Source organism: Lytechinus variegatus, chromosome 16 (genome assembly GCF_018143015.1).
Source record: "Lytechinus variegatus isolate NC3 chromosome 16, Lvar_3.0, whole genome shotgun sequence".
NCBI classification, from domain to species: Eukaryota; Metazoa; Echinodermata; class Echinoidea; order Temnopleuroida; family Toxopneustidae; genus Lytechinus; species Lytechinus variegatus.
The window spans coordinates 1,469,528-1,598,165 of NC_054755.1; the positions used below are offsets into that span (position 1 = coordinate 1,469,528).

Genomic DNA, 128,638 nt, shown 5'->3' on the forward strand with positions numbered 1-128,638 from the left:
AAAATCTACACGTTAAAGGACAAGTCCACCCCAACAAAAAATTGATTTGAATAAAAAGAGAAAAATTCAACAAGCATAACACTGAAAATTTCATCAAAAATCGGATGTAAAATAAGAAAGTTATGAGGTTTTGAACTTTAACAAAACAGTTATATGCACATCCTGGTTGGTATGCATATGAGAAGACTGATGATGTCATCCACTCACCATTTCTTTTTTATTTTATTATATGAAATATTCTAATTTACTCCTCATTACCAAGTGAAACAACAATAAATTCTTCCCTGAACATGTGGAATTAGCATTGTTTAATATCTATTATAAGTATACAATCAAGTCTGTCCCTATGGTCAAATCTGTAAAAATTGAAATATTGTATAATTCAAACAAAAAAAAACAAAAGAAATTGTGATGGACATCATCGACTGACTCATTTTCATGTCAATGAGTTGTGCATATCACTGTTTTGTGAAAAATAGGGAAACTTTAAAATGGCATAACTTTCTTATTTTACATCCAATTTTGATGAAATTTTCAGTGTAATGCTAGTTTGATTTTTCTTTATTTATTCAAATCAACATTTTGCTGGGGTGGACTTGACCTTTACGGACAATTCGTGGTTAAAATGAAATCCATGTCATTTTCACAAAATTTTGCAGAGAGTTACTTTAGCACCTAAATATTCCAAATATGCAAAAATTATCATGGGTTCATTTCCTTCATTTTTTCTTCAAAAGTGGTGCCTAGTCTCACTCTGCAATGCAGGTGAGACAAAAAAAGAAGAAGTACATTCCCATGGGGGGGGGGGGTGAGAATAATAAATTGTATCCCAATGTTATCTTAGGGAAACACTGAAATGATAAAACTTCAAATGTGTTCTGTCAGCAACATTGGAAAACTTTAGCAAAGTTGTTCATTTGGCTGGAAATAGCCCTTCTTGGGATGTTGCAAGGAATCATTAGCAATAATTGCAAATATCCATTTCAAATTCACAATTGATTTTAGCAAAGTAATTAAAGGGGAAGTTCACCTGACAAAAAGTTTGTTTGAAAATACCAGAAAAAATAAATTGTTGAAGTTTTGAGGAGTATCCATAGATTAGAAAAGTTATTAGAATTTTAAGTTTTGATTTCCGATGTCATATACGAGCGGCTGCCCCATATTATGTGTCAAATAAAATGTATAAACTCGAGACTTTTAATGGCTCATAATGACTCATTTTTTTTTCTCTCTTTCAGGATCGAGTGTGAAATGACTTTGTCTATTGATAAACTGAAGGTACAATAAAACAATTTAATTTTATGAGAAAAGGAAATTTCATTACCACACAATATGTAGGAAAGCTGCTGGCATATAATGTCACATATCAAAACTCTTCAATTCTAAGAATTTTTAAAAATTCTTTGATGGATTTTTTATCAAACCGTCACCAACATATCAAACATTTTTTTTTCTTTTACGATAAACTCAGAATGAACGTCCCTTTTGTTTCTTTATTTTTTTAAAGCTAAATGGTACTAGAGTGGAAATGTGCAATTAACTTACGATTGACTTTGGGACCCAAAATTTACTTGCAATTGATCGCAAGTTTCTTGCAATGCTCCAAAATGTTCTTTCTACATAGGTTCATATCAACAAATTTCTTTTCGTTTTGTCATACCCATAATCACCATCTTTTAACGAACAGCCAATGGCTTCAAAATGTGGTGATAACATACAAACAATCAAACTTCAATGAATTTAATGATACTATACTGCGATGCATTGTGAAGCTTTATGTCACATCATGATTATAATGCCTGTCTAAACTTCTTTGTTTGAGCAAACATTGCACTGATTTGGATTGGAATAGACCAAATTCTTATTTTCACACATTTCTTCTGGACATTCACCACATTTTAAATTTACCATAAAAGGTGATTTTACATCAATCATCTCAGTTTTAGAAGCATGATTATCAACACTTGAATTTTCTATTTCAGTGAAAGATAAAGTCTGATCACAAATGATCAATTAGTGTGAACTTCTTCTGTAATGGATATCATTAGCAATGTGAAAAATTATTTTCTCCTTTTTTTTAAGGGGGAGAGGGGTGGAAGGATTAAGAGATTTTCTGCCTGCAAAAATATCTAGCATCTTTTCTGACTCACATTATCTATTCGACACTGCAGAATTGCAACTCAAAGCAAAAGAATCAATTTACCCAATTTCTGCTAGTTCTTGAACTAGAACAGTCACTATGCAGTAACATATGATTACTACAAACATTCTCCGGGATGCATCAACTCTTCAATATTGATATGGAATAATACCATCATTGAGAATTATATGGATATGAATTCGTAAGACTCTTGATATCATTTCTTACTTGTCACCCGTGCCTAGGAGGTTGAAACTGAATCACTACACCCCTTACATCAGTCCTTTGAGAATATGGTCCTATGGGTCTGACAATTTGCTTTGATCCTCCGGTGTGGCCTTCATTGCATGCAAAACAAACCTAAGCCTGCGTTCAAGTTAAACCCGACTTCAGAATACGGACCTGAATCCCTACTAGATGGTCTATTGGGTGCTTGCATTGCAGCAGTGTCCTTCAACACCCAAGCAACATGGACAACTCAAAATGCAGATCTGTACAGTTTCGGCTACAATCCTTGAGAGTGTTCTTCATTGCTTGATGATCTAATGGGTGTTTGCATTGCAGCAGTGTCTCTCAACACCCAATGAACATGGACAACTATAAATGCAGATCAGTACAGTTTCTGCTACGATCCTTGAGACTGTTCCTCATTGCTTGATGATCTAATGGGTGTCTGCATGGTAGCAGCCTGAGCTAACGACATCAGCATGTTAGTCGTTCCCGAAGCAGTGGTTGTAGCAGGTGGTGACTTTCTCTCAGTCTTGACAGTCCCTGAAGGCGACATCACAATAGTCTGATTGGGGGACAGTGATGATGAGAGTGAAGAGCTTAGGGACTTCGATAATGACTTGGTGTTAAGCTTGAAGACACTGGATGTTGGTGTAGAAGGACCGCTCAAAACAGGACTCTGTTGGATGGAAAAGAAGAAACATATATATATTCAGGAAAGAGTGGCCATAAAGCATTTGAGTACTGTCACTAATCCTATGGTTGCGTTCCGCAAAGCTGGCCCTGGTTTATGAAAATTACATGCCTCTGTCCTTGACCTCAGGTGTCTGAAGCCCTTGGCATTGGCCTCAGGGTTGGTATCCGCAAGAGGTCGGAGTGAGGCTGATTAGGCCAGGAAATATTTCAGTAATTAGGTAATAATAAGTTGATAGATCTGAAAATAGATCAAGGGAATCATTTGTATAATTGTGATCCATAGGGATTATTATTGGGCCTTGGTCTTGACCTTTGACGAAGAGTTAGGCATGTCATGACACATTAAGAGCTCCATGACTAAAATTACATGCATTTAGGTTTGCTGGCATAGTGGTTAGAACACTTTTCTTCATGTTATAATGGCGTGAACTTTATTGTACACTTATTAATCGATTTCTGTTTCTTTATTATTTCTTATTTTCTTTTAATTCGAACTTCTTTCTTTCTAATTGCTTAAATACTATTTGGATACATGATATACAAGTATATTAGTAATTTACTCTAAAGTCTCTTTATATCTCAAGTTCTGTTCATAAACTTGCTGACACAGAACAAAGCCAATTCACTCACAGTTTGTGATGAGTTCCTCCCAGATCCTGTAGCAGAGACCAGAACATACTTTGGTTGACTAGACGGTGTGCTTCCCGAGGATAGGGTTTTCTGTAGACTACTTCCCGTTGGAGAAAGTAGGGATGGTGTCTTAGGGCTAAAGCTAGATGATGATAGTGATCTCCCAGAGGTGATGATGGAAGAAGGTCGTCCCTATACGATCACAGGAAAGAGTATAATAAATAGGCTTTGTCAGTACTATCAGAACAGATTCACATATAAACATATAAATCCAACTTCAGAGCACTATAACTAATGGTCCAGCCTTTTTCCCATTAATATGGAATACACTGGCCCATTTTGTGCTTATATATGTTTATGATCTTTAGTGTGATCATTTTCAGCTTGAGTTAGGATTATGCAAATGACCAAATCTACATGATATGGTGATCAATTAAATTTATAAAATTGAAATTTTGTATATATGGGTTTGTGTGAAAACAGAAAAAAATCAAAGAATAAGAGCAAAGAAAGTTTGAGAAAAATCTGAAAAATAATGAGATAGCTATGAGCATTTGAATATTGCAATCACAAATGCTACAGAAATCATCCCATTGGCGATGCAACGAAGACGTGTGATGTCAAATATAAACAACTTTCCCTTTGATGGACTATAAAATACCCTCAAAATGTCTCTTTTTGCTCTTTCTTATGGTGATACAAACCCTTTATCCATGATGTATTCTTTATAAATCTGATATACATGCTCTCCCACAGTGGGGAATACATGATTTACTGATAGATTTGATAAAAGAGGCAGTTTGAGTGAAATATAATACAAAGGTAAAGAGAAGTTCACATGTGACATCACACATATTTTTGTCGCATTGCTAATGGGAGGATCTACATTACAATGATGATCTTAACTTCAATTCTCATAACTTTCATATTATTCATTAAATTTTCTGCTTTCACTCAAGCTATCTTGTTCCAAAGGATTCATTTTCCTTTAATTTCAAAAGACCTTCATATAAGAAAATTGTTTGCTGCAATTACAGGTACTTCGCATTAAGAGAAAGCAGTTTGTTTACTAACCTGAGGTATTGGTATGATAGGCCTGTTTGTTGTCAGGGTTGAGCCGCTGTGTGTTGTAGCGGTGCTGGGTTGAAATCGTAGCTTAGTGACATGAGAGAAGAGAAAAGGTCCGAGGTAACCAAACTCCTCCTCGTATTCATGAAGAACATCGGGTGTGCTTCTAACTCCCTTTAAATATGGTGCGCAGTGTTTCTACAGGAATAGCAAAACCAAAGACATCATTCAGAGTCAAACAGGGGCTTAGCATTGACATATCGTCGCACGCACCACGAACCGTCCTCTCTGCGCACTTCGATGCGAAAGTTAGTTTTGCAGAAAACGCATTTAAAGAAAAGCTTTTTTAAAACCAGCAATAAGAACACCTACAAGGAGAGCAATTCATCTACCTGCGTCTTTGTTCGATAGTTCAGGTTCCAAAGTTTTATCCCTTATCTTTATATTTTCTTGAAGTGAATTATTTATGCTACAGTGGACATCGTAACAGAGCGGATGGTTCGTGGTGAAACCGCGAGGCACGATAGTGCACTGTATCTATGAAACCTATGAAACCTTGGAACCTGAACTATCGAACAAAGACACCGGTAAATAATTCGCTCTCCTTGTAGGTGCACTCATTGCTGGTTTTAAAAAGCTTTTCTTTAAATGCGTTTTCTGCAAAACTAACTTTTGCATTGAAGTGCGCAGAGAGGACGGTTCGTGGCGCGTGCAACGATGTCATAAGACATACAGACTACGGTAACTTGGTCATTATTGAGATCGTCATGGTAACATGGTACAGCAGCCAATCAAAATCAAGGTAGTTACCATATTCATAATGGCAAACTCTCCTTCATCAGCATAGGAAATACACAAGGACGACGGGTGATTTCGCCCCAACAACATCCCAAATTGCCCCTAAAATTCCCCCCAAATGCACGAACAATAGTCACGATTATATAGAAAATCAACAATCCAACTATGGCAGACTAATGATTTGATTTTGCTGTGTGATGCCAGGTAGCTTGTTTGTTACCCCTAAAGAGTAGTCCTCTAATAATTGAAAATTAAAGAAAAATCCCCCCAAATTCTGAAATCACCTCGATGTGGAATAAAAAAGCCTTCAAAAATTATTTCCTATTCTGGTTATCTTAGTTCCAATCTTTATGGAACAAGGCCTACCTGTACAAGCTGTTTGAGATGTTCTGCTGCTATCTTATCAGGGTTACTGATAATCAGACTCTCAGACATGGTCCTCAGACGTTCTCCTAGCATCCTCACTTTAGGAATCACCAACGTCTTCATCACCTACAAACAAAATAGATTCGGTAGAAATTACCATGACGAAATTAATGACAATGATGATTCTAAAATGGCACTAGAGATTATAATAATTACTCTCAGAAGGTGATGATGATGATGATAATGAAAAATATGATGCTGATGAAGTTTTTCTGTCAGTACTGTTCTAATCATCAACAACTTAAATTTCTTGTTTTTAATCTGGAAGAATGAAAAGTGATACATTTATACTTTTTTTCTCGAAATGGGGCTTTGTGTGTAATTGACATGTACATGAAATAACAGCTTTGAGCAATTTAGGGTCTGATTGGATCAAACAATCCCCTAATTACAAGGTAGATTAAGCACCACTACAAAAGTAAAGGTGCAAGCTTGTCACATTATGGATCAATTAAGAAAAGAAATCAAGGGGGGGAGGTCTTAGAAATATTTATGGTTTAGACTTAGGGGGTGTTGCAAGAAAATATCTGCAATCAATCGCAAATATTCTGTTGCAATTTTACAATTGATTGATCACTTAATAATGGCAAATAAGACTATATTCCTTGTTTCATGGAGCAGATTAGCAATCAATCACTAATTTGCAATTAACTCCAAGACATATGATTGATTTAGGGACCAAAAATTGACTTGCTATTGATTGCAAGTTTCTTGATGGCAAGTTTCTTACAACACCCAATTAGACCCTTACCTCTGGGCCAAGCTCAGCAAGACCAACCAATGCTCCATAGATAGTAGCAAGAGGAGCCTTGTCCTTGGAGACAGATTCATCAAATGTCTTTGAGATTCTTGCTTGCATGTTGTTTGTTGTTGTACTAAACTTCCTAAAAGCAAAGAAGAAAAAAAAGATGCCAGATTAGTTTAATTTCTCCTTCTTTTTCTCCCTCTATTTCTTTATTCTTTCATTATCTTCTTGAACTTTCTTTCTTTGTTTTTTGCTTTCATTCTTTCATTCTTGGCTAACACATTGCCCATGACCTAATCTGCAAAAATGTAGTTACTCAGTATTCCATAAAAATTTGATTTGTTATTCATGCTTATTTATGTGTAATCTATATGAAAATGCATACTATGAGCCCCCACCCCAACTGGATTAAATGTCATAACTCATTTTACATCCAATTTTGATGAATTCAGAATTATGCTTGTTTGATTTTTCTAAATTCAGATCTATTGATATGGTGGACTTCTTTTTTGAGTATGGCAAATAAAGTCCAAAGGATATAAAGTGCAATGGACTCACCTACACATACTAGCCATAAGCCTGGCTGCAAAGTCCCTCAGGGCCCAATGATTATCAGCGTCTGGACGAAGACTAAGTTGCCTGCTCACAATACATGTCATTACAGCTGGGATCAGTTCATGAAGCTGTTCAAAGAGGAATTTCAATTCAGTTCGACATTATACATGTACCATAAAATGTGGGCGGAGAATTTCAAAATAAAATATGGCTTGCAAAACAGTGATTTCCCTAGCCCCAAAAGATTTGTGAAAATCTGTTCACTGTTTTTCTCTCCAAAATCTGCCATTTTTTTTCAGGGAGACTTGGCAGCCCCCATCTAGAAAGTTGTTCCGAAATCTACCTGCAAAAACATTCATTACTGAAAAATGAATTCTAATAATTGATCCCATACTCATGAAAACATCTGCATGCTTGGTAATTAAGTCTGCGAATTAGCCCCAGATAAAAACTGATATCTATATAATTTGAGGAGGGAAGTACTAGTTTTTTTAATAATCATAATAGATAATAGAAAATATTTGATGAAATATATTCAGATGTGTAAATAGTTTTTCATTCATCATTGAAGTTCACTTACATATTTTTCAAGGTAGAGTGTTGAGTTGTCCATGAGTGCCCTGACCATGCGCATGAGATAAATGAGGATCGCTAAGTTATTCTGGACGACATTAACCTTGACTCCTTCTGCGATGAACATACTGAATCTTGGTACCACCTGATATAAGCCTGGGTCACTCGCTAGACTGTGAAGTGCTTCCTGCAGGGTCAAGGAAATTTTAAATCTTGTTCACCTTGTTTGTTAACACAGTAATCATGTAATAATAAACACTTGATTAGGTATGATAAGGTTCTCAATACAGGTGTACACACTACATTAACGTGGGTGTTTTTTTTATTATTTTTTAAAAATGTTTTAACCCTAATTTTCCCGGGGGGGGGGTCCATAATGGCGTAGATTACGTCATTCTCTATTATCATGCCCCCCCCCCCCGGGAATGACAAGAATCAAAATACCCCGGCAGAATTAGGGTTAAAAAGTTCATTAAAATATCACTTCAGTAACCAAAAATACTAATTTCCAAACAGTTGCAATTTATTTTTCATTATTAGTAACTTGGGGATCATCAAAATTGTATTCACCGAGCATGCAAAACATGAATTTGGGCATATTTTTGTATGCCCTCTAATGATGGAAAGTAAAATTGCAAGAAAATTGTCATTTGAAAAAAATAATAAATAAAAATACCCCAGGAGATTTAGGGTTAAGAAATATACTGATAAGCTAAGTACAAGCTCAATGTACTTGGGCAACTATCAGGACATGGAAAGTAAGATGACTTTATTACAGCATTACATAAATGAATCTCACTTTACTTTTGGTGATTTAAGTCTGAATGGTGTCAAATTCCCCAAGACAACAAAAATCACTTCCCTTTAATGAAAGAGGGCCCCAATGATAAAAGAATGGAAGCGCCGTGGTGTAGCGGTTCTGACTTGTAATCAGAGGGTCGTGTGTTCGAATCCCACCATGGCCTAGCCCCCCTTGGCAAGGCGCCAATCCACACTTTGCCACTCTCACCCAGGTGCTAATTGGGTACCGGTAGGAAACAACCGTCATTGTGGTTGGTTTAGCAAGTTTGCACCTAACAGGCTGCTTGGAATGCTATGAATCCAGTGACCGGGTAATAATTGTGAAGCACTTTGAACAGTCATAGATTGATAAAGCGCTATATAAAAGCCAATTATTATTATATTATTATTATTATACGATATTTGAACTCACAGCTCTCTTTGTTTCTGAGGAACCAACACAAGCTTCAGTGATCTCTTTGTAGTAAAGTTGCTGCTCCTGTGAGATGAAGAGAGAGAGGAAGGGAGAGAGGGAAAGAGGAGGGTAGACAAACCAATGAATAGAAGAAGAGACAGACAGAAAATGAAGGAGGCAAAGACAAATAGAGAGCAGAGATACAGGTTGAAAGATACATGCAGAGAATTAGAGAGAGAAAGACAGTGGGAGTGGTCAAGAAAATGTATAGTTCAAAAGAAAGATAAAATAAAAGAAATGGAGTGTCAATAATCTTCACAAATTCTTGGCATCTTATGTATTACCAATCAACCATGTACTGTCATTTAAAAACAAAATACATAGCCCTAAGCCATATATAGAACAAACGGTCAATTACACTTTGGAATGATAACAAACTTGAGTTGTAGCTGTCTTTCGGACACAAGATCAGGATTCCCACAGAAATTTGAAAACAGAATTCCATGACTTTTCCATGACTTTTCCATGGCTAAATTGCTGCTTTTCATGACTTGCTTTCTGGCGCGGTGTCCAAAATCAGACACAGCAGAGTATGATAATTAAGTATGAGAGAACTTTGCGAGACACGACAAAACGGAAAGCTGCCATAGCCATGAGGTAAATGCAATTCCATGACTTTTCCCAAATTCCCTGACTTTTCCCTGACTTTCCAGGATTTTCCATGACCATGGGAACCCTGAAGATGTGACCAGTTTTGTGGTGTAGCAGTTCTAACCCCCGCCTAATTATCAGAGGATCGTATATTCCAATCCCACCAGGGCCTAGCATTTTATTGCAAGATATTAATCCACACTTTGCCACTCTCCACCCAGGATGCGAAAGCCTAGCAATCGAGAAATCTCTTGTTGGAATGCTTCAGGGAGAGTGGACCAAATGCATGCATAGTGTGCGGGCAAGCCAGGATCCAATGACTGAGGTAATAATCTGTAGAGCGCTTTCATAGAGACATCGTTCTGATGCTACATAAATATTTTTGAAATGATTAAATGAAATCAAACTGAATGTGATCTGGGGGGTATTCACAAAGAGTTACGTGTGATTTTAAGTCAATCTTAGTTCCGATGCACACACGATACATAACGCACAATCTTATTAATTAATAAGCAGTAGCATGTATCCTCTTTGCATGATTTGACCAATGCAGTGATGCCTTTATATTTCACGCAACTGGACATTTAAGAGTGACTCTAAAGGCCACCGCACAGGCGCACACCTTACGACCCAACTGGTCGGTGACTGGCTTGCGACTGAGTGAGGGGAGATGAATCGCAAGGCAGTCCTAAGCCTCGACACCGCACACCTTGTGATCCGATCTGCGACTTACGCATGCGCTTTTTGCTTTTTGGCATAGCATCTGAGAAATTGCGCTTACTACTGCGTATGCACGTTGTTTATCATAATTACACGTTATGCAACTCTGCTGTCTGATTGGCTGGAGGTTGGATTGAGCTTGTGATCCAGTCATAAGGATTCGACATGTCAAATCCTTCCGATTTTCCTTGCGACTTGTCTCTGACCGATCTGCGACGCTAAAGCTGACAAGAGTCAACGACCGGTCGGGTCGTAAGGTGTGCGGTGGCCCTAAGTTCAGACCTAACTATTTGTGAAACACCCCCGGAGATACTTACTACAGATAGTTCATGGACGAGGACACCTTTGAGTTTGACCGGATCTGATGTGAGACCTTTAGCCTTGGCAAGCAACGCAGCAGCAGTCTTTCCCATGTCACCTTTACCAGACTTCTTCTCTGCCTTGGCTGACGGTTTCTTGGTGTGCAATGCATCCTGGGATTCCACTTTCTGGGTATGTGTGTCCACTGACATATGGAATGACAGATAAAAACGATAAATGTTAAAAAAACCTAGATATTTACATACCAAGCTCACTATCTTTATTACAGTTCTTAATCCAGAGCTGACAACCTGAACAAGAACATTTCAGTATTTTCAAAGAAATAACATAGAACAACACATAAAACTGAAACTTGAGAAATCTGTATTTTGCATGAAACCATCAGTATTCTTCTCATTTTTCAGAACTAAATACTGAAAATCCGTACTACATGTACTTGGCAGCTCTGTTAATCCCAATAGTCCAAGAGTACTTTAAGTCTTGTTATTCACAAGAGGGGGGGGGAGGTTGGGAATTGGGATTGCATCAGTTTTGTACAATATTGGTTATTATTATTTAGATGTAGGGTTTAAGATGCGCAGATATCTTTTGACGCCTTGCAAAGGGACAAAATATAAAAACTGATTTTTAACATGCATGCCTATGAAAACCATCCAATATTGAAAAATATTGGACGAAATGGATATTTAGCCCTGCCCACAAGGTTATATTGGTTAATAAATTGAATTGAATTCATTACCAAATATCACTGTCAGGTACAATTACAACGAATAGTACATAATATACAAACAAAAAATTGGGTAATTGGAGCTAACATAATAGCAAGATGCTTATCGAGGTTAGCCCCAAATAATGTCATTATCATAGTTTAAAAAATAAATTTAACTAAATCTCAATATAGTACATCAAATTCATTACTAATTCTACTGCTGCAGAAAATTTCGATCATTTTCGATGATTGTGAACATGAAGCTATTGTTACGTCACAATGAAATTGCATTGCGTATTAGTTGCCAGGTGTGGTAAAGGAGCGTCAATTTATTGACTTCAAATGCTCTTGCACTTTACGCTAGCGCATCTTTACTTTATGACAGAGATTTCTTTTTTTTTTAAATATGACTACTCAGGCGCCATGCTCGTGATTTACAGGATTACCATAAATGGTGGTTACTAAAAACATTTTTGTTTTGCTTCATTACTTTATGTTTAGCTTATTAGCTAGAAATATTGCTACTCGCTGAAGAGCAATATTAGATTTGTCTCCAACTCATCCAATCTTGTTCTTCAGCTCGTACAATATTTCTTCGCATCCCACTCAAGGCCATCCAATATTCCCTTAACATTGAATATATACATACAAATATACGTTTCATCTTTATTAATCCAAAGAAGTTATACATTCAACCCAGGTCCATGGCAGAGGACTATATAACAATATAGTCATTGTGCCATTGGCAGGGTGTAATACATAGACAATACATACAGGACATAGATACAATAATAATACCATACAAAGATACATACATGAAATAGAAAATGAAAATTTAAAGATCTAATTTTGAATAAGAGAGTACGTATGAATTCTATAACAATAACGGTATATCAATATAATGATATTTCAACATACTAAGAGTTGTATATGAGTTCTTCATTGAACGATAATAATACTTAATTTATACTAAATTAATATGTTGTAATAAGTTATATGGAGTGGTGTAGGCCTATTAAATTGACAATTTATCTGAAATAAAAGAAAAAAGAAATGTAATTTTTGACTAACCAGGAGGTGGATTCTCTGGAATGGCTGGCTGAGTTCCTTCAATGCTTAACCAATGAGCTGGATTAGAGAAAAAACACAAATTAGGTATTACTTGTTACGAGTGGGATCTAACAGTGCCGTTCTCAATCCATTAAGGCCACCGCACACCTTACGACCCGATTGATCTGCGACTGGCTCGCAACTGAGTGAGGGGAGATAAATCGCAAGGTGGTCATAAGCCTCGACACCGCACACCTTCAATCCGACTACCACGCTGTCTGCGACTCACGCATGCGCGTTTTGCTTTTTTCCATAACAACTGAGAAAATGCGCTTACTACTGCGTATGCGAGTTACCATATACGCGCAGTGTGTAAATCTGCTGTCTGATTGGCTGAAAATTGGCTTGAGCTTGCGATCCAGTCATAAGGATTCGACATGTCAAATCCTTATGATTTTCCTTGCGACTTGTCTCTGACCGATCTGCGACTCTCAGGCTAACAAGAGCAGTGACGTCACATCTTCCCTCACCCAGTCGCAGACCAGTCGGGTTGTAAGGTGTGCGGTGGCCTTAACATGTACACATGAATAATAATATAAGATTTGTACATGTATAGCGCACATGTCCACCATGTTAGGTGCTCAAAGCAGGTAGTGAACAATTCAATAGGCAACTACATGTAGATCACACAGTGACTTAAAGGTCAAGTCCACCCAAGAAAATTGTTGATTTGAATCGATAGAGAAAAATCAAACAAACATAATGCTGCAAATTTCATCGAAATCGGATGTAAAATAAGAAAGTTATGACATTTCAAAGCTTCCCTTACATGTATTTTTCACAAAACAGTTAAATGCACAACTCAGCGATATGCAAATGAGAGAGTCGATGTCCATCTCTCACTATTTTTTTTGTTGAGTTTAGATTAAAATCTCATTTCCTAACGTACTAGATTGAATTAAAAAAAAAATCTCGGCAAGTGCGCGTCCGGATAATAGAGAGATCCGGATAAGGGGAGGCCAGATAAGAGAGGTCAGACTGTAATAAAATACAAAAGAAATAGTGAGTGGATGACGTCATCAGTCTGCCAATTTGCATACCAACCACGATGTGCATATAACTGTTTTGTGAAATTAAGCGAAACTTTAAAATGTCATAACTTTCTTATTTTTCATCCGATTTTGATGAAATTTTCAGTGTTTTGCTTGTTGGATTTTTCTCCTTTTTTCAAATCAAGTTTTTGTTGGGGTGGACTTGTCCTTTAATAAGGCATTATTATTATCATTTCGTCTATCAGAAAATTAAAAGAATGTACATCTGGGGACCGTTTCATCAACATTTTCGTCCGACAAGTTGTCAGATCTGACATCTTTCCTAGATTTTGATTGGCTGATAAGCACTGATCCTATGGCAACTGTCGGATAAAATGGCACTTGTCGGATAAAACGTCTGACAAGTCCATTCATGAAATGCTCCCCAGACCTCTGACAAAATTTCCAGGCCTGGAATTACAAAGTTTGAGGATAAGGGCACTATTCTAGACAGCACAAAAATATCCAAGGCCAATTAGAGAGGCATAGAGAATGGTCCAGTGGATTAGTCTGCTGGCTTTGAATCCAAGCCATGACATTATATCTTTCAGCAAGAAATTAATCCACATTGTTCTGCACTCAACACAGGTGATGTAAACGGGTACCTGGCAGGAATTTATTCCTTCATATGCTTGTGTGCTTTGAAAGGTTTGCTGGGCTAGAGCAAGGGTAACAACATCAAAGTCCCTTTGGGAGTGCATAGAAATGTTGATTCATACATGATATGCACTGCAAAATCTGATTATCATCAATGTGAAAGACCAATGAAACACAGTGACTGGGGTGTGAACCCATGACCTTCTCTTTGAAAGATGAGGGTCAGAACCACTACACCACAATACATACCTTTGAGACTGACATCTAGTGGAATCTTAGGCATGGATGAATTGATGATATCAGAGAGATCTAATTCCTTCTCTTCAACAAAGTGAAGCTCTCTTCCTCCTCCACTCGCATAGCGGAAAGGAATGTGCTCCTCGGTGCTAAAACCGTACAATGGCTGTTGAATAATGACAAATTAAAATGAATTATAAATATCAACACATCTAGTGCATGTTCTGGAGATGAATACAGAAAACTAATGACCTATCATCCTCACTTGGATTCTACTACTGAGGCTGTACACGTAGGCCAAGGTAAGATATTATCCATTTTTTCTATGAATGCACATTTTGGAGTAAATTTGACAATATTTGGCATGCACTTTGTGTTATAAGATGGTAACAAATTAATAGAACCTAATAAACTGCCTTCAATCAAAATTTGATCTTAAATACTACAGATAAACAAATCCAGGAAACATAATTTTCAATCAGGTAAAAAATACAATTCAAGAAAATATTACAATTTAAACATTCAAATCAATGCGCATTAATGAATAAAGATCAAGTTGCACCAGCAAGACAAAGGGAAATCAACTTTGTCAAATTTTGCCAAATTTGCTTTTGACATAATGAGAGGTAATCAGATGTTTCTAGTGTAATAATGAAAATACCTTGTTTTTTCCCTAAAATGGAAAGTGACAAACAATGGAGTTCATTTCAGTCATGGTGCATGAGAGCACCATTTCAGCAGTCAAGACTGATTATGGTCAGTGTTAGTGAAATTTACAGTTTTTAATGAAAACTTGGGCGTCACTAGTCCTCTTTATATTTTTTTGCACGTTTTACAAAAAATATATGAAAATAATATATGTAATAGAATATATGTAAAAGATTTGTAAGTAAAATAATTTAGTTTGGTATTATTTTTCTTCATATTACAAAATAAAGGTTCCTTCTGCACTTTGGGAATAAAAAGAAATGCAAGAAAGAAAAAAATTAAATGCACTGACTGGCTTCCTATTTTATCTCAGAAATATAATGTATCATTTTGACATAAAACAAATAATAATAAAAGAATAAAGAAATAAAAACACCAGAGAGTAAGGTTTCACGTCCTATCCAGGACGCTTCTTCAGCTCGTCTGAACTGTTGGGAAATCGTTGTTGCCGCTTGGCTCCGACACACAATTGATGTTATTATCTTTGAGATGTCAAGGAATATCAACATCGCAGTCCGTGCGCATCAGGATATGATTCTGCCGTGTACTCCCACATGAACACATCCCAACACAACTTCAAAGATAAAGATGTGCTCATTCTAGACAAAGAACCTACATGTAGACAGTTTGAGAGGGGGTCTGTAAAGCAGTCTACATCACTGCATAGAACCCGTCTCTCAACAAAAGGAGGATTACGATACAACCTCTCGGATTTACAATCCAGTAATGTGGAAAATTCCTTGACGTATATGTATCAAAGACAATAACATCTATTGTGCGTCGGAGCCAAGCGGCAACGGCGATTTCCTGCCAGTTCAGACGAGCTGAAGAAGCATCCCAGATCGGATGTGAGACTGTACTCTCTGTTTCAAATACTAAGTCCAGAGTCCCATAACACAAAGGTTAGTGATTGATCGTAAGCTTGATTTTCACGACTGATTGTACATTGTAGTTAATGGAATCAATCGTAGAAAAATGTTCTACGATCATTGCTACATGTAAGCTTTGTGCTACGGGCCCCAGACGATCAGATTTATTTCTCTTCATTATTTGTCTTTCTTGCTGGATGAATAAAAACATACATCAGTTTAAAGACAAAAATACTAACCTCAATGTTCTGAACTCTGATGGCATGATCAAAGTCAGCAGTAGATAACTTCACTCGCTTAGCATGCCTCATAAATTTGGCTGCTTCCTGTAGTGTAAAAGAAACTTCTATGTATCTAAAATCACACATACATATAGTTCCAGGCAAGTCAGGCCTATGACCACATTGGTCAAATCAAGCTCTCCTGATATGCACTCTTACATCTAATCAATGAGATTATGGCCAAGTATCATGAGTGCTTTGGCACTTAATCAGTTAAACTTTGTGTAGCACCTCCCATATACATGAATATGTAACTACTTTAATTCATGGTTTTATCTGTTTATGGTCAATTCAAGTGATTGAACCAAATTATTCATTTGTTTATTAATTAATTGAAATTTATTCATTTGTTTATTTATTCATTTATTTATCTATTTATTTTATTTTATTTCCATGTGACATGATAACAAATATGACAGATTAAATAACAACATTACAAGAAAAATGTAAAATTGAGCACCAGTCAAAGCCTGGGGATCATCTAAAGAATTGAAAATTCTGTTGAGAGGTTCTCCAAATTGGCCGGTACCTACTTAGAATAACATAAAATATAAATAAATCTGAACATGTAATTATAGTCTTTCTAAATAAATTAAATTAAATTTTCATTTGTGAAGTAAAAATCAAGCAGTATACAAAGTGGAAATCAGACCAACTAGGCATTTTACTAGATTGAAATGAATATTCGACTACATATCATAGTTTTATACCATGTGAAGTGTAGCACAAATGACAATTATAATAAACTGGTAGCATACCAATTGGGTTCAGCTCATGGTAAACCAAATGCTTGTTGGAAACCTTCAAACACATTGCTAAATTAATGATTTGAAATGAGAGTTCTCTACCTGTATCATCATCTTAAGTCTGAAAGTAACGTCATCAGCAAGAAAGGTAGCCACTTCTTCATTAAGAGAGGACACGCCCACACATTCACCAATCACTTTGATCGATTCCTGGCTCAAGGTGGCCTTTACCTCTCTCTCCTTTTCAGCCATTTTCACTGTGGGTCCTTGTATCAAAAGAAGAGATTGAAAGACAATATCAAAGAAAGCCATCATTTTTATTTCAGATGCAACTATCAGCCAGAGGAGGCTGAAGTCCAGCGCCCCCCCCCCTCCGTCACCAAGATCTTGGCAGCCCACTGTGCATTCCAAACAAAAATCTGCACATCCATCACCACATGTACCTTTCTATGAAACTGTAAGTGTGAGGCAAATTTCCAAGAAATGTCATAATGAATAAAACATTTAGTTTCCTCCATAGCTAATGCTTTAAATCTGTTGACTTTTTGTTTAGACTCTTTTGGTGAGTTTGATTAAAAGCACAAACATTTTTTCCACGAAAAGTAATATAATGAAACACTTATGAGTTTTTATTAGAAACTAAATTTGCATTGTTTTTGAGCACTTTGGATCAACTATGAACTTACCTGCTGTATAACTTCAGTAACTCATCAGTAAAAATTACAAATTTACAACTGCATTTTGGGTTGTCAACATTTCATGTACATGTATTACCCCCCACAATAAAACAAGGCAAAAACGATTTTGTGTCTCGCCCACTTATGAAAATAACCAGAAATATCGTGATTTGCGAGGGCACGCAACAGAATTGTATCGATCGAAACTTCATTGTGAAATGACTGGGATGGAATAACACTTGACATAAGAGCTTTGCACATAAATTTTAATGTTGACCTGAAAATGACCTTTGACCTTACCATGTGACCTCCAACTGCAGCATAACATGCATGTCCCCCGAGTCCATCTACCATCCAAGTTTGGTTGAAAAGTGACTTGCGGAAATTGCGGTTGAGTTAGGTGTCATAAGAGAGTCTTGCATGTAAACTTTAACTTTGACCTGAAAATGACTTTTGACCTTAGCAGCATTATCCTTTCTTCTACAGACAACGTCGATACCGCTGTTCTTCGCTACAACACTGAGCTTGAGAAGCTTCTCAACATCCACGCTCCACCAAGGTCTAGAAAGGTAATGAGCCATGTGGACTGTCCGTGGTACAGCTCTGATATCACTTTAGTACAGAAGCGTATTTGTAGGGACAGTGATTTTCCGCGATCGCGGAAAACGGACGGAATTCACGGAAAATGCTTTTTGAAACGGAAAGTGGCATTTCAAACGGAAAATCACGGAAAATGCATTTTCCCTCAAAATACACAGAATAGCAACAGAAATTACTCCAAAATCACAACAAAATGAGTATATTAGATGGCCACAAAACCCCAGAAAACACGATCTCACTTCGCTACAATCATGACAATTCACAAATAATGACTGCACCCGACATCAGCACACTCGATTGTACAGTACCCCACGCCCGTACCCGGCCAGCCGCGCCGGCCGGGTTGGGCTTCACTGCACTGTACACATATTGTTCCAACTATGCACGGTCGTGTGTTGCTGCCCTCTACGTTTGAAGATGTAACAGCACGATATCGTGGTCTTAAAATCCAAGATGGCGGATTGGCAAAAGCCGTTGACTGATGATAACGATGTCAGAAAACCCCCCAAATTATCGATGAAAAATCATTTCACCGTGAAATAATGCTAATGATGTGAGAGGTGAGGATGTATGCATGCTAAATGTCTTTGTAAAAATAATATTTACACCCGCATAGATCCGATTAGAATGGATTCTATTGTGTTGTTGGTACAGTAGCAGATATAGAGTTTGACCAGTGCGAGTGTACGTTCATTTTGCTATTAAATTTGGAAACGGAATTGTCACTTTTCCGTGTGTACAAAGTCAATGGGGAAACGGAATTTCCGTTTTCTGACGTGCTGAAACGGAATTTGAGATTTTCTGAAACGGAAAAGGCAATTTTTTGAAACGGAAAATCACTGTCCCTATATTTGACGAAGAATGGAGACGAAGTCGCGGAAAAGTGGACTCTGATTGACAGTGATCATTTACGAGTTCAGCGCGACCTCATAGGTCTTGTTGAGGAGTGCAAAGATGACTCAAAACAACTCTTCTCTTTGGCCAACAGACTCTTCAATCGTCGTCAATCCTCAACTCTACAGATTGTGTACGAAGCTACCGCAAAATCAGCGGAATAAAGGAAGAAACTGACAGTTTTATCGAGCAATTCCGAATGCAACTCCAGCACACTGCCGAAGTGCCGAGCGGAGTAAACTGTGTGTTAGACATGCACTCCCCATTCACCATGTTCACTGCAATGCAAAAATCTACGTCCAGCACTCTGACTCTGTCTGCACAATCGGAAGACAATTGCTCGCACGAGTGAAGCCAAAAGCCAGGGCCTAAACTAAAAGGCTAAATTATTTCAGCATCGATCTTGTTCTTATTTAGTCTTAAATAATCTAGCTATATTACATGTTTTGTTTTTTTTAAATACAGACAAATTATACATCACTTGAAAGGTTTTTTCAAGACAAATTCAATGGTGAAGACCAAATTACAATTGGAGCACCATAACTGAAGATATGGCCTCTTAAAGGGACGCTATACGCGAAACTTTTCTGCCACCGGCCACCCAAGTCCAAGACAAGTACCCATTGGGTGGCAGATCTACAGGTACTTGTAGATCTAAGAAACTTCCATACTTTTTTTTCATGTAGGTTACTAAGTTAATTTGACTAAAATGCAACACAAGAGGTGATCTTGTAGAGCATGGCTGTGTTACCTTCATATTTTTCTTATTCAAACAGCTTCTATTTGTGAAAATATAGTATACAAGAAGAAAGATAACAAATTAGAATAAGACAAGAGAAGTGCATGGGACGCTTTGCGTTGTTAAAAAAAATTAATCAACTCTTGGGGGTCTCATTCCTCAACAGACTTTAATCAGAAAATAAAAATGAATGTCCCACTATACTTCCCGGTATCTGTAAGATTTATATCATTCAAAAGTAGAAAATTATGTTCTGCAAGTAAATTTTTTTTTTCTTTCTGTTTGTCCATGTTCACTCTGTATTCTGTATAATTACCATGATGTCTCAAACAGATCCGAGAATGCGAGATCAGACAGCTGGAGCTGCAACAGTAGCTAGAAATGTACTCCACTGCTTAGAATTATAGAATATATTAACATTAAATATATTGGAATATATAAAGTTAAAAAGCAAGTCTCTGACATTATCTGAATTTCTACTACATTTAAAATCACATTTACAAAATAATCTCCCTCCTAGTAAACATAATAAAACAGGGACCCATTATTGTGTACATCATGTGAATTGATGAGACAGCTTATTGATATGATGACACAAAACAACAGAATATAGATATAGTCATGTATCTATTCATTTTAATACCAGTACCAGGCAGCAGTCAATGCATGGTCTGCGCCTGTACACCATGAAAAAAAATGAGACTGGAATTAAACTAGACAGCTGGCAGCCGTCTGTTTCGAGGAGTTTTTTAACATTTTTAAATTTTTTAATTTCTCCTCGTCGACAGACGGCTCGCTAGCGTGTCCCCGCCATTAGGGGAGGTACAACGCAAAATCCCCCCGGCGGGGCTCATCGAATATTTTCTTAAATACATTACAATATATAAAAAGAAGCTTACCAAAATGCAGCTTGTTATTTCCTCTAGGCTTTGATTGGCATTTAAGTGGTGAAAATTTAATTGAAAAGGAACAAAAACAGTGACTTTCCTCGGCTGTCGTGTAGCTCCCAATTCACTCGTTCCTCCGAAGTCGATAATGTACACAAACATATGAGGTGGGATGAACTTCCGGGTCAACTGCTTATCGAAACCGTTGGCCAATCAGATCATCTCTTTTACGTCAGGCTTATGAATATTAATTTTCTTTTCCTTTTCAACGTTTGCTCGCCCTGGCACTGTATACGTGGTATATGTGTGACGTAAAGGTCATGGGGCGGAGTCTAACTTTCGCCGGCCACTTTTCATGAATAATTCATTACCAAGATGGCTGCCCACTCTCCGAGTCGCAAGTGTCAACTTTTAGTTTTAGAGACAATCCTCTGAATGCCAGTTTCAAAGCGGGAATTTTGGGTAAGAAACTGTCGTCACTTAAACATTATCACCTAAAGGTGCATATGAATGCACTGTTTGTGTAAAATATCACGGTATTGAGGAGAAAAACAAGAAATTAGCCGTGGCCATTGAGCCCCCGTACAAACGATGGTTTAACTTCGGTCTATGTATTTGGTGAGTGAAGCCAACGAAGTTCAGCTGAACAACCAACATAACAGAGACCGAAGCTTTTGGTCTAGAATTAAACATGCTTTAATTCCCGCCTGTTTTTTTTTTTCTTGAAATATTAAGTTGAAATTATCATTAATTTATCATCAATACACATAATTCATGCAGAAATTTAATGCACAACTTTAACTAATTTCAATGGGTTTAACAATAACATACATGCATCAAGTACCACACCCACGGCCACCACGCCCACTCACTCCTTTCGGTCAGCCACGGCACCAAAATCACACTAGGCGGCACAACATGGGCTTGCATTCGCCTCTTGCGCAGCTATGCGACACATTCTTATATATCAAAATTAGATTTTCTGATACAAATACTAGGGACAGTGATTTTCCGCGATCGCGGAAAACGGACGGAATTCACGGAAAAGGCCTTTTGAAACGGAAAGTGGCATTTCAAACGGAAAATCACGGAAAACGTATTTTCCCTCAAAATACACAGAATAGCAACAGAAATTACTCCAAAATAACAACAAAATGAGAATATTAAATGGCCACAAAACCCAAGAAAACACGATCTCACTTCGCTACAATCATGACAATTCACACATCGTGATTGCTCTCGACATCAGCACACTCGATAGTAGTACCCCGCGATCGTACCCGGCCGGCCGGGTTAATTTGAGCTTCACATCGCTTCAGATCGCTCAACTGCACGGTCGTGTGTTGTTGCCCTCTACGTTTGAAGATGTAACAGCACGATATCGTGGTCTTAAAATCCAAGATGGCGGATTGGCGAAAGTCGTTGACTGATGATAACGATGTCCAAAAAACCCCAAAATTATCGATGAAATTTAATTTCACCGTAAAATAATGGTAATTATGTGAAAGGTGAGGATGTATGCATGCTAAATCAGTTTGAAAAATTATTAAATACACCAGCATAGATCCGATTAGAACGGATTCTATTGTGTTGTTGGTACAGTAGCAGATACAAATTTTGGCCAATGCGAGTGTATGCGCTTTGATTTTGCTATTCAATGTGTAAACGGAATTGTCACTTTTCCGTGTGTACAACGTCTATGGGGAAACGGAATTTCCGTTTTCTGACGTGCTGAAACGGAATTCGTGATTTTCTGAAACGGAAAAGGCCATTTTTTGAAACGGAAAATCACTGTCCCTAAAATACACTTCAAAGGATTAATTTATATCTGATATTTGACTGTTCCCTGGGAAATTTTCTGTTTATACGGCTTTGAAGTAAGAAAATAGAAACATGATTTACCTTAAGTGTCCAAAAAACTCCTTTTTGTAACGAAAAACATTGCCGACATTGAACTGAAATCGTCACTAACTTGTAGAAGAAAGTCTGCCGATTTTAATGATACATAACACATGGTTATTTGATGCCCCTGGAGGGCGTCAACAAGTAAAAGTAACTTGCAAGATTAACCCGGTTCTGGAGTCATATTTTCCAAAATGGCGACTTCCATTGTGTGACGACGGACAGGTGGTGCTCTCGAAAACGGCCTTAAAAACAACATTTTGGCGATGCAAATGTGAGTAAATTGACTAGAAATAAGAAGTTTAGATATAATAGAAAAAGATCGTAACATTTTATGAAAAAAGGATTTGAAATATTGATACACTGGCTCAATGAATTTTGCCCATTTTGTGTGTTGGCAGAAATAGGAAATGTGTTGTTAAACGCGAACCCGTTGCGATCGCTAAATAATCTTTATTGTTATTAATCTTAGACTTAGTCTCAGCAGGACATCATCTTCACAATCACGAATATTTTTCATTATTGACTGAAGTAAGTGATCAAAATTTATGCAAACGTACAAGTCAAGTCAAAGGTATAAAAAAACCCAGTCAAATCGAAACACGGAAACGTGATTGCCCCTACGTCCTATGCATAAGAATCGAACGCACAGGCTGAGCTGTGCATGGACCGGACACGCTCTACACAACACGGCGTTATTCTAATTATATGCAGGTAAGCAACGATTAATTTGTCATGTAAACCTATATAATCTTGGCTTACCTTATCAAAAGGACTTCAATTCAAGAGAGTGATTGTCCAGTGATTTTTTAACAACACTCTTCTCAAGGATCCACTGCAAAAAAAGGAAATTCAGCAGTCAGCACATCTACAGACACCGCACTAGCTGTCTTAACTGACCAATCAGAATTGGCTGAGAATTGAATGGAAACCGGTCGCCGGTCTAGGATTTTTTTGTTACGTTTCCTCCCATTCAATAAGGTAAACAATGCGAAATGTCATTATAATATATTACGAATGTGCTTATGTGATGCTATGGTACTAATTGTATTGTTATTGTGATAAATACAAGAATCAATTTAAACCGTCCAATTCCAATCGACGCCGGTCCCATACGTTCAAATATTTGTTGGACTCGGAGCCAATATAGGATGGGGGGGGGGGGGGGGGGTTGGGTGTCCGGACACTTTAGTATTTTTCCGGATATTTTTGAAGCCTTCTTTTTTTGTCTTTGGATAACACTAAAAAATATGAATTCAATAGTTTCATCTTCTATTTTGTTCTGTATAATATTTTCTAACATTTTGTACTAAAAATTGATGAAACTTTGCTTGTAATTTTTTTTCCAAATGTATTATGACTTTCTAAAATTGATCGTCCGTACACACAACCTGGAGCCCGTTTCTCAACACCTGGAAAAGTTAGTCATATCTTTATCCACCAACCACAGAGTTCCAATCTTACTAAACCCATTTCTCGAAAGGCTTCCTAACTAAAATACCTTGATATCGATATTATCGGTAAAAAGAGCAGACGAGACGTAGCCTTTAATAGTCACAAAATAGCATAATTTTCAAAAAGAAAAATTATAACAAAATTGCAAATATTGTGATGAATTGGTAATTTCATCTTTTAAGAATAGTAGCACAGGTATATTATGCACCATACATACTTAGACCATGAAGACTTGAGCATTCCATTGCTGAGAAAATGGAATTATGAATAATTGATCGATCTCGTGACTAAAAAATCACATGTGGACGTAGACAGCTGGCAGCCGTCTGTTTCGAGGAGTTTTTTAACATTTTTTTAATTATTTCTCCTCGTACACAGACGGCTCGCTATCGTGCAGCCACCATTAGGGGACTTGCAATGCAAAATCCCCCCGTCGGGGCTTTTCAATTTTTGTCTTTAATGAATAAAAATTTCGAAATTTATAGTGACCAGAGTGCAAATCTATATTTCCTCGTGGCATCAATTGCCAAAAACGGAGAAAATGAAGTTAAATGGAACAAAAACAGTCACTTACCTCGGCTGTCACGTAATTTCACTTCCCCATTTTATCCGATCTTAAGTACACAAACAAATGGCCATTGAGTCCCCTGTACAGATCGCGCTAGAACTTCGGTCTCTGTATTTGGTGAGTGAAGCCAACGAAGTTCAGCTGAACAACCAACAAAACAGAGACCGAAGCTTTTGGTCTTATGTGGACATTGAATTGAGATGGGTACCCCCGGGATATCCAATTTTAATAGTTTACGAAAGTAAAACCATAACGGTTTTTGTTGTAAAATGATGATAATTATATGGTATTTTACGATTCCAAACATCATCAAAATATAGTTTAACAATTTTCTTTTAAATCTTAGATACTGAAACTTACTATTTGACAAATTCTATGCATAAATTAGAGATAGAATTTATCAAAATGTTAATAGGGGTCTGAAAACAACAAATACGAGTCCTATGGATGGCCTGACGTGGTAGAATCTTTATCAAATAAATTATTTTACTATTTCAAAATGAATGGTTTTGTGGAGTATTACCAACAGTTTTTGTAGATTCTTTGTATTACAATGATCATAGAATGCATTATCCAACTTGTTTTTTATGTAATTTCAACATCTTTGATTTATTACGTAAGATTATAATTTTCACATTTCTAGGCACTTTTGCATGTCATAGTCTACCCACGTGATGCCACTACGTCATTAAGAAAGAAGTTGTGACAGGTTCGGAGGTGTCATAAATATTTAGTGAGGTTGTTGTACCCGATCTTGGTAAAGAGGGCTTCATGAAACGGTTAGCGGACAAGTAGCTCACTATCTCCGATTTAGTCAAGAAGTTAGACTTATGACGGTGTTGAGAAACGGGCCACAGGAGGCTACTTTAAAATGGTAATGAGGAAAATTATATTTTGCTCTTGCTCTTCCAGTTTTCGACAACATGCCCTCATATCATAGGCTTCTCGGAAGTCTAAACTAGGATTAAATTTTTACAGTAAAAATTTACTTGCTTTTATTTAGTCATTATTGTACTTTGTCTAAGTAAATTAAACGAGCAAGTTAGAGAAAATAAGGACAGACAAAGGACAGAAATGTTATAATAAATACTGGTATTATTATAACCTCGTTCGTAGGATGAGTGGATATGCTTTTGATTTTTGCAAAGTCAAAAACACAGAGCTACCAAGTCTCACGCATTATGCGTGAGACTCAAGCATGTGGGACTCTTGTTCGTCCCCTCAAATCTCTGTCTCACGCAACTATCACAGTCTATCCCCATATACATTGTACACAATGTCTGTGATCTCACTCAGATTCACGGAAAATCTCATGCATAAAGCTGGTCTTTGAACTTGGCATCTCTGGAAACATATCTGTCTGTTCAACTTTAAGTTAAAGGGATGGTCCGGGACAGAGCGAAATGCTGAAAATTTCATCAAAATAGGATAACAAATCAAAGGGGCAAAGTTATTGGAATTTTAAAGTTTAGCTACATGCAGACAGCTGGCAGCCATCTGTTTCGAGGAGTTTTTCAACATTTTTTATTTTTTTAATTTCTCCTCATACACAGACGGCTCGCTATCGTGCAGCCACCATTAGGGGTGAACAATGCAAAATCCCATCGATGGGGCACATCGATTTTTGTCTTTATTTCATAAAAAATATCGAAAAAGAATTGAACCAAAATAGAGATTATACTCCGTTTTGGCCTGAAATGCACCAAAACGGGGAAAAATAAACTTAAAAGGGGGAAAATAGTGACTTACTTCGGCTGTCGCGCAACTTCACTCCCCGTTTTATTCGAACTTAAGTACATTTGATTTACCCCAGGGACATTTACATATGGCCATTGAGTCCCCTGTACAGATCACGCTAGAACTTGTCTTCAGTCTCTGTATTTGGTGAGTGGAGCCAACTTAGTTCATCGGAACAACCAACATAACAGAGACCGAAGCTTTTGGTCTAAGTTTAGCAATATTTTGTGAAAACAGTTATATGCACATCGTCATGTATATTCCTGAGCATGATGAGGTGGACTGATGTCTCATCCCCACTTTCCCTTTTCTTATGTTATTACATGAAATCATAAATGTTTCATTTTTGAAACATGTGTAAATGATGTGTCTCCATTGATTATGATGAAATTGCGGCAATAAATAAATAATGCACTTTAATCAGTTGTCAATCCAATTGTCTTAGTTCTTGGTAAGAAAATTTTGAATAAACCCAATTTCATATAATAAAATTGTAACATAGCCTGCATCTATGAAACATGGGAGAGACGTTTATACACAATGCACTGGCTTCAGTCATCCGCCCGGGGTGGACTCGAACCCACGATCTTTGGTTCGACGGGCAGACACGTTACCGACTGAGCCAACACCGCTCTCTATGAATGAGAGAAAATAATCCTGAAGTTACCAATGAATAAATCACAATCATATAATGTATATGGAAATAAGTATTTTTGGTTACAAAAGTGATATTTTAAAGCAGGGCCAGACACTAACTCTTCTTTTCTACTGGTCCAACCTGTTCATGTCGGACCACTAGATACCACTCATTCAATGAACAAGGTTATGCTAGATACCCAGTTTTTCCTTTTTTTGCAGGTCCGAACCTAAAATTTTCTGGTCCCAAGACATAAAAAAAATAACATTTTAAAAAGACTTGAGTTTATTTTGCTACCTTTTATTTTATTACCACCCCCCCCAAAAAAAGAAACATACCAACCAACAGTACACACATACAACATATTTCGTGAGAGCCATTTTTATAATTTACAAAAGAGGAGTCAGAACATTTGTATCTGTTTGACATATTTTTTACTTGTCACGTCAGACCAGTAAATCTGGCTTTTTCTGAAATGTTACTGGCCCGACAGCAATTTTTACTTGTCTAGGACTGTCTGACTTGCGCCAGTGTCGCACGCTCTTTAAAGATTTTTTTTCATTGTGTGTTGTGTACTGCATTGGCACACCATAGATCTACATTAGATTCCTCACAGGCAGGGTGGTTGCAGTGAACAAGTGGTTTGGTGTTTTGAACACTACTAAATGATAATAATAATACTTATTACTTATGCAGTACTTTTCCCAAAAGGTGCTTACAATGTCAATGAAAATACTTCAAATGAATTATTAGACAAGAATAACTGTCGTTTCTGGGGATTTATTTATAAATTTCTGACATTTTTCTATCATCCCCATGAATTGCTGAGTGGAGCCAACGTAGTTCAGCGGAACAACCAATGTACAGAGAAGCTTTTGATCTAATGAATTATATGATTTTTTTTCATTAATTTTGTTTAGATATGTCTGAGTCATTGCCAACCAAACTAGTGAAGATCTTGGACTGCAAGCAAGGAGCAGTTCGGGCAGTGCGCTTCAATGTAGATGGTAATTACTGCATGACGTGTGGAAGTGACAAGTCCCTTAAGCTTTGGAACCCCAAAAGAGGACTTCTTTTAAAGGTAAAGATTCAACTTGTGTTTTCCCCATAGTAATTGGTTGACTGGATATAGTCAGGATGCACAGCCACTAGTATCTATGGTAATTAAGCTTTGGAAGAAAGACACAGATAAATTTAAAAAGACAAGAGAAGAGCTACTAAGATGTTGTAGGAGAGAAAATAACTCCCCCTACCCAAATAAGTCAAAAGTATTGGACTAAAAAAAGAAAAAAGTCTGAAATCACTTTTTCTCATCATCAAGAAGTTCCAATCTTCGAGGTCACACGTTAAAAATTTTCAAAGAAAAATCTAGACTCGACATATGCAAATGCGTTTTCAGTAACAGTAGTGATAGACTGGAATGGCCTCCCGCAAGAAGTTATTGACTCTGGCTCCATCAACGTATTCAAATTAAGGCTAGATAAGTTTAGGTGGTCTGAGCATTTCAATCTTCAATGATCAAAACCAATCATACTGTCCAAGTTTTTGCATTTGTTCATATTAACACATCGTATGGAGATGGAAGACTGTAAATTCAGATGAAGTGATCAAGGTCAACAGGATAACCTCACCTTGTAACATGATGATGATGAGGTTGTTGCTCAACAGCTCCCCAAAAAGTGGAGAAAAATCAGTGCTTTAATCTAAGCATGGGCAAACCAGAATTCAATTTCCAGAACTTATTGTGATGAATTAATCACAGTAAATTGGATTACACCCGTTTATGATGATAATGTAGAATAGATGATGATCATATTTATGACAGAGATGCTGACCCTCCCATTCCATCATAAAGCTCCAGAAAAATATCCCTTTTTCACACCCATACTATCACCACCTTAATACTCCTGAATTAATTTGTTGAGAAAATGAAAATTGTTAAAAAATGCATATTTAGAATATTTCTTCAATACTTATGTTTAACTAATGGGAAATCGTTTATTTTATAAACATGCTAACTACTGATTAATAAGGCTCAGGTTACACCAGAGACATCTTTCAATCTAGTGCTTCCAGGGCCACATAGCTTAGAAATCTGCTCTAACTAAATTTCCCAAAGTTGGCATCTCTATTATGATGATGATGATTATTGTTATTTCTCTTCCCTTTTCATCCTCTCTTGCTCTCCCATTTTCTTTTCCGCCCCTCTCCCCCCTCTCTCTTTTGCATCAAACAGACCTACTCTGGCCATGGCTATGAAGTGCTTGATGCCCGTGCTTCGATTGACAATGGTCATCTGTGTTCATGCAGCGGAGACAAGACTGTTGTCCTCTGGGACGTGGCCAGTGGGAAGATGATGCGTAAATACAGAGGACATGCAGCAAGGGTCAACTGTGTGTGCTTCAATGAGGATTCCACTGTTATATTTTCAGGTAAAAGTTGTACAGTGTATAAAAATCGGTCTGTGCTCTGTCAAAACCTTGTAAACGTATTTAAGTTCTTTTAAGTTTTGGTAAATTCCCCCAAATTGTTGGTCACCATTCTAGTATATTACTTCTTCATGTGAATTTGTATGTCCTAAACCAGGTAGATAACTGATCATTTTTGCTATAGCATGGATGATATGAAATAGAAATGAATTTTAGTTTGCATATTTTCCAATTTCACATGAAAGTATGTTTTTCTTATCCAATCAAAAACAGCAACAAAAGAAAAATACAGTCTTGTCATTCTTGTCATTTTATTATGAAATAATTTCTTAAGTATCAAATGGTCTGTACTTTTTATAAGAATGAAAAGACTACCACGAGAGGACACTAAATGCCATAAATTCAGCTTTAGAATACTTTTATAAGCATAATAATCCAGGCAGGTCTTTGACAGTTTACACATTAAATTCATGTCTTGTCTGTTCATTGTTATATTTTGTAAGTATAAGCATTTCAAAGCTTTCACCAACACACAGAAAAACATAGTTTCCAGAATATTACATAGATTAATCTGGAACTAAATGTTTTAAGTCATTTGTGACCTGTCCAAGTCAAGTGCATCTATTATAACATAATGTGATAAGTGCTAAACAAGATTCATTTCATTATTAATAGTAGTATTAGCAATCTTTCTCAAAATGAATAATTCTACCCTTGTGTGAATGATACCCAGGCTCCATCGATGCCACTGTGAAATCCTGGGACTGCCGATCGAGGAAGTTCGACCCCATTCAGACTCTAGAGGAAGCGCGGGATAGCATCACATCAATCCACGTCACCGATCATGAGATTCTAACGGGGTCTGTCGATGGAAAGGTCAGGAGATATGACCTCAGGAATGGAAAGATGCATGCTGATTGTATATCAAGTACGTTTCGATCAAACTTCTGGGGCCCGTCTTACAAAGAGTTAAGATTGATTCAATCGAACGTAACTCTATGGAAATCCACTAGTGTCATAATTTTTTCTACAGGAAATTTGCAAAATGTCCTTTGTAAATTAAAGAGAACACACCAAATTGTCAAGAAATCAATGAATTTATGGATATACATCATATCTATAATTTTTTTTAACAAACATGCATTTTATATGTTGACTTTGCTGGCTTTCCATAGTTGCGATTGATCGGATCAATCGCAACACGTTGTAAGACGGAGACCAGGGTCCAATTTGAAAAAGAGTTACAATTGATCCAATCTGTCTCAACTGTATGGAAATCCATCCATACCATGATTCTTTCTACTTGAAATTTTGCACAATCTCCTCAGTAAACAAAGAGTATCACACTAATCCTTCAAGAGATTGATGAATGTATGCATATACATCATATCTAGAAAATATTGTGAACAAACATACATTTTAGATGTTGATGCTGCTTGTGGTCCATAGTTGTGGTTGATCTGATCAATTGCAACTCTTTGTAAGACTGGGCCCAGATTATAGTATACAGATAATACATGTCAGTGAGGGCATTACAATGATTTGCGGTAACATTTGAAACAGTTCTGACGACCCCAAGGCTGAAGCGTATTTTGACAGTTTCAAAGGTCTCGATTGGGGCTATCATACTAATACCAGAATAGAATATTTGTCAATTATTTGTGTCATAATATGTTGTGGATCCTTGTTACATTTTATTTGATCAATCATCCCTATCTCTAAACCATCATTATCCTTAAACTATCATTATCCTTAGGGGGCAGTTTTACACCTATTATTTGCATGTCCTTTTTTCAAATAATAATTTTTAATTCTTTTCTTCGAGGTTTCAATTATATAGAAACATGTCATTATTTTCCATTTTCAGAGCCAGTTACCTGTGTCTGCTTCACCAAAGATGGCCAATGTATGCTAGTCTCTTCCCAAGACTCTACACTTCGTCTTTTAGACAAGGACAATGGAGAGTTGCTTGGAGAGTACCAGGGTCACATTAACAAAGACTACCGCATTGAGTGCTGCATGAACGAGACGGACACCCATGTAGTCAGCGGGTCGGAAGATGGGAGGATCTGCTTCTGGGATTTGGTTGAGGTGAAAACTGGATTTTTTAAAACTTTATTCATGTTGAATATAATTATAAGGTTGAATCTGAATCGTTTCTTTTCAAATCTCTTGAAACCTCAAATTTGACTTTAGAAGATGTTTATACCATATGCTTTGCAGAATAGGGGGGGGGGTATTTCCAAACACCCCTAAACTAGTTTTTCTCTGTGTGCAGAATAACCCCCTAAACAAGTTTTTTGCGTGATTTATATGCACATTTTTTCCCCTATACAAGTTGTCACCAGAATATGACCCTGGGGAAAAAGCTTAGGGGAAAAAACATACCCTAAATATGTTTGACCAGTCTTTCAAAACTACCCCTTTTTGTTGAAAATTGGTATCTTTGATATATAAGGGCTTGTCAAATTTAATTTGTGTGCAAAGTCAGGAATAACTTTACAAATCACTGTATAAACGACACTCGAGAGAGATACCTGTATTTACAAATACTCCTGTTTTTTTTAACTACTATATTGCTATTTTTTATACTTCATTCTCCTTCTAGGGCTCAATGACCTCAACGATTGAGAAGGCTGGAAAGAATGTGATCCCCACACTCTCCTTTCATCCTGAAGAACCGTGTCTTCTATCGGCATCTGAAGGACTTGTCAAGGTCTGGAGGCAGCAGTCTTATACTGAAGAAGATGACCTAACAGGATGAAGAAATCTTCAGTCATATCGTCTAGACGGATTGTATGATTGTTTAGAGGAAAGAGTTACTATCGCCCCAATCTGTTGGATGATGTTGTGATTACTATATCTCTTACCAAAATCTGAAGAACTTATGAGGGGTTGAGGTAAAGAAGAATATGATGAAGATTTCACTAGATTGCACTATCTTGATTGCTTGTTCATGGGTACCATCCCTGCTATCAAAAGGTTCTACCATTTTGAATTAGAGGCAGTAGTCTTACCAGGTTTTCTGAAGGTTAGGTAAAATGGACAGATCAAGAGATGTCATTACCCCAATGGTTGGATCATGTTGTGATGGTATATCTCCTATCAGCCTCTGAAGAACTTGCCAGAGTTTGAACGCCACAATCTTTTGCTGAAGAAGATGTCCAAAAGGATGAAGATATCTGCCATTGGCCATTTAGGATCTTATCAAGGTTTGGAGGCCACAGTCTTTCACAGAAGATGATGAACAGAAGGAGGAAATGGACAAATGTCACCTTCCCAATCATTAAGGGCCATGTCTTCAATGTACCTCTGAATGTTTTGAGGTCGCATTTTTATATTGAAGAAGAACAGGATGAAGTGATCTTTAGATTGTACCATGTTGATCTTGGAGTACCATCCCTGCTACATAGTTGTATCATTGTTTAAAGGCAAGATATGTCACCACCCCAATCTGTTGGATGATGCGATGGCTATATCTCCTGTCAGCCTCTGGAGAACTTGCCAAATTTTGGAGGCCGCAATCTTATGCTGGAGAAGATGACGTAAGAGGATCAAGGATCTATAGATCGAACCATCTTGATGGGTTTGTTCATGAGTAACATGACTGTTATCTGTCTATAATTGTTGTACCATCGTTTAGAGGCAGCTGATGTCACCACCCCAATCTGTTGGATTGTGTTGTGATGACTGTATCTCCTACCATCATCTGAAGAATTGTCAATATTCAGAGGCCACAGTCTTATGAAGAATATGTTTAACAAATATGATGAAGATATCACTAAATGGATCACTAGTGACATCCATGTTTTCCGTCTCAGAAGGAATTACTTTTGTTTTGAGGCATTAGTCTTACGTTTTATGAAGATTAACAGGTCGAAGGAAAAAGATGTGCCATCACCCTAGTAGTTGGATGTTTTGACAATTGTTGGAATTATTCATTGGGTGATTCAAAGGACCGGTATGGTGGTGATGTTGAGGGCATGAACCAAGCTGATGAAATAGGTTCAGGGCTTAGAATAATAAGTCTGTAATAGTCTTGTTCTGTTTTGTTATATTTATGTGTCATTAATGTCTTGATGCCAGATGACATAAGTCCAACACCATTAAACCACCCGGTGATTTCATAGAAGTTTGCCTCTTTCATATTTAAATCAATTTTGACTCTCTTGGATTTTGCAACTTTATTTTTGTTCTGTTGCAAAACATCAGTCTAATTTGAGAAATTTGTTTGTTAAAAATTGTGATCATTCAAAAATAAATTGAGAATTTTTTCTTATTAACCATTGTTCAATCTGTATCGGTAATTCATTGTTTCACACTTAAAATGGTTTATATTAAAGACAGTTGGTTTACTCTTACAGATGGACTAAACCCACTTGATATTAGTCTTATTTCCATTTATAGTCTAATCATTGGGGAGGGTTTCATGAAAAGTTTTGTCAGTGATTTTCAATGACTTACTCCTTCTAAGCCAATCAGATGCAAGGATATGCAGTAGCTTAAAACAATAATCAGTGAAAATCATTGAGTATTTGTTTCATGGAATGCTCCCCTGGTGGTCAAGTTGCCACTTCATCTTCACCTTGCCAAATGAACAAGCACCTAAATGTATAGACTAATTAGTGTTAAACCAAATGGGTATTAGACGAAATGGGTGTAGCCTAAACTGGACACAAGACAAAATTCTGAAAGGGTTTAAAGGGGAGGTTCACCCTGAAGAAAAGTTTGTTGTAAAAATATCAGAATAAAATATTGGTGGTTTCAGAAAAATCCATTAAAGAAACTTATTAGAATCTTAGATTTTTGAGGTCATATACCAAAAGCCATCTCGTTACGTAATATACAATGCATAAATTCCATTTTTTTATATGGTTTGTGATGAATTTTTAATGTTTTTCTTTTTCTTAGGAATGGGTGTGAAATGATCTGTCTTTTAATATACTGAAGGTATAATAAAAACACATTTTCAAATTTCTGGGAAAATGAATTTTATTGATTTTTTGCCTTAGGATATATATATAGGAATGCTGCTCGCATATAACGTCACAAATCAAATGATTAAAATTCTAATAACTTTTTTATTTGATGGATTTTTCTCAACCCTTCGGCAATATTTTTTTATTTCTATTTTTACAATAATTTTTTTTCATGGTGAACTTCCCCTTTAATGGTGATTAAAGGAGTGGATGTAGATCAACAAGGATTAGACTATGTTGGTTGAAACCGAATGGGAAAAAAATCAGTACTCTAAAAAAATCTAACCCAACCAATGCCCCGTTAAAGAAAAAAGGACGTACACATAAAAAATGAAAAACAAATCAAATATGTATTTGTAAATCTGATTTAATTCAGTAATAGAAATCAAAGAACATGATGAGTGCATCCTGTACAGTCCATAAAATGGTACTATTATACAGATATTCTGAAATATAAACTCTGAAAATATGAATATCATAATATTATGCTCTAAAATAAAAGATATTGTATATTTGGATATTAGTTTTATTACATGTTAACACAGTCAACTGTGCATGACAAGAACATAATAAGACCACTGTCTTAAATTAAATACTTTTATCCTTGGAATTCATTGATTAAAATTTAAAAAAATGTTTCAAATGGGTAAAGAAGATAAATAGCTCTCAAAGTTAGGACTGTAAAATATACTCCAGTCAAAACAGAAAGAACATTACTCTTGTATAATTCAAACCTTGTAAATCTTCAACCCACTAAATTTTAACCTAAATAAATATATAACCATGATTCAGTTGTGTGAAAATGTGTATCAGTATTATTAATATTTTTCCCCACTCTTATGCACCAGTTTATTATGCCTTTCTTTGTTACCTGTTTGACCCACCTCTCACTAATTCTCTTGTTATTCATCTCTTCCTCATTCCCTCTATCACTGTTTTGTTCCAGATCCTGTTTGATGTTGCCTGCCTCATATCTTAATCCCTCTTGGCTTGAGGTCTTTCTATGGCCTTACACCAACTTCCCTTTGTGTCTGCCTACTCCTTTTCTTTCATCCCCTTCCCTAACCTGATTGGTCATCTCTTCTCACTAATGCCCCTTTTGTCTCCCTGTTCCTAGAGTTGCTGTTACATGTCTGTTGTCTACATCATGGTTGTTCCACTTGATATGTTTGTCATTTTGCCTCCGACAAAGATTCTGCTAGGATTGAAAGCATAGGCCCCTTTTGACTCTCTAAATATTTAATGGAAAGTTAAGAGTAACTTTGATGAGGTTTGCAAAAGTCTGAGAAATTGGGAACCTCTATGCTATCGATTCATGCAATGTTTCAAGAGGAAAGCCTGGAAATTTTCTTTCACAAGCAGACATAAATGCTTTGCAATATTAGTAAAGAAGTGATTATTTACCCTCAATAGTCTACAGTGTTAATCCAGCATCCACATGGACGCTTCCGACTAGTCACCCTTATTCCCGCGACAAGTGACTGATATGCTTCAAAATCTCAGCTGATTCTTGTGTTACCTAAAAGGTTTGCAATTATGAAAACAGCATATGCTGTAAAAAAATATTTAAAAAAAAGCTGTGCAAAAAGTATGATAATACCAGAATAGGTAGACTAGCTTAGCTGGGGTAATACACAGGGGTGGGAGTGGTCACAAAAAAAAATCTGAAAAAAGCTGAAGAGTGTTGAAAAAGTCTGAAAAAGAAAGACCTCTCATACTTTTTGCACAGAGAAAAGCCAAAAATGAGCTGAAATTAAGCTGAAAAAATGAAAAAAATCTGAAATCAGATAACAATCTGAACTCTCACACCCCTGAATATCGGAGCGCCTTGAGCACCTAGCATGGTGGATATGTGCGCTATACAAATCCTATATTATGTTTATATGCTGCTAGAAAAAATATGTTAAGATCCATGAAGTTAAACAATATCTTCAAAGGGACTCAATGTTTGAAATACACAAGATAAATTCACATCGAGAATATACTAAAGCTTACATTCCCAATGACCTAAAGATGTTCAAGTATCGCCTCATTAAGCTGAACAGATACAGTGTCTTTTAGTATTACTGAATCAAAAGTTCTAAAAATACATTAGAATAAAATATATTCTTAACTTATTGTGTCCAATATTAGGGTAAAATGCAGAATTTCAAAGTACACAACAGTATTGCCCATGACTTCGGATTGCTGATTTCTTGTCAGATCACTTTGTGGAGAGGTTTCATTTCTGACTGCATGTACATCATGGTAATCAAACTTCAACCCATCAAAACTCACCAAAATATATTTGTATCTATTGAAAAAGAACTAAAATTTCATAGAGGTCATAGTTTATTTTTTTAACCATGGCAAAAAATATCACTTTTCACTACTATATTTGACAGGTTATGTACCATAGACTACACTCAAAATATCTGGGCAATTTCCTAAATAATCCAGGAGGGTGTTTCACAAAGACTTAAAGGGGAATCCAACCCAAATAAAAACTTGTTTTTGTAAGGAAAAGAAAAATCAGACAAGTTGATAGGTGAAGAGTTTGAACAATTTTGGCCAAACAACAAGAAAATTATGAAGTTTTAAAAATGGTTAATATTGGTAATCACTATACACATGGAGACTTCAAATTGGCCATATATTTGATGTCATAGTGATGTAAGGCAAGGACTACTCTTCCACGGACTCCACTACATATTATGGCTAAAATGTCATTTTTCCCCAAAGTTTTATTTCAAATTATATTTTTCTTTCATGACAAAACAATATACTACCTGGGTTATATTTAGATTACTGCCCCAGGAGAATGGGTACTTTGGAGAAAACCACAAATACCTGATAATAAAGTACATGGCCTATGGGAAAGTTGTCCTTGCCTCTTGTCATAATTTACTTACCCAGTTGCCAATTTGAAATGTACATAGTATTAGTGATCTCAATTTTAAAGCAGCTATAACTTTCTTATTGCTTGGCCGATTTCTTTCAAACTTTCACCATTCTCTCCAATTTATTTTTCTCCTTCACAACACAACATTTTAAGGCCAAGGCTGGATTCCCCTTTAAGTATGTAAGAGTCATACTTAACATGCTGAAGCATGTACCATATGCAACACACAATCTTATTGATTACAGTAATATGCAGTAGTGTGCGTCCTCCTCACATGATCCGACAAATAGAGTCATGTCTTTTATACCGCTCGCAACTAGGCATTTAAGCGTGACTCAAGTCATACTTGAATCTTTGTGAAGCACCCCTCACGGGCCTGTTGCAGAAAGAGTTGCGTTTAAACGCAAGTCGAGATATCAAGCGCAAGTCCCGAATACGCGTGCTTCATCGGCTGAAAATCAAGTTGCGCAAGATTTTCCAAGTTGCGTTTGATTGCAACTCTTTCGGCAATGAGTTCCTAGTTTTTTTTATTCAACACAATTTTTCTCCATTCTTATTTCACTACATTTACTGCCCAAACCATTATCATAGCATTCCACATTTTATCAGAGGAACCATTCATGGTGTTCAAAAACCAATAAAATTGTAGAATTATTGTACAAAATCTAGAATCACAATTTAACTCTGCAATGCCTTGGAAAACAACCTCATCTATCTTATCTGATTCATAAATGAGAGAGAATATATATATTAATTTCAGAATAAGTTGAAGTAAAAAAAATAGGATGAATAAAATGCTACATGCAGAGAAGTCAACTAAGTGAAAAATAAAATTACTGTGTCTGTGTTCTCTCTGGATAATTTTTTTCAAAGTGTTTTAATATTTATTTTGAATGCCATCTTGGTATCTTCCGTCTCTTAGTATTGTTGACAACCTCTCCCCTGAATTCTAATTCTTCATATGGGGCATTGCAAGAAACTAGCGATCAATTGCAAGTCTATTTTTGTTCCAAAAATCAAGCATATGCCATGCAATTAATTGCCAATTTGGGATTGATTGCTAATCTGCTCCATGAAACAAGTACATGAAGTGTAATCTGATTTGCTATAGTTAAAAGTGATCAATCAACTGAAGGATTGCAACAGAATATTTGCGATTGATTGCAATTATTTTCTTGCAACACCCCCATAATAAGTCATGGGGGAGGTTAAGGCATGGTGATTATTTTCAGTGCAGCATGACTTATTTTCCCCCATTTATCTTTTTTTGTGTGCAAATCTTTATGAAACAAAACATTTTCAATGCAAGCAATTCTGAGGTGATTTTTTTTTCTAATAATTTGATTTGATTACATAAAACAGGGCAAATTCCAAAACTAAGGTCACATCTAATGTTCAAATTTTTCATATCTAGGGATGCATGATGGCATATGTTAGCTTTCTGATGCACTCTTTGCCTTGGAAACAGAAATAGAGTTGTTCGGCTTGAAGCTAGCGAAGCTCCCCTGATTGGATAGCGCATCCGCTCTTGAGCTGATGTCATCAAAATGGAAGATCCTATCCACAGTCATGAAAGGCACTTCACCCCTAGACCCCTCATTGACTTCGGTTGTTTCTCTAGGATCAGTCTGGTGACCTTCGACGCGAGATTTGGTCGTTGATATACTGGAATGACTATCGTTTTTTGCACGTTGCCCTGGAATTAATGGAGGTGATGCGTTATTAGAGTTTGATTGATTATGAGATGGGCTTCTTAAAGGACTTTGTTGACTGCTGCCACCTCCTACTTGCTTACACTGTTCTTCCCCAGCTGTTGGTTGATCAGTTTGTGGGTCACTTAACGACATGTTGGCATTGCTCTTTGTAGGGCTAGTGGCTCCTGAGCCAGCACTTTGTACGGTATGCAAATCAACGCTGTCCTGCGAAAGAGCATCACCTGAACTGTAGTTTAGTTGGCTGATGCCGATTACTTCAGCTTGCACTCTTTGTCTTTCCTCGTCCTCTTCATCGCCATCACTGCTGGCTCCGTTGGTCATATGCTCCCCATCGGAATTCCTTCCGTTGAGAGAATCTTCACTTCCTGCCACCTCTCCACTGCTACGATCCGCTCCACCCTCATCACCTCCTGGTGATGCTTCATCTCCTTCTGTCACCACCACCCCACTATCTCGCAGCCCCCCTCCTCTGCGCTCTCCATTCGCACCCCTTTCATCTTGTGGAGCATCCCCTTGTGGGGTGGAGCCACTCGCCTCTTCAGTCCTCCCCTGCCGAGTTGCCTCGGAGATGTGGTACGGAGGAGGTGGACTGTTGGGAATGTTCTCTGCCAAGAGACCGGCCGGGACACCAGAAGCTGCCGATGAGTAGTTTGGAGGATTGGGAGACATGTATGGACCGGAGGCCTGGATTCCAATGCTGGCACGGGACCGGGGAGATCCGGCTGGAACTGGTTGAGAAGCAGCTCCAGGCGGCTGGGTATTGGCTCCACTTGATGTAGGAGGAAGAGAGCTGAAAGGAAAGGAAAAACAAATATCAATCATAAGATGAAATCATCAAAAGCATAGTCATCATGACCATTGTCCATTAGGACACACATCATTGAAAGGATTATATTGTGGGTGATTAGGTGGTTTACACACAAACACAGAACTGATACCAACTCAAATCTGATTTCCGAAAGAGTCTCCTGATAGAAACAGGTTAAGTCTGAATAAAAGTTACACTTGAACTGATGTTTGGCATGAACCACATCATAACTTTGGAAAGGGTGTGTGCTCCTCTGAGATGTTTTAAGTGTGCAGTTTGGTATTTGAAAATGACTTAATAATAATAATACACAGTTCTTGTATAGCGCATATCACAATTATGAATAGTGTCTCTATGTGCTTCCAAAGGACTTGCATATCATTACCCCGGCTGCAGCTCAAGCAGCTTTTACACGCTCAGCATTTCAAGAAATAAATTCCTGCCAGGTACCCATTCACCTCACCTGTGTTGAGTGCAGCACAATGTGGATAAAATGCAGAAGGAAATTACCATGGCTGGGATTCGAACCCACAACCCTCCGGAGACTTATCCACTGGGCCACAACGCTGCACACTTAAGACCACACTTTTCTTTTTGTTATCCCCAGTAGGTTCCCTTGTTTTTCAATGCTTTGAGACATGTGGGGTTCAATAAATTCACTTTATTCTTCTCATCATAGAAAAAAAAACATTGACTCACACTTAAGCAATGTATGATAGAGTATGTGGAGCTCATTGCAATCACTTTAGATATTGGGTGCCAGAAAGGGTACATCTTTACATTATCCACATACTCATTTGTAAAATCAATAATTCATTCAGAATAAAAGGTCAGAGACTGAGAAGGTGGAAACTTGAGAGCATTGCACAAAGATATTTCTACAGTGATGTCACTGACAGCTATTAGAAGCTACTGAAATCCTTGCATCTGATTGGCTGACAGCAGACTGGTCAATAAAAACCACTGACAGAACTCTTCATGAAACACTCCCGAAAAAACCCCACTTGAAATGAAATATCCAGTCAGACTTACACAGAAATGCCCCATTTGAGTTCTAGGAGGGTCTGTAGGTTAGGCAAGGTCAGACGAAGGTCAGAGGTCCCTAGTCCAAGGATGTACCTTAGCTGGGCAATGTTACGGTTCAGGAGATAGACGGCGTAGTTGAAATGAAACTTCTCCTTGCCTCGGGTATAGAGTGGAAAGCTAATAAGAGAGGAAGAGATAAGATGAAAAATAACAATTTAATTCAGCAAATTTTCTGGATTTCATAATACATGACTGACAACTACAGAGTGGTCTTTCATTTCAGGGTTCTGTAAAACAAAGCTTTGCATATGATAATATGACCGATTTTAAAGATAGTTTTTCTTTTTTTGTTAAATTACTTGCAAACCTCTGTTGACCAGTTTAAGAAGGCCATTAAATCCCATCTATTCTGCTAAGTGGACAATTAATTGCATGGACTAGACCGATCATTCCGAGGTGTAGAACAGTTGTTTTAGTGGCCAAAACAAATATGGAGTAGTGTGTGTGCAGCGCTTTGTAACCGAAAGGAAAAGGCGCTATATCAAATGACTTTTGGATTGGATTGTGTTTACAGATCCCTGGTTGCCATCACATTGATGCATGAAAGAAACTAGGCTTTAAACTACCATACGTAGTAGGAGATCTAGTAGAAGATTAAACAGCTTCTATATTGACCAAGTTGAATTAATTGAGTAACAGCTTCCAATTCCTGACATTTTTCACAAAGCAATGTCAACCATCCTCACACTGGTGATGTCTTCAAGATTTAGGACACAAGACTACAAACAGCCATACCCTCTCATCTTGCTTTATTTTTTTGTATGAAAAAAACCCCAACATTGTTGATAAGAGAATAAGAGAACAGCCGCTAAAGCAAGTGGAGAGGATGTAGGCGATGGATTCCCCGTCGTCACGCCCCTTCGACATTTGTAGCATCTATATACTGATAGTTCTGTACATTGCTGAACAAGATGTGTCAATAATAATTACAACACTAAACAGGTCTTTTGTTCATTAGCAAATAACACCTTGCAAGTATTATACATTAAAATGATCCCAATAGAAAGTCATAGCCTACCTTTTTTCTAAAAAGGAAACCGTAAGAACATTGACTGATGAAACAATCCCCCCCAAAAAAAAAGAGAGAAGAAATTAAAAAATGAATAAAAACAAATAATAATCATAAAAAAATAATATCAATTACTTTACATCGAACATTAATAGAGAGAATACTTTGTCCTCTACTACTGTTCAAAACCCCCCTTAAAATAGTTTTGATTCCACTTGACGTCATCTGCCCTATAGTTTACAAAATTACCCATCTCATCATCCTCACAGGGTTCTCTTGAAACCCCTATGGTAGCTTTGAAGCAGATGATAATAATAGAAATAAGAAATGTTGAATAAAAAGAAAAACAAAACTCTTGAAAGAATTGATATGAATTAATCATTCTTACTCTCTATCTTTATCTTGTAATGGCTCAGTGATGTGATCATGTATAGTAGATCTGGAACCGTTGTAATGGATCTGATAACGCAACGGAACTTGGAGTAACTTGGAGATCATTAGGATCAGATGGCTTGCGTGTCCTAACGCTGTTGATATCGTCATGTCATCTTTATCTGTAGAATGTGGAATAATATCAATACTGTCAAGATGGAAGACTTGAGCATAATTGCAGGGATACACAAGTATTTTTTTCACAAGTTTCAAAAATCCTAATCCTAAATCCTAATTACATTGAACAATAACAACATTTGTGTAAGTGTTATGAAATAGAGACATATAGAGATAAATAAATTACGATTTTTTTTAATAAACAAAAACATACTTTTTAAGGAAAAAACGTAATGCCGTATTTTGGTTGCAAAAATGTACTAAATGCGCCAAAAACGTACTGGTTGACAGGTCTGCAAGGGATGAATAACTTTGTTTCCTGGAATTGCCCAATAACTTATTCTGTTGAGCAAAGCTCTTTACAGATTAAGAAATTAAGAATGTAAATTACGGCATTTTCATATACTTGTTATCATTATGAAAAGTTGAATGCATTCAAAAGATTTAAAGGTCAAGTCCACCTCAGAAAAATGTTGATTTGAATCAATAGAGAAAAATCAGACAAGCACAATGCTGAAAATTTCATCAAAATCGGATGTAAAATAAGAAAGTTATGACATTTCAAACTTTCGCTTATTTTCAACAAAAGAGTCATATGAACGAGCCAGTTACATCCAAATGAGAGAGTCGATGATGTCACTCACTCACTATTTCTTTTGTTTTTTATTGTTTGAATTATACAATATTTCAATTTTTACGAATTTGACGATTAGGACCTCCTTGCCTGAAGCACAAAATACTAAACTACTGGAACTCCACGTGTTCAGGGCAAAATAAAACTTTGTTTCACAGGACAATGATGAGAAAATTAGAATATTTCATATAATAAAATACAAAAGAAATAGTGAGTGATGTCATCAACTCTTTCAGTAGGATGTAACTGGCTCGTTCATATAACTATTTTGTTGAAAATAAGCGAAACTATAAAATGCCATAACTTTCTTATTTTACATCCGATTTTGATGAAATTTTCAGTGTTATGCTTGATGAATTTTTCTCTTTTTATTCAAATCAGTTTTTGTTGGGTTGGACTTGTCATTTAAAATACATGTATGTAGAGCAGTCTACTGTCTTAGATGAACTTACTCATTTGTATGTTGCTCTCTGCATGTGGCAAGGGTGCTTTGCATATGGTGAACATACTGCTGGGTAATTGACGTATTGGGTATATATGAGAGAGTTCTTGGACGAGGGATGCTTTCCTAGCCGTATACATTGACACCACCTGAATGTTGATATCCCTGTAATGGATCAAAGAATTGCAATAGATTAAAATCACATTAAACCTAAGATTGAAGTTCAAAGGAAGTAGTTGCAGCAAACGATTATTTCATGAGAAAGTCCTTTAAAATCAAGGTTAATTGTCACTATATTATCACATACTATCTAGATCTGGTACATTAAAATAAACTTATCTTTGAGAAATTATGAAATCATAGCTCAAAACCAATAATTCTGATGATCACTAATACAGGAAAGCACATGTGGGACAGTGTATCAATATTGCTTAGAAAAATACCTGACATTTGATGGAATTCCCATGCTTATTTTGATAATTTCTCATGAAATATGCAATATTCTTCAAGAGGCAATTGGCACATATTTTTTTATTCATACATACAAACACTTGGGTGCTAATTTCATTGGATTCTGTTTGAATTCATCTTGAGATCGTTCATGTTATACACTTCAAATATTGAGGGGAATTACATTTTTCTAACAACTATACCATAAGCTTAGATATTTGGGTCCAAAAAATCCTCATCAGGGTATCACTCTCTCATATTTGTTTTTCGTAAATGGGTTGAAAAGATCCAAAGCCCCCCCCCAAAAAACTATATGATCGTAGAACATGTATTTTTTAATTGATTACATTGACTACAACGTACAATTAAACGTGAAAATCAAGCGTACGATTAATCGCTAGCCTTGGTGTTATGGACCCTCAACAATGAAACTTAGCGACTGATCATTGACCTGATTTCTACGATTGATCATACACAATAGTTAATGCAATCAATCATAGGAATCAGTCCAACAATTAATGATTAAGCTTTGTGTTACAGGGTCCTGAAATTCTTACCTTGTCTCTCTCATTTTTTTCATTTCCATCTGAAGCTCTTCATGACTGTGCTGTAGTTCTCCCCATCTTAACTTAGTGGTTTCAACTGTACAAAAAACACAAAATATGAAAGTAAACATGGACATGAAATAAAACAATTTGTACTACATTGGCCCGAATTCACAAAGATGGTTTTGAAAACCAACGGTTGTGTCCATGGTTTAAACAGATTTTCAGTATGAATTATTTTAGGGAAATATTTCAGTAGAAATTCTGGATTTTATGCGATCAGACATAATGGCCCGAATTCACAATGGTGGTTTTGAAAACCCACGGTTGGGTCCATGGTTTATGAAGAATTTCGGTGTAAATTATGCTTAATTTAGCACGTATCGGGCATGTGTATAAATCATGTCCAATGCTGATGCGCGCATTTGTCCCAGTGCGCCAAATTGACGCCTGTAACAATGGTTAGATATGCTATTTTATTCATGAGTCCACTGTTTGAAGAGTGGACTCATGAATAAAATAGCATATCTAACCATGGTAACAGGTGTCAATTTGGCGCACTGTGACAAATGCGCGCATCAGCATTGGACATGTTATATACCTGCGCTCAATACGCGCCAAATTAAGCATAACTAAAAGCAAAAGTCTGCATAAACCATGGACCCAACCGTGGGTTTTCAAAACCACCATTGTGAATTCAGGCCATTATGTCTGAGCACACAAAATTCAGAATTTCTACTGAAATATTTCTACAAAATATTATTTCATCTATTTATTGATTTGTTTATTTCTCTAATTTTCATGATTACTCCCCCGGGGGAGGGGGGGTATGATGGTTACATTTAGAGCCTTTGTTTGAAATATTTTCACAATGCTCTTTACAATTTAGTCCTCAAACGATACACGAGACTCAAAAGAAAAATGTCATAAAATGTGGCAGTGAATGCATTTTGCATGATCATGTCAGGGAGAGGGGCTAAAATCAGCCTTCCACAATCTTTTTTACAGCTGAATATAGTCAATTAGACTTGTTAATTTCTTCTAAAAAAAAAACCCAGTCATTTTCAAATGGTTAAAATTACAAGGCCCTACAAACAAGTTGAAATTCATAACATGGGGAAAATTTTTCATTTCCCTAATTAAGCTTTTTCGATATACCGGTATTAGTAATACCGTTCGGTATGAAAGTCATACCGGTATGGATACCGCCGTTGAAATTTCAATACCGAAATACCGTCATACCAAAAGTTGAAAATATCATACCGGTATTTTCTTCTGTATTGTCGTTTATGGGTATTTTTACAGTAAAATTAAGTCAAAACAATAAGTTCTTTGGCTCTCTCAACGTATTTAATGAAATCAGAATCCAATAATCTAACCTCGAAATGAATACATCGCCCCTTAACTACTGTCTGAGCTCCGTTAGCCGCTGCATAAGGCCTCGGCCCCACCGCTACTGATACTGGGGTGCATGTCGGCTCAGCTCCATGCACTCGAGTACTCGTGTACACAGCTACAGTAAACAACGAAGTCGACCGAGACGGAGAGCATTTCATGAAGAGTTTTTTTCAGTTGTTTCAACAACAGATTGCTTTCCGCCAATCACATGCGAGGGTTTGCTAGCTTGTAACATCCCTCTACACAAACAAAATCACTGACAAAACTCTTTTTGAAACACTCCCTAGCCTGCCTTTTGACCACGTGGTGTATTGTGGGCTTCGACAAACTATCAACCTTGGCTTGGGGCGTTGACAGACAAACCACAGGGATTAACAATTGTTTTTTCTTTATGCAAGTTTTTTTTTCTCGGACTGCTCTTAACTTGTATCAATGGGAATGACCACTGAGTTTTTTTTTTTTTTTTTTTTTTGGGGGGGTGCTGTGCATTGACAAACCACAGGGATTAACACTTTTTTTCTGGACTGCTCTTGACTTGTTTCAATTATGACAAGTTTACTTTTATACTATAAGCCTGCTACAAAAATCGTCTGACCCCCCCAACAAAAAAAAATAAATAGATACATTAATGAATAAATGAATTAAATATGAAAATAAAAAAAAAAAGAAAATGTTGATAACATTAACAGGAAAAAAATGTTACGCCATCCCTCTTTGTTTATTTTGATCTGTGAAGTGATCGTAAATGGAAGAAAGTGGCTGAGAATATTTGTGTGATTTGTGATGGGTGTTGTATCCGTTTTGTGCATGTGCTGTCATGAATAAAATAAAATAAACTATTGGATTGATTGTATGATGGTCTCGTGGGGTGATAAGAAGTTGATCAACTAAAATTTGGCATGTGTGAAAGATAAAATTGACAAAAAGAGGGGAAGATCGAGATTCAGAGAAGAGGAGGATGTAGATTGTTCGTGGTAAGAGAGGGTGGTTACGGGGAGAGAATGGGCCGATGGGAAAGAGAGAGTGAAGAATTAAGGGGCTGGGGAGATAAAGAAAAACAAAAGCAAGAAAAAATGAGTGAGAAAGAGGCAGCTGGGGGATAAGAAGTTTAGGGGGGGGTTACTTTTAGACAACGTGGAGATTCACAAGAGGGGGGGGTTCAACACAATGGACATTTATAAGAAAAGTTATGTACGAGACGTCAAAATTTGAGGTCAACAAACTTTGAACCTTCGACGAACACGTGTTGATGTGAGTGGTAAACAAAAGGGGCGAATCTGAATGTGAATGAGTGGGGCCAGATCGGTGAAGGGAAAATCACGCATATATCCTTGACAGTTTTAGCAGGGAATTTTGGTGCTTGGAAGTTAGGGCATGTTACACACGTTTAGCAAAGTAAGTAGCAGTGAGTTTGTGCGGTGTAGCATTTGGCAACTTGACTTATTGATTTCGTACCATGTGCTTGCTGAGATAATTTTGCACCCATGCACAGGTAATTCACAGCTCTCGTTGGGGAGAGAGCATGATCGTATAACTTTTGGTAAAGAAAGAGAAAGTTTTTGTCAATGAGAACGAACCATGCTGAGCATTCCTCAGCTGACCACAAGCATCCCCTCTTTATCCGAGGCCATATCAGGGCTAAATAAACATTGGACACTGTTTGCACAATAAATTGGGAATTTACTCGGTATTAGTCGGTATACCGGTATTGAAGCTATTAGTAATACCGGTATTGAAAATATCAATACCGAAAAAGCTTATCCCTAATGACAAATATGACAGAGATATATTGTACATACATGTATAGCACATCAAGTAATTTATAGCATTGAAGCCTATCAAACCAAAAAAAAATCCATGATATATTTTAATACTTAAGAGTACAATTTTCTTCTTCATATCTTACCTTTAGTTTGGAGTTGTTGTTTATGATGATCATAAACTTCCTTCTCTCTCTCTAGTCTTTTTCTCTGGTTTATTATTTCTTCTTTTAAAAGCATAAGTCTCAGTTCAATGGCCTCCTTCTCAGAACACTGCAATTCAAATATCAGAAGGTAGGGAAGTCTGGGGTTAGTTGGAACATGGGGTAAGTTGAAACATTGTAATTTTCTTTAAAGCCTGTAAAATAAATTTATGCAATACTGCCCTCAATTTATTGCTATTTATAATACAACAGTGTTGAATTATTATTGCAATAAATTGAGGGCAGTATTGCTTAAATTCATTTTACAGGAGTTAAAAATTTACAATGTTTTAACTTACCCCATGTTCCAACTAACCCCGGTCTCCCCTACTTATAACAGAGTAGTGATAGAAATAAAAGAGGACGTTTTCACTCTCAGTGCAACTGAAACAACTTGATTTATCATTCACCATTTTTGTCTTTAGGACAACAATTTTATTCAAATTCATCCCCAGAACTGCAACCACTACACAATATTCTGATAATGTACAAAATATTGTCTTATCAACACCTTTAAGCCCATCCAGCACACATTCATAATTTGTGATTCTAATACAGGAAGAGCGGTTCAACTTGCAGTGCAGCATAAGAAATATATTTTCCAGTGTATTACAGGGAATAATTTTCCTGGTATCGCACTGCACTTCGCTTCACATTTTTGATAGACTGCTATGCTTAAAGTCTTTGGTATAGCATATTGTTACGTACGAATGTACATTACTTACTTGAGAGCTTTTCTCTTATGAACAAAAATGCTATTCATATTTGAAAAGCAAAATTATTCCCTGGTATTATGCTTTTGCTTTGAAAGACAAGGGCCCGTATTCTGAAGTCGAGTTTAACTTAGACCATGGTCTAACTCTGTGCTAAAATTATGGGAAGCCAAAAGTGTCAACATTTTTATTAAGTTGTATGTTTCTTCTGTTTACTGCGCTCTTTTCTGATTCATCGATGGTGAAGACAATCATCTATTTATACTTCCAAGACAATTATGAATGATTTGAGAGCAAAATGAGCTGAAATATGGTATCTCTAGTACTGTTAGTGATTTATGTAACAATTGGCTGTCCATACTCAAATCACAACTTTGAACCTGAGTTTAAGTTAAACCCGACTTCAGAATACGGGTTACAGGGGTTTGTAACTCTTCTAGGAATGGACCCAAGGACTGACTAAAAAAATAGATCGTTTAAACGCACCTGTGACATGTTCTTAGGGAATTAACATCAAACTTACCAATCTTGTCTTTTTAGTTGTGTCACTCAATTTCTGAATGATGGAGGTCCTCACTTTGCCGACTGTCACTTCCGTCTGTTTTATTGCACGTTGTGTAGTGTGTAACCTTTTGAACACAAAACAAATGGAGTCTCAAATTACAATCTAAAAGGCAGGAGTATGATACCATAGAGATACCATGACAGAAACAAATTAACCATACCACAGAAACAAAGATATCAAATCTTGTTGGATCAAACAATACATGTACTACTTGCATACAGTGTAGTCTATGTTGAAAACTAGTGCCGGTCGCACAGAAACGTTGTTTGCCTAAAACAGAGCACTAACAATAAGCCCAGCCATGTCTTTCGGATTGTGAAGTCAAAAACATTCATTTAAATGTGTATATGTACTTGTAAGAAATGCGTTATTGTAACATTAGGCATCGCTGCCACATTACTGGTTGTAAACAGGGCCTCTATCAGCGCATTATTAGTGCAAACAATATTTCTGTGCAGGGAGTACACAACTTTAATACATGTATACAAAACTGCATCTAAAGTGGTGCTATTAAAGGGAATCCAATTGTGGAAAAGATAAATGGTGAAGAAATAAGAGATTTATGGCTGTTTAAAAGGGAGACCTCTAAGACATTACATGTACATGTACTTCTGAAATTAAAAAAAAAAAAGAAAAATGAAAGGATTGAGATGAGTGACTGAAATCTCCTCATATCATGTGTGTTCAAAGCAAAATGTAAATCAAAATTCTCACAACAGATTATTCTGGCAGTTCTACATTCAAACACTGCAAATGGCACATATTAAAAATAACTTCCCTTTGTCTGAATCTGTCGAAGTTGAATCATTTTGAACCACTAAGATATATTTGACTTTGATAGAAGCAAATAATAGTTTTGATAATCTGGTGTCAAAAGATTGATTTGGCATGGGAGATTATTTAACTTTAAGATCAACTTAAATGCAGACACTACTGTACATGTAATATTCTGGCAGGTAGGGGAGGGGGTTGTCTCTAAACACTATTCACTCAGCAAATGGCTCTGATGGACTGTAAAACAACTAATTATTCCCAAGGTCCCTGCTTATTCTTTAAGATGCACAAATCAATCTCATCAAATTTTGCTCTATCATAGCATGTACATGTAATTGTACAAATTTATATCATGCACAAGGAAGCAAAACAAAGCAGGCACACACATGAATGATTAAACAAGAAACACATTAGTCATGATCATTAGGAAGTGGAGACTTCATTCTATCAATCAGAGACAGTGATAATTATTAATTACCAATTAAAGTCCACTCAAATGCAGTATTTACTCAAAACCAAAGTCTAAAGGACACTTGAAATATATTATAATGAATACAATACCAGCAAACTGACACCTTGGACAAAACCAGGGCCACGTTGTACAAATGATCCGATCAATCGTAACTCTATGGAAATCCATCAGTGTCATAATTTTTTCTACAGGAAATCTGCAAAATGTCCTTTGTAATCAAAGGAGAACACCCTACATTGTCAAGAAATCAATGAATTTATGGATATGGATTCATGTATAGAATGAATTTTCTTTGAACAAACATGCATTTCATATGCTGACTTTGCTGGCTTTCCATAGTTACAACTGATTTGATCAATCGTATTTCTTTGTACATGTACAACAGGGCCCAGTTCCCTAAGGCTAGGAGTGTACATGTATACAAAACAGTACTAAGATTTATGGAGGTTTTTATGGTTTGTATAAAGAAGGAATGAATTCCTTTGAAGGTATATAATTTGTTGAAACTTGAATAAATACATCTACTTTAATAATGAACTTTAAATGTATATACATCAATTTAATTCTGCTTTGCAATTTCATAAAGAAAAACATTGACACACACATACAAGGTACATGTACCTAAAAACTCCAGCACCATGAAAAGAAAAAAAAAAATCAGCAAAAATAGGAGCAAGTCCTTATATACATGTAATACACATACCGGTATATAGCGGTACATGTATATACCGGTACATGTAAAAAAGCTAGATCCCCGGTTCAGATTGATAAAGAACTTACATGTTCATGTAGAATATGCTACATGTAGTTCTAAAATCAAAGATATTATACACAAAATATTTTGGCTCAAATAGTGCCATTCATGAAATTGTTCTGTGATGCTGTGTGTATAAAACTTCATTTAACAAGTGGAAAACCATCTAATCTCTTATATTTTATAACATAACTTTTATTTTACACTGTTTGAATTAAAGGGGAAGTTCACCCTGAAGAAAACTTTGTTGTAAAAATAGCAGAAAAAATACATGTAGTAAAAAATATTGGTGAAGGTTTGAGGAAAATCCGTTAAAAGAGTAAGAAAGTTATTAGAGTTCAAAGTTTTGGATTTGTGACGTCATAAACGAGCAGCTGCCTCATGTCTTATTTAATATAAAATGCATGAATTTCAAATTTTGTATGGTTCCTGATGACTTAATTTTGTTTTCTTTTCATGATCAGGTGTGAAATGATTTGTCTATTGACATACAAAAGGTACAGTGAAAGCTAATTTCCATTTTCTGAGAAAATGACATTTCATTGATTTTTTACCATTCGCTATGTAGGAATGCTGCTCGCATATGACGTCATAAATCAAATAATTGAAATTCTAATAACTTTTTAATTATTTGATGAATTTTTCTCAAACCTTCGGCAATATTTTTTATTATTTTTTCTGCTATTTTTACAATAAACTTTTTGTCAGGGTGAACTTCCCCTTTAAAGCACAGGCTGTAAACTATTCACACTGACAATTTAGAGCCTCATCTTTTTTAACATACATGTATACTAAATACAAATTAATAAATGAATATACATATATATATATATATATATATATAATAAATAAATAAATAAATGTTTCCATAGCAAGTAGGGTCAAATGCAGCATCTGAGCCTTGTACATGTATCACATAAAGTTAGGTTTTCTTTAATATATGAATGATGCTTGTGTTTTGACATTTTTAAAAAGATTGTGCACCCCCCTCCCCTCACTCTCTACATGTACCTTTCAATCTCTGTATTAAATAGGTTAAAATTAATCATTTCACCTTCAATATACATGTAAATGAAATAGGTAAATACATATGTGTTTAAAACTAAAATGGTTCAAATAAATGGTCTCATTTTTACATACTTTCATGTAAATTTGAAAGTGAAACCCAATGAAAGGATCATTTTGGACAATACTCGTGTTTGCAGTTTTAAATGACTTTTACCTTACATGAACAAGCATACACATGATCTGTTTCCTTCCTTTCTACAGATTCAATATCTATTTTCAATCTTTTATAATGTACCTAATAGAATGGAAATTATGCCAAAGGATTTAGCCACTACAGATAAGCTCTAACATTGGGAAAGGAAAATATCCAAATCACAGCAATATAAATAAACTAACAAAATAATGAAAAATGATACGAGGAGGAGGAGAAGGAGGAGAAAGAAGGAGGGGAGGAGGATGGTGATGAAGATGATGATAATAACGACATATCATGAAAATATAACCTAAAGATAAAAACAACACTAATACTTTATATTAATTAATAATAATCAACATGGTTTTGAAACTGCCAACGAGAATGGGAAAATATGTAAATAATCCCATAATGATGATATGCCTTTATAGGCTACTTACATCTTCTTGGAGGGGCAATTCCATAAAATATGTATGTCTGACCCCCCCCCCCCCCCCTATATGCGGGACCTTCATAAAATCTGGTTCTTATGACGGTCTGTAATGATCTAAAGGGACCATGAATTGGTCAGTTTATAAAGTGAAGTAAGACTCAAGAAAATTGGCGGGGGGGGGGGTGGCAGACGTATAAAATATGCTGATTAAAGGGGAAGTTCACCCTGACAAAAAGTTTATTGTAAAAATAGCAGAAAAAATATTTAAAAATATTGCCGAAGATTTGAGAAAAATTCATCAAATAATTAAAAAGTTATTGGAATTTCAATTATTTGATTTGTGACGTCATATGCGAGCAGCATTCCTACATAGCGAATGGTAAAAAATCAATGAAATGTTATTTTCTCAGAAAATTGAAAATGTTTTTTACTGTACCTTTTGTATATCAATAGACAAATCATTTCACACCCGATCATGAATAGAAAACAAAATCAAGTCATCAGGAACCATATGAAATTTGAAATTCATGCATTTCATATTACATAACACATGGGGCAGCTGCTCGTTTATGACGTCACAAATCCAAAACTTTGAACTCTAATAACTTTCTTACTCTTTAACGGATTTTCCTCAAACCTTCACCAATATTTTTTACTATTTTTTCTGCTATTTTTATAACAAAGTCTTCTTCAGGGTGAACTTCCCCTTTAATTTATGGAATTGCCTAGTTTTGAACCAAACAAGGAAAGACTATAAGATTAAACTCACCTTGCTAATGAGTATGAGTTGTATGTGAGAACAGCTGAACTTTGATCAACTTCTAAGAACTTGCAAAATCTAGCTTTATTTCTTGAAGACTCCTGTGCAAAACATGTAATATAAACAAATAAGTAATCTGAGTTATATTCAATCAGAAAAATAAATCTATATATAAATCAATTTGAAAAATAATGAACAAATAAGAATTCATTAAAAATGAGTCAACAAATTCATAAAAAACAAAACAAACTAATAAATATTTTTCTATAACTTAATTACTGTACATGATGAACATTTAACGGTACAAATTACTAATTAGTTAAAAATAGACAGATACAGGTAAACTTGTCCGAGTCAAGTCTTATTTTTACCTATCAGAAATTTTAATTACAAGAAATACTCTTGTTTTCAATAATCTGGATAATTCTGATCAACCTCAACTATGGGAATCAATGACTGTCATAATTATTCCTATTACATGAGGTTTACACATAAAAAACAATCACATGTGAGTACACATTTATCAAATATGCATATTATATTATGGCATTGCTAGATTTCCATAGATATGGTTGATTGGATCAATCTCAAATGTTTGTTATATGGGGCCCCAAGTCTCAAAATATGATTCAAATATGATGGTATATACATATGCAAGTTAACCTGTATCAACAAACTGTATAGAGAAAGAAAATCAAAGTAAAAAAATCAAAGTATAGGCAATTCAATAGTGTAACAACCACCCCCCCCCCAAATAATAATGAATTGACAAATAAATGAAAATGAAAATCCATAATTTATTGTTCGAAATAGACATGAAATGAAAAACTAGGAAAATTTGCTTTGCCCAATTGATCGTGAGCCCGGCAGCCACCGTGCAGCGCCAGATCGACGAGGCTCTATCCCTTCAATTTTTGAACGCCAAACAGGGTAGCAGCAACTCCCATCTTTTAACGTCTTTTGGTCTGACGCGGCCGGGGTTTGAACCCCCGACCTCCCGGTTGTGAGACGGATGCTCTACCAACTGAGCCTACACCCCGGTACAAAATAAATAAATAACAAATAATAATAATAACTGAATAAATAAAATAAATAAACAAATATAATGGGAAAAGTAAATAAATAAAGCAAAGTCTCACCTGTAAGTTATCTGCTGAACTATAGAAGCCATCAAACATCCCAAAGATAATTGAATTAGGCTGGTACTTAACACCATCCTTATGAATCTGTGATTGAAATATATTCATTCAATCAAATTCAATTAAAAATTTGTGACAAAAAAGATTTCCTAAGACATTTCTGGCAAGCAACCAGTAAATAACTCCTGAAAAAAAAGAAATTAAAAAAAAATCTCAGACAGTGTAGGATTTGAACCTGTAAGTCACCCATTGCTTATTGGGTAGGAACTCTAACACCAGACCATAAGACAAGTACATCAGCTCCTTTGATTTAAAGGTCAAGTCCACTACAGAAAAATGTTGATTTGAATCAATAGAGAAAACTCAGACAAGCACAATGCTAAAAATTTCATCAAAATCAGATGTAAAATAAGAAAGTTATGACATTTCAAAGTTTCACTTATTTTTAACAGAATAGTTATATGAATAAGCCAGTTACATCCAAATGAGAGAGTCGATGATGTCACTCACTCACAATTTCTTTTGTTGTTTATGGTTTGAATTATACAATATTTCAATTTTTACAATTTGACAATAAGGACCTCCTTGCCTAAAGCACAAAATGTTAAAATAATGGAATTCCACTTGCTCAGGGAGGAATGAAACTTCATTTCACATGACAATGATGAGAAAATGAAAATATTTCATATTTCATATAATAAAATACAAAAGAATTAGTGAGTGATGTCATCAGTTCCTCATTTGCACACCAACCAAGATGTGCATATATACATGTAACTGTTTTGTGAAATGAAGCAAAACTTTAAATGCCATAAGTTTCTTATTTTACATCCGATTTTGATGAAATTTTCAGTGTTATGCTTGTTGAATTTTTCTCTCTCAAGTTTTTGTTGGGGTGGACTTGTCCTTTAACCCTAAATAGACTGAGATATTTTGACAGCTAAGAAGAGGGCAGGGGGAGGGGGCTGATTCAGCCCCCTTTATGATCTTGGCCATCGATTGCACGATCATGACGAAAATTGGCACGCACGTTACCCATGGCATAATCTATAAAAGTATAAGAGAAAATTCTGCAAAAAATCACACAACTAAGTAATTATGCTAATTTATGCATAAAATCAAAAGTTTGCTCTAAAATAATTAACTGAATAATGCCCCTAAAATGGTAATTTTTAGTTCACAGACACTTTATAGGAAGCTTATCAAATGTAACTTGAAAATTTAAACATTATGTTTATTTTCTCAGGTACGGTATTTTATTGTTTTCTAAATTCATTTGGTTTCTTTTTTTAGACGTTTTGTTTTTTTTCAATGGAATTTGTAGGGGACTCTATTTTGACCATAAAAAAGATGAATTTAATTGATTTTAATCAGTAAAAAGAAAAATAATACATTTATGAATTCTGGCTAAAAATATCATTCGCATTGGATTTTTACACGAATTCATGTTTCTAAGCAATTTTCCAGCAAGCCTTAATCTTGGATTATATTCTGGTATCAAATGCATTTTCACGCCTAAACACACAAAAAAAATTATTGCCTTTGCATGTCGAAAATGTACACATCGATGTCAGAAATCGATCTTTCGGATTCAAGGATGAATGAAATATTCTTGCATTTTCAGCAAAATAAGGAAAAGTTACATGCTCCATCCCATACCAGTTGACTATATTTTCCCGTTTACAACAAGCTGATAAAACAATATTTCACAGTAAGCATAATGGGTGATTTCAAGTTCGGTGTTGACCTTTTGGTGTTGGTGTTAGGTCAATTTTTATTCGATTATAACACCAAGCATAAAATGAAGATGGTCCTGAAAAGTCACCCACTAGTTGTCTAGATGTCAATAATGTGATCTGGAACAGTTTCACAAATTCTGAGTAAGTTTTGGAGCAAGGGGAAGCAATCAAAATTTCAACACCAACACCAACGCCAACACCGGATTTGAAAACACCCAATGACTAGGGCCCACGCTTTGAACCTATTCACATAATACACCAAAGGGAAATGAAAAATAATATTACCTTGGTACCTATGAATGAAAGTCCCTTGAGATCAACCTTCCATTCAATGATGAGTTTGAAATCACTGTCATGTCCGCCCCATACTTTCACATAAAATGCTGAAAAAAGGCTAAGGAAAATGTCGTTCTTTGTTTTACTCATAGCAATAAAATAGGAACAACCAAGCAATAAATTAAAGTCGGTTAATATTAAGCCATTTCCCTACTTTCACTCTCAACTTCAATAAATCAAATATTGAAGAAAAAAAATACACTCCATCGGTAAGTTACAAACGATGATTATCGATACTAAAAATCCATTACTGTACAGCACTCTGACTTGGCAGACTTTCTATGGGCTTTCAAATGGCTAATTTTAGCACCCTAGCATCAGATCAGGCAGCCAATGATATACTGGTATACATATCGCAACTAGATCTTTAAAGAAGTTTACAGATATCCATGTCATGGATAAAAGTTTTAAAATCTTCTGATCATGGAATTGACAGTTCCAGTTGAACTTGGAATAGATAAAGCACACCAATATAAAGTCGGATAAATATTCGTCCCTTGACACAGACATTCCGGATTTATCTATACCCCTCGGCAAGCCTCGGGTATAATAAATGAAAAGTTACCCCCGAAAAAAGCTATTATTTTATATCTCTTCGTTACCCATAGTTTTTGCTATATCCTCGAAAGACATATACTTGAATATTAATGATGACGATAATAAAGACCATGCATAATACCAATGAAAGTTATTGCTATTGTGTATTTATAAACAGTTATCTGCTTGTTCATATTCTATTCATTGTGACTATAGAATATAAAAATTTATTGAGATTAATTGCAATCAAAATCTTTGCTATGTGTATGATATGTTATTCTGTTCTCTATTCTATCTTGTATTATGTTCTATATTGAATGTCCTGCCTCGGCAGTAATACCCCAGGACCAGGGATATTCTTACTTCCTCTGTTCATTACATTTGTAAATTACTTTAATATGTAAATGTATTTCATATATCTTCTGATCCTTTATAAATATTTAAATAGAGTGATACAAAATGAATTACCCCGGTCATCAAAACTTGGCTTGCCCACCCATTCTTCACTCCCTGGGGAGCAATCCAGCAAAAGTTTCAAACTCAATTGTTAGGTATGTACATGTAGTGTATTGAAAGAAAATATTCCACTCATAATGCACTAATAATGTGTATCATACGGGGGGGGGGGGGGGTTGCCATGATTATCGGATTAATGGGGAAAAAGTTTTAAAACTTATAGTTAGGAACATGGGGGCTCAGGGCGACTTGGACCCCGAAATAAAAGAGCCAAAGAAAGTCAACACTACAAAAAACAACCCTTTTCCAATGTTGCAGATTTAGTTTGATATGAAAAGAAGCCCCACCCCCCATAGACAATAATTTTTGGCCTGGTATTGACAGACTAATGTAAAAGGCATACATGTCTGTATGCATTATCTGCCTTCCTTTCTAAACACGAGAAAAGGAAACAAAATATTCTGGGGCTTGGTGGATTTGACAGTGTTAAACATCTAATATAATCTATTGAATACAATCGTTGAACTTTTGATTTATAATGCTAACTTTTACTGTAAAAGTGACATTCATACATTTTATATTTTGTGGCCATTTTTTTCAGATTTCATCATTTCAGATTCATTAATTTGTTGTCCTCAGTGGAAATTCACTCTGTTGGGATTACAAAATAAATCAAATTAAATTCATTTATTTCACATCTCTAAAAAACAAAACAAGATACAATACATCAAGATCAATATATTATTTACAAAGTTATACTGCACAATTCAATTAATATACATTTATGCACACCACAGATGTCATTATTTCAGTCATGATATTGTTACATTATTATATCATTATATTATGTTTAAGATAACTGTAACCCATGTGCAGTATATACTTCAATGTTTCTGACAATCTCATTTTCAAAGCATTGTGATGACTGAAAAACACAAAAAAACCATGTACATGTAGATTGAAAAATAGATGCTGTCTCAAAAGGATACCAGATAAAGATGTATTGACCTCAGGACATGACCTACAGAGGTCAAAGCTACGCCATGTTGGATTCTAAAAAAAAGGTATGACATTTCAAGATTGTTAGGAATTAAGGCTAATGTATCATTCAACAGTAGTGCTAAGATACTCCAACAGTTACCGGTATATTTTTTTACCAGAGTGTTATGAAATATATATGAACATGCACAGTAAAATTGATATACTTGCTTCTATGCGAATATGCAGTTAAATCTTTACACAATTCTCACAGTACACTTGCTGTGCTATTGTTGTTTAGCAAAAAAGGTTAGACATCAGTGCAGTTTTAAGATTAAATCTTAAACTTACCAACCTAAACATATATTATGCTTGGTGTTATTTATTACACTTTACTGTGTCAACAGATGTAGATCTGATCTCTCTATTACAGAGTCCAGGGCGCCGTAACACAAAGGTTAGCGATTAATCGTTAAATGAAATGACTAATCAAGATCCTCGTTGCATGCGCATTTTGCTAAGTAGACCGACTATGAACCAATCAGAATTGTTCTTTGAAATAAGCGATCAATATCTAACCTTTGTGTTATGGGACCCTGAATACAGTAATCTGTAACAAATGTCCAATAGTGCACTTCTTGAACCACGGGTGGACACTACCGTAGTCCATCCACTACATGTACATTCTGTTTTCAAATCCCAATTCCTTTCATTTTCAAAAGTGTAACTGATTTTATAATAATCCCAATGCCCAGAGGAATTCAATTAATGTTCTTTTCTAGCAAGATTTCACTGGTCACATAGTTTTTAAAACATGTAGTCCGTGTGATCATCTTTTTGGAAGCAAAAAGTCATTGATAACTTACCAATGAATCCTGGATCTTTTCACTTGTATAAAAGGCTGTGAAAACAATCAAAACAAATATTTTATACTTATTTAAAAAAAAAATAAGCCTAGTACATGAAATGAAAGTGATCAGTGATGTGTGTGAAAAACCCAGGGAAGTAAATTTCAAAGTGAAAAAAAAGAAAATTAGGGAATACACACAAATCAATGCAATCAATAGAACCATCACATTACTTATAATTTTATTAGTAGGAAAACTATAAATTACAAGCTCTGCTTTTTAATAGTTTGCCCTTCATACCCTTATCTTATTGATATATCTGTCTCCAATCTGAACCTTTGTCTTATATATTATGAATAATGGTGATGTATTTATTCTTTTATCATTAATGATTTACTGTCTTTTGATGGATGTTTCATGGTATATGAAATATGAAAATAAACCAAACTAAAAACTGAATGAGTGAAGCAGTAATTAATTTGAGAAGGATGGGGACACGGAAGAAATTTTTAATTCATCTCCAAAAGACCACTTCCTTGTTATTTCACAAATGCACACAAGAGGCAACTCAAACAAGTTCATTTTGATAGAATATCTTGAAAAATTCCCAACTTCCTGAAAATCTCCATGTCCTGACCTCCTTCATTATAAATTTATAACAAGGTTTTCTGTTCCCTTCTTCCCCTTTGAACAACTTTCATTTCAAAACAAAGGTGATTAAAAAAAAAACATGTTCAAAATCTTTGATCTGAATTGATAACAAGTTTCAGGGCATTACTCATTAAACATACATAGTAGAGCGGAATGAAAAATACTATTTGAAAAGCACTGAAAACACAGCATAAACAGAACACCCCAACCATTTACATGACAGCGGGCAAATACTGCACAACTTTCATGACTTTCAAACAAGGGAGGTGGGCACACATACATGTACTGGTAGTGCAAAATGACCAGAAAATTTATTTGAATTTTTAATATTCTTTTTTTTGTGCAAATTTTGTGTCTCATTATTTTCCCATTTAACTTTTAAGAACTAAATTAAAGGAGTTGCAACAACATGAAAAAGTCTTTTAAAAAAAATAATTAAACAATGGTAGATCTAGATCTGTTTTATTATAAATCTACAGTAATTCTGTGAAATCATTTGGCACATGCATTTTTTCCATTCATTAAAGGTCAAGTCCACCTCAGAAAAATGTTGATTTGAATCAATAAAGAAAAATCAGACAAGCACAATGCTGAAAATTTCATCAAAATCGGATGTAAAATAAGAAAGTTATGACATTTCAAAGTTTCACTTATTTTTAACAAAATAGTTATATGAACAAGCCAGTTACATCCAAATGAGAGAGTTGATGATGTTACTCACTATTTCTTTTGTTTTTTTTATTGTTTGAATTATACAATATTTCAATTTTTACGAATTTGACGATTGGGACCTCCTTGCCTGAAGCACAAAATGTTAAAATAATGGAATTCCACGTGTTCAGGGAGGAATGAAACTTCATTTCACATGGCAAAGACGAGAAAATCAAAATATTTCATATTTCAAACAATAAAAAACAAAAGCAATAGTGAGTGAATGACATCATCGACTCTCTCATTTGGATGTAGCTGGCTCGTTCATATAACTGTTTTTGTGAAATGAAGCGAAACTTTGAAATGTCATAACTTTCTTATTTTACATCGGATTTTGATGACATTTTCAGTGTTATGCTTGTTGAATTTTTCTCTTTTTATTCAAATCAAGTTTTGTTGGGATGAACTTGTCATTTAACACTTTGGGATCACTTCATTGGATTTTCCTCGAACTCATTTTCAGATCCTTACCCCAACTGGCATTTTAATAATTAGTGACAGGCCTTCTAGCGAGGATAGGATTGCTCCCTGGATCCTGTGGTACTGCTCCTGGCTTTAAAGGGGGGGGGGCAACAATACCTGTGTTTTAATTACCTTCAGTACTTCTATTAGAATGGAGAGTGAAGTAGGTTTCCATGAGAGATTCGGTTCCCCATTTTGACTTCTCACGGCTGATGTTCCTAGCTGAGAGACTTCTTAAATGACGCAATCTCCGCTGGAATAAAAGGATACAAAATAAGATCAATATCAAGTTAAAGGTACACAAGACATTTTCTTGGATCAAAATTTTCTATTTCTGGTTCATAAGCTTTAACTTTTGATTTCACTTGTAAATGACAATAGAATGCGTAGCATGTACATATTTGTGGCTCTCACAAAGTGGTTCTCATTGTGACAAAATAATAATTCAATATTTAGACAGTGCCTATCAAAATGCATTACAAAGCAGCTGACACTTAAAAAGTTCATTAAAATATCCCTTTTGTAACCCAAAATACTAATTTTCAAACAGTTGCAATTAATTTTTTTATTATAGTAACTTGGGGATCATCTTGTATTCACCAGAGCACTCAAAAACACAGATTTTGGCATATTTTTTGTATGCCCTCTAATGATGGAAAGTAAAATTGCAAGAAAATTGTCATTTTTCAATCTCTATTTTTGATTTAGAAAAAACAATGAAAAGAATTCAATTAAAGGTCAAGTCCACCTCAGAAAAATGTTGATTTGAATCAATAGAGAAAAATCAGACAAGCACAATGCTGAAAATTTCATCAAAATCGGATGTAAAATAAGTTAAGACATTTCAAAGTTTCGCTAAATTTTCAACAAAATAGTTATATGAACGAGCCAGTTACATCCAAATTAGAGAGTCAATGTCACTCACTATTTCTTTTGTTTTTCATTGTTTGAATTATACAATATTTCAATTTTTACGAATTTGACGATTAGGACCTCCTTGCCTGAAGCACAAAATGATAAAATAATGGAATTCCACGTGTTCAGGGAGGAATGAAACTTCATTTCACATGACAATGACGAGAAAATAACAATATTTCATATAATAAAATACAAAAGAAATAGTGAGTGAGTGATGTCATCAACTCTCTCATTTGGATGTAACTGGCTCGTTCATATAACTATTTTGTTGAAAATTAGCACAACTTTAAAATGCCATAACTTTCTTATTTTACATCCGATTTTGATGAAATTTTCAGTGTTATGCTTGTTGAATTTTTCTCTTTTTATTCAAATCAAGGTTTTTTGGGGGGTGGACTTGTCCTTTAAAGGGGCTTTCACAATTGCTCTTGCACACACTCGCAACGGTTCTACGCAGTCGCATCACCAATTGTGAAAGGGGCTTAAGAGCCAAGTTACATGATGAATAGTTATGGAAACTGAGTATCAAAAAATCACGCATTTGTCCCGTCTAGTTCACAAAAGAAAAATAAGCTAAACTGCCAACCTCATTTCCCTAAACAGGGAGTAGTACAGAGAACAAGGTTATAATATATGAATTCATAACCTTGGTTGTTCCATGAATGAGTGCATTGAATCCGGGACACCCCGACTCGCTTCCCTGGACAACTCGACCTGGTTGAGTTGTCCAGGGTTTGCTCTGGATCGGACAAATTGAATTCTTCAAAATTTCATGAAATTAATTTCTACCTTTGCTTTAGTGGCTGTCAGTTTGCTGTCAGCTTGTAACAGATACTCTTATTTTTCGATAAAATACATATGAAACGTATCTCTTTCATGTCCTCAATGAATAAATTATATTTAACCTTCAAATGCAATGTACTGGATGGATGGATTACATCATACTGCATTTTGGTGCTGATCTCCGATAAAAGCGACTGAAGTAGTATGGTAGTGGATCGTATTACCGAACACTTTTCATGAATTTGATCATATCAAACACATTATTCCAATAAAATTCACCAAACTTTCACCATAAATACACAAATACCTACAAAATATAAACATGCAGAAATTTTGCCGAAATTGTTTTTCATTTTTACGACATCAGCTTCCAATCGGACCCCTCTTCGCAAGTGAAATATTTTGGTCACTTGAAAAGGTATCGTATTACCGAACGTGTGTTTTATATGGGAAAAATTGGGAAAACAACAAAGTCACTGATGAGCTATTTTGACCATATTTTATTGTTTTGAGGATATAAAGACTTCGAAATTGTGTTTTTGATAATTTTTCATCATTTTTCTATTTAAGTTCCCTTTGGAAGGAAGTTGCAAAGATTTGAGCGTATTTGATTATTTTCTGACGCATATGATGCGCGCGTTCGGTAATACAAGGCCGGTCGGTAATACAATCACTCACTATACCTAGTTTGAAGAACAAGAAGTGGCGGAATGAGCCAAAAATTTTGAGGGGGCTTGATATGGCATATCAACATTTTTATTACAAAAATCCAAGTTTGTGATAGATTTTTATCTATATTTCACGGGTCGCGCCGATCACATGCAATGTTTTGAAATGGGCCGTAATACATGTGAGAAAATTGATACTGGCCCAAAATCACAAATTTTGAGGATAACCGGAGGATGGACACGGAGTGAAATACAGGTGTAACGTTAGAGTAAGTTATTAAGTTATTCATCTTTCTTGTTGTATCGTTTTTCTTTAATTTTTACAATAAACATGATTTCCATCCCACCTTTGTGATTGTTGTTGTTGTTCGTTTAGGGCCTGTTTCACGCCCTAGAAGTCTCCTCGGTAGACACTGGTGTTAGGAACTCAAAGGTGGAAAAAACTGCTAGGTAATTGTTTTGTTGGCGAGTTTTGTGACTCGGAATATCCGATCGAGTTCAACATCCCAAAGTTTGGATAGGTGGAGCGTTGTGTCGCGGAAGTGGAGTGGAGCCTGCACGTGCACGAACTTCGCCCGAAGTACGGGTCGGGTTCTCAAGAGTCAAGACTCAACCAGGGCCCTTTTGTGCAATCGGCCCCTATGTCATCCACTCGGACTCACATCCGATCATTTTCAATGGGCATACATACACTGATTATACAGTGAGTTTTCAAGCGCCCAAATAACTTCATAAGGTACATTACAAATATGGGTAAGAAACCTGCCATAAAACCGCACTAGCGCAGTATACATATCGTCGGAATCGGCAATTAAAGTGCAGTGCGGGCCGCGGCCGGGGCACTTGCAATCACACACACACACTGACACAGACGGTCCAGCCACAGCAGCTCAGCCTCGGCTCAGTCCGATTCAATCAAAAAAAAAATTAAACATACTTGCTGGGATATTAGTCCAATGTGTCTCAGTCTCCTGCTTGTCTCAGCTGAAGACATGCCTACATCTCAAAACAGGCCGCTCATAAAATTAAAAGTTTCCTCCAAAAATAAACTACGTGGAAAATTCAGACATTTTATAGTGACATCCTCCGAGTCCAACTCCGTCTCCGATCCCGAGCCTATATTTTGAGGGAGAGGTTACTGAAGTTGTCGACAATAAAAATCCTGTTGAAGCAAATTCGTCGTCGATTGACATGGCCAATTTAGGAGTTTGTAGTGAACGTAACGGATCAGGCATCTGATCAAATCTTTGAGCTAGTCTACAAATGTAGACCCACATCTGCAGTGTGTGTACCTCAGCTGATTCAACGAGTCTGCATAGCAGACTAGGTCTACTGAGGCTGCAGGAATGGCTCGCTTCGCTCCCCCTTTCGGGCTGGTTCGCTTCGCAAACCAGTAGCAGATCCCACCTCACGAGCCATTCAGAGTCTGCATAGCAGACTATCTTTGAGCAGAGACTAGAGATGTATACTGTATTGAGAAGGTACCTCGACACTCTACCAGTTAAATAAATTAAAAAAAAGAAATAATGATAATATCCACGCCTGTCAGGGTTCACTTTAAAGTAGAAGTACAATATAAAAAAAAGAACTCTAAAACGATGAGAAAGGTGACCACTAGGCACTAGCTATCAATACGAGAATGAGAAGGGGAGGGGCCCGATCGAGGAGGGGGGGGGGGGGGGTGGGCGTGGAAGACTGCACTGGCGTAAATCCGGGGGGATGGGGACATATCCCCCACTTTTCGAGGAGGGGGGGGGTGGCCTGTACAAACATCCTCCCCCCTACATTTTTTACGAAACAAATGAACAAAAAAATAATCACAAGAGATAATTGCTTATTGGTGAAAATTCTTCCTAAAATATACCGCCAAATAAAACAATATTATTGAATCATAAAATGCAAATAAAGAGCCAGTTCACCATTTCCAAACGAAATACTTATGTCCTTATTATAACATTGAAGAGAAACCTTCGTTTCTTCCAAATTTATCAATGTTGGAGTCTTTTTGTCAATTTCTTTTTAATGTAATCTCTAATAAAACCAGTAAACCATCATGGGGTAAAGAGATAATAACATTGGAGGGGTATTTGCCATATATGGACATACAGTTGCGTAAGGGGGAATGGGGGCACACACGGGCGGATCCAGCTTTCGCCAATAGGGGGGGGGGGGGCAGAAAATATCTTCATCAACATTTTTCTCGATTGGCCGCTATAATCTACTTTTTTTGTTGGTTTTCAGGGGGTAGTCCTAACTACAGACTGAAGTTTGAAGTATATGTTAGTTTTTATTGTTACAAACAAGATAAGGCATCTCATATAGTCTTAATATATAATGCGAGCGCGAAGCGCGAGCTCAAATTTTTGATATTTTATGCCCTTAGACCTGAAGATTCTGAGCAGTTTTTGTAATCATGAACAAAGATAAGTATCCAACTAAACAATGCGAGCGCAAAGCGCGAGCCAAAATTTTATTACAGTAACGTGAAAAGGGACTCAATAAGGACTGTTTTTAGTGATTAATGAAGAGGATACAAGTATCACCAATTAAATAATGAGAGTGCGAAGCGCGACCTTAAAAATTTTTGATATTCCGACCTGAAAACTGGACAGTCTAATCGCGTTTTTATTTGAATAAAGAACAAGCTGTGTGTCTCAAACAATTAAATGCGAGCGCGAAACACGAGCTTAATTTTTTGATATACTGACATGATAAAGGAGCATTTTGACAAATTTTGGATAGGCATCTCAAAAATCAAACAATGCGAGCGCGCAGCGCGAGCAGAAAATTTTGTGCAAATTGATTTCAGAACTGGATATTAAGTGCCATTTAATCCTTTTGAATGGGTTTCATTACACAGGCAAGCGCGAGCGAAAAATGTTATTATAAAGTCTATTTTCCAATTCTTCTCCTCACCTTTTTCTTGTTTCCTTTCGGGGTCGGGGGCCGGCCGTTACCAGGCTGTAAATTACACATCAGGGGTATAATACCTCTTTCTTATTTTTCTTTCTGTTTTTCATAGTTTCTATCAAGTAGTAAACTTTTTTCTGCAGGTTGTCAAAAAATAGGGGGGCCGGGGCTGGCTCGGCCCCCCTCCTGGATCCGCGCCTGGCACATACCTCCCCCTCCATCGGCTTACCAAAAAAGGGGAAAAGGATCAAAAAGAGGGAGAAAGGAAGAGAAACTTTTTTTGGTGTGAATAGCAAAAAAAAATTCAGCTCGCGGCACGCTCACATTATTTGATCAGTGAGACACATATCCGTTAATGATTGTCCTTAAAATGTCTCTATTATATAACCGGCAAATGAGCGCCTTTCGCGCACACACACTCAGTGATTCAAAATTTTGCTGGCACCCCTAAAATGCCGTGACCCATGGTACGCATGCACTGTGGACATATCAATGACAATTCCTTGCTTGCATATCTAAAAACATGATTGCAAAAAATGGCAAAATATTTCAGTCACCCCCCCCCCCCATCAACACGGCCAGTGGAAGACTGAGTAATACAGAAAGAAAGATGTTGGGGTCACCAGTCAGTGCTTCCACTCAGTTTTCAATACAAAACTTCCTGGAACTACTCTGAGTCTGAAAGTTCCTGGAATTTTACAAAATATCCCGGAACTTTGCAGATGTTTTCCAGTCTCCCATAAGATGTTATACTTCTCTTCTACTGACACAAAAATGACGACGTCTAGGGCCCTGTGCCGTAATGAGCCAACAATAAAGGGGTAAAAGCAGTACTGGTAAAAAGCCGAAACACGGCGTATCGATACATTTGATATTTTCATTGTACAAAGATCCCGGGGGGCCACTTCCATTCACGAGTGGATACCATGCGCGACCATGGGGTCTCGAAAAGCACCCTAAACACGTAATTTCCATTTTCTGAAAATGCACCCCTTAACAAGTATTGGCGTGTGAAACCCTACCCTTAACAAGTATTGGAAACAAAACGATACTCTTATTGGTAATATTCCCTGAAATGAACCCCTAAACAAGTACAGGAATGTTTTATTGTTACGGGTCCTTCGGTCGTCGGCTTTACCTTATTTGGTTTAGTACGACCCCACCTTCTACACCTCGCGCAAATCGGACTCTAAACGGGCTCTAAACACGAAGTTTCGGGGGCAAAAAGGACATCCTTTATAAAACATTTTAATTTTGTCTCATCATCCCCGCATATTCGACCCTAAACACGTAATTTTCCTAGCGAAATAGATACCTTTTTTCATTATTTTTGTATTTTTGACACCCTTATCACGTTACGTACGTAACGTGCCCTATCGTGAAAAGGACATCCTTTTTACGTGTTTTTTTGGTCGCGCATGGTATCCACTCGCCAATGTAAGTGCCCCCCCCCCGGGACAAAGATCAAATTTTGAGATATATTGTGACATAATATTCAGAAAATAATAGCCTAATTCCTGGATATGACAACTTCCCGGAATTTCACACTTCCCCAAATGATCTTGGAAAGTATTTCCCCGAATTTCCTGGATCTAACTTTCTTATTTTACTCCCGATTTTGATGAAATTTTCAGCGTTATGCTTATTATTCAAACCGACGTTTTTTTTAGGTGGACTTGTCCTTTAATATATTTCTGATCAAAGTTTCTTTTACTCTCTATTGATAACTTTTTGTGGTTGTTACATATAGATGATTTTGCTTTTAAAATCGTTCCCAGCTATAGGGGCCGTGGGTGTACATGGTCGAGGAGTATGCGGAGTTGACAATTTATTTGTTATCATTAGGTATTGACCAGTTACTAGATTGGCAATGGAGAGTTCGGGCAAATGTTCGGCATTATTCTTAATATTTTCCATGTACAAAATTATGGGAGGTGCTTAAGGGGCCGGGTACTTAATACAATAGTTATAATTAAAGAAAAGATAATTTCTGTATAAATTAAATCAATCATCACCTAGAGTCTTTAAATACTCCTCTTTATGTATATGATTAATATGGTGTTTCGGAAATATCGTTTAGCATTCAAATACGGTGTTGCATCTCGGCAATATTGACTTTGCCTGACTAATCACCTGACGAATAAAACAAATTATCAAAAATCTTGAAAATGTTTTGCACTTTTGTAGATGGGTGTTTTAAATACTCATTTCACTAGATTAAAGAGAGTCACATTTTTTTGTCAAATGAACAATCGTTGATCTGCTTTTGGAAAGATTTACCCCGGGGATGTGAAGCGTAGTGTGTTGGGCCAGGGGTCGTATAGAGAATATATGATGAGATGACGTACTTATGTAAAGAGTGTAGTATGTCTTCACTGCCGCAGCTCAACAACCTGTGCCAGAGGATATACACAACAAAAGAAGTAAGTCCCCCCTAAATCAAATTGCTGTAACTTTTGAACAGAATTATTTTGAGATATGATATTTCATGGGCGATTTTCTACACTCAAAGCAACTCCTGGGGAAAAATGAGATTTATCGGCTGAGTCATGCATGAGTATAATTAAAGATTGAATTAAAAATGACCGTTTTTTAAAGTCACAAGAGTCGTTTTTCAGATTGTGCAAATACAAAGTTGGGCAAAAAATTTTTTAGGTGAATTTTATGGTGTTATGCTGTTTTACTATCCATCATTTAACCACTTCAGACCAAATTTTGATATCGTATGTTCATGGTTGAGTGAGCAAGATGTATTGCAGGGGCCGCGGAAGCGGGGGGGGGGGCGGCTGGGGCCCCCAGTTTTTTCCATAAGCAAGTACAAAAATGTAATACGATTGTGATTTTTGGCATGGTCAGCTCCCCCCTCTCACTTTTAAAACTGCTCTGCGGCCCCTGTATTGTGACGTATCATCATAGGGGCTTTTGGTAGTATCTTCTACAACTTGGCAAAAGAAGCTGCTGAAAACTGCTTATCTAAAAAAAGGGCCAATGGAGTATAGAGAGTCAAAAGGGGCCTAAGCTTTCGATCCTAGCAAAATCTTCTTCGGAGGCAAATTTTGCCTCTGAAGAAGATTCTGCTAGGATCGAAAGCTTAGGCCCCTCTTGACTCTCTTCTACAACTTGTTAGATCATGTTAAAATTTGAAAAAGCTGATGGCTCCCCCCATTAAACGCCCCTCCCACATTTAAAATTATGGATCCACCACTGATCTTTCCATACATTCAACTGATCCTGAGAAATTGTTAGGAAAAGAATACATTTATGCAATATAAAGAGTATTCATTCCTAAGTTTTCGAATGTGCTCGCTCAACCATGAAAATGGTTAAAGTTCGGAAAGTGTTTGGTGATAGAAATGATGGATGATAATCCAACAGCAATTAAAGACACATTTGAAACCAAATGTGCCCCCAATACCCAGGACCAAAATCCAGTTGAAACCAATTAGAGCAAAACCAATTGAAACCAGTTGGCCAACTGGTTTCAATAGGGAAATTGGAACAACTGGTTCCAATTGAAAACCAGTTGCCAACTGGTTCCAGTTAAAACCAATTGGGCAACTGGAACCAGTTGGCTATTGGTTTCAATTGGTTTTCAATTGGTTCCAGTTGTTCCAATTTCCCTATTAAAACCAGTTGAATCCAATTGGAGGCAACTGGTTTCAATTGGTTCCAGTTGAAACCAATTGGAGGCAACTGGTTTTCAACTGGAACCAGTTGAAACCAATTGGTTTTCAACTGGATCCAATTGGAACTTCCAGTTGGAATGAACTTAATTAGTTACAAACTAATTAGCATTTGCACTAACTATTGCTCATGTCAACACAGAAGCATTGTTATTTGTCTATTAATACCAATGTAAAGGGCATTGATAAAATACAGACTTTCATATGTATATATTCATATTGGAGTTCTTCAAAATATGTATTTTTATTTGATGTAATTTGGTAACAGTTAGTGGTGTACTAATTATTTTTTAATCTGTTTTAATTATAATCTATAACATTTATGAACATGGTTTTCACTGCTAAGTATTGGAAACACTTATCTGAAAAAAGTGTGGAACTTCAAATTGAAAAAAATTAAATAGATACATTGTAAATTATGATGAATCTCATAAAACATTAATCTGTGCACACTGGCAGAAAATATGCAAATTAACTGGTTTCAATTGGATCCAGTTGGGTAACTGGAAAATTTCCAATTGGTTTCCAATTGGAAATTTTCCAGTTACCCAACTGGATCCAGTTAGGATTTCCAGTTACCCAACTGGTTCCAGTTTTATTTCCAGTTACCCAACTGGTTCCAATTAGAATTCAGTTACCCATCTTTCCAGTTAGAAGTCATCTCCAGTTACCCAACTGGTTCCAGTTAGAAATCATTTCCAGTTGGAAGTCATTTCCAGTTACCCAACTGGTTCCAGTTAGGATTTCCAGTTGCCCAACTGGTTCCAGTTAGGATTTCCAGTTACCCAACTGGTTCCAGTTAGAAATCATTTCCAGTTGGAAGTCATTTCCAGTTACCCAACTGGTTCCAGTTAGGATTTCCAGTTGCCCAACTGGTTCCAGTTAGGATTTCCAGTTACCCAACTGGTTCCAGTTAGAAATCATTTCCAGTTGGAAGTCATTTCCAGTTACCCAACTGGTTCCAGTTAGGATTTCCAGTTGCCCAACTGGTTCCAGTTAGGATTTCCAGTTACCCAACTGGTTCCAGTTAGAAATCATTTCCAGTTGGAAGTCATTTCCATTTACCCAACTGGTTCCAGTTAGGATTTCCAGTTGCCCAACTGGTTCCAGTTAGGATTTCCAGTTGCCCAACTGGTTTCAACTGGAAATTGTTAAATTCCAGTTAAAACCAATTGAAACCAGTTGAAACCAATTGAAACCAATTGAAACCAATTGAAACCAGTTGGAAATCCAACTGGTTTCAATTGGATTTTGGTCCTGGGTATTCACTTTATTACCCTTTAAAATTAATCTGTGACATTGAAAATACCAATTTTCTCACTTTAATGCGTGCTCACTCATCCATAAATAGGCAAATTGATTCCATTTTTGCACAGAATTCTGCCCATAGGTTGATAAACATTACAGCCAAACGACATTGCTAAAGACAGCCTTGAAAAAAAGTTCCACCATATTGAATAAGGGATTACGTAATATGCTTAAACAGATGCACCCATAATGTACACAAGTCTATGAGAGAATAAGTCAAAATTTTCACATGAGGGTTTGTTTCATGGACGGTTTTGTTACTTCTGCCAACAGTTATTTCATGAAACTTCGCACATGGCTTCAGAGTTACACTATCCAAAAGGTGCGCACACCAAAATAACCATTCGATACGGTACAGAGTGGGGCCAAGGCCTTGAACTTTCTTCTCATTTGCATAAATTTCGAATACTGTGTGCTCACTGATTAAACATCGGGATTTTCATGAAAATCAAATCAAATGAACTGTGCAAGGAGTTTTGTGACAGAAATCCATAGTTACAAATTGCATTTTTTCCAATAAGTAAACGTAAAAAAGAGCTAATCACATTCCACATGTTCATTCAAGCGTAAATGTTTAATTTGACACCTTTGAATCATTGAAGCATGTTAATTGGTCATGAACATAACGAAAAAGTTGAGAAAAGATCATTTTCAGTAACCAAAATGAAGCCATACTTGCCTACGATATTTGAAAATCGCATTTTTTGTTTCCAATAAATGTTCATTGAACCGTGAAACGATGAATATTGTTGAATATAGTCTTAAATAACTGTCATCATATTCTAGCATTTTTATTGATAGAAATGTCTAAAAATCCAATTATAGCAAATTTGGACTTGAGTTTATTCAACCGTGAAATTTAGCTTAAAAAGTTGTATCGTCTTTTAGAAAGTACCTTTTACAAGTCTTCTGACTATGATGAGAATGTGGAATTAGTTCCAATAAAATGGAATCAAAGTCATGATATTTTGCTTGTGACTTTTGAAAAGTGACATTTTTGCCTTCTGACTGTGCTCACTGAAGCATGACGTAAGATACGTCCACAACATTTACTCAGAGGGTAGATTATAAAATTGCCTACACGCTCATGTAAAAATATATCAAAAACTCGCATTGGTTCGGAAATAATTGATGTTTGTTTAGGGGGGACTTACTTTTTGTTGTGTATAGTACATGTAATTCTTGTTTCAAGCGTGTACAGGTATACAATGAATGAATACATGAATGAGATGACATATCATTTTCAAAGCCTTTTAAAGCAAACAAGAGAAAACATGGTGAACATGCATATTGAACAGGATTAGGATGAGAACATAGCACCAACAAATGGGAAATACTAACGAATAAAAAAATGGAAGAACAAACATTAAAATGCACATAGGCGGATCCAGCGTTTGGCGAAAGGGGGGGGGGGCGCGCACTGCCGAGCGGCTAACATATTTTTGCACTTCACCGGCGCTATAAGAAAATGTTGATAAACCGGGGGTAATGCCTGACCCTGTCAAAACCACACACACACATATGCATATATATATATATATATATATATATATATATATATATATATTCCCCGGGGGTCGTTTGTCAAGATATATCTCTATAGCTCCTCATTGTCATGTTCAACAGTGAATCTTTTGTATTATTGCCATTGTTGCAACGCTTTTGTTGCAATGGTTGTTTGATTTTACATTTTGGTTCTAATCAACTTTTTTTCTAGGCATGATATTCGAAGGAGATGCATGTTTTATGAGCAGAAAATTTTGACAAGCCCCGTCCCCAAAAAATGTCATTATCTCAAGACAGAAAAAGGGGGTTATATTTCAGGATTTTCAAGCTTATGTTTAAGGATTTTTCACAAGAATGATGACCTATATGAGCAAGAGCTGCATACACTATATGCCAATGTAACTGCGACTATACCCCCATCCCATATCAGGGGCGGGTCCAGGATTTTCCAATAAGGTGTAATTATTATACAGGAAAGATTTTTCGAACCCTTCCCCCGCCCCCCCCCCCACAAAAAAAGTGTTTACTATAATCTTTGGAGGTCATTCTAGAACGAAATCTACAAGCAAAATAAAAAGCCTCTCAGATATTTTTGGTGCCTATTAAAAAGGGGGTAGGGCACGGGCCGAATGTGCCCCTACCTGCCACAGAGATGTATTCATGGATCATCTCTACGCCCCTTCCCCCCCCCCCCCCCCCCCCTAGGGTACCCTTTGGGTGAACACCAAATGACGAAAACCCAGATTTTCACGTGTTTTTGCAGGAAAGATGAACGAATATTGCATCAATTCCGTCTTGGTAAATGCAGATTAAATTATTATAATTATATAATGAAAAAACACGATACAGGACTTTGTAATAATTGTCAAACTCATGAAACCATAGAGCATTTCATGTTATTATGTCCTTTATATGCCAGACAAAGGGATCGACTTTATCGCAAATTGAAAGTTACGAACCCGAACCTAACGACGTTATTCGCCAAAGAAGAAAATTTCCCGGCCATTTTAGCCTTTATAAAAGGCAGCGGAAAATACAACCAACTCTAGAGAATATATAAACATACATATATGTACATGTACTAATACATGTGAATACCTATATATGAGGCTGTTTATTATTTTGTTGTGTGTATATATTCAGGCTTATTTTTAGGCTGACTTTAAAGTAGTATGTCGCATGATAATAATAGAGAGGAGGTGAAAAAAAGAGAATTAAAAAAAGACAACAAAACATAATATATCTGGATATTATATTGGGAATTCCATATAGATACCATTTTCTTTCTTCTGTTTCTCTCGGATTTTTAATAAACCAAAGGTACGGCAGTACAGCGCTTATAAATGCTTTCGAAAGACACTTTATTAAAACCAATAAACTAACACCCACATCCATGAAAGGAAAACACAAGCACGAGTACTAACTGTTAAATCTAACAAACGATGTTTAAACAAAATACTCATAAGATTTGAATACTACACAACGCCTTTCCTCGGTGAATCTATATCTCACAAACAGTGCAATATAACAAAATCGAATGTCGAGAGCTGTACAGGGGAGGGTGAAATCCCTCTCGTTTAGCCTGGCGGAAATCATCGGATATATCGATGGTAGCGTCACCTCTACACTAAACTCAACCAACCAACCAACGTGTGATCTATCCCTGAAAGCAGGGTCCTTTACGATATGCACAGGCCACGAAAAATGTCGCTAGATGCGATGTTGTAAAAAGTTGGATTTTTCACCTGAAGTTGTCTCTCAGAAAATGCAACGAAGTTTGTTCCAGCAAGCCGTGCGTATGCACGGTCAGAATCTTTCGGTCCTCACAGAAAAGCATCTTCAAGAAGATTTCATTTTCATGCAAGGAGAAAATGAAGATGAACAGCTTGCTGATCAGAAAGCAGGGGAGGACAACCATCGGGAATCGGCTTTGAATCACCCCGACACTACCGCGGGGGCTCCCCACCAAGACAGCGTACGTTTGACGGGGACCATGCGAGATCTTGTTCATGTGCAATCGCGTTCAACAACAGCTGAATCAAGTGCCGAAGAGTCTTCAAAATCAGACACTTCACCGGAAATTCTACCACTTGGTGTGCCGCGGGAGCTCCATGAGCCATTTGATGACCTGTCCACGAAGACCAAATTGTTTAAAGAGTAAGAAAAGGATGAACTTTTTATGTCATGCGTGACTCTTTTGAGTTTGATCATTGTCAATGCACGACGACTTGTCATTTTTTTTATTATTGTGAGGCTGAGAGTAAATGAGACTTCATCAAATTCATTTCATTATATTGAGATGGTCTACTACTTCACAGAAGTCAGATATTAACTTGTTTCAACCAATAAAGAACAAGTCCTCCCCAACAAAAAGTTGATTCGAATAAAAATTTAAAAATCCAACAAGCATAACTTAACACTGAAAATTTCTTCAAAATCGGATGTAAAATAAAAAAGTTATGACATTTTAAAGGTTCACGTAATTTCACAAATAGTTATATTCACGTCCTTGAAATATTTCAAACAATAAAGAAGATAGACTGAGGGACATCATCGACTGTCTCATTTGCATGTCACTGAGTTGTGCATATCACTGTTTTGTGAAAAATAAGCGAAACTGTAAAATGTCATAACTTTCTTATTTTACATCCGATTTTGATGAAATTTTCAGCATAATGCTTGTTTTATTTTCCTCTATTTAAATCAACATTTATTCTGGGAAGGACTTGACCTTTAATTTAAGCTACTACCATAATCAAATACGAAGAACTAATTCAAATATTATAGTAGAAGTCTACATGTAGATTATGTGGATCTAGACCTACTCTAAGCCTTTTATAATATAGATCCTAATAGTATTATTTAATAGATTTTATAAGAAGACAGGCAAGCCAGCTCAAATGCCTGTTAGACATGTTGTTAGTACAAAACATGTTGCATGTACTTCTTAGCAATTATTTCAGCTCAAGTAATGCCCAAATTTACTCTCCAGTAGGGGTCTAAATGTTGAAATATAATAAATGAATTACCTGAATTGAAACCACTTAGAGCATTGGGAACAACTTCATTTTGACTGGGATCTTAACTCAATTTTCAGCTTTTCTTTGTAAATATGGTAAGTCTATACTGAATTAAGTTAGCCGACCAAATTATAAGAATGTATACCCACATGCATGCACACCCTCTATGTACATGAGTTTTGATCGCTAACTTCATTCCCTATCAGAGACAAACTGGTATTTGTCTGAGCACTGTACATTCTGCATGGCTTATACATTAAAACAAGTTGAAAGAAGTGATAGCTTTAATTTTTTTTGTCTATTACTTTTTCAGTGATGGATTTGTATCCCAGCTCCATAATTTCATATCGAAGAAAGCCCACCTTCTATTCAAGGCATCTCAAGGAGCCAAAGAGTCTGCCACATTACCAAGCCTCCAGGACACCGTTGACCTAGACTACTATGCTACTTTACCCCCAATGGAGCAGTTCATGGTCATTCCTCCGGACCAGTCTAGGAAAAGACTCTTTGAGATCCTTGCCGTTGGCGATATCATTGCAGGATCGATCGTGGCCATCAAAGATTTCGGCATGTTTGTGCAAGTGGTGTGCTTGTGTGGAAAAGATGCCAGGTATGTAACAAACTCATGACATTCTAGCTGCTAGCTTCATTTTGGTACCAAACAGGTGGATCCAGGAATTTATCATTTAAAATATTTTGTTCACTGTTCACTCCCAAACAGGGGATTTTTCATCCCCAACTTAAGATAGAGAGGCACAGGGAATGCAGAGGGGGAGGCAACTTTGGGCTGGGGGCTATAAAATTACCCTTGTGCCCGGCCACCCCCCCCCCCTCCCCGATCCATGGCTGGTACCACAAAAAATGTACTGAAAAAAAAATCCTATGACCTGTAATTTTTTTATGTGCTTCTCTAAGTGCATGGCAAATGATGAGTTGTTATTGGTCAAATATGTGAAATGAAAAGAGGCAAAAACAAGAAGACTTTTTATTTCTATACCAGTGTCATGTTTACACTTTTTCAACAAAATGAGATAAAAGTTTAGAATGGTTCATATTGTTTACATCAATTTAATTCAGTTCAATTTTATTTTCCACATTTATTTTCCACATATGTAATTCAAAGATCACTTAATTATTTTCATAAAATTAGCAATTGTACTGTCTTTTCAGCCATCGGTTGTAAAGCGTAATTATCTTTGCGTTTACATTTTTATTTATTTGAATGAAAATTAAGAAGGTATAGTTGAGATTGTCATGTTGTTAGGCTGATCTCTGAAGTGGAAGGTCAGTTTTATCTTTGCAGGGTTTTAATCTGTAATATTTGATTAAATAGAAAATGAACATCATTGGAAAAAAAGATTTATTCTCCTGTTCTTTTCTGTTTTATAAATTCATTTGATTGAAGGTATCTTCAAGAGTGTGACATTGTTGGACTGCTTCCGAAGGGAGAGCTTGGTGATAGGTACTCCCAGAAGTCTCAGCTTGATGATTTCCGTGCTGGTGATGTGGTCCGGTGTAGAGTGGTGAAGACGGATGCAGTCAACGAGAAGGTCATCTTGACGATGATCAACCAGGGTGAACAGAATGATGAAAACCTTCTTGTAAGTATTCTCTACAGACATAAACCAACAGTGAAACTCGGCCTTGATCAAATGTCCTCCACTGCAACTTAAAAAAGCTTGACTTAAGCAGCATTTATGTTTACTTTTAATTTAGAATTAGTCTATTTACTTGTTGTAAATTGTACTTATATAATAAAGCTTATGAGGATTTATTTTTCCATGTTCAAGTGACATTAAATCTCACCAACAATTGATGTTGGTTCTGTTCTTTTTCTGGTTCATCTAATTTTCTTTTGATTTCTCTTTTTGTCCTCTCTGTCTCTCTTGCTCTCTTCCATACTTATCCTTTCACAATACTAAAAAAAAGTTCTACCCATTTCAATTTGTTTTAAGTGATGCATTGTGCCTGCCTGCCTTTATCCAGAATAAACTACCCCCCACAAAAAAGGCAACACAACAATTGATCGGAAATTATCTCCTATTCACTTATACAGGGTATCATCAACGAAGGTGAGCTTCCTGTGCATTACCGTCGCTCTCAAACCCAGCGAGAGACACAGGAGTCCTATGACGAGATGTTGGACAATACTCTAGGCTTTGACAACCCTTATAATGTATCCTGCCTGGCTAACATGCTTGATATAGACGATACAGCCCCACCTTCCCTGATGCCTGGATTGCAGAGGTGAGTCAAGGGTCAGGGTTTCATGTTCTGAGCCAATCAGATGTAAGGATTTCAGTAGCTTATAACAATTGTCAGTGAAATATTTGTTTTATGAAATACTCCCCTGGATGAAGGCTTCTAATCTCCCTTCAAAATAGATTGATGTTTCATTGACTAATATCAGAGTTGCTAATTTTCCGGATTTTTCCGGAATTCCGGATTTTTTCCTTTGCTGAAAAATATTCCGGGAAAAAAAATTGATTGTCAAAGTGAAATCCGTAAAAATTTCCCCTCCAAATCTTGTCACGGAGTTCGCTACGGAGAGCGCAATTTCAATTTTGGATGGCCAATTTGCGCAGACGGAAAATTATTAGCGTTGTGCGCAGCATGAAGTTTAGCTGGTACTGTACTTGCACGGTACGGATACGGGTGTCAGCGCTATCCCAGTCGGGCGATCGCCCGGTAGAACCGCTCGAAGCACGGCCCGGTGTGGCTGCAATTGCCTGCTGCTGCGTGAGTGATTGGTTGTCTGCCGCGGGATTTCAGCTGAAAACCTATTTGCTACCATGAAATATGTGTTCTCTGGTGCGTATTCATCAATTCATATGTGTGAACTATCCATCATTTTGATAGAAATTGTGATTTATGGATTTTCAATAGTATAGGATTGTCTTGTTGATGAGTACAGTGAGTGAAAAAGGGCACCCCAGCTGCTACATACACCCGTCCCGAGTCGCACCCATTGGCCGCAGCATATTAACCCGCAGCAGGTTAACCCGTACCGTAATGAGTACGGGTAACATGATTTTTTTTGTTTTTGAGCACCTTTCTTGCCTATGATATGAAGTTAATTATGTCATTAATTATTTGTTATGTACTACTGTAGATTAATGATTTCAGCCCTCTAAAGAATAAGAAAACGTTCCAGCTTCAGGGGGCTTCGCCCTTGACCCCGCCAGGGGCCCTGGGCGGGCCCCTGGACCCCGGCCTGGGTTTTCAGGATTTTTTTGAGCTATCAGTTAGCATCTCTGCTAATATGAACGTGGTATTTTTTGTAATACTTTGCCAAGACCAAAATCACTTGCAAGTATCAACTGAAGTGGTACTTTAATAATTGCTATTCTTTGTATCCGTGAGTGCTTTTTATTGTAGAATTTTTTTTACCTATGAGAATTGCTAGTAGCATTTGAGACAGAATTATGAAGTAATGCTCTCTCAATAAAATTGAAGATGTACAAGTGTGATTGTAACCAATCAACAATTAAAGGTCTGTATGAAGCCTGACAGGGTTATAAATGTATATACCTCTTGTTTAGAACTTCTGGTAATCTGCAAGTATACACTGATGAGTGATGACAGACATGTTTGATACACTTATATTATAATGTGTGATATTTTGAGAGCACTATTTCCTCTTTGGAGAAAACTGCTCAAGGCACGTTGAGAACACAGGGAAGAAAAAAGAAAAGAGAAAGAGAAAATTTGACATTCAAACACACATCGTAATGAATAGAACCTTTGGTTTGCTCTTAGAGATGTCATTTTCAGACCCTGTGACAGCCAGTTGCACAGGGTTGGTCTGGTATGCACAGAAGCTTGAATATCCAATGATTTCTGGGAATGTGGACATACAGAAACCCAGAGTTTCTGGATCTTGGGGCATGCATGGGATGATAAGCACCTAACAGACACTAAAGGCCACCGCACACCTTACGACCCGACTGGTCGGCGACTGGCTTGCGACTGAGTGAGGGGAGATGAATCGCAAGGCAGTCATAAGCCTCGACACCTTGCGATCTGATCTGCGACTCACGCATGTGCTTTTTGCTTTTTGGCATAGCATCTGAGAAATTGCGCTTACTATTGCGTATGCGCGTTGTTTATCATAATATGCGTTATGCAAATCTGCTGTCTGATTGGCTGGAGGTTGGATTGAGCTTGCGATCCAGTCATGAGGATTTGACATGTCAAATCCTTCCGATTTTCCTTGCGACTTGTCTCTGACCGGTCTGCGACGCTCAAGCTGACAAGAGCTGTGACGTCACATCTCCCCTCACACAGTCGCAAGCCAGTCGGTGACCGGTCGGGTCGTAAAGTGTGCGGTGGCCTTTACATGTATTGTTATCATTGGCAAATGATTAAATAAAATATGAATTTTGAAAAAAATTATAATAAATAATAATGTCCATTTATACAGCGCAGTTACTTTGTGTATATACTCAACTGTGCTTTGATACATGATATCATATTATTACCCCAGTCATAGCCGAGCCGCCATATTAATAGGCGCTAAAGCATTAACCCTATCTAGGCCGGGGTATTTTGGGAGTTCCTATGGCCGGGGGGGCCTCCCAGGCCCCCCCCTAAGATCTCGGCCGTCGACCGCGCGATCGCGCCGAAAATTGGCACGTGGGTTGCCTAGGACATAATCTACAAGATTGTATAGTAATTTATTTCATGCGAATCGCTATTAAGTGATTATGCTAATTTATGTGTAATTAGTATGCGAAATCATACTTTTTCCTCTAACTCCCTAAATAGAACTCCAAATGTACTAATTTTTGGTATAGAAACTCTTTGTGGTGTCCTTAGCAAGTGTACATGAAAAAAATTGTGATATCAAATCATTTTCTTATGTATTATATTGTTTTTTGCAATTTCTTACGTATTTCTTTGTTTTTCATTGTTTTTTCAATGAAATTTGTTGGGGACTCTTCTGTGATCATAAAAAGCATAAAATGAATACATTTAGACTAGCAAAACTAAAAATAATCATACATTTATGAAATTTGGTTGAAAACACAATTTGCATTGACTTTGTACACAAAATCACGTTTTTGAACAATTTTCGGTCTGACATGCACTTACATAATGTTGCGTAATTTCAGAACCACGTACCCGGGTGATGCAAAATTGGTCTCAAAAGTTGCGCAAGACTTGAAAGTAAAAAGTCAGCGAGCGGCGTGGTAAAAAAATTTTGCACGGCGAAAATATCGCGCGATTCGTTGAGGGGGGCCTCCGAGCCCCCCCGGCCTAGATAGGGTTAAAGGAATAAATCCTTACTGGGTACCCATTCGCTTCACCTAGGTTGAGTGCAGCACAATGTGGATAAATTCCTAGCCGAAGGAAATTACGTTATGGCTGGGATTCAAACCCACAACCCTCTGTTTCAAAGTCCAAAGACTAATCCACTGGGCCACAACGCTCTATATAAGTTTGATTTTTTTAAAATTCTTTTTCAGTGCTAATTTCCCGACAGAGGAGTATGCAGAATCATTGAGGAAATGGCAATCACACAAATGGGCCATGGAAAGGTAAGATGGTTTCTTACGATAATGATTCTTGATTCTTATTATATTATGAAATAATCTTGTATTAGATGTCCATGAATATCCTCAATGCCGTGATTGTAAGCCTTTGGGTCATTCCATAAAGGTCGGACGTACATTCGGACACATTTAAGAGCTGTATCTCCTTTAATTTGATAGCAGTGTTTTATTTATTTTAGTATATCATAACATGTGACCTAGGTTATCATTACACCATGACAGGACCAGGCTGCAATATGAAGAATAGAAAATATGGGCAAAAATGTGAGGGGTCGGACGTACATCAGACGAAAGCAGGTTTTATGCTTTTAGATTTCATGTCAAAATCTCTGTGATTTTTGTGTTGCAGGTACTAAAATTCTAATATGAGCTGTTAGCTAAAGGATGAATCTTACAAGAAATGAAGCAAAGAAATTGATAGGCATTGCCTTGTTTTAGTTACAGGCTGATCTATTTGGGGTCGGACGTACACTTTGAAGGGGTCGGACGTACATTGTGCAAAATATTTGCACACAGTACGTCCGACCCCCTTTGAAGATCAGTTACACAAAACATAGACATTCTAAACTGGATTTTTTTAATATACATACTGTTTGGTTAGTTGTCTTTCATATAAGACGGAATTAACAAATGAATCTGATGATGGTGAAGAGTTATGCTTGATTAAAGTTGACATGCATTCAGACAGTGTACGTCCGACCCCCATACTGATTTTCTTACAGTCAAGCAAAATGCACCTCATATCTATTACAAATGAGTCAGTGGGTTTAAACTGTTTCCATTTTGATGTCTACATTTTTAGATCACATCAATAATGAAACAACTCAACTATTCACACAATGCAGGATACTGTTAAACTTCACGTAAAATGTATTTTTTTTAATGGTTTGCAAAAGACATGACAAAGAATTTCTTCAACATTAAAAAAACTTGTTCTGTTACAAACTTTGTTTTTACAAGGTGGGTTACGAACCATGAGTCTTCCCTGATGTTGCAATAAAAAAACATGCAATATGACCTTTTGACCCCTAGATGACCTTTGATCTCTCCATCCTCAAGAACACATGTAATTTTTCCCACTGATCGTTTTGTTCCAAGTTTGGGCAAAATTAATGCAGAAATATGTCATTTGACATTTTTACACCTAGATGACATTTGACCTCTCCATCCTCTTTAACAAATATGTGGTACTACCCACTGATAATTTGTTCCAAGTTCAAATACATTTGAATACAATACACATAAAAAAACTACCGGTATCAAAAGTTAACTTTTGACCCCTAGAAAGCTTGAACAATTGACCTTGAATAACAAAATGAGCAAAAGTGACCTTTTGACCCCTAAATAACCTTAGAAATTATCATCTTCATCAACAAAAATATTGTATTACCCTCTGATTTTGTATTTCAAGTTTGAACAATATTGATGCAAAAAAAAAATTGATTTAAACAAAATCTGTCAAAAAATGACTAAATGGCCTCCTATCTTTTGACCTTTTGACCCCTAGATGACCTTTGACCTCATCAACACACACATGGTATCAACCAAGGATCATTTGTACCAAGTTTGAACAAGGTTGATGCAGAAATAAAGAAATGAGAACAAGTCAAAATTAAATGAATAACCCTTCACATTTTCTTAACTTACACCCCTATAGGCAAAAGTAGAATAGTCTAGACATCCATGTATCATTATAGCAAATGGGCAGATCTATTTCTCATAGAGGGGCAATTGCTGTACCTGAGATTGAGGGGAAGGGGCAATTTCTACTTTTATATGGAACTTCTTTGTTTATTAAATTTCTCATGTATTTGTAGGTTTTAATTTTTATTTTCTTTTTTAATTTTCTGCAGGCTATTATTCAGTCATAATTACCACTAAATTCATTAAGTTATGTGATAATTTGAGATGAAGGAAGGCAGTTTCCATTGAATATGCACACAATACACAAATAAATCACCATTTCTTGAAGATGATATCATCATTTAAAAATCTACATGTCAAAAATGTGAGGTATTCTTTGTGAAATTGGTCTCAAAACTTGTGCAAGACTTCAAAGAAAAAAACCAATAAAACTATACAGCGATATCAAGGTGTGTTAAAGAACTATCATGCAAAATGTTTAAGATGGAAGGTGAATTTTGCCCCCAGTATTTGTTGGGTAAAGAAATACAAAAAAGGTCATTTTAAACTAGATTGAAATTGAAATTTGTATTCAATTTTGAAAGATTGATATGAGTAAAAGATGTTATGATATTAAACTTTTGCAAAAAACATCTGAGCAGTGAAAGATAACTTCATAAAAAAAAGTTTCAAAGGGGTCGGACGTACAAAAAAGTTGTACGTCCGACCCCCACTTAACTTGAAATCCCGGACTAGTGGTGAGCTACCTTCTGGTGTATATATTAAACAAACCAAGCTTGCTTTGCATCTGACTTTGGGAAAATTTATCTGCTTTTGTTTTGCTTGTAAGAAAAAAAGTGTATGTGAAAAGGGGTCGGACGTACATTTGAAAGTGCCTGCTTTTAATATATTCGGTTTAAGAAATTTAAGAAAAATAGAAAAAACCTAACTTATTTTTTAGAAACCTGACATAATAACAACTTGGACAACATCCAACTTTAATTATTTCAAAGCTTATAAAAGGTTTAAAATTTGTTGCAAACTTGACCTTTGAAAATAAGTAAAATTCTGTTTTGTTGCTATGGTGATTTCAATGCCTTGTCAAAATGAAACGATACATTGTTTGAAATTATTTCTTTCAGATTTATACATTTCAGTGTCTTAGCTTTCATGTGATACCTAATTTGTTCTGTTTGTAGGATTTTGAAATTTTGAACAAAAGGTTTACTATTTTATGGAACTGCCCCTTTCCTTTTACAATGTGAATTAATTCCACAATCTTCAAATTGGCACCGTATTTATTAATATAAAGTCATTGGCTCAGCTTTAAAACTGGTTGGTTTGACATTTATCTATGATGTCAATGGGTGATTTCAAGTACGGTGTTGAGGCTGTTGTTGGTGTTGGCACAACACCAACACCAGCAAAATTCACACCGTACTTGAAATCACGCTGGTGTTGGGATTGACCTCGGCGAATATGACATATTTCCTGCAGTTTGTGTTGAGTGCTGGTGTTGAATGTTGTCTGCTTAACCGAACATTGCTATTGCTGTTGACGATCTACGTGTAATTTCCCCATTCACCGACAACAACCTCAGGGATTGGGAAATTCGTGATTTCAAATTTGTTGTTGGTGTTGATGAACTGTTGCTCATGAACAGGCGGTGAACACGAAACATCCCTGTAAAATTATATTTTACATTTAAGATGAGCACAATTCATTTAGAGTTTTATACATTTTAATGAAATATGATTTCCGTTTTCTGTTATTTTCAGTGATTTTAACCTTTGCATTCTGTACGACAAGATTTTATAGCAATTTCTCCCTGATTTCATTCCGTCATATGATCAGCAGGGCAGAGGCGTGACATCATAGGCTACAATGTATGATCGATATCGTTCCTCTGAACCCAGCTTGGTGTTGGAGTTTGGTTTAGCAGCCTTTTCACGCTCTCAACACCAACACCAAACACCATACTTGAAATCACCCAATGTGCTTCAGTTTTTTTAGATGTTTCCAGTTTACTCTCTCTTTGTCCTCACAAATGACATGTTGTGAGGTTGGAGAGAGCAGTATGGCATAAATCCTAAAATATAAATGTAATTTCTGAAGGTTTCAATGGTGAAGAAGAAGAGTGTAGTAGTTTTTCCGGTACACCATGTATCTTTCTGGGCAAGTCCTTTTCACGACCAACACTTGGCCAAGTAAGATATAGTCTGCTATGCAGACTGTGTGTGGCTCGTATGGTTGGATCTCAGCGCATGCATCGCGCTGGTGCTGGTTTGCACACCAGCCTGAAAGGGCGAGCGAACACAGTAGACCTAGTCTACTATGCAGACTCGTTGAATCAGCTGTGGTACACACACAGTAGAGGTACATGGTGTACCGTGAAACCTACTACACTATCCTAAGATATACCATGTCCCTAATGGATGCAACACCTTAAACTCAAAGTAACTGCATGGGGGTATATTGAACATCTTCTTAACAGTGTTGCTCGAGGTGTGGAGCATTTCAAAGCAAGCCGTTATCTTGAAGCCATGCAGCAGCTTAACAGAGCCCTGGAGATTGATGCAGAGAATGTAGAAGGCCTTGTTGCACGGGGGGCATTGTAAGTATAATGGTTATAGTATGTTTATTGACTGCTTTAAGGGGCATAGACAACACTATTGACCAGCTCAACAGAGCTCTTGAAATTGATGCAGAAAATGTAGAAGGCCTTGTTGCATGGGGGGCATTGTAAGAGTAATGGATATAGTACATTTATTGACTGCTTTGAGGGGCATAGCCCAAACAATTGCCAAGCTCAACAGAGACTTTGAGATGATTTTTTAGTTACTACCGTATGTTTACTTGTAAAACACAACTTCCACATATTTACAACAAAACTGATCACAAATTTGTGCAGGTTAGGTATATAATATGCTGAATTTTATCCACTCTTGGACAACTGAAGTAATTACCTCTGAAAAAACCCCATCCATTTCATAACTTATTTTGAGAATCTGAAATTTTCAGGGTGGAATCATTACCATTAGATACTGATTGCACATGAATGTTCGGAAGAAAAAAAATATATAATTTTCTGTTCTCACTTTTTATTCTTATTTTTTTCAGGTTTGCAAACCAGAACAACTTGTCCAAGGCCATCAAAGATTTTGCTGAAGCTTTGAGAATCAAACCGTCTCATAAGAATGCCAATAGATACATGTGTCAGACTCTGTATGAGAAAGGAAAACAGTGAGTGATTTTTTTGTCTAGCCATTAGCTTTAGCCTTAAACAAACCCAGAGAGCTCTGGCACACTTAGGACCGGAACCCAGAAGGTAACCAAAGGCTGCCACCGGTAACAAATACTAACATGGGTAGCGTCAAGGTTTGGGTATCAAAAGCACCCAAAATTAGAGAAAAAGAAAAAAAATCATGCACCCGCCTCAGTTCTATGGATGAAGGTCTAACGGACAGCATGAATCCTGACATTGAAGCAGTAGCCAGACCTTAAAAAAGGGGGAAAAAGTTGAGTTTGTTCACTCACTTTTAAAATCGTAAACAAAACTGGCCGATCGATATATTGAGGGCACACACGGGAATTTGGCTGAGTCTATTTTGCGCAGAGCGAGACTATAGGCGCCGCTTTTCCGACAGTGGCGTCATCAATATCAAAATCTTAACCAGGGTTAAGTCTTTGAAATGCCATCATAACTTAGAAAGTATATGGACCTAATTCATGAAACTTGGACATAAGAGTAATCAAGTATTGCTTGACATATTGCCTGAGTTTCATGTCACATGACCAAGGTCAAATGTCATTTAGTGGCAATGTACTTAGACCATGTTAGGGGAATCAATATCGAAATCTTAACCAAGGTTAAGTTTTTGAAATGTCATAACTTCGAAAATATATGGACCTACTTCATAAAACTTATGCATAAATCACTAAAGATCCTGCCTGAGTTTCAGGTCACATGATTAAGGTCAAAGGTCACTTAGGGTCAACGAACTTTCGCCATGTTGGAGTTATTTAAGGAATTGTCACCTAGTTCTTGAAATTTGGACATAAGAGCAGTCATGTGTCCCTGAATACCCTGTGCGCATTTCAGGAACATGGCCAAGGTCAAAGGTCATTTAAAGGTAAACTGTCCGTGTTGGGAGTATGTGTTAAATTGGCATCATAACGTTTTTGGATGTAGTTCATTAAACATCGACATAATGGTAATCAAGTGTGAATTATTGTTTTGCACATGTCTTAGGTCACATGATCATGGTCAAAGGTCATTTTGGGTCAATTGACATATTTTATTATCACCTTAGTGTTTTATTCTGTGAATGATTATTCATTACATGTAGCTGTTTTCAAAGGCAGCACTGCTGCTATATCAAATCGCGTAATGCAGGTGAGACTGCCAGATGCGTTCCACTTGTTATGTTTAACACTGAATGATGTTTGAAAAATTCCACTGTTTGATATTCATAGATGTGAAGATAACGATGAGAAAGACAAAGCCAAGGATTGTTATCAGAGCGCTGTGGACCTCAACCCGGATTTCAAGGACGCCCTCGTGTGTTTACAAAGACTTGAGAAAACTTCTAGACGGGTGAGTAAAGGGTGAAGGTTGTATGATGTGATATAAACCCCTCAAAAAAAGTTTTGCAACTCAGTTTTGGGGATGATATCTTTTTGGTTAATGAAGTATAAAAGATGAAACTGGTATAATTGGAAAGCTAAATTATTCCTCTTTGCAATGACATGCTATTTGCTGTGATTATGTAATCATGGAATATGCAATCACCCTGACCATTGAGAAAAGTCAGAAGTGAAATGTTGCAAATTGCATTGATTTCTAACAAGAGTCTCCATTTCTATAGAATTTCCACCATGCAGGTGACAGTGAATGCACTCGGTCCATCCTCAAAACAATTGGAAATTCGCTATTGGAAACCACGCATTTTGCCACATTTCATTTCTAACAATTGCTGCGTATTATCATGTCTGTGTATTTCATGATAACACTAGCATTACAAATGACACATGATTGTAAAGAGGAATAATCATGCTTTCTAAAGATATCACTTTTACACATGATGATGGCACATTAAGAAATTTATTAGCACTCACACTTGGAGTTTGAGTTGCAAAACTCAAACATGACATGGCAAACGAATTTTGCAATATTTCATTTTTTACATTGCTGCATATTTATCATGTCCGTGTATTCCATGACAACACTATTATTACAAATGACACATGATCGTAAAGAAGAATAAACATGCTTTCCAATGATACCACTTTTACATATGATGATGGCACACTAACAAATTTATTAGCACTCAAACTTGAGTTGCAGAACTTTTTTTGAGGGGTTTAGATAAACTGCTTCATTGTTATCAACTTATCTACCAATGTTGTCAAGGAGACTCCTTGAAATATGTTATAAAATAGGTGTATTATTTCAAGCATCGCAATTGGCCAATACGCATCACATGACATCCAACTTTTTGTGCACTGCATGGCAGTGCAAAAGGTGCGCAACAAAAATTGACATTCACGCTCAAGCAAACCAGTGCGGTAGAAGTCCAACAAATCTCTACTGTAACTTTTTAAAAAATTGTTTCTGTGATGCTATATTATAAAACAAATAATGCACTTGCTCTGTCGTGTGTAAAAGTAAATGCAGAGAAAGCTCGGTTTCTTCAGATGGAGCACACTGGGCACTCGCCGCAAGCGGCTCGTGCTAAGTGCGGCATCTATCTAAAGAAACCTCGCATGCTCTGCATTTTCACTAACGCACTCGGTTGCATGCATTATTTGTATAATATCTCTCGCCCCCACCACATGCCCCCATCAAAACACCTAGTAAAATTGATTCGTTACTGTGATTTTCAAAAGTACTTTAGAAATTTTAGAAACTTAAAGTGGATGAGTAAGAACTGAAAGTTGTTCATAGTGAGACAAATAAGCCTGTAATAATGTCAGGGTTGACTTCCTGAAAATTTGAATATTCTAGCAACCCCCCCCCCCTTCCGTTCACAAAAAAAATCTAAATATTTTAGGGTGGTTAATTTTCAGCTAATTTCACTTTGAAAAGAAAATGATATTTTCACTCCATGGCATGACTCCATGTACAAAGTGAATGAAAAAGCAATAATGTAGCAGAATATATAGTTTTTTTAATATCCCATAGTTAAAATTTGGGGAATAATCATAGAGTTTGGATTCAAATCCTACACGTACTACAGGTGTTTAATTTCCTTCAGCAAGGTTTTTATCTATATTGTGTCGCACTCAACCCAGGTGTGGTAAACAGTATCCTGGAAGGAGTTTATTCTGTGTAACGCCAAAGCACTTAACAGCTGCTCTGCTAAAGCCTGGGTTATCATACTGCAGAGCACTTCTACAGAGACTTATGATTATTTAAGTGTAAGGAAAGAGGGGAGGATTGCAGAATATTTTCTCAAATTCCTTCCCATTTTCCTCCTAAATTGTTGATGTAACCCTGAATTGTTGATGTAACCCTGAATTTATACAGATATCTTCAATGCAGGAATTTTGTTAGCAATGATCTTTTAAAGTTTGTGTATTTCCAAGGCCTTGAGGGCTTTGAGGTTTCAATGTTCTTGTGCCACTTTACTTGACTGCTGCATTGAGTGTATGAATGTTTGTTAGTATGTTGACCTTCATTCCTCATGTACAATTGCTTTTGGCTCTATTTCATTTAAGATGTAGGGTTAGGGTTGAAATGTTAAGTTGAAGGTAGGGTATAGTGTTAATTCCAGGATTGAAGTCGGTCATTGGATTAGTTGGTGGAATTTATAGCAGATCATCATGGAACCATTGGTACAGTAAGCAACTAGAAAATCAATGATTTTACATCCCATCCATGGAGGAGAGTAAGAATTGATTAATGGTCTTGGCTTTGAACTGATTCACCTGATAACAAGATAACCGTTGTACCAACTGAGCCATAGTGGGGAGAAAGAGACAGAAGAGGGGAGTAGTAGGAGAAAGATGAATAAAAAAGAAGAACAAGACAAAGGAGAAGAGGAATTTTGAGATGGAGGAGAAGCTTGTACTTGTAGATCCTCCGGTATTAAGAGATCGGCGGCAAGCCTCAGAGCATTGAATAATTCAGGTCCGTTTTAGATGGTGCTGTCGGCATAGGTGAATTTTATAGATGCATCTTAAGCAGTGACATGTCGAAGAGGAAGCAGAGGAGGCGGGCAGGGAGTGTGAGGGGAAGAAGCAAGGGTGAGGGGGTCATTTCCGGTGAAACCATCTCAAAACTAGGATGAAATTAGAGTATGAAATTAAAAGAGGGAGATATGTTTGGGCTGCTTAAGATACGCTGTCTCTCTTCAGCATAAATAGTGTTACCTACCTTTCCGTCCATCTAGTTAGGAATCTGGAGAGACTATAAGTCAGGGCTGTCCAGTCTTCATGCAGGAAATTCCTTGAAAATGGAGTGGTGTAGTGTGAAAAAGTGCTGATTTTATCTTCATGGATATCGACTTGATAGCCTATATGGAATATCTTGTAGTTCACAAAAAAATCTCTCCAGTTGGTCAGTGAATTCTTGATATGTGAATAATAAAGCTTGGAGCTCTAATAACTGATGCTTATTGAGAAACAATTAATTTTAGTAACTTTGAGGTAGGTCATGTGTCATTGCTTGATGAATAACTTTCAGGAGCATTTTATATTCTAATAAGACAAGTATTCATTAATGCCATTCATTGGGTGCATATGCACCATTCAACCAATAAAGAACCCATGCTATCTATCTGTTATTGAAATATTGTGAATGTGCGTGTGTCTGTAAATGGCAATGTATTGCATGATTCTGAATTCTGCAGTCAAGGCATATATTAGTTCTTTTAACACTCACTTTATTGATACAAATTGTCCATATGACCTTGATGTTTCATGATGCTGCACTGCCTTTGGGTAATTATTTGTGTAGTCCCATATCTTAATTTGTATGTACGATGCATGCATCTTAATAACTATTCATCCAACCCAAGTTCTTAGTTGCATTGTGATTAAACTGTCCAGGGCCTCGTCTTACAAGGAGTTGCGATTGATCCGATCAATCATGGACGCCACGGCCAGCGACGTCACCATCTGTTATGCACGTTAGTTAAAAATATTTTCTAACTATGACGTATATTCATGCATACATTGCTTTCTGGAAAAGTCACTTCTTGACTTTGTTTACAAAGGACATTCAGTATATTTCCTGTATAAAAAATTATGACACTGATGGATCTCCATAGAGTTACGATTGATTGGATCAATCGTAACTCTTTGTAAGACGGGGCCCAGGTTCATTTCATTGGCTCAAAGAAGGTTAATGAAAATCACTGACTGATCTCTTTATGAAAATGCTCCCCTGAACATTATCTTTAATCAGACCTTGTTATTGATGAATATATTTTGTTTATCTTTGTTTTACACGATGGGTACTCCTGGACTTCTGACTTTGTTGCTCTTAATGGATTATGCTATTCTATGTCTTTCAATTGCCCCGGACAATCTACCCACCATCCGTCATCCGATGTCCATTTCACAATTGATCACTGCTGTACGGTATGTTCTCTTCCCATACAATTTAATGGATGGGTCTTTATTTCTTTTTCATTGTTATCAATATATAAATTTAAAATGATATGATTCTGACTTGACAATTATGATATGAATAACAATTGCCTCTTCCAAATTCATCTTTTATCATATTGATTTACGTTTTGTTTTGATTGGTAATGATGTTCCTTTTTTTCTTCCAACTAACACTGAATTTTGATTGCCCATCATCTAACATGTATGTCTCCAATATTGATAATGAATTTGAACTATCGTTTACTTTTGTAATTCAATTCCTATCATTGTTTATCACATTAATCAATATTAATTTATTTTGCACCAACTCTTTCAAATTGTGTTACTGTCCATGTTTGTATATTGACTGACATATTTCATTGCTAGAAGAGTGTCAAGGATAACAGCGAGGAAGAAGGGCTTGTTACATCATCCGAAGAGTCTCCCCAGGAACAGATATCTGCCAAACAACTGCGAGAAATGATCACTGAAGAAAAATCCTCCACCAAGAAGAAGAAAAAGAAAGATAAACAATCCCGGGGTCATGAGGACGGGAAAGGGGATACTAAAGTCAAGAAAGAGTTGAAGATGGCAAAAAAGAAGAAGAAAAAGAAAAAGTTGAGGAGGAGAAGCAGCTCCTCGCCAGAGATTTCTAAGTTGAAGCAGAAAGAACCATCTAGTGATTCAGAGAGTGAATCGTCAGAACCACCAAGCCCTGTGCCGAAGCACAAGAGAGGCTCGAAAGAACTGAAAGAAGTGCAGTCTCCAGAAAGAGGCAGGCTCACAGGGAAGAAGAGATCAAGAAATGGAAGCCTCTCACCAAAGCGAAAGAGCCGTAGCAAAACTAGGAAAGCTGACCTGATCCGAAAGAAATCCAAACATGCTTCAGAGACATCCTCGAGCAATGATGATGATAAATTGAAGGAGGTAGAAGTAACAGATAAAAGAAACCATCGTAAGTCTATGGAGAGGAATAGCAGTGTAAAAGCTAAGCATAAAGTTGATTTGAATCGGAGCAGAAAGGATAGTGACTCTTCTGTGGCTTCATCATCTGATGAGGAGCCTCTGAAGAAGAGAGAAGGCAAAAAGGAAAGGAAAGACCAAAAAGTGAAAGAATCATCTCATAAGAAAAGGAAGATGAAGACCAAGAAGGATAAAATAAAAAGAAGCAGATCGTCATCATCTGTCTCTGAAGAAAGTGCAGATTCTCCGTCTTATTCTCCCATGAGGAAAAAATCCAAACCAGCAAAGAAGGCTAAGAAAATGCATAAAAGGTCCAAGAAGAGGTCAGATAGTGTTACATCTGGAAGTGATTCCGGCTCAGAATCTGAGCGAAAGCCTTCCCCTCCCAGGAAAGCCCACAAGAAGAAAAAGAAGAACAAGAAGAAGAAAGCAAAGAAGAAGGAGCGTGCATCATCAGTTTCGTCTCGGTCGGTTCTCAGTTCTGAATCCCCAGAACGACCCAAGTCAACTGAGGAACATTCTAAGAAGAGGAAGTTCAAGAAAAATACAAAAGGAGATGATCATTATTCAGACAGATCCAGTTTGGAAAGTTCATCTTCCTCAGAGCAGCAAAAGGTAACCAACATGAAGAAAGATTCCAAAGCCAGAATTGATGGAGACTCGCCAATAAGGTCAGAAAGACGATCGCGGTCTACTTCTTTGGTTAAAAAAGCTTCCAAAGGCAGCTCAGACGAAGGAGAGGAGATCAAGATTGGTAAGAAACGGTCCAGATCAAGCGAATATAGTATTCCACAAGTGAAAGATCACCCTAAAAGGCAGTCATCCAGAGAAGCAGGCCATTCTCCAACAGATGAGAGACGTCAAAGAATGACTTCTGATGAAGAATCAGAGGAGCACTACATGAAGAAAGCTGGGCATAAAGGACAAAAGAGATTATCATCACCAGAAAAAGAGGAAAGCAAATCTGATATGAAAGTCAAGACAGAGAGTAAGCAAAAAATTGAGAGAAAAGAAGAGGTAGACAAAAGTTCAAGGAGAAGTAAAAGACACTCTAAGGCAGAATCTCCTTCCAGTAACAGGAAGCACAGAAGTGCATCAAGGGAAAGAAATAAGTCAGATGACAGAGACAAAAAGAAATCAAGAAAATCATCCTCTCCTGCTGGTATGTCGCCAGAAAGGAAAGAACCTTCCGAGGATTATAAACAAGGCAAATTAGATAAACATTCTGAGTTTGGTGGTGATGGATCATCAAGGGAGAAGAATAAATTTGACAAGAAAGACAAAAAGAGACAGCAGAAGTCATATTCTTCTGCCTCTGAATCCCCTCCGAGGAAAGGCAAAGTTGAGGAGCACAAAGAAGAGAAGTCTGGTAAGCATTCAAGGACTAGAGAGGACAGTCATGAAAGGTTGAAGTTAACCAGGAGATCAAGATCTCTCTCTCCAAAAGGAAAAAGGGAAGAGGAAAAGAAGGAGCGTACTCCTATTAGAGAAAGAAAACGAAAAAGAAGTGGCTCTTTCAAAGATGACACAAATTCACTTGAGATGGATAGCCGTGATCGAAAATCAAGAGATATTGAAAAAGAAGATAAAGTTAGACATAGAAAGGAATCGGGTGAAACTCGCAGTAGACTTGAATCTCCTGAGGGAAGCAGGTATCGCCCCAAATCAGCTGATAGTGGGAAAAATGCCAGAAAAGAGTCTCCTAAAGAGAATAAGAAGAGTCAAAGCAAACGTTCTCCATCCCCCTTTGGAAGGAATGAAGATAGAAGTAGATCAAGAGAAGATGTGAATCAAAAAAGATATTCAAGAAGTGGCAGAAGTACTTCCGTTGATTTTCATGACAGAAAACAGAGGTCAAAATCTGGGTCTTATGAGAGAGAGAAAGACAAGGAACATAACAGATCAGAAGACAAGGACAGAGGAAGAAATAGAAGAGAAAGCAGAGAAAAAGAAGATAGCAGAAGAAGAAGTGGATCTTTTGATAGAGAGGGGCCTACTAAAGAACGAAAATTGAGTGATGGCGATCACCACAAAAACTCTGATGAAACAAATAACAAAGATCGCCCAAGGTCAAGAGAAGATGAAAAGAGGAAAGAAAGCAGAGATGCTGAGAGAAGAACAAGTCATGATGTCATACGAGATGATAGGGATAGAGGAAGGGATAGAAGAAAGGAAAGCCAATACCATGATCTTGACAGGTCTAGTCGTAGGGAATCCAGAGACAGGGAAGGAAGAGATTCAGGGAAGAATGCAGACAGTTTTGGAGAAAACGGCAGGAAATCAAGGGAAAGGTCCAGAGAAAGAAAAGATTCACGGAAGAATGCAGACAGTTCTCAAGAAATCCGCAGGAAATCAAGAGAAAGAGAAGGGGAAAGGTCTCGGGAACGGTCCAGGGAAAAAGATAGAAGAGATTCAGCAAAAAATGTTGACAATTCTAGGGAAAGAAAGGAAAGATCTAGTGAGAGAGAGAAGGAGATTTCTGGGAGCAGATTTGAATCAAATAGACGAGAACAGAAGATTCACTCTGACTCTTCCAAAGACATTGGAAAAGCAGGGACCAAAGCAAAGGAAGGTGAGCATCATCAGATGCCCTCTTTGAATATTGAAGATATTCCAATGCCTCCTGAAAAACCGACACCGGTTGTTGAAGACAAGAAAGAACCATCTCCTATTCTCTATGTGACATCCAGCTCTTGCAAGGATGAGATCATCAAGGTGAAAAGCAAGTGGGACACTGACAGTGAAGATGACGAAAGTGGTGCCTCTGGACCCTCTCAGAATCGTAGAGGTGGTGGAGGCAGGGGTGCTGCAGGTGGTCCAAAGTCTTTTGGACCCTCATCCCAATACAGGGGTAGCAATGTTGGTGGGAATACTGGTGGTGGAAAAAACTATGGAGGTTATCGCAGACATGCTGATGATAGCGTTTTTGAGAACACATCCTACAATATAGGCATTTCAGAAACTTGTCAGTGCTGTCAACATCTCTCTGTAGATTTAGAACAGGCTGTGCACCATGAGCCGTTGAGATTGAGGGGTGGATGCGTTGCCAGTCCACCACCCAAATATGAATCCGATCACAGCGATTCTGATGTGTCTTTTAGTTCGTCAAGTAATGTTGACTCTGAAGAACCCAAGCAAGACAGTTCGTATGAGGATCATTCGTCGGTTGGAAGAAGGTACAAATCCTCATCAAGCGATAGAAGTTCTGGTGAGAGGAGTAAAAAGCGGTTTAAGCTATCAAGAAGGAGAGAAAGTCAAAGTTCCTCAAGGAGCTCAAGCACAAGCTCTTCAGGAAGCTGGAGCAGTAGATCATCAAGCAGGAGTGACATTTCTCTTTCACCAAGCGACAAATCTCGCTCTCCATCTTCTGAAAGGTCAAGTAGCAGTTACAGGAGCTATGGCTCTAATAGCAAATCATCAAAGGAACAGATAGAAACCAGAAGACAGGATGATCAAGGGTCCAACACTGAGAGTTCAGATTCAGAGTGTGCGGATGAATACAATCTTTTTGATAGTTGGGAGGACTACATGGACACTAAGGGCCATAACCTTGGTAAAGAATTGCATTCCAGTATTAGAGAACAGCGCACTGTAAAGCTAGAAACTGGTGGTAGTACAGTAGGAAAGTTTAATAGAAATAGTCCTGTACACACAGACTCTGAAGAAGAACAAGAAAGCCCTAGCAAAACTGTCCAGACTGAGAGTCCAGATGACGACAATGCTAAATGTGATGAGGATATTACTGATAATACTAAATGTGAGAATGAACAAAAGACTTGTGGTGATTTAGGAGAAAATAAAGAGAGTGGAACCTTGGAGAAAGCACAAGGTATGAAAAATCAGGCACCAATACTTAATAAAGAAGTCCAACTTGATAGACATTCTAGAAAAAGAGATAGAGATCACTTCGCAAGTAGTTCGAAGCAAGAAGCAAACAAAATCAGCCATTATCAGGGATCAAGCACGAGTAGTAGATATGGCCAATATGGGTTTGGAGCAGATAATGTTAGGCAGGAAAATTACAGTCACAATGAAAACTTGGATGAAAGTTATCCTGTAGAATATGGAAATCAACTGAAAGTAAGACTCAGCCACGGTTCTGACCGTCATGATCATGTAAATACTGAGAGACGTCATGGTGGTCAGTGGTCTCATGATCATAGAAGTGGCCATTACAAAGATGAAAGGCAGCACAGAGGTGACGGCAATTACAGAGAAAATCACCATCACTCAAGACACACCTACCCTCAACGAGAGGAGAGGCAAGATTACCGCAGACACTCTCAAAGGGGTTATGGGAATCACAGACGAAGAGAGCACGGTTTTCGAAGGAGAAGGGATGATGACGATTGGGGGCGGGGTGTGAAGGAAGTCCAAGAACGGGGCACTTTCTTGGGGTTGGTGACGAAATCCAAAGAAGGATTAGTCTCACAGTTGTACAGTGTGTGTTCTTCAGCTCTTGAATTAGTGCGATCTGATCACCGTCAGTGGTGGCTCTGACATTCATTCATTTTGGAATAGGTACACTATGTAACTTCTTCAGGTTCTTTTGTTTCATCTACTTCTCCATATATTTGTTTTCAACTGAATTGAGTTTACATTGCAGATACATGTATGTTTCTCATTAGTGGTTTTAATTTTCCACTCATTTCCAATATCCATTTTCTTCAGAAATTATTTCAATATCAAATCTGAAAAATAACTCATCTGTATTTTTTATTGTAATAGTAATTTTACGGTATTTAATTTCATTTTTTGATTTTCACATTTTACTGAATATTTTACCGGCAATGATTTACTTCCTGTGTTCCTTATGCTTTGTGTGAGCACAGGTTAATGTCTATTATTTGGCGATCATTTATGTGGGCTTCATCATTTGTGACTAATTGCTTCTTAGCAATGGCCAATCCCAGTCCTTGTTGTTTATTAATAATTCTTACCATGAACCAATCAGAATCACTGTTTCATAATTTTCTAATTCATTACAAACCTTGGTGAGTTAGTAGGCTGTTTGGATTGAAGCAATTAATTAATAATTTGGTCCCTGTAATCATTGGGTTGTGGGTGGAGACATTATTTGCCCAAATTTACAAAGTTGCTTTCAAATATATGATCTGACACCATGGTATATGTTGCTTTGATAATTCAGTGCATACATATTTCAAGAACCCGTTCAGTAATGAATGACGGATTTTCTTGGTTACTTTTGGGTCGACATTGCTGCATGCACTGCTTATGTAAACTTATTTTGTATGATAATAATATTAGCCATTTTTTTATAAGTGCTTTTTCCCAGAATGGCTCAAAGCGTGTTACAGCATATTATTACCCTGGTCATTGGATTAATTTCAATTCCGCACGAAAAGTGCACATTTTCCACTCCCTGGGGAGCATTCCTTGCATCCATCGCAGCCTCATTATGGCGCTGGCAAATTCAAACATACAATATCTTTTGCATCCTACCAGGTATAACGTGTATGTATTAAATCAAAACTTATCTTGGGATCATCAATGCCTTAGCATAGTAACAAGTATGTGTTGTATCATACGTAAGACATATAATATGAATCTTGTATGTATTCCTTGTACTCTTTCTCAGTATGAAAATAAGTGTAAGTATAATGTCATGAAATTTAAGTGGTTTTAGGAAGCCTACCTCAATGCAGAGCTGGGGAGCATTTCATAAAGTGACTACAAGGATGTTTTATTTGACAGAGTATTTTTGATCTAATAGTTACCATAGTAACATTGTTTTTCAGCCAATCAAAATCAAGAAAATATTTTAGATAACAAATGATAATGAATCATGAAATGCTCGCCAGGGATAAATCACCTTTCTACATTGTGTATGAAGAGATCGGAGCCTAAAGTATCAAAAGCATTATAATAAGCTTAAATTATCAGCTTTGTGTACCATTGGAAATGTAAAAGCATCGGTCTTTGTACATAAGTTGTTCTGCTGACTACATTGGCTCCACTTAACCTCCCTATATAAATGTAGGATAGAGATCATACACAGTAAAAAACGAAGTGCTAATTTAGCACTTACAGTGCTTGTATAGTGAATGCACTACGAGTGCCGATTTTCTAGTTTAAATATGAACTAGAAAATCAGCACTCGAAGTGCAGTCACTATACAAGCACTGTAAGTGCTAAATTAGCACTTCATTTTTTAAAGTGTATGGGGATCAAATAACAGATATTAATGAACAAATCTTCAGAACAGAAGGTAATTCCTCTTTGCCTGATGAATTGCATTCAATGTTTATGGTCGACCCCAGGACAATAAACATTTAACACTTTATGCACTCTGTATACAAGGCTCTGGGAGAGATGTTTAGGGAATGCTGGTTTGGAAAGAAAACTTGACAAGCCACTCCCCCCCAAAAAAAGGGTTTTGTCTCCATCTGTTACCTTACGACATGACTTACCTTTAAAGAAAATATAAAAGATCTACCCTAGTGTAGGGGCAATTTCATTCTAATAATATAATATGATATAAATCATGCAATCATGGTCATTTTTGTCTCACCTGCATAGCAGAGTGAGACTATAGGTGCTGCTTTTCAGACGGCGACCTAGATCATGAAACTTGGCCACAAGGTTATTCATGTATTACTGAACATCCTATTAGAGTTTCATGTCACAAGGTCATTTAGGGTCAATGAACTTCAACATCAAATATTAACCTGAGGTTAAGTTTTCGAAATGTCATCATAACTTAGAAAATATATGGACCTAGTTCATTAAACTTGGACATAAGGTTAATCAAGTATCACCAAACATCCTGCATGAGTTTCACGTCACTTGAAGAAGGTCAAAATTCATTTAGGGTAAATGAACTTTGGCCGATTTGGGGGTTTCTGTTGAATTACCATCATAACTTTGAAAGTATGTTGGTCTAGTTCATAAAACTTGGACATAAGAGTAATCAAGTATCACTGAACATCCTGTGCGCATTTTAGGTCACAATCCCAAGGTCCAAGGTCAATGAACTTTGGCTATAATAGGGGTATCTGTTAAATTACCATCATAACTTTGCAAGTTTATTGATCTGACTTTTGAAACTTGGACATAAGAGTAATCAAGTATCACTGAATATCCTGTGCAAGTTTCAGGTCACATGATCAAGGTCAAAGGTCATGTGAGGTCAATGAATTTTGGCCACATTGGGGGTATTTGTTGAATTACCATCCTATCTCGGTAATTGTATTGCTCTAGTTCATAAAACATGGAAATAAGAGTAACCAAGGTTCACTGAACATCTTGTGCGTGTTATAGTAGTTTTCAAAGTCCGCTGCTGCTATGTTGAATTGCGTGATGCAGGTGAGACGGCCAGAGGCATTCCACTTGTTCCAAGTGATGATTAGCTTTTTATTTATCGAGGTACATCTAGTTATTGATTTATTTTGATATTTTTACTTGGGTCAAAATATGCATTCCCTTTTCCATTCATCATTAGCACCTCCCACTCCTGACATGTGCAAGCTGCTGTTATAAGATACTGAAATCATGAGACCCGATTGGCTAAGCACAAATGTGCCACAGAATTTAAATTTAATGTTGCTTTAAGTAAGATTATTTAAAAAGAGTCCAAAACATTTCTGTAGGGTATCAAAAGTGTAAGTTATTGATATTTTTCTTCCGATGAAATAGTTGATAATTTGTAATCATTTGTGTTGAATTATGAGGTGCTGTTTAATTACACAAGTTTAAGTTCTCCTGTCAACCGTTGAAAAAAGCTTGCATTGAAAATATCGATGCTTACATTTTAATCAGTCATTGATACCATGGTAACATAACCCAACACAGTCAACGGCCAATTGAAAGGATCCAATTCAAGTTAACACCAATGTTTGAGTATTCATTGGTTCAAGAATATCATTTATTTTGGTAAATGTATGGGGTGTGATTTTTTTTTACAACAGGATGAGTGCTAATCTGATGCTTGTGGAGTCAGCAACAATGGTTGCTTCTTAATAATATTATTTTTAGATTTTAAGGATCGTATGATCAAATATTTTTGGGGTTTCATTTGGTATGGGACTATCTGTGGGCGAACCTGTCTGGGTTTTTTGTTTTTGTTTGAATACTTTTACATATATGTGATTAAAAAGTTCATTTCAATTTCATTGTTATTTGAGGGGGTAGTCAATTCCCTTAATGATAGTACATCTTATAAATACCCTTAATAATACTTTTATTAACAATGGGTTGTATGTTTTGGTTGCCAATAATATTTTACATTCGAAATTGCTCAACTCTTAATGAATGAAATTTCATTTTCAAATACCTGATCAATATTTTTGTGTATGTAACATACAGAGTGTTAACCTATGTGTTTTAACATACATTTATTTGTCAACATATTTGAGGAGTTTCACATGACATTTGACATGATGCTGATTGTATATATTCATCATTTTGTAAACTTGGAATTGGAGGATACACTACAAAAAACCCGGTGTTGATTTAACACTAGCCCGGAATCTATATATGTCCACACCAGAGAAGTATTGAAACAACACCAGTTTGGAATCAAACCGATGTTGTTTTAAATTGGTATTGTATGAAACACTTATCTGGTGTTAGACCAAAACGAAACTGGTGTTGTTCAACACTTCTCAGGTGTGGATATATATAGATTCTGGGTTGGTGTTGAATCAACACCAGAGTTTTTCTAGTGTACAGCGTAATGATGTACTTTCATTACTGATGCTGATGAATTAAATTCTAGTCTCGATTTGCCAAAATGAATTGTAGATGTCTTTCTGTTAAAGCGTATCAGTGAAATCTGGGGCCTGATTGGCATTTCACAAAGCTGTTCGTAAGTTATACATGTAAGCAACTTTACGAACGACTGGTGATTCTTTCTTGTAAAAAATGATACACACCAGATTTTCATCGGTGTGGATTTAATAATAATATGTGCAATTTGTTAGGCGCCATATCTATCTTGTAAGAGATGCTCAAGGCGCACAAGTGAAGGGGGGGGGGCAAACAAAAACGAAGTAACAGAAAATCATTGATAAAGTGCGTTAAAGAGGTAAGTTATAAGCTTAATCTTAAATGTTTCGACACGCTTCCTATCCCGGTTTTCTCGTGGGAGGGAATTCCATAGTGAGGGCCCTGCATGGCCGAATCCCCCCCCCCCCTCACATCACCTGACTTCTAAACACTGTTATATATACATTCACAGTAATACTTTAAAGTTACTGAAATCTTTGAATGACTTGTAATACGTAAGTCTAAATTTATTATTATAACAAGTCTTGAGAGAGCATCATAGCGAATGTATAGAATCGATAGTATATAAGTGAAGATGGGAAGAAAGAGAGGCGGGTCAGGCAGAGAGAGAGAGAAGAAAGCAAGGGAATGCGGAGAAAGGGAGATAAGGGGTAGGACTGTCAAAGAAACAGAGGGGATAGAATGGGGAGAAAGGGGGAGCAGTCGAATGTATTGCTGTACACATGCGTGGCCAAATTATTTCCAAACACCCGGCCCCTAAACGAGTATTTCTCTGTGTGCAAAAATAACCCCCTAAACTAGTTTTGCACACTTTAGGCCCTAAACAAGTTTTCGGAATTGCTTAGGGAATTGACTAATCTGACTAGACTGTTTGAAAAAATACCCTAAATACGTTTGATCCTGCATTTGACCATTGACCAGTCTTTCAAAACCACTCTTTTTGTGAAAATCGGTGTTTTTGATACCCTCGACGAGTGCACGCACGGCCCGCGTCCAAAACTGAAAAAACACGCATGTGAATACAGCGATATATTTCACTCCCCCCGGGGGAAAGCGATGGGTTTTAGGGAGAAGGGGGGAGGGGACAGCCAAATACAGAGCGGGAGTGAGGGGGAGGGGAGGAGGAGAAAAGGGAATATCCGACAGGAAAAAAAGAGAAGAGGCAATTACTTACTTAACTGTTTTCACGGTAAACTGCACAATAATCAATATGGAAATACATCGGTAAATATGCAGGGCTGCGGAACCAATGGGGGGGGGGGCAATTATTTTGTATCAGAGAAGAACGTACATTAGGATTTATTTGGAATTTGAAGAAGATGCCCCCAAAATAGCGGCTGAAATATAGAAGTTATGTATTCTAGTCATTTCTGCTATTCATGCATTTTGAACATAATTTTATCATATTCATATGGGCCTCGTCCTGTAATAGGCTTTCATACCGTAAACTCCAACAGTAAATTGATTTGTTTATTACGAGCTGTGTCAAAGGTACAGTCCAAAGTCAGTCATATTATGATATAGCTTTTATCATAGAATGAAGGGAGTAATATACAGACTCGAATACGAAAAGCCCGATGCTTTTTTCAAGAACATATATGGTTTATGAAGCGAAATAATTACGTTGAAGGATTGTTAACTATACAACTCTACATTGTGGAGTTTCCCTAAACCTTATTGTGGAATAAACCACTATTCTGATCTGCCAATACTTGTATGGCGTGTCACACAGTTTGGAATTATTATGCCGTATACATGTATTCGGAAATCGTCACGCATTTTGCCTTCCAACAAAAAGACTATTATGATTTTTTTCGAAGTTCATCTGCTGCCAATAGTGAAATGACATGCCATTGCATGTGTACTCTCAGACGGTGCAGGTTGCGTGCTTTTGGACTTTGGATCTCTGTCGATTTCAAACTACAGAGTGAGTCAGAAAAAAACACCCTACACACCCACCCTAGTAAACTGTTGGTTACAATAAACAGATAATAATCAAACCAGCTTAACAATAAAAGTATCATCAAACTCGGATGTAAAATAAGTTATGACATTTAAAGTTTTGCTTATATTTTCACAAATCAGTGATGTGCAAAACTTAGTGAAAAGCAAATGAGAGAGTTGAAGATGTCCTTATTTCTTTTTTTAATTATTTGAATTAAAAATATTTCAAGTTTACAGATTGGACATGACCAACATGATTAAATTATAAGATGTTAAACCGACTGGTAATTCCACATGTTCAGGGAAGAATAAAAATTTGCTTCACGATGAGAAATCAATACATATTTCGTATAATTAAATATACGAAAAAAACTGTTTTAAGCCATCGGTCCCTCGTTTGCATACTGACCAAGATGTGAATATAACCGTATTGTGAAACTAAGTGAAACTTTGAAATGCCATAAAAATATAGATTAATTATTTTACATTTGATTTGAATGAAATTTTCAGTGTATGCTTGTTTAAATTTTTCTATTTTCAATCAAATCACCTTTTTGTTGTGTGGACTTGTCATTTAATCATTGATTTATAGATATATTGTCTTGGTAGAGTTATCCTGCATATTTTGGCACCTTGGATCTTTGCATGCACAAATAAGTGAGAGATGAATTCCAATGTGCCGCGCAAGCCCGAAAATAGGGGGCTCTGGAACTAAATCTTGGTCTTAAAAATGGGTCTCCGGAACAGCTCTTGGACCAACGATTGCTAAAAGTGCAATGCCTTAAAACGGACCACGTAAAAATGGGGATCTCCGTGACGCTCTTTATAGAAGGTCGTAAAAATTTGCTCCACATTGCTGGGAGAAGAATGAAACAAAGTGTGAAAAAAAGTGTGTGCACACAGGAAAACACCTATCATTTCACAAATTACACCCCGCACCCAACACATAACACATCACATCTCTAGCACAAACTTTTTTCAACATGTTTTTAGTAAGGATTTCATTCAAATAAAATTACGTAAACTCCAGATGAATGCAAAAAGTTACAAATCTTCATTTTATATCAACAAGGATATGCAAAAAATGCATGTATATTTCCAAAAAACCGAAGCAAATAAGTAAGGAATGAAATTCCTTAAAATTATTCTTTTATATCTAAAAAGAACTTAACTGAGCCCCAACCCTTTATGTATATTAATAATAATATTAAATTACTAAATGATTTGCAGGTAAACAGAAATCAACCTACATGTATTATCATTGCATCCCATTTTACATCAAGCTTCAACATAACTTTACATAATTATACACACATACACACACCCACCTTAACACCCAGACACACATGCACATACCATGCATACGTAAACAATATACAGAAATCTGCATATGAACATTTAGCATATCTTGGCGAAATAGGATACAGAAAGAAAAGAACCTGCAAATCATATTGATACAATTAGAGAAGGGGAAATTGAAAAGAACTTGTAAAAAGAAAAAAAAAGAAAGAAAATCATCAACATTCACACCAGGATTCACACCGCACCACACTAGACACATCCCACCTGTTCACATTCAAATCTCTTTTCACTTTCAGTTCATCCCATTTCTGTAAATGTAAACTTAACTTGCCTGACTTCGTTGCCAGGCGACTTTTTTCTTCTATACAACCCGTAATATATTTGTGTATTTTAATGAATGAAGGTACCCGGATTTCAGCTCTGGAATTAAAAGTTGCATATTTAATAAAAAGAATAACAGAATTGATACATTTAATTCTACAATAATTTCCAGGTAATCCTAAGAATATTTCCCTCCAATTCAAAGTTCTTAATTCAGCTAAACAAAAATGATCAATATAAAATTGCCACAGAGGTTTAACTTTTCTGCAATCCATGAGTATATGAAAGTACGATTCCGTACGAAACCAAATCTCATCAAATGTTCTTTTGTATATATTGCACAAACACATCCCCCCTCCCACTCCCATGTGCACATACCCTTCCTAAACACGCCATTAACGTATCATATCATTAACTTATCATATTAGCTTTGTCTTTGAACAATATACCTACCTTCGAAACGACTTGTTTGGAAGCAGTTACTTATGTTGAGTACTTTACAAGTGTGTTTGGGTGAGGTTGGCGGTGTGTGTGTGAGAGGGGTGATGTGAATGTGTAAGGGTTTTAAGGGGTGTGTCTGTGTGTGGAATGATGGGGTAGGTGCCTGCACACAAGTTGTAACCTTTTTCAAAATTTGTGTGATTGTTCAACTGGCAACTTGGTGAATTAAGATTTCACGACCGTAATATCTCGCAGTCATATGTGCATGCAAATATTTCCATAAAAATGGTACCTGAGTTTGCGTGGCGAATACCTTTATCAAGACTTATATCAATAAATCAAGAATGATATGTTTATACTTCAGACAAGATAACTTCAATCTGATGGGACATTTTTTCTGACCCACTCTGTATACAGAATATCTCTGACGGCACTCCTCGGTTGAGAGGACATGAATACATATTTTGATTTTTTTTTTATTATAGAAAGAAATCATGACTTTATCACATATTGCTGTTTGCAGGAACATTTAATACTCATATCGTACAACTTTGCGGTCGTGATAAGGACAGTGCGCACGGGATTGTTGGACCTAGATTCTGGGACTGCATGGAGACATTCATTCGGATACTCGCTTTTGGAAACTTGAACAATACTAGATAGGGGCCTACAATATCAACATGGAGCAAGATGGAATAAAGCTATTTCTTGGTTAATGTTATGGACGTGAGAGTTAAGAGTAGCAGAGTTGTCAGGCAATCAGGCACTTATAGTTCTGCAAAAATCTTGAGATTCATATTTCTGGCTCATATTAATGCGAGTCAAGAGGAATCGTTGGAGTCTTCTAGACGTACATGGCATTAGGAATACGGTACCGTTACACGGGATCAATTTTGTCGTGTTGACAAGAGGTTGGTGAACGGATTCGGTCTTCTCAGGAGATTGGAGGCATTTACTCACCCTGTATCATTATATTAGTACCGAACGTATTTTTAACAGTGTACGTCATATGGGAGCTCAGAACGACGATAGGCGGAGGTGTTCCTATCCAAGTGCTATTGGCCTAATAATAAGGCTAGTAAGCCCATGTGCTTTCAAAAATCCTTATCTAGCCATGACTTGTGAGATGCGAGTACTCAGCTTCTAGCGTTTCCTGATTCTGCCATTTTGACGACACTAATCAAATTAAACCATTTATAGGCTTATATTCAGATTAATATCAGTTTATTCTGGAGAATGTGTATAAATCTATCGGACCATATGTTACACCCACAAATGTAATAATCGCCCACAAATGTAATAACGCCCACAAATGTAATAACACTTTACCCACAAATGTAATAACGCCCACAAATGTAATAACACTTTACCCACAAATGTAATAATTTCACCCACAAATGTAATAATGCACTTTACCCACAAATGTAATAATTTTTGATCGCCCACAAATGTAATAATGACTTTACCCACAAATGTAATAAATTTGAAGGGATTTTTGGCAAATCCGTTCTGAACTAAAATCGTATAGTAATGCGTTCATTTAGCACAAAAGTGCAAAGTCTCTTTTCCTGACCCGGTCAATTAACGAATTATAATATAAATCCAAAGTCTTTATTCCAGACCCGGTTGTTTCAAAAATAATAATATGAGCCCAAAGTCTTTATTCCAGACCCGGTTGTTTAAAAAATTATAATATAAATCCACAGTCTTTATTCCAGACCCGGTTGTTTCAAAAATAATAATATGAGCCCAAAGTCTTTATTCCAGACCCGGTTGTTTCAAAAATTATAATATAAATCCAAAGTCTTTTTCCAGACCCTGTTGTTTCAAAAATTATAATATAAATCAAAAGTCTTTATTCCAGACCCGGTTGTTTAAAAAATAATCATATGATCCAAAAGTCTTTATTCCAGACCCGATTGTTTCAAAAATGATAATATAAGTCCAAAGTCTTTATTCCAGACCCGGTTGTTTAAAAAATAATCATATGAGCCAAAAGTCTTTATTCCAGACCCGGTTGTTTAAACAATAATAATGCAAGTCCAAAGTCTTTTTCCAGACCCTGTTGTTTCAAAAATCATGATATGACTCCAAAATCTTTTTTCCAGACCCGGGTGTTTAAAAATCATGATATAAATCCAAAGTCTTTTTTCCAGACCCGGTTGTTTGAAAAATAATCATATGAGCCAAAAGTCTTTATTCCAGACCCGATTGTTTCAAAAATGATAATATAAGTCCAAAGTCTTTATTCCAGACCCGGTTGTTTAAACAATAATAATGCAAGTCCAAAGTCTTTTTCCAGACCATGTTGTTTCAAAAATCATGATATGACTCCAAAATCTTTTTTCCAGACCCGGGTGTTTAAAAAAATCATGATATAAATCCAAAGTCTTTTTTCCAGACCCGGTTATTTCAAAAATTATAATTTTAGTCCCAAATGAGATACATTAATGATATTCCAGTGGAATAAAAATGAGAATCGAGCTTAGTCTTTTCTCCAGACGCTAATGGTAAATTGAAAATCAAGCATAGTCTTTGCTCCAGACCCGGTAACTAAAAGCTGAAACTTTATAGTAATGTGTTTATATAGCACAAAAATGCGAAATCTTTTTTTCCAGACCCGGTTAATTAAAAAATTATAATATAAGTCTAAAGTCTTTTTTCCAGACCCATTTATTTCAAAAATTATAATAATTATAAAAAAACAAAGACCCACGATCCTATTTATGTTGAATAACATGGAAATGTAGCGTAGTCTTTCTGTCAGACCCAGTTATAAAAGTCATTAAAAACACAACAACAACAACAAAACAAAGACCCTGCAACCATTAAAGGTCAAGACCTCTTCAGAAAAATGTTGATTTAAATCAATAGAGAAAAATCAGACAAGCACAATGCTGAAAATTTCATCAAAATCGGATGTAAAATAAGAAAGTTATGACATTTCAAAGTTTTGTTTATTTTTAACAAAATAGTTATATGAACGAGCCAGCTACATCCAAATGAGAGAGTCGATGATGTCACTCACTCACTATTTCTTTTTCATTGTTTGAATTATACATTATTTCAATTTTTACGAATTTGACGATTAGGACCTTCTTGCCTAAAGCACAAAATGTTAAAATAATAAATTTCCACGTGTTGCAGGGAGGAATGAAACTTCATTTCACATGACAATGACGAGAAAATAAAAATATTTCATATTTCATTTAAGAAAATACAAAAGAAATAGTGAGTGAGTGATGTCATCAGTTCCTCATTTGCATACCGACCGAGATGTGCATATAACTGTTTTGTGAAATGAAGCGAAACATTAAAATGCCATAACTTTGTTATTTTACTTCCGATTTTGATGAAATTTTCAGTGTTATGCTTGTTGGATTTTTCTCTTTTTATTCAAATCAAGTTTTTGTTGGGGTGGTCTTGTCCTTTAAAAAAAATAATTTCTTGTATATTCCTTCCTTTTTTCTATGAAAAACCTAAATAACAAAACATTAAAATACATATGAAAAAAAACTGAGAAATAAGATATCAGTAAACAAAAGGGGGATTACTTCCCGAAAACGATAAAGTTGTTGATTGACGATCTATGATATATTATATAAAAGAAAAACATTCTAACAAGAGGGGATAACCATTCCATTCCATGTTTTTATTTGGCAATAAGTCATGATTGACTATTTTGCCACCCACTGTATGAGAAGTAGGGTAACAATTTTATTTAGTATTATTTTTATTACTTCTTTTTGTCTCACCTGCATAGCAGAGTGAGACTATAGGCGCTGCTTTTCCGACGGCGACGGCGGCGGCGTCAACATCAAATCTTAACCTAAGGTTAAGTTTTTGAAATGACATCATAACTTAGAAAGTACAAGAACCTAGTTCATGAAACTTGGCCATAAAGTTAATCAAGTATTACTTAACATCCTATCAGAGTTTCATGTCACATGACCAAAGTCAAAGGTCATTTAGGGTCAATGAACTTAGACCATGTTGGGGAATCAACATCAAAATCTTAACCTGAGGTTAAGATTTTGAAATATCATCATAACTTAGAAAATATATAGACCTAGTTCATTAAACTTGGACATAAGATTAATCAAGTATCACCAAACATCCTGCATAAATTTTACGTCACATGACCAAGATCAAAGGTCATTTAGGGTCAATGAACTTTGGCCGATTTGGGGGTATCTGATGAATTACAATCAAAACTTAAAAAGGTTTTGGATCTGATTCATGAACCTTAATAGTAATCAAGTATCACTAAACATCCTGGGCAAGTTTCAGGTCACATGGTCAAGGTCAAAGGTCATTTAGGGTCAATGAACTTTGGCCGATTTTTTTTTTGTGAATTACCATCATAACTTTGAAAGTATGTTGGTCTAGTTCATAAAACTTGGACATAAGAGTAATCAAGTATCACTGAACATCATGTGTGCATTTTAGGTCACATTACCAAGGTCAAAGGTCAATGAACTTTGGCCATAATGGGGGTATCTGTTGAATTACCATCATAACTTTGCAAGTTTATTGATCTGACTTTTGAAACTTGGACATAAGAGGAATAAAGTATCACTGAATATCCTGTGCAAGTTTCAGGTCACATGATCAAGGTCAAAGGTCATGTGAGGTCAATGAATTTTGGCCACATTGGGGGTATTTGTTGAATTATCATCTTATCTCTGTTAGTGTATTGGTCTAGTTCATAAAACGTGGAAATAAGAGTAACCAAGTATCACTGAACATCTTGTGCGAGTTATAGTAGTTTTCAAAGTCAGCACTGCTGACGCATGCGTGATGCAGGTGAGACGGTCAGAGGCATTCCACTTGTTTATTATTATTATTTCTTGTATATTCATTCCTTTTTTTATGAAAAAAAACACAAAACCTTTAAATACATATAAAACAAAAAACTGAGGAATAAGATATCAGCACACAATATGGGGATTACTTCCCGTAAACGATAAGGTTGTTGATCGACGATCTATGATATATTATATAAAAGAAAATCATTCTAGCAAGAGGGGATAAAGTTTTAACAAGTTCTTCGGTATTTTAAATTTTCAGTGTACCAAGCACCATTTGTAATATATTCAGCATTTCTTTTTATTAGTTACAATTCCAATAATCTCAGTGGCCTAAGATATATTTTTTGGGGTCATATTGACCCGTTAAGTAAGTAAAGAGAGAGAGAGAGAGGATTTATGTGATCAAGAAGTGATAAGATAGAAAAAAATAACTGATTTGAAATGACTGAAAGAGAGACAGGCAAAGAAAGAAGGGCCCCTCCCACACCCGTACCAGAGTTACGGAGTTAGGCTGTCCCGTCGGTGGATTCAGGTCCATCAACATCTTGAGGTTTAATCTTTCCAGGGGGCAAACGTGTGTGTGTGTTTGAGTTTTGTCAGACGTGTCTAAATCAGATATGATTATTTACGTCTGGGACCGACCTTTAACGTCACCATCCGAAAGACGTGACCAGGGCTCGAACCTTGACCCTCTGCATCAATTTGTAACTTCCCCACAACTTGGATTACAGGCGCACGCCACAACGCCCAGTCTTTGAATATGGTGTAGTCTTTGCTCTAGACCCATGCAGTTATTTCAAAATAGGAAATTATTAGAAACGATAAAAACAGACAAACAATATTAACCAAGACGCCACAATATCATTGATGTAGAATAACGTTGTTGTTGTTGTTATTTTGGGTTTTTAAGGCGCGTACCATTCAGATCAGAATATTTACGCCTTTTATTAATTTGACGTTTTTGTGGTATTAAATTCAATTCAATTTTATTTATTTCACTTCCATCAAACAAAAACAAGTTGTATACCAACTTACGGTATGCCTTATCACAGGGTTTTATAGTGTGGGAGATGCTGGTGTCTAAGTTTTTAGATTAATCTTTTGCTTAATTTGTATTTTAAGAGAACTGGATGTGGGGTAAAGACAACTCTCTAAACCCAAGCATTTAACTGGGTTTAATTTTAAAGATTGGTCTTAGCTTTGATTTTTTCAATATTTGTTTATCTTATAAATAGCTGGGTCTAGACGAAGGTCTAAGCATAATAATAATGTTATTCAACAGGAATAAGAATATGACAAAGTCTTATGTTTTTAAGATTGTTTGAATTAATTTCTAAATGATTGGGTCTGGAATAGAGACAACGCTCTAAACATGTGCTTTTGTACTTGGTCTTAATTTGGAGGATTGTTGGTTCTTAGATTTGTTGTTGGGGGTTGGGTTTTATTGTTTTTTTATTCTTGAAATAATTGTGTCTGGAGGAAAGTCTACAATCGATCTCCTTGTTATTCCACAGTAGTTAGATTATTGGGTATTTGTTTTAGACAATTTTATTTTTAAATAATAACCAAGTCTGGGAAATGGACGTTTTCTTTGCAAATGCATAATTACAATGTTTTGTAGGGGTCTTAGTATTATTATACAAAAGAATCTGGGTGTGGGGTACAGACATATTTTTTACTGGGTGTAACTTTTGAAAACTGGTTTTAGATTAGATTTTCTTTTTTAATTCATTTCTTAGATAACCTGGTCTGGAGGAAAGTAGTACTAGAGGAAAGAGTACGTTTTACAACTCATGTTATTCCAAGAGAATATGATAGGGTCTTATGTTAGATTTTTTCGTAATTTTTGTAATAATTAGGTCTGGAATAAAGACAACATTCTAAACCTCTTTTTAAAAACATGTTCTTAGGTTCAAGGATTGCTTGGTATTAGATTTGGAGTTATTTATATTTTTACTCTTAGCCTTATTTTGAAAAACAAATGACTGGGTCTGGCTGAAAGACTACGCTATATGTCCATGTTATCAAGCATTAATAAGATTATGGGGTCTTTATACGGTTTTTGTTGTTGTTGTATTGTTATTTACAATTTTTGAATAACAGGATTGGAGAAAAGGCTAAGCTCGATTTTCTTTTTTTCCACTGGAATATCATTATGGTATCTTAGTTTGGACTTATATTATAATTTTTGAAATAACTGGGTCTGTAAAAAAGACTTTGGACTTACATTATAATATCTGAAACTACTGCGTCTGGAAAAAGACTTTTGTGCTATATGAAGGCATTACTATAGGTTTTTAGTTTTAAATAACCGGGTCTGGAGAAAAGACTATGCTTGATTCTCAATTTACTCATAGCGCGTATATTCACAATACGTTCAGTATAATTTAAAACAACAACAAAGACTTTGATTCCACCAGTTTTAATTAACTGGGTCTGGAGAGAAGACTAGGCTCGATTCTCATTTTTATTCCACCGGAACATCATTATCGTATCTTAGTTTGGACTTATATCATAATATTTGAAACAATCGGGTCTGGAATAAAGACTTTGGGCTCATATTATTATTTTTGAAACAACCGGGTCTGGAATAAAGACTTGGGATTTATATTAAATTTTTGAAACATCCGGGTCTGGAAAAAGACTTTGGATTTATATTATAATTTTTGAAACAACCAGGTCTGGAGAAAAGACTTTGGACTTATATTATAATTTTTGAAACAACCGGGTATGGAAAAAGACTTTGGATTTATATTATAATTTTTGAAACAACGGGGTCTGGAGAAAAGACTTTGGACTTATATTATCATTTTTTAAACAATCGGGTCTGGAATAAAGACTTTGGACTTATATTATTATTTTTTAAACAACCGGGTCTGGAATAAAGACTTTGGATTTATATTATAATTTTTTAAACAACAGGGTCTGGAAAAAGACTTTGGATTTATATTATAACCTTTTAAACAACCGGGTCTGGACAAAAGACTTTGGACTTATATTATCATTTTTGAAACAATCGGGTCTGAAATAAAGACTTTGGATTTATATCATAATTTTTTAAAAAACAGGGTCTGGAAAAAGACTTGGATTTATATTATCATTTTTGAAACAATCGGGTCTGGAATAAAGACTTTGGACTTATATTATTATTTTTGAAACAACCGGGTCTGGAATAAAGACTTTGGATTTATATTATAATTTTTGAAACAACGGGGTCTTGTGAAAGACTTTAGACTTATATTATAATTTTTTAAACAACCGGGTCTGGAATAAAGACTTTGGGCTTATATTATTATTTTTGAAACATAAAAACTTTGGATTTATATTATAATTTTTGAAACGACCGGGTCTGGAAAAAGACTTTGGATTTAGATTATAATTTTTGAAACAACCGGGTCTGGAGAAAAGACTTTGGACTTATATTATCATTTTTGAAACAATCGGGTCTGGAATAAAGACTTTGGACTTATATTATTATTTTTTAAACAACCGGGTCTGGAATAAATACTTTGGACTTATATTATAATTTTTGAAACAACCGGGTCTGGAATAAAGACTTTGGGCTCATATTATTATTTTTGAAACAACCGGGTCTGGAATAAAGACTTTGGATTTATATTATAATTTTTTAAACAACCGGGTCTGGAGAAACGACTTTGGACTTATATTATCATTTTTGAAACAATCGGGTCTGGAATAAAGACTTTAGGCTCATATGATTATTTCTTAAACAACTGGGTCTGGAATAAAGACTTTTGGATCATATGATTATTTTTTAAACAACCGGGTCTGGAATAAAGACTTTGGACTTATATTATTATTTTCTAAACAACCGGGTCTGGAATAAAGACTGTGGATTTATATTATAATTTTTGAAACAACAGGGTCTGGAAAAAGACTTTGGATTTATATTATAATTTTTGAAGCAACCGGGTCTGGAATAAAGACTTTGGGCTCATATTATTATTTTTGAAACAACCGGGTCTGGAATAAAGACTTTGGGCTCATATTATTATTTTTTAAACATAAAGACTTTGGATTTATATTATAATTTTTGAAACGACCGGGTCTGGAAAAAGACTTTGGATTTAGATTATAATTTTTGAAACAACCGGGTCTGGAGAAAAGACTTTGGACTTATATTATCATTTTTGAAACAATCGGGTCTGGAATAAAGACTTTGGACTTATATTATTATTTTTTAAACAACCGGGTCTGGAATAAAGACTTTGGACTTATATTATAATTTTTGAAACAACCGGGTCTGGAATAAAGACTTTGGGCTCATATTATTATTTTTGAAACAACCGGGTCTGGAATAAAGACTTTGGATTTATATTATAATTTTTTAAACAACCGGGTCTGGAGAAACGACTTTGGACTTATATTATCATTTTTGAAACAATCGGGTCTGGAATAAAGACTTTAGGCTCATATGATTATTTCTTAAACAACCGGGTCTGGAATAAAGACTTTGTACTTATATTATAATTTTTTAAACAACCGGGTCTGGAATAAAGACTTTGGGCTCATGTTATTATTTTTGAAACAACCGGGTCTGGAATAAAGACTTTGGATTTATAGTATAATTTGTTAATTAACCGGGTCAGGAAAAGACACTGCACTTTTGTGCTATATGAACGCATTAGTATACGATTCTAGTTCAGAACGGATTTGCCAAAAATCCCTTCAAATTTATTACATTTGTGGGTAAAGTCATTATTACATTTGTGGGCGATCAAAAATTATTACATTTGTGGGTAAAGTGCATTATTACATTTGTGGGTGAAATTATTACATTTGTGGGTAAAGTGTTATTACATTTGTGGGCGTTATTACATTTGTGGGTAAAGTGTTATTACATTTGTGGGCGTTATTACATTTGTGGGCGTTATTACATTTGTGGGTGCAACACCATATCCTATGTGTTTGCGTGCGTGAATCTTCTTAAGATATCCTGGATAAATATTAACTTCTTGTTTATCAGGTTTTCCACTTAGACCTACATCTTTCTCAAGAATTTGCTGACAGGGATTCATCACATAATGAATAAGACGTTTATCGCAGAAGCTACGGAAGAAGATGCTTTGAAGAGAACATCTACTCTTGAGGATAAGGCAACATGTGTCGATCATCCAGGAAAAGGGATAGCTGATCTCCATAAACACTTCTCAAATCGATTTAAATTGTAGTATTGCATGGAATAACTTCATCAATATGCAAAAATATAACATTGGTTATCATGTCATACACCTACAATCATTGACCAGGATTGATCCGAAAAAGGAACTTATCGCAGGTGTAGGAGATGTTATGAAGACAATACATTTATATCCTTGAGGATGAAAAAATTTGTGTCAATTAGGTGGAAACAAAGTAAATCTAAATGGGAAGTTACTCATTCAGATCGGTTTAATTTGTAGTTTGCATGACACGACTTCACAAATATGCTTGACAATTACATCAACTTTTGGTTATCAACCTACATCTTTCTTTGGCAATCGTTATAGCGACCGGGATTGATCACATCATGAACAAGGCGCTTATTGCAGCAGTGAAGGAAGGGGATGTTGTGAAGACAAGATCCATTCTTGAGGATGGGACAATTGATATAATCCAGGAAGGGGTAGAAGATACAGATGGGAAGACAATCCTCCACATTGCTTCAGAAGAAGGGCACATCGAGTTGGTAAAATACATCATTGGCGTGAGGGATAAATTTATTAAGCATAGCGGGAATGATGGCAATCGTCCTGAAGATGAGTCTGAGAGTCGTCTTCGGAATCTCGCTCAATATCTGGATATCAATGAGAGTGATAAAAATGGTTATACACCTCTCTACCTTGCCTCACGGTTCGGTCAGTTAGATGTGGTTGAGTGTTTAGGCAGACATGGGGCAGATGTAAACAAAGCAACATCAGATGGCGATACACCCCTATGTATTTCATCAAATAAAGGTCATCATGATGTAGTTGAATGTCTCGTAAGTTCAGGGGCAGATGTAAATAAGGTGGGGAAGAATGGAGCAACACCTCTACATTATGCATCAGACAATGGTCATTATGACATTGTGAAATATCTCATTTCTCAAGGAGCGAACCTGAATAGTGTGGATCACCTTGGCCATGCGCCTCTACACCTATCTTCAGAGAAAGGTCACTTTCATATTGTAAAACACCTGATTGCTGAGGGTGCAAACATCAAGGCAGAAAATGATAGGGGGATTTCACCACTCTATGTGGCTGCACAGGAAGGTCATTATGATATCTTGGAATATCTAGTGAATGCAGGAGCAAATGTCAATATATCGAATGAAGGTGGATGGACACCTCTTCATATGGCGTCACAGAATAATCACATAGATATTGTCAAATATCTCATTGCTGAGGGTGCAAACATTAACGCAGAATGTATATATCAGATCTCGTCCATATATCTGGCTTCATGCAATGGTCATCTTGATATTGTTAAATGTCTGGTGAAAGCAGGAGCAGATGTCAATAAATCCGATGAAGATGGATGGACACCTCTTCATGTGGCGTCACAGAATAATCACATAGATATTGTAAAATATCTCATTGCTGAGGGTGCAAACATTAACGCAGAAGGTAATAACCAGGTCTCATCAATCTATCTGGCTGCACGTGATGGTCATCTCGATATTGTTAAATGTCTGGTGAAAGCAGGAGCAGATGTCAATAAATCGGATGAAAATGGATGGACACCCCTTCATATGGCGTCAGAAAACAATCATATAGATATTGTAAAAAAACTCATTGCTGAGGGTGCAAACATTAACGCAGAAAGTAATAACCAGGTCTCATCAATCTATCTGGCTTCAAAGAAAGGTCATCTTGATATTGTTAAATTTCTGGTGAAAGCAGGAGCAGATGTCAATAAATCGGATGATCATGGATGGACACCCCTTCATATGGCGTCAGAAAACAATCATATAGATATTGTAAAAAAACTCATTGCTGAGGGTGCAAACATTAACGCAGAAAGTAATAACCAGGTCTCATCAATCTATCTGGCTTCAAAGAAAGGTCATCTTGATATTGTTAAATTTCTGGTGAAAGCAGGAGCAGATGTCAATAAATCGAGAGAAGGTGGATGGACACCTCTCCATACGGCGTCACAGTATAATCACATAGATATTGTAAAATATCTCATTGCTGAGGGTGCAAACATTAACGCAGAAAGTAATAATCAGATCTCATCAATCTATCTGGCTTCAATGAACGGTCATCTTGATATTGTTAAATGTCTGGTGAAAGCAGGAGCAGATGTCAATAAATTCGATGGAGATGGATGGACACCTCTCCATACGGCGTCACAGGATAATCACATAGATATTGTAAAATATCTCATTGCTGAGGGTGCAAACATTAACGCAGAAACTAATCATCAGGTCTCATCAATCTATCTGGCTTCAAAGAAAGGTCATCTTGATATTGTTAAATTTCTGGTGAAAGCAGGAGCAGATGTCAATAAATCGGGTGAAGGTGGATGGACACCCCTTCATATGGCGTCAGAAAACAATCATATAGATATTGTAAAAAAACTCATTGCTGAGGGTGCAAACATTAACGCAGAAACTAATCATCAGGTCTCATCAATCTATCTGGCTTCAAAGAAAGGTCATCTTGATATTGTTAAATTTCTGGTGAAAGCAGGAGCAGATGTCAATAAATCGAGAGAAGGTGGATGGACACCTCTCCATACGGCGTCACAGGATAATCACATAGATATTGTAAAATATCTCATTGCTGAGGGTGCAAACATTAACGCAGAAAGTAATAATCAGATCTCATCAATCTATCTGGCTTCAATGAACGGTCATCTTGATATTGTTAAATGTCTGGTGAAAGCAGGAGCAGATGTCAATAAATCGGATGAAAATGGATGGACACCTCTTCATGTGGCGTCAGAAAACAATCATATAGATATTGTAAAAAAACTCATTGCTGAGGGTGCAAACATTAACGCAGAAAGTAATAACCAGGTCTCATCAATCTATCTGGCTTCAATGAACGGTCATCTTGATATTGTTAAATTTCTGGTGAAAGCAGGAGCAGATGTCAATAAATCGAGAGAAGGTGGATGGACACCTCTCCATACGGCGTCACAGGATAATCACATAGATATTGTAAAATATCTCATTGCTGAGGGTGCAAACATTAACGCAGAAAGTAATAATCAGATCTCATCAATCTATCTGGCTTCAATGAACGGTCATCTTGATATTGTTAAATGTCTGGTGAAAGCAGGAGCAGATGTCGATAAATCGAAAGATGGATGGACACCTCTTCATGTAGCTTCAGATAACAATCAGATAGACATTGTAAAATATCTCGTTGCCAACGGAGCAAACGTCAACATAATGGATACCAACCAAATTACAGTATTATGTTTCGCTTCATCGGAAGATCATTTTGAAATTGTTGAATTTCTAGTGAAGGCAGGAGCTGATGTTAACATGGCCACAAAGGATGGAAAAACAGCTCTTCATGTTGCCTCTCAAAGAGGCTTTCTAGACATCACGCAATGTTTAATTACGCATGGGGCAGATATAGAGGCGCGCGATGATGACGGTTGGACAGCTTCTCATTTTGTTGCATCAAATGGTCACTTAGAATGTTTGACATATCTCTTGAGGGACAGAACTACCGATAAAGTTGATGATAGTGACAACGCTCTTGGTGCAAGTATACAGGTATTTGTATGCATGTAACTATTTTTCAAGTCGATCACACCTTTGACATTTACGAATTACAAGTCTTAAATTTGAAAAGAGAAATTGTGTAAAAAATCTAAAAAGTTTTACTTTTTTTACAAAGAGCTATAGTAAATTTGAATAAAGAAAATACAGTTTAATCGTGAAAATAATCCTCAAATAATTGTCATCATTCGACTGATAAGAGTTATTTGGGACGAACACTCATGAAATATTTTAGTCAGATGAAAATAGAGGCCTTTTGATAAGTTGTTTCATGACTCGAAGATTTTGGCGTCGATCTCATATCACGAAAAATCAAATATCTAGCACAGGCTTCTCTTTCAACCAGTTGATCTTTACATAAGAAATTTCAGAAAGAGAAATATGGATGATAATTATATGAATGCAGGTAATGTTAGATAATTCGTTTTTTTTCTAATTTCCAAACGGAAAAAGCAAAAACAAAATATTTAGTGAAAATTGATTATATTTTCGAGATTTAAAACACAATGAAGAGTGAAATATGAAATGGAACAAGTGGAACGCCTCTAGCAGTCTCGCCTGCATTACGCAATCCCATATAGCATCAGTGTTGCCTTTGAAACAGCTAATGAATAATCATTCACAGAAAAAACGCTAATATGATAATAATATTACGTCCATTAATTGACCCAAAAATCATCTTTGACCATGATCATGACCTAAGACATGTGCAGAACAATAATTCATACTTGATTACCCTTATGTCGGTGTTTAACCTTTCTAGGTTATAATGCCAATTAAACACATACTCCCAACACGGCCAGAGTTAAAGGTATTGTTTAACTTTGTGAGCAGCCGATTTAAAAAAATTCTCAAACCAAGATGAAACATGTGTACAAGTGCATGTATGGAACTAATAAACCCTGAAAACAACCATTATTGAGAATGAAAAGCTAAAACTACAAGGCAAACCCTGACTTTGTAAATAGGCGTCTTATAGACACCTAAATAGTACACATAAGTGTATGGGATGAAATTAAGATGGTGTTTCCGGTCACTTTATAATTCAATTTTTGAAGCACTAAATAATTATTTTCGAACGCAATTTTTTCTGGGATTCTTTTTTGTAATATATCATAGACACAGGTGAACTTTAAATGACCTATGATCTTGGCCATGTTCCTGAAACGCACACAAGGTATTCATGGATACATTGCTGCTCTTACGTCTAATTTTCATGAACTAGATCGTTAAACTTTTGTTCATGGATACATTGCTGCTCTAATGTCTAAGTTTCATGAACTAGATCTTTAAACATTTAAAGTTATGACATTTCCACAAAGACCGGTCGCCAACATTACCAAAGTTTGTTGACCCTAAATGAACTTTGACCTTGGTCATGTGACCTGAAACTCACAGGATACTTGATTGCTCTTATGTCTCAAGAAGTTTTATGAACTAGATCTTTAAACTTTTAAAAATATGACAGTTCCTCAAATACCCCCCAACATGGCAAAATTTCGTTGACCCTAAGTAACCTTTGACCTTGGTCATGTGACCTGAAACTCGCACATGGTATACAGGAATGGTTTCTCTTCTGTCCAAGTTTCATGAACTAGATCCATAAATCTTTGAAGTTATGACAGTTCCTCAAATAACCCCAACATGGCCAAAGTCTGTTGACCATAAGTGACCTTTGACCTTAATCTTGTGACCTGAAATTCGGGCAGGATCCTTAGTGATACACATTACCCTTATGTCTAAGTTTTAAAAACTAGGTCCATATGCTTTCGAAGTTATGACAACATTTTAAAGTGTTAACCTTGGTTAAGATTTCGATATTAATTCCCCCAACATGATCTAAGTTCATTGACCCTAAATGACCTTTGACCTTGGTCATGTGACTTGAATCTCAGGCAGGATGTTCAGTAATACTTTATTACCTTTATGTCCAAGTTTCAAGAACTAGGTTTATATACTTAGTTATGACAAAATCTTAACCATGGTTACGATTTCAATGTTGACTACGCCACCGTCGGAAAAGCGGTGCCTATAGTCTCGCTCTGCCTTGCAGGTGAGACAAAAACGGGAAAACATAAAAACGGTTTATTTTTCCGTTTTACAATTTTTATATATTTTAATTTTTAGTTTTTCTTTTGAAAAACACAAAAATAAATTGAAATTTTCATTTCCTTGTTCTGTTTCGCGTTCACGAAACAGAAAATTGAATCGAAACTCTTGTTTACTTTGTTCACAAAACTGAAAATTGAATTGAAATGTCATCTCTTTTTGCTGTTTCGCCTTCACGAAACAGAAAATTGAGCGCGCCTTCTCGTTTCCTTTTTTCGCTTCGAAATCAGAAATACGAATTATTTGATCGTCCCGCCGTCAAGATACGATTAGATAATTCCTTTTCTTTTGGCCAAATGGAACATTGAAGACTGCTTAAGCTTATGATAAAGGGGCGAAACCAGAACTAAGCACTGGCCGGCCTTGTCAAACTTGATGTTAACAACTATCCACCTGGATTTTGAATTATGGCTCGTCGAAAATGTAGCATCTCCTCTCTACGCCTCTATTAAAATACACTTTTACCTAGGATGATGGAATAATAATGCTAATAATTGTACTTGGGGGTGGGTCTAAAATACCATTCAACAAATTTGCATCTTATCTTTTCGCGGTACACATACAAATTAAGATACCTGCCGGTTCCGCACATAATTATGTACAAAAAGTCAGTTGGAACTGTGATTTTTGCAGAGCCATAGATAAAAGCCAAAGTGAACAAAATAGTACATAATTTTTAACATCAAGGTTAAACAAGGCTGGTCAGCTATAGGTAATTAGTTATGGTTCCACCCCTTTAAAAAAAGCTTCGGTCTTCAATATTCCGTTTGGCCAAAGGAAAAGGAATCTAATCGTACCTTGACGGTGGTACGATTAGATAATTCGTGTTTCTGATTGATTCAATTTTGTGTTTTTCAAAGGAAAACAGTAAAACGGAAAAAATGAACCGCTTTTCTGTTTTCCCGTTTTTACATATTTCATCCTTGAATCAAAATATTGAAAAATGACCGTTTTGTGTTTTAAATATCGAAAATAGAATGAATTTTTACTCAATGTTTCCTTCCTGTTTTTTCTGTTTCGAAATTTAGAAAAAAAAATCACCTAACAATACCTTTACATGCAGGGGCTAATCGGAGTTAGTTGTTAAAATGAATACTAAATTACAAATACATGTGTAAAAAGTGTGATTACGTTTCGTTCATACCTGATTTGTAAAACAAGGGCAATTTATTGCATATTCACTAATCTTTCATTTATTTGTACAGAACTTAAACTAAATAGTGTACTTTTTTTCTGCATCATAATCAAACAGACGTTAAATGGAGCCACACCACTTATGCTTGCCGCGAGGGGAGGACATGACGAGTGCGTTCGGATGTTGCTTGATAACAACGCAGACATAGAGACAACAGATAATGAAGGGTGGACAGTTCTCCATTATGCAGCAGCAAGGTAAACAACATAATTATGTACATAAAGACTACTAAACATCCTGGCCCGTAACCATGTATTGCTGGGGGTTCTTGATTACAAAAAAGTAAACCTTTTTTTTTACAAGTTCCATACCCAAGGGCGAATCCAGGTTTCGCCAATATAGGGGATGGGGGCGGAAAATATTTCACCCTCATTTCCCTGACCCTTATAAAAAAAATTGAATGGTATACCATTGACTACCATTTATCATACACCATTGATATACCATTGGAATACCATTCGCACAGCACCCACCATACACCAATGGTATACCATTCAAGCCTCAATGGTATACCATTCAAACTAATTTAAATAATTGGGACGTTACTATTACCATATTCATGAGCACCATTTACCATTCATATACCATTGATCAAACACCATTCACCATTGATCTACCATATGGCCACTATAGACAGGTTTACCATTGACCACCATTCACCATTCAGCCACCATTAGCTGGCCTACCATTTACCATTCAGCCACCATTCACTGGACACCATTGGCCTACCAATTGCCTTTCACCATACACCATTCGCCTACCATTGACCATACACCATACACCATTCATGTACCATCCACCATCCGCGCACCATTCATCGTACACCATTCGCGTACTATTCACTGTACACCATTCACCGTACACCATTCGCGTACCATTCAACGTACACCATTCGTGTACCATTCGACACTCACCATTCAACCACCATACACCGTTCACCATTGATTGACCATTCACTTTACACCATTCTACCATACACCATTGACCTACCATTTACAGTACACCATTGGCCTACCATACACCATTGAACTACTATTCACCGTACACCGTAGGCTTACCATACACCATACACCATTGACCTACCATTTACCATACAATACTGTCATACCATACACTCTATACTATTAGTCAACCATTCAAATAACACCATTGGTCATACACTATAGACCACAAGCGTACATTCAATGGTAGACTAATGGTAGACAGAACAAAGATGTGCAATGTATAGTAAGCCAATAAAGTACAGTGAATGGTAGACCAATGGTGTACAGCATATCTCTGGGGTTAATGGTAGGCTTGATAATGGAATAAGTATACACAAGAAAAATAAATGAAAGCAGTTATTTCAAGAACGTCATTAAATTGTTTTTACTATAAGAAGTTTAAGTACAGCATAAATGGCACAGAGTATTCACAAGTATAGACTTTATAATTAAAGCACATAAGTTATTAATATATATGACTTAGTCTTAGCTACTCGTTGATATCTCTGTCAATCTTGTTATGAAAAAAATAAACATGTATCAAGACAGATCGAGTTTGATTGAAAAACACAACAAATGAAGACTAACATTTCCAAGAATAAACCTGTTCTCTCTTATTGCTTTTTACATGGATTGAGTACTTGGCAAAACCACTGTTCTGCGTACAAACCTGATACTTGATGTTAAATCTGTGTGTAATTGCTTTCAACAATATTAATAAACATTTTTTTACTGATAAGTTCAAGTACAAAAGAGTATTGACAGGTATGGCAAAAAAGCACCATATTATGAATACATGTGACTGCGCGACACGACAAGAGATCAATGATTACACTCCACATAGGTATTATGTTAATCTTCCTATAAACAAATTTACATGCAAGACAGAATTTGGACAACAAACTAATGAACACCAAATTTTGAAGATTAAACTCAAAATGTGCGATAGCCTTCACATGGCCAAATGAATAAAGGGTACCACACCTAGAAGAAATGAAATATCCCCAAAAGGGGGGAAAATAGTACCCCCGTCCCCCAAATTGTTCCCTTTTTTTCTTTTCACCTAAAAAGATATATCAATGGCGTGTTTCTACAAAGAATTGTTAAAAAGTATTACCCGCCTAAGTATCCAGAATCCTGGATAAGTTTCCTGTAGAAACAAACGCGATGCAGTTAATTGATAAATTGCATCGCGCAAAATACGGTTTCTCATAACCATCTTTGAGAGGTGGTTATTGCCATGTAAATCCGTTTAACTTTTCTGTAAACATGGGGCAAAATAGCATTCATGTCTGGCTTAAGTGCTTGAACCCAGAAGTGCGATCTCACAGTATACATATATTCTGGCCTGTTTAATCTCGCCAGCTGATCGCGAAACATGTATACCTGCTACAATGAGTGAGATCTACCATGAATTTTGAAAATTTTCCTGACGAGATGCAATTTTTGACATACCAAAATGCAATGTTGATGTTATAGGTTGAATTTTCCGATTTCTGCCGTATTTGCGAAGCGAAATGCAAGTTAATCAGATTATTTGGTCTGTAGAAACAGCTTGGTTTAAGAGCGATAAGGTTATTCGAGTCTGGAAAAGATAAACTGTTTTTAATGATTTACTGTAGAAACATGCCAAAAGTTTATCATAAATACAATAAAGATACATTAAGAAATAAATAATATATCACACATAGAAAGAAAATATAATGAAAATAGGGAAAGAAAATTATTCAATTTGGAACACTAAAAAACATAAAAAAATAGAGACCTCTTTTTGCAAAATATATAGAAAATAATATATACAAGATACCCACTTATTTCTTTTCTGTCTATTTTTGCTGTGCTGAATCAGATGAATAACTCAAGTATGTGTGAGAAATAATATGATTATTGTCTTACACAGAATCAGTAGTCAATTGTAATTTTTTACAACCTAGCTTGGACAAAATTTGAATTCATATAATACAAAAAATATATAAATTGTGATTTTGTATATTCATGAGGACTTGAAGAGAACAGTTTTACAAAAAAATAACAACTTTAATTCGTCATAACTTCGTTAATCCTCAACAAATTTTGATGAAATTTTAAGTGCTTTTTGTTTGTCTGATGTACACTTTGAATTGTATCACATAACTTTCAGTCTCGAGTACCTCTAGCCCTTCAATCGAATGGGTTGGACGACTGGTTACATTTTACACATAAAATAGTTATAAGGAGAATGAAGGGGACCATAGAAAGAAAGCATGAGAAAAGGGGAGATTTTGGTAGGGAGAGAATGAATCAGAAAAGCATCATGCTGAAAATTTCATTAACATCTAATAATAACAAAGTTATTGAATTTGAAATTTTAACAATATTTTGGTAAAAAAAATAACCTAATGTACACATGATCGTCAGGAATATTTGCTAGGCTTATTGTATAAAATGAAATCATAATTATTTAATATTTTCATACATGTGTGTATGATATGTCCAAAGTATCATATCATTATTTCCAGCAACGAATATCTTCACATTAAAGGTCAAGTCCACCACAGAAAAGGTTGTTTTGAATCAACAGAGAAAAATCAGGCAAGCATCATGCAAAATATTTCATCAAAATCGGATGCAAAGTAAGAAAGTTATGACATTTTGAAATTTCGCTTATATTTCACAAAATAGTTATATGCACAATTTACCCACATGCATATGAGAGAATCGATGATGTCCCTAACTTTTTGGTTTGTTTTTCATTGTTTGAATTCTACAATATTTCAAATTTTACAGATTTGACAATAAGGACCAACTGGACTGAACCAAATAATGTTAAGCAATGGTAACTCCACATGTTCAGTGAGAAATAAAACTTTATTTCATAGGTCAATGGGGAGAAAATTATATTTCATATTAAAAAAAACAAAAGAAAAGTGAATGAGTGATATCATCAGTTCCCTCATTTGCATACCGACCAGGATATGCATATAACTATTAAGTGAAATTGAGTGAAACTTAAAAATGTCATACCTTTCTTATTTTTCATCCGATTTTTATGTTTGATTTTTCTCTTTTTAATCAAATCAACATTTTGTTAGGGTGGACATGTCTTTGAAATAAATTTTCACTCCATTATTTATAGTTCTCGGAGGACAAAGTGTAAATAAGCACAACTTCTTGTAATAAAATACAAAAGAACAAGTGGGGATATGACATCAGCTTGGGTACGTCATGGTCTAGTGGTTCTGACTCTCACCTTACAAACAGAGGGTCATGAATTTGAGTCCTAGCCATGGTGTGTTTTCCTTCAGCCCGAAATTTATCCACACTGTGCTGCACTAGACCCAGGTGAAGTGAATGGGTACCCGGCAGGATTAATTCCTTGAAGCTGTAATAAGAAATATTGGATGAAAACAATGCAAAGGACAGTATATTAGCTAAGGGTTCAAAACATCAATGCTTGTCGTGTGTGTAAGCTTTCTTTAGAAGTTCATATATTTTTTTAAATATCGAGAAATTTGCAGTATACACTACCATTCAATTGAATGGTACCAATTAACAAATACTAACAAAACATTTTGTAAAATATGATAAATAAATTTATGTTTAACCATAGATGGGAAGAAAATAACCTATTATCTAATGGGAGGCCCCAATGATGACAAATACCACAACAAATGAATACCTGAGGACAAAGTGTCCACCCCTCCCCCTCAGCCAACATACTGATTTTTTTTCAGCTATGCCACTGCAGGAATACAATCTGTTTTATCTCATGAAGCTTTGCAATTTTTCCTACTGAAGAAAATTCTTACACACATACCTTTCATAACTCCATTTTTTTCTTGTACACGGCACATTTTCTGTCTTCAACACCCGTCGTGTCATTCCCAGATAAGGCTGGACCATTAACCTTATCATCCAGTGTATCCGTCGTCCAAACTTTGAAAATGAAATAAAATCAATTTGAGTGTTGTAAAATCTGCATGTATGTGCAGATACAAACAAAAATAGAATACTAATATAGTAATAGAAAAAGAATGATCTTAGAACTTTAATTTTAGAGATATTTTTCATGGATCTCTGATTACCAGCCCAGAATTCAAGAAAACAATAAGGAAATGTGATATTGTTCAGCTTAGTTCAGACAAGGCTGTATTATAACTGTGCATGATTTATACTAGTAATAGCTATGTCATCTGAAATCAAATTTCCAGAGCAGCAATTTTCAAAAGGAGGGTAATCGATGACATAAATTCCATTTCCCTGGTATTGACAATCGCAGAAGCGGATCCAAGTGGGCACATTTGACCTGGGGTCCGTTGTATATTTAGAGTTGCAATAAATCGCAATTCTAAATATCACCTGCGCAACTTGATTTTCAACCAATCAACAGCGCGCATTTGGGACTTGCGATTGATTTTTTTACCTGCGTTTAAACGCAACTCTTTCTGCAATGGACCCCTGTGCCCCCACCTTGAGAGCAAGATAAGAATGTGGCTTTCTTACACAAGTGTTCCCCCCCCCCTTCGAAAGTTACAGCAAATATTTATATTGAAAATATTGTCTCATACAAGAGGATCTCTTTTTTGGTTTGCTTGTTATTCAAAGTTTCCTTGGGAAAATCTGCCCCACTACCCCCTTTGAGAAATCATGGATCCGTTCATGGACAATCATATGTCAGTGGATGAATTCCAGACATTGTTTTAGGCAAGTTTTGATCAGTAAATAAATAAAAACAGATAAAATGTGATCACAGGACAAACTTAAAAAAAGGATAAAATTTACTTTAAAAATTGATATGCCTAGCCCCATGAAAAAATCTAATAATACCCTCCCGCATTAATGCTTCACAAGTTTCACACCAGCCAACTTCGAGCAAAACTCCCCACCAGAAATTGTCTACACACATTTTGAGGTCAATACACAATATGCCCACCACTTTTCAAAATATTGCGGATTGCTTGGATTTGCCGTCATGTTGATATGGACCGAAGTTATGCGACCAAA

The 128,638-nt window shown here is 36.4% G+C and overlaps 5 protein-coding genes across 9 annotated transcripts; 3 read left to right on the forward strand and 2 right to left on the reverse strand.

The window, feature by feature from the left end:
• Window positions 1–920: 920 nt before the first annotated feature.
• Window positions 921–23,597, reverse strand: LOC121430297 (transcription initiation factor TFIID subunit 6-like). Its single transcript, XM_041627575.1, has 14 exons — window positions 23,496–23,597; window positions 17,137–17,300; window positions 16,247–16,333; window positions 14,443–14,596; window positions 12,527–12,583; window positions 10,743–10,930; window positions 9,073–9,138; window positions 7,867–8,046; window positions 7,290–7,414; window positions 6,738–6,870; window positions 5,927–6,052; window positions 4,769–4,960; window positions 3,695–3,886; window positions 921–3,047 (listed from the first exon to the last, which is right to left on the reverse strand). The coding sequence occupies exons 2-14, from the start codon at window positions 17,284–17,286 to the stop codon at window positions 2,766–2,768; spliced, it is 1,932 nt and encodes a 643-aa protein (XP_041483509.1). The 5' UTR covers window positions 17,287–17,300; window positions 23,496–23,597; the 3' UTR covers window positions 921–2,765.
• Window positions 23,105–32,903, forward strand: LOC121430298 (WD repeat domain-containing protein 83-like). 3 transcript variants are annotated; one of them, XM_041627578.1, is made up of 6 exons: window positions 23,105–23,447; window positions 28,051–28,211; window positions 29,367–29,562; window positions 30,293–30,487; window positions 31,427–31,650; window positions 32,168–32,903. In XM_041627578.1, the coding sequence occupies exons 2-6, from the start codon at window positions 28,053–28,055 to the stop codon at window positions 32,321–32,323; spliced, it is 930 nt and encodes a 309-aa protein (XP_041483512.1). In that variant the 5' UTR covers window positions 23,105–23,447; window positions 28,051–28,052; the 3' UTR covers window positions 32,324–32,903. The 3 variants fall into 3 exon arrangements, with proteins under 3 accessions (XP_041483512.1, XP_041483510.1, XP_041483511.1); XM_041627576.1 differs by lacking the exon at window positions 23,105–23,447 and adding an exon at window positions 23,629–23,714; XM_041627577.1 differs by lacking the exon at window positions 23,105–23,447 and adding an exon at window positions 25,535–25,630.
• A 5,628-nt stretch (window positions 32,904–38,531) lies between these two features.
• Window positions 38,532–65,061, reverse strand: LOC121429731 (UV radiation resistance-associated protein-like). The gene is made up of 14 exons (XM_041626929.1): window positions 64,854–65,061; window positions 61,680–61,800; window positions 59,742–59,776; window positions 58,887–58,950; window positions 56,854–56,951; window positions 54,830–54,916; window positions 53,700–53,791; window positions 49,255–49,360; window positions 47,962–48,088; window positions 44,670–44,754; window positions 43,673–43,827; window positions 42,426–42,591; window positions 40,975–41,145; window positions 38,532–39,924 (listed from the first exon to the last, which is right to left on the reverse strand). Exons 1-14 carry the CDS (start codon window positions 64,908–64,910, stop codon window positions 38,853–38,855), a joined length of 2,436 nt encoding a protein of 811 aa, XP_041482863.1. The 5' UTR covers window positions 64,911–65,061; the 3' UTR covers window positions 38,532–38,852.
• A 9,930-nt stretch (window positions 65,062–74,991) lies between these two features.
• Window positions 74,992–98,404, forward strand: LOC121430074 (zinc finger CCCH domain-containing protein 13-like). Of its 3 annotated transcripts, XM_041627349.1 has the most exons (10): window positions 74,992–75,480; window positions 76,657–76,953; window positions 77,749–77,944; window positions 78,400–78,590; window positions 81,812–81,883; window positions 86,016–86,135; window positions 86,642–86,764; window positions 87,998–88,118; window positions 92,504–96,869; window positions 96,909–98,404. In XM_041627349.1, exons 1-10 carry the CDS (start codon window positions 75,038–75,040, stop codon window positions 97,577–97,579), a joined length of 6,600 nt encoding a protein of 2,199 aa, XP_041483283.1. In that variant the 5' UTR covers window positions 74,992–75,037; the 3' UTR covers window positions 97,580–98,404. The 3 variants fall into 3 exon arrangements, with proteins under 3 accessions (XP_041483283.1, XP_041483281.1, XP_041483282.1); XM_041627347.1 differs by having other exon boundaries at window positions 92,504–98,404; XM_041627348.1 differs by having other exon boundaries at window positions 92,507–98,404.
• A 17,170-nt stretch (window positions 98,405–115,574) lies between these two features.
• Window positions 115,575–122,953, forward strand: LOC121430153 (serine/threonine-protein phosphatase 6 regulatory ankyrin repeat subunit B-like). The gene is made up of 2 exons (XM_041627430.1): window positions 115,575–119,362; window positions 122,730–122,953. The coding sequence occupies exons 1-2, from the start codon at window positions 116,177–116,179 to the stop codon at window positions 122,871–122,873; spliced, it is 3,330 nt and encodes a 1,109-aa protein (XP_041483364.1). The 5' UTR covers window positions 115,575–116,176; the 3' UTR covers window positions 122,874–122,953.
• The last annotated feature ends 5,685 nt before the right edge of the window (window positions 122,954–128,638 follow it).

Excerpts from the sequence above, each read along its gene's own strand:
- LOC121429731 (XM_041626929.1), bottom strand. The coding sequence starts at position 64,910 with ATGTCTTCAGCTGAGACAAGCAGGAGACTGAGACACATTGGACTAATA. Across the intron at positions 53,792-54,829 it reads GTTCAGCAGATAACTTACAG|GAGTCTTCAAGAAATAAAGC; the intron begins GTGAGACTTTGC and ends TGTTTTGCACAG. Across the intron at positions 48,089-49,254 it reads CAACTAAAAAGACAAGATTG|TGTTCTGAGAAGGAGGCCAT; the intron begins GTAAGTTTGATG and ends TTTGAATTGCAG.
- LOC121430074 (XM_041627347.1), top strand. The coding sequence starts at position 75,038 with ATGCGATGTTGTAAAAAGTTGGATTTTTCACCTGAAGTTGTCTCTCAG. Across the intron at positions 75,481-76,656 it reads AAGACCAAATTGTTTAAAGA|TGATGGATTTGTATCCCAGC; the intron begins GTAAGAAAAGGA and ends TTACTTTTTCAG. Across the intron at positions 81,884-86,015 it reads CACAAATGGGCCATGGAAAG|TGTTGCTCGAGGTGTGGAGC; the intron begins GTAAGATGGTTT and ends TCTTCTTAACAG.
- LOC121430297 (XM_041627575.1), bottom strand. The coding sequence starts at position 17,286 with ATGGCTGAAAAGGAGAGAGAGGTAAAGGCCACCTTGAGCCAGGAATCG. Across the intron at positions 16,334-17,136 it reads GACTTAAGATGATGATACAG|GAAGCAGCCAAATTTATGAG; the intron begins GTAGAGAACTCT and ends TTTACACTACAG. Across the intron at positions 3,048-3,694 it reads GGAGGAACTCATCACAAACT|AGTCCTGTTTTGAGCGGTCC; the intron begins GTGAGTGAATTG and ends TCCATCCAACAG.
- LOC121430153 (XM_041627430.1), top strand. The coding sequence starts at position 116,177 with ATGAACAAGGCGCTTATTGCAGCAGTGAAGGAAGGGGATGTTGTGAAG. Across the intron at positions 119,363-122,729 it reads CTCTTGGTGCAAGTATACAG|ACGTTAAATGGAGCCACACC; the intron begins GTATTTGTATGC and ends ATAATCAAACAG.
- LOC121430298 (XM_041627578.1), top strand. The coding sequence starts at position 28,053 with ATGTCTGAGTCATTGCCAACCAAACTAGTGAAGATCTTGGACTGCAAG. Across the intron at positions 30,488-31,426 it reads GCATGCTGATTGTATATCAA|AGCCAGTTACCTGTGTCTGC; the intron begins GTACGTTTCGAT and ends TTCCATTTTCAG. Across the intron at positions 31,651-32,167 it reads GCTTCTGGGATTTGGTTGAG|GGCTCAATGACCTCAACGAT; the intron begins GTGAAAACTGGA and ends TTCTCCTTCTAG.